Source organism: Phoenix dactylifera, chromosome 11, assembly GCF_051530095.1.
Source record: "Phoenix dactylifera cultivar Ajwa chromosome 11, Ajwa_hap1_PhDact_Kaust_v1.1, whole genome shotgun sequence".
Classification (NCBI taxonomy): Eukaryota; Viridiplantae; Streptophyta; class Magnoliopsida; order Arecales; family Arecaceae; genus Phoenix; species Phoenix dactylifera.
The window spans coordinates 17,237,177-17,368,671 of NC_143200.1; the positions used below are offsets into that span (position 1 = coordinate 17,237,177).

General features: G+C 39.6%; 9 protein-coding genes across 14 annotated transcripts in view; 7 read left to right on the forward strand and 2 right to left on the reverse strand.

Moving 5' to 3' along the window:
• LOC103696593 (cytochrome b561, DM13 and DOMON domain-containing protein At5g54830-like) overlaps positions 1-537 on the forward strand; it is a 3,503-nt gene extending 2,966 nt beyond the window's left edge. The window contains exon 1 of the mRNA XM_008778269.5: positions 1-537. This exon is cut by the window's left edge and continues 2,966 nt beyond it. Coding sequence (XP_008776491.3) covers positions 1-133 — 133 coding nt within the window. The 3' untranslated portion in view covers positions 134-537.
• Positions 538-15,573: 15,036 nt separating this feature from the next.
• Positions 15,574-26,421, forward strand: LOC103696592 (putative WRKY transcription factor 4). Of its 4 annotated transcripts, none has more exons than XM_088706993.1 (4): positions 15,574-16,052; positions 17,438-18,120; positions 18,203-18,361; positions 25,852-26,421. In XM_088706993.1, exons 1-4 carry the CDS (start codon positions 15,675-15,677, stop codon positions 26,285-26,287), a joined length of 1,656 nt encoding a protein of 551 aa, XP_088563119.1. In that variant the 5' UTR covers positions 15,574-15,674; the 3' UTR covers positions 26,288-26,421. The 4 variants fall into 4 exon arrangements, with proteins under 4 accessions (XP_088563119.1, XP_088563120.1, XP_038984201.2 ...); XM_088706994.1 differs by having other exon boundaries at positions 17,597-18,120; XM_039128273.2 differs by having other exon boundaries at positions 15,576-16,052; positions 17,597-18,116; positions 18,199-18,361.
• A 364-nt stretch (positions 26,422-26,785) lies between these two features.
• Positions 26,786-38,210, reverse strand: LOC103696591 (uncharacterized). Its single transcript, XM_008778265.4, has 7 exons — positions 37,817-38,210; positions 37,492-37,696; positions 34,795-34,996; positions 34,217-34,410; positions 30,686-30,839; positions 28,072-28,236; positions 26,786-27,450 (listed from the first exon to the last, which is right to left on the reverse strand). Exons 1-7 carry the CDS (start codon positions 37,965-37,967, stop codon positions 27,007-27,009), a joined length of 1,515 nt encoding a protein of 504 aa, XP_008776487.3. The 5' UTR covers positions 37,968-38,210; the 3' UTR covers positions 26,786-27,006.
• A 3,616-nt stretch (positions 38,211-41,826) lies between these two features.
• Positions 41,827-50,335, forward strand: LOC103696589 (ubiquitin-NEDD8-like protein RUB2). The gene is made up of 3 exons (XM_008778264.4): positions 41,827-42,091; positions 47,706-47,965; positions 49,927-50,335. The coding sequence occupies exons 1-3, from the start codon at positions 41,999-42,001 to the stop codon at positions 50,033-50,035; spliced, it is 462 nt and encodes a 153-aa protein (XP_008776486.1). The 5' UTR covers positions 41,827-41,998; the 3' UTR covers positions 50,036-50,335.
• An 18,582-nt stretch (positions 50,336-68,917) lies between these two features.
• On the forward strand, positions 68,918-79,231 carry LOC103711013 (transmembrane 9 superfamily member 8-like). The gene is made up of 7 exons (XM_008796980.4): positions 68,918-69,302; positions 76,509-76,673; positions 76,794-76,903; positions 77,008-77,116; positions 77,216-77,328; positions 77,448-77,601; positions 77,751-79,231. Exons 1-7 carry the CDS (start codon positions 69,183-69,185, stop codon positions 78,906-78,908), a joined length of 1,929 nt encoding a protein of 642 aa, XP_008795202.1. The 5' UTR covers positions 68,918-69,182; the 3' UTR covers positions 78,909-79,231.
• Positions 79,232-82,972: 3,741 nt separating this feature from the next.
• On the forward strand, positions 82,973-83,986 carry LOC120111405 (uncharacterized). Its single transcript, XM_039128456.1, has one exon. It carries the CDS (start codon positions 82,973-82,975, stop codon positions 83,984-83,986), a length of 1,014 nt encoding a protein of 337 aa, XP_038984384.1.
• Positions 83,987-95,251: 11,265 nt separating this feature from the next.
• Positions 95,252-109,511, reverse strand: LOC103711014 (nucleoid-associated protein At2g24020, chloroplastic-like). 2 transcript variants are annotated; one of them, XR_005512559.3, is made up of 8 exons: positions 109,302-109,508; positions 107,731-107,870; positions 100,841-100,941; positions 100,712-100,751; positions 98,678-98,749; positions 96,613-96,769; positions 95,650-95,706; positions 95,494-95,561 (listed from the first exon to the last, which is right to left on the reverse strand). XR_005512559.3 is itself a non-coding variant. In XM_008796981.5 (7 exons), exons 1-7 carry the CDS (start codon positions 109,381-109,383, stop codon positions 95,487-95,489), a joined length of 567 nt encoding a protein of 188 aa, XP_008795203.2. In that variant the 5' UTR covers positions 109,384-109,511; the 3' UTR covers positions 95,252-95,486. The 2 variants fall into 2 exon arrangements, 1 of the variants encoding a protein (XP_008795203.2); XM_008796981.5 differs by lacking the exon at positions 96,613-96,769 and having other exon boundaries at positions 95,252-95,561; positions 109,302-109,511.
• A 144-nt stretch (positions 109,512-109,655) lies between these two features.
• Positions 109,656-111,893, forward strand: LOC148702860 (protein FAR1-RELATED SEQUENCE 5-like). Its single transcript, XM_089926142.1, has 3 exons — positions 109,656-109,827; positions 110,133-110,210; positions 110,296-111,893. Exons 1-3 carry the CDS (start codon positions 109,783-109,785, stop codon positions 111,478-111,480), a joined length of 1,308 nt encoding a protein of 435 aa, XP_089782268.1. The 5' UTR covers positions 109,656-109,782; the 3' UTR covers positions 111,481-111,893.
• Positions 111,894-125,406: 13,513 nt separating this feature from the next.
• Positions 125,407-128,011, forward strand: LOC103711015 (uncharacterized). Of its 2 annotated transcripts, none has more exons than XM_008796983.6 (4): positions 125,407-126,135; positions 126,934-127,004; positions 127,207-127,435; positions 127,525-128,011. In XM_008796983.6, exons 1-4 carry the CDS (start codon positions 126,007-126,009, stop codon positions 127,717-127,719), a joined length of 624 nt encoding a protein of 207 aa, XP_008795205.1. In that variant the 5' UTR covers positions 125,407-126,006; the 3' UTR covers positions 127,720-128,011. The 2 variants fall into 2 exon arrangements, with proteins under 2 accessions (XP_008795205.1, XP_008795204.1); XM_008796982.6 differs by having other exon boundaries at positions 125,412-126,135; positions 127,519-128,011.
• The last annotated feature ends 3,484 nt before the right edge of the window (positions 128,012-131,495 follow it).

Sequence of the window (131,495 nt, forward strand, 5' to 3'; positions counted from 1 at the left end):
AGGCAGCTGGGTGTTGGGAAACAGTGAGGAAGATGATTCAGTTGATCTGCTACAGCCTGACAGGACAGTTATGAAACCAGAGTCTCATCCATCTGGCATAATGGAATTGCAGCTTGAGCCTCTTAGCAGATAATAAACATTTTTTACTATTATATACCAACACAGACATGTTCTATGCTTTGGTCTTTAAATTTTTTCAGTTATAGAAGAAACTGGAGCCATATAGATTGACTACCTCAGAGGATCCTTGCAGTGCAAAAACTATATCTAGTCACAGAACATGGTGCAGGATATGAAATAATTTGCAACTTTTCTGGTTTACTGCTGTTGAAATATGCACCAAACACATGACTTGTATATGTACAAATTTTTGGCATATGTAAGGATAGAAACCTGCATTTTGGATGATGGGTTCACTATTGTCTCTTATTCCTCAGACAGTGAAAAAAATTCTTGAACTTTGGGTGATGTAGATTGCCATGCATGGAAGCATCAATGCAACTGAGCAGCCATCATTATTGTGTTGTGGCCCTTTAATATTGCTTCTGGGTAAGTGTTATACTCATTTATTCAAGAAATGATGGAAGGCATTTGTTTTTTTAAATTGGAGAACTTAGGTTTTTTATTTTTGGAAAAAAATGTTCGGCAAAAAATTTCTTCTCTTTGCACATATTGGCAATTAGCGTTGTCTCTGTCATATTCCAATACTTACCATCCGGTAGGTGTGGTTTCCCTGGTTGAAAAATTTAAGTATGTTTTTTTGATTAATTTTTTTTATGAACTGCTAATCATTTTATTCATATGGCTCACTTGTTTTAATTGTCGCAGTAACTTCTTCAATGAATGCTAGGATTGGTGTGCTTTTATTAGATTAAGTATTTGTAGCTATTGAGATTTCTTAAAATTAGTGACTAGTTGATATCAACTATGAATATGGTTGATATATCATGATCAGCTAGTCTATTTTGCAGACTTGATAATGCAGTTTATTTCGTTTACAAAAAATTAATACAAAGTCAATAGAGATCTTATTTTGCATTTTGTAGGAAGGGTTTCATGCAGGGTCTGTCGTATCGGCCGGTACGTACCAGTACCATCTTGAATCGGTACCGAATCAGCGTGGAATCCGGTACCGGGTTGGTTTTTTTGGAGAACCAACTGGTACATCTTCTGTACCGGTCGGTACCGACTGGTACCGGCCATGTACCGGTGACGTACTGGTACGTCAGTTTTTCAAATTTTTTTAAACCACAGCGCGGCTCGCTGTAGTTTTTCAAACGAAATAGCTATTGTCGACCACTTCTTTTACTGTGGCCGAAAGGCCACAACATGTTTAAATAAAAGTGGCTGACAAAGGCCACTTCTTTTTTAAAATTTGGAACGGGAGGAAGTAATAAGATGCATCATCTATCTTCAACCCTAAACCTAAACATAGAAACATCAAAAATCATAAAAAATATCAAACTTTACTTAATTTTACACAATAAGATCTAACAGAGATAAAACTTCAAGAAAAAAACCGCCGAAACCCAAAATCCAGCCATTCAACCGAGACCGGTACGAGACCGGTACGCACTGCTTCGGGCCACCACCGGTACGCTGACCGGCACCAGTACGGTAGACCTTGGTTTCATGTAAATATCTTGATTCATTTGGTAATTAGCTTGCCAAACAATTATTTCAATGGATTTCATTCTAAGAGTCTCTGCCTAGAGAAATCTCTCTAATCTTCTCCACAATGCTATCAAGACTCTAGTTCCAGTTTTTGGCTATCTATGGTGCCACTGTTTTTGAGTTAATTCTCTCAACTTATAGCAGGCTGTTTAGGAACTTGATTGGTAGTTCTGGCATAGCTTAAAGTGCTACCTTTGTTAATTTGATTGTATGATAACCTTGAATATAGATAGATGACCTTTCTGTCAGCATTTCTGTCCAGGCCATTTTGCAACCTTGGGGGTTTGGTTGGTTCTTGCAATTAATCATATGTGCCATTGTTTACATTGCTTTACCATTCGTCGGTGCTTCTTTTCCCACCTTAGAAGAAAAAAGAATTGAGATTTCTGGTAACACTTTTCTAGAAGGGACATGATTTCTTTTGATTTTGATTATGCTAATTAGTTTTCAGTAGCAAAAGTTTACTTCCTATGTTGACTTTTTGGGTGTTACACTTCATTCAAGGCATGGTTCTTGAATTCTGATTATTCTACTCCCCTTTATACACCAACTTAGGGAGGATTTAGCTAAAAATTAGTCATCCAGTTAGAATGAATTTCATCTATATTTTACCAACAAATGAGGCATGGCATTTTTTCAATTTCTTTAACCAATATACAATACTTGAAACCTTCAAATAATGGAGAAGCCTCTAATTCATTCTTCCGGCAATCTATACAAGCAAACATCAAATCAAGGTTTTGAAGCTGCATGCTGGTGCTTTGCCATGCTAATGCTTGGCATGCACGGGAACATATTTGTATTATTAGCTGTACCGCATGCCATATTGGTAGATCTTGGTGCCCCAATTGTTGCCTCCAAAATTTATGTTTATTATGATGTCGGAGGATCAGAGTATCTGAGATAAAGGAGGTTAGGAACAAGATAAAAATAGAAAAAGTGGTTGGGTCTGATGGAATCCTTATTAAGGTTTAGAAGTGTTTGGGTAATGTGGCAGTAACTTAGTGACTAATTTGTTAAATAAGACTTTAAAGACCAATAAGATGCCTGATGAGTGGGGGAAGGGTACTATAGTATTGATTTATAAGAATAAAGGTGATATGCAAAATTGTTCTAATTATTATGGTATTAAATTCATGAGACATACTACGAAACTTTGGGAGAGGGTGATTGAGCATAGATTGAGGTGTGACACAAAATATCAGAGAATAAATTTGGTTTTATGCCAAGTAGGTCAACTATGGAAACAATTTTTCTCATTCAAATATTAATGAAGAAATATAAAGAAAAGAGACAAAATCTTCATATGATTTTTATTAATTTAGAAAAAGCATATGATAAAGTTTCTAGAGAAGTCCTATGGTGGGTGTTAGAAAAGAAAGGAGTTTTTGTTAGGCATACTAACGTGATTAAGGACATGTATCATAGAGCAGTTACTAGTGTGAGAGATACTAGTGATAATACTAGTGTGTTTCCAATCACATTAGGTTTACACCAATCATCTGCTCCAAATTCTTACCTTTTTGTGCTAATGATGGATGAGCATACTAGGCATATCCAGGATGATATTTCTTGGTGCTTGCTATTTGCCGATGATATAATTTAGTGATGTAAGATAACCTTGATTAGAAAAAATCCAAGGGTTCTTAATGGGTCATTTTGGGCTAAAAGGGCAAGAAAATTGTGTAAGAAGCTAAGGATTATGTTCGTATATGGATGGGGAGCGATTGGATACAAAATAGAGGCAAACAAGATGAAGTTTTGACGGTTTATTGTGAGCTGAAAGTAGAAAAAAGAGAATAAAAAAATTTGTTTGTTTTGTGAAATTGAAGGTTGATTGATGGATAGGTGGCTATAAGTTTTGTTGCTTTTAGTTGCAAGGGTTTAGTGGGGATGAAAACAAATCTGAATTTGGGGTGCATTTGGTTTGCTACCAGAATCAAAATTGAAATTAGAATGGGAATTGAAGTGGTCATATTCTCCAACACGTTTGGTTTGTAATTAGAATCGGAATTGGAATGGGATTTGAATACTAGGTGAGAGTCCGGATTCGATTTTGGGGGATTGGGGCATCCCCATTCTCCCTTAGAATTGGAATTGGAATGGGACGCCCCCTCCCCCCCAACCAAGCAACTAGAATGGGAGTCACTCATTCCTATTCCCATTCCAGAGCCTAACTCCCTCCAACCAAACATGCCCTTGACGTTTTATGGTGCTATAATTAAAGAAAAGAAGAAAAGAGAGGCTTTCTAGGAATCACACTTAGAAGCTCGTAGGTATCAAACTGAGGGTTAGAATTGCATCACACAATTCTAAAAGAAAACATAATTACTTAAAAAAAATCTCTAAAATTTTTTATCGCTCTTCATAATGAGAGATTACAGCCTAACTTATAGAGTTCTAAATACTCCCACTCCTCCTATGACTTCGACTCCAAATAACAAATTTGTAATTTTGGTTAATAAAACTCAACTGAAGACCATAAATAAAGTCTCAAAATATAGATAAACATAACTTACGACCCATAAGCCATATGATAGCTCATGTCCAGAAAATCCAAAAAATTACAAAGATATCGTGACCATAAAAACTTAAAAAATGTTAACAAAACTAAACTAGCATTACAATATTATTGAGAAACATAAAATTAAGATTCTATAATGACTAATTGACCCTAAGCAAGGTCCTAAGAGAGCCCTACATAATCCAACACATTCCAAAATAAGGCTTGAGTGTTAGAACCAGCTTTAGGATATCTTTTGTAGGCCTTTAATGATTGTTGCCCGCATCCTCCATCACTTGGTGGAGGAAATTAAGATAAGAGTTAATTTTAGATTGGGATTATGGAGATGCGTATTAAAATCTAAGAGTTTTAGGTTAAGTAGGGTCAAGATGGAATACATAAAATACAGTTTTAGTAAAATTAGAAATATATATATAGATGAAGTGAAAATTAATGATCATGGAGTTTCTAAGAGTGATCATTTTCGGTATTTAAGATCAATTATTCATAGGTAATGAGGGATTGAAGAGGATGTTAACCATAGGATTGAAGCGGATTGGATGAGATGGAGAAGTGCAACTAGGATATTATGTGATTGTAGGATACTATCAAGTTGAAAGAAAGATTTTATAGGACAACCATACGACTAGCTATGCTTTATGGTACAGAATATTGAGCAGTTAGAAAACAATATGTGCACAAGATGAGTGTGGCTGGAATGGAAATATTGAGATAGATGTGTGGTAATATAAGAAAAGATAGAATAAGAAGTGAAATCATTCATAAAAAGGTAAGATAGCACCACTTGAGGATAAATTGAGAGAATGACGACTTAGATGGTTTGGACATATCCAACTTAGGCCAGATGATGTACAAGTATGAAGGAGTAATTTGATACATTTAGAAGGAAAGAGAGGTAGAAGTAAACCGAAAATCACATGAGTTGAAGTAGTAAAGAAGGACTCAATATCACTGTCTTTCAAAAGAAGTGGTCCTAAATATAGTAGAATAGGGGAAAAATAATTTGTATAGCCAACCCTAACTAGTTTGGGATGAAGACTTAGTTGAATTGAGTTGCGTTGAGTTGAACTGTATGGTGTTGGAGAATGTCATATCTTCTTTGTCTCTATCATCCAACAAAATTTATGTGACTATGGAAGATTCTGATTGTTTGGATATATATACTAACATACCAATCAATATGTGGGTGAAATTAAGTAGAAATAATATTTTAAAGAAATATTGATACTACTACTTAATTTCCAAGTCTTCCTCTTGTGGCTTCTTGTTTTATACATGTATCTAGAAATTTTACGAAGCTCCACACAAATATGTAAGCATATATACATACACGGACTTGTATTTATATAAATATATGTCACATATTTATAAGTTTAGGTCTTCAATTTAACCTTAGACCGTAGCTCTAGGATCCAACAAGGGAATAAGTTACCTTGAAATTCTCGCATGCGTACACACATGCATATACATACTAATTTGCAATATTTATCTTTTTTAATATTTCCTATGTATGTAGGGAAGCCAACCAGCCTGCTGAATGGGTTTCAAAGGCGGTTTGCTTAGTAGTGGGTGAGGTTTTGTGAACCTAGCTATCCTGTACCTCCGAGAGAACTTGTACTTACCAATTGTAGCTCATTTTTGTTTCAAAGGAATATTAATATGACTGCCTTGGCTTTAGCCCTTTCTGGTGAAAAGAGCTATAGGTAGAGTCGTTTCTTTGCATATGTAATTGGTTCAGTAACTTATTTTACCGTGTCTGGCTGCTGTAACTGGCTCAACAAATGCCCATATAATGTAAACTTGAGCCATTACTGCATCCCAGTCCCTGCAGCTTGTCTTGTGGCCAATTTGGCCATAGGACAATTTATTGTAACTGGGACAGCTTGGGCAGGTCTAATTACACACACCATACCTACCAAACTACATCAAACCAAATGGTGTGACTTGGTTGCTGACAGGAACTGGTGCTGCGATGCACGCGGTTACATGTATCCAAACAGGCCTTTTGCATGTAGCTGTCTTCGAACTAGTGAAAAAAAGCCATGTATTGTCCATGGATTCCTATGGAAGAAAGGTACCTTATCTCGTTACTGTATAAGTTACAAGTAAGATAGTGTCATGTGTCGCTTGTTATAAGGAACTTTAGGGAAGAAAGGTTGCTTCTATTAAAGTAGATTTTGTAGAACTAGAATAAGCTTACAACCTAAGGTGGGAACAGCATAAGAGAAATATGTCAAATGAGATAGGAGTTGGAGCTGCAAAAGCAGTAGAAATTCCCCCATGAAGATGTGGAAAAGGGTTTTCTCGCAGAGTCACTGCCTATATTGGGGTGCATCAGAATATGTGAATCGGTTGATCAGTTGGGGTGGTGGAGCTGTTTGATATTAGAGTGGGATGGATAATTACATTAACCAAGAAAGTTTATATAAAACTTTTGGGTTTCAAAGTTAATTGGGAAGTACAGTGTTGTAGAGGTTTTAGTAATAGCGAATAGGGGTCTATGCCAGGCTTTTAGCTGTTCTTAGCTACAATTACAAGGAAGTGGGGAAATACAAGCGTCAACCTATGTTTTCTGAGAAAATCTCTGCAATTATTTTTTCTGAGAAAATCTCTGCAATTATGTGATGAGTCTTGGAAGTGTGATATCTCTGTGTAGTCTTCAGGTGCAATACTAATAGAGGAGTCTGAATAAATCTCTGGGATTTCTTATAGTCTCCTTATCTATGCTGCTACAATATAACAGTAGTTCCAACCAATCTCTCTGTCTCCAAAACTCCTGACTGCCTTTATATTTTCCATCTCCATGACTCCAGAGATATCATGCTTTATTAAGAAAACAAACACCTTGAGCTGATAGTCCATTTAATATTTTTCCAAGTTTCCATGTGATGCTGCAGCCTTCTCTCCCAAAATCATGAGTACTTCTCTCGTTCCTATATCTTTCAGTACTAGATGGGATCATATTCCTCCGCCAGATACTCTTTCCTTCAACATGGATTGCGTATGCTGAGTCCAACTATGCAATAATGCTACAATATCACATAATCATTTGCTCTGCTCTTTTTTGAGATGGAAGTTTTGCATGTTCTGTGCCTCGTCCGTCAAATTGTACTGCTCATAGCAAGGATCTAACAATGTTCTTAGACAACTGTAGCCATGCCATTGTGGAAGCTGAAGATCCATTTCGAAGTTAGCTTCTCAGCACTGAGTAAAACCAATTTGCTAGTTTAGGTAACAGATCCTTCCCTCTGGGAACAATGAAAACAAGCAATGCTCAAGAAAACAGCATCAAAGAGCATTACTTTTGTTATTCCAGTTTTTTTCAGGCTACAGATACAACGTTTTGTAATTTCAGATGCACAGAAAGAAATGGTAAAAGGCAGCTTTTGCGTCATGGTATCGTCCAAATCTCTAGGTAAAGGGATATAGTTGTAATCTATAATTTTCAAAGCTGCTTATTTAAAATATGCACTGTCGATGCAACTTCCACTTGTACCATTTTACACTACTTAATTCTCATTTTTTTTCATTTTATGCTTTAAGAATCCAAAATAAACTATGGTCAAATATCTCCAACAAATAGAGTTGTTCAATTTGCTGAGTTTTTTTTTTGATAGAATAAAGGATAAAAATCAATAAAAAGATTTTTAGAATGTATGAATTATATATTGGGCTTCTGTAAATCTCTTAGAAAAGATAGAAAAATCCTAACTAAAAAATAAAAGAAAAGGTGTAAGACCTATCTTGTATGCATATACTAGTTTAAGACATGTTCAAAATTGTAGAAATAGGTGCATCTCATTATGGTTATGGCCGATAATTCTAAAGAATAATTGGTAAGATTTACTTATAGCGTATGGAATGATACTCAAAAATTCTTCTACTATGCAAAAGGAGATTCTTGTCATTGTAAAAGTAATTTGAAATTCTAAAGATATTTGATAGGTTAGCAATTTCTCCTCTTCATTGACTTAAGACAACTAAAGATATTTTACCTAAAGATGTGTAAATTGGGTTTCCAAACAAGTCTTTACTAGAGCTGTACTCTCTATCAGAAACTAACTCGGAGTTTTATGTTTGACAGGAAAATACAGAAAAAAGAAAATCCCTGAGAAAAACCAGTCCAAGAAAATCCTTCTACTAATACTCGAGAGCCATCTCTGGCTCCAAGTCTGAATCTGAGAACTTCTCCTTCCACACTTTTAAATCCTTATACACCAATAATTGGAGAACCATATTTTCCTTATGTATTGAGGGCAAAAGAGAAACTTTTCATCTCGAATTACTTGATCTCAATGCTACAATGAAAGATCTCATGAAATACCTAGAGGAAATTTTTTGATCCCTAAATCAAGGAATAAAGATCAACATTTTTTGTAGATTGGATGAATATATTCTATTTTTAGAATAGTTTCGTGGTTCATAAAATTCAGGATCTATATCTCTTCTACCAATATGGTTTGCCAAAATTGCAGTTAAAATTCAAAGCCACTCTAGAAATGCTGTCAAATAAAATTTGTGAAACGATCTCTAGAATCTATTAAACTCTAAATTAATTCAGCCTAATGAAATTCTGTGGTACAACAAGCTTGCCCTGGATTCTCAAATGGGAGCTTACTATAACAAATGATTAGGTTCCACTTTTTTTAGTTTGGACAACGTAATGTGTTTGATGAAAACCAATTATTTAAGGATATGTCAATTGGCTAAAACACCAACAAAAAATAATGACACATCAAGCAACATGAAATAATGATATATCAGGTAGAGTTACAAACAACTCAGGACCTAAAGAACAGAAATCCAAAATTATCTAAAAAGATCGTCGAATAGAAGATTAAAATCGTGTTTAAGACAAAATCTCCTCAACTACTTAGTATGATGTTTGGAGATATTTATTGTCTACAAGATATTCAAACATCTCAACTTTTGTTGATGCTTCATCATCACTTGGAGCCCATACAACTTAAGGCCAATAAATATTAATTAGACAATCCATGTCACCTAGTTGAGCAAATTATTACTTTACACTTAAACAAGAAAAGAGTGAAGAAATTATAAGTCTCTTGGATACAGAGGACTGATCTGATCAGAAAGATATCTCTCAACCGCTCAACTCGAATATCTCAAAACTCAATAGAAAAAAATGAAAAAATCACAAAAATAGGGCTTACGTCCCCTTTTTTTTAATGATGATCCATACCTCTTAAACTGAGGTACATAACTCCTATTTATAATATTAGCGAGGCTCTTCCCTTCAGAATTTAGGTCAGATCCTCTCTTAGTTTGTATAGAACTAAATTTCCAACAATAAATATGACAGATAGAAATAAAAAAATAAAATTCTACATGAGGTAAATCTCGACTTCTACATCAACTTCGTCTTCTGTTGCTCCAGCTACTTCTTCACAAATTGAGAGATAATATCTAGTCAAAATCTTTCTCAAAAAGGAAGATTTTGGTTTGACTAGTCCGTTTTGGAGCTTAAACAATGAAATTTTGATATGATTCGATCTTTTAGAGAGTTAGCCTAAAGTTATAAATCTTGAAAAGCTACCCAATTTTTTTAAAAAAGAAAAGATCATCTCAATCGGGCGTCGTATGACTGAGTTATGGCCTCCGAAAACTTGGCCTGCGACCTAGCTTCTCAATATGGTGAATCTCGCTCCTGGACCTTATCCAGCCCTACTCGTAGTAGGCAAAATGGTCCAAATCAAGTCTGGGCATCCTCCTGGATTAGAGATCCTCTTAGATTAGAGATCTTCCTCTTTAGAGAATTTAGCTTCCTCTCAATCAGAATTAAAGGTGAGAAAATACTTGCTTCTCTATTTTGCAGTTGAACCACCTGGCTTTGCTCGAAGATAATTTTTAGCCTTGCTTATTTTTACTCTCCAGTCTTAGTAAGCCACTTGCTCTGCTCCTGCATCTAAACTTCATAGTAGGGATGCTCATTGCCATTTTTCCTCGTCTATGAAGACTACGGTGACTCCTATCTTTCATTCTTAATAGATTGGTCAGTGGAACCAAGGAATGAGAGCTCTGCCTCTCATGAGTGGTATGAGCTTGTTATACCATCATCCCAAATTTATTGTAGGTATTAACAAGTCACTTCGCTTGGACAACAATTGTAAGGCATTGATCATAAACTCCTCATCCTTTACGAGATGATACTTTCTCTAATACATGTAAGATATAGGCTTCCAAGGATAACTTGGCAAACATCTAAAGAAACTATTTCACGAGTTACCTCATCAATATACCTCTTAATTATTGCAAGTTTCAAGGTAGATTGCCTGATGATCTTCAACTTGATGTTATTCTAAATCCAACCAAGAGGGTAAGAATATGGATGAGGCTTGTTCTACAACTTAGCTTTTGAGCTAGATTTTCAAAGATGAGGTTCTTCTGGCTTCCAAGATCTACAATAGCCTTGATGATTCTCTGCTTCACTTAGATCTTTAAGTGGAAGAGTTCCTCTTGCACCTTTAGATCTGCCTCAGCTTCTGTCTCGAATTTTCTCGCCATCAAGCTCAAATTGGAATTTACTTGCTCAAGCTTGGGCAACTTCTCAACTTTTACAGCATTGAGAACGCCTTTCCTTTCTTCTTGGAGTCCTCATCCTTCTGCGTCTTCCTCTTCAGCTGCAGCTTGGGGTGGAGCTATCAACACTTCTTCTTGGTATATCCATGAAGATTATAGTGATCACAATAATTTTTTTGAGTCATGTTGGCTTGCTTTTTGCCCTGTTCCTTCTTCTCGCTTGTTTTTTCGCTTCCTTTCTTAAACTTGTCGCCCTTCTTGCCTTCCCTTGGCCTATTCTTTTCCTCAATTCCCATATCCTTCATGTTGGTTTCATTGATGTTTTCAACCTTGAAGAGTTTCAGCTCTTTCTAAATGCTCTCATGAAGACCTCCAATGTACTTCATGAAAATTAATAGAGATTCCGAGAGAGATTACTTGCTTAAGAAACTCGGTGGTAGTCTTGGACAGATTTATCATACTGCTACTGTAGGTACTGCCACTTGATCAACTAATCCTCCTTATGATCGATTAGGTAGAACTGTTTCTAGATTAGGCTCTTAAATTTGCTTCTTATCCGATTAGAAACGTCATTGTTCCTCATGTATAAATCCCACTAAGTAAGCACATGGCTAGAAAACTTAAGATAGACAAAAGTTACCTTCTGAATACGGGAGTATCTATAGATATTAAAGTAGATCTTTAACTAGTCTAACCAGTTGTCTAGCTTCTCTGTACCAACAATCCTGTCGTATATAGAAATCTCGATTTGAGCTTCAACTTTAAAGGGTTGAAGAGAGAGATTTTGCATGCCTATAGGTTGCTCATCCTCTTTGTTGGATGGTGAATCTTCATCTCTAGATGTAAGAGAGCTTTGCAACAAGTGTTGCTAGTGCATGTGCTGAAGGTATCGCTATCTTGCTGAGTTGGGCAATCTTCTCCTCTAGCTGTGAGACGTCTTTTTATCTCATTATCCATCAAGAAAGAACTAGCCGGCATACTCATCTTTGTCCTTCGATATACTTGAAGCATGGATAGCCCTTCTCCTGATTGCTTGTATTATTCATGCGTCTAAACCATGAATAAAAGCCCCCACATATGTAAAAAATCGTTGCTCTGATATCAACTTGATTCGATCAGAAAGAAAAAAAAATTTCTCAATCCACTCAACTCAAATCTATTAAAAAAAATTATAAAAAGATGGAAGAATCACAAAAGTAGGACTTAAGTCCTCTTTTTCTTTCATTAATGATCCATACCATCTAAATTAAGGTATATAGCTCCTATTTATAATACTAATAAGCTTCTTTCTTTCATAATTTAGGTTAAATTCTTCTCCTAATTTGAATAAGATTAGATCTTCAAAAATAAATATGATTAATAGAAATAAAAAATTAAAATTTTATAGGAAGTAGATCTCAATTTTTACATCAACTATGCCTTTATTGCTTTATCTAATTCTTTGCAAATTGAAAGATAACATCCAATCAATTTTTTTTCCAAAAAGAAAAGTTTTGATTGGACCAACCTGTTTCGAGGCCTAAACGATGGAATTTCGACCCAATTTAATCTCCTAGAGGGTTGGCCCAAAGTTGTAGGCCTCGAAAAACTACCCAATTTTAGAAAAAAGATCATCTCAGACGTTGTATGATAAAGTTATAGCCTCCGGAAGCTTGGTCCACAACTCGACTTTCCGATGCAGCAGATCTTGCTGTTGAATCCTGTCCAGCCTTACTCATAGTGGCCAAAATGATTCACATCGAATTTGAAGATTCTCTTAGGTCAAGAACTATCCTAAATATAATCTAAAGTTAAGGGACTAAAGGATTCTGGACCACGCTGGAGATGACACGAACAAAAGAATAAAGTGACTTATGATGCCAAAGTAAGAAGCGCAAGTGATTTGTACAGTAGAGATTCCAAGGCAAAAAGTATCAAAATCCAAAACGAAGGGACAACATTTATAAGACGTCCATAGTAAAGATTTTCAAAAATATTCAGCCGAGTCAAAGAAGTGGACTTTGATCCAGTTTACGTCTCTCTCTTCCTACCGCTTAAAAAGGCCCTTAGCTGAAGCTCTAGACATCGAAAGCCCACTAGCTATTAGCACTTCGGTCTGCTCTAATTTAACTATTTAGTAATTTAGTAAGCTTGAGAGTGTTCGTAAAATTGTGCTTTATTGGATGTACTACTTCTGTACAAAGTATTACAGCTCCAGTTTGTAAATTTGTTTTTAAAGTAAACCTCTAATTTAGCATATATTTTGATAATATATCTGCAACTATAGACCCACTATGAAACGTTGTAGCAATTACTGTAGCATGGTGATATTGCGCCGCCACTAGGATCAAGAATTTAGACCTCTTATATAGTGGAGTCTTAGGCAAGAGGTACCAACTAATTGAGCTAATAGTTATTGTCGATATTTTAAGTTTGTTAAATTACTTTCTAGATACAAAATGAACGAAGTATAGAAAAAAATAATACATCGACTTTGTTTATAAAGATATTTCAATCCATTTAGTTTCTACATCGGACAAATTAAACTTTTTACGTGGAATAAATATAACTACTCAGGAATTGGATCTTGCTGTTAATTGTTTTGGAGTGATATATAGTGCTCACTTTTAAAGTTTCAAGTATAGTTAGGGCTAATGTTTTATTAAGGTATTTTACTTGGATCTCAAAACTTTCTCCAAACTATGTGAGCATGTGTCGTTTCTAATAGAGTCAAAATTTCGTAACATATGATTTTAGATTCTTAAATACAATGTTTACCCTTTATAATGCTCCCATTTTAACAACCTAAGACAATAGGTTTTGAAGACTAATTTCATCTAGGTTAGGCTAATATTATTCAACTCTTCAGTTACATATTAATTTATTATCTAGAATATTGTAGACAAAATATCTGGTGTTATGTTTTAAGATCTAGTACTTGCTGCTACACTTATTTTCTATGCTTTTGTTTCTTTTTCAATTGACTAATATGTCTATCAAGACCAACTTCAACTTAAGTGGCATTATTAATGTTTATTTTTTTTGTTGATCCTAAATCCATTCTGTTGCTGGAAATTGGACCCGGGGGCGACCGTCGGCTGAGAGGGGAGGAGCTCCGTTGCTAGAACGGTAGGTGGCGGCGCGTCAGCTGGTGGCGTCCTCCTGGAGAGTCCTACAAGAAGCCGGTGGCCGGAATCTCCGGCGCCGGCCCTCCAATGCTTAAGTCAGAGGGGGCTAGTTTATGAGTGGAGTAAAAGAGGAGAATGTTTGTTCTTGTGTCTGTCCCCTTTCTTTTTCCCCCCAGGTTTCCTTTTATAGAAGGATATTATGTTACCTGAGAGGTGACAGGGCAAATTGTCTTTTTCGTGATAATTGGGCATGATCATGCTCATTAATGGCGTTGTGGAGAATAAGACCGGATCAGACCGGAGTCAGCGAATTGTCATGGTTGATCGGACCTGTTGGAGTGGTTGAACCGCCGGCCGTGGTGGGCCTGGGGTTCGTAGATAGCAAGTGCATTAATTGCTGAGTGAACCAGTGATCAGGGAGAGCCATACGCTTTGATGGTCTAGTGATCCGGAGATCATCTTGAGCCGTGTTCATTAATGGTTGAGTGCATTGGAGGCCCGCAGGGGTCACACGCATTAATGATAGGGCGTACCGAAGGCCGGCGGAGGTCACGTGCCTTAATGGCTTGACGACGGTAGCAGAGTACGGTGGAGTTGGGTATCCAGTCGACGCCTTCCTGGTCGGGCGCCTTTCTAGTCGGGCGCCTTTCTGGTCAGCGCTCCTTTCTGGTCGAGCGCCTCCGGGCTGGCGGGACTTGGGTTTTCCCCCAACACATTCCATCATGTGTTTTCAAATATAAAACCACCAAATATACTCATGAAGAAAGAAAAAAAAGAGAAGAAAAAAGAACTAAATTCTAAGTTTGGGTCAATCATCACTCTCTCTCCAATTCCACTTAGTGCGAATTCTAGGTATTCAAGATCAAATCAATCAAGTTTGTCTATTTTAATCAATTTGGGTCTTGTAAATTCTCATATTAGATAGTGCCTATTCAAATAAAAAGATAATAAGAAAAAACAAAGATTTTTTTTTTCGAAGGCACAAAGTAAGGTATTTTTAGAAAAAGTCACCATCTTATGCACTTTGTGATGCTCTATTTATTTTGCCTAGACTTGCAATTAATAAGTAGAGTGTCGCAACACAAATCATAATTGCTTTCTATCATTTCATTAATATAAGAAAAGTCAAATTTAGAGAAGCAAATATAATAAAATAAAACTTCAATATTCTCTTATACCAAACCAGCAATATCCCTCCCAAGTGTCCATCGCCATCAATTTTAATTACAAGTTCAAAGATTAGTATAGTTGACTTTTCAAGTGCATGTTGTCATCCCAATAAGATATTTCCTTTTAAGTCCATTAAACTATTAATAAGTCCTCCCTATTTACAATTTATCCAAACAAGTTGTTCACCTACTCAACCATTCATTCAGCCCCCCTCTCCTAAATTAGAAACAGTCCAATCCCTCACCAGAAAGTAAAATAGAATTAGCAAATGAAAAAGTTAAAATAAAAGAAATTAAAAGAACTCCCGGAAACTGAACTCGAGCTGCAGCGACCGGACCACGCGGTCCACCCCCCTCCGTTACTACGCTGAGGTCAAGGTGAAAACGGCAAACGGTTTTTACCAACAAAAAAAAAAAACGGCGAACGGCCGTCCCCGCCGTCACGGTAAACGGCGGCCCCACTGTCTCCAGGTGGCCAGGTTCCCGGTCCTCCGTTAACGGACATTAGGACGCCGTTAAATTCCCCCTCGGTCAGTTCCAGTCAAAAGCCAAGGAACCCCCTGCCCCGCTCTCTCTCGACCTCGTCCTCCTTTCCCTCCTCCTATCCACTCTCTCGCCCTCTCCGAAGCTCGAAACCCTCGGAAGCTTCCGGAAGCTTCCATGGCCGAGAAGCGGCCGAGCTCCGACGCCCAGGTGGAGGAGAAACCCGACGCGACGGGCGGCAGGCCGCCGTCGCCGCTTCCTACGGCAGAGAGCTCCCTGCCGACCGAACCTGGCGCGGATGCTGCTCCAGCCGTGAAGGAAGACGGCTCAGAGGCCGTGGAACTGCCGAATTCCACAGCCGGGGAGAATCCGGCGGCGGGGGAAGCCGACGGGCGGTCGTTCTCGCAGCTGCTGGCCGGGGCCATGGCGTCGCCGGAGGGGAGCCTCCGCGCGAGGCAGATCGTCTCCGTGCCGGTCGACTCCGTGCGGCTCCCGGTGGTCGCCGTGCCTTGCTTCCTGGCTCCCGCTGCGCTGCTGGAGTCGCCAGGATTCTCGGTTGGTTTCCTTTCTTAATTTTATTCCGAGGGTTTTGCTTGTGCTTTTGGCTTTCTTTATTGGTTTAGTTAGATTCCGATACCTTGAGTGTTGCTAATTCTTCGGAGATAATTGCTCGTATCGTTCTCAGTTGGGTTTTGTGCTCGTTAGTTGAACTGGGGATTTCTATGATTAGTTTTCAATCAAGAAAAGCATAAAGTGGTACTCAGGTTGTCAATACCGTGTCAGGTCAGGCGTTCTTGGAGATGTCACCTGGTTTGATATATTTGCACTTGGCGGAAACTAGGTTGCAAGGAATTCCTTAGGGTTGACTGGATACCCAACTACTTTATCTGTGCAGGGGTGGGGAAAACAGTTTGAATTCTTGGTATGAAACTGAGCTAAGGATGGTAGATGGAAGTAGCGAGAAATAGAGGGACTGAAGATCAGATATTTGAAATTGAGCTATTATTTCCACAATTCCAAGTTCCTTATGATGGGATTGGTTTTGATCTGAGACTCCAACTATAACTAAATATGCACTCAGGTATCCTCTTATCATACCATTCTCATCCATATATAATAGTAGGGATCTTATGGATATCTTAGTGAGGTATTTAAACTTCCCTTTAATTTTGAAGAAAATCCCTTAGAGCAGGCATTAAATATACATGAGAAAATGGGCACTCTAATTCTGGTTTGGCAACTAAATGTTCAACCATCTCTCATGTGTCGCACTAATTCCTGCAAGTTGCATCAGTTCCATGTGCAACATAGCAGGAATACTTTCGCATGTACAGAACAGGTGTCCCCTGGCATTACTCTAATTTTAATACGCCAACCTAACCCATCTATATTGAACTGGCTTTACAGATCTACATATGATTCATTAGAATTTGAGAAAATTATGCAACTCGCTGTCCTCATTCTTATAACGTCCTACTGAACAATGCTGAGTTGGACCAAGGAAACTATGGGTGGGATTGTAACCTGTGTATGAACCTTAAAGAGCAGCAGGTAGGTAGGTTGCCAAAAAGGAAATATGTAGGGACAATCTCCTAATTGATAGATTGTTTGCTTAGCTTACTTGTTCTTTTATGCCCTAAAAATCACCTGGGCCTGTTACATCTATGACTTTCATGGTGGATTTCATTTGACTGGTGACAATCGCTCTGTTTATTCTTGGCATGATCTGCGAGCTGTTGTATTTTACAAATTTTTGTATCTGTCTTGGATGAAGTATTTGACCATTCTAGTTAGCTTAGGAGACAACTGTCACTTCTACAATGTTTTCAGGAAGGGTTTGTCATGATATTGTGGTTTGACCGTTTGAGTACCCCTTCTTTGCCTAAATATAATAATGTGTATGGCTGTTATTTATACCAGTCATTTCTTCTCAAATTTAGGGGCAATTTGCAATGACCCATCAAGCAGTCTTGGCAACAGTCACAGCTCAAGCACAGATGCAGCTACAAGCATCATATCCATCTTCTTCAACAGAATTAGTCTCGACTTCAGTTCCCCAGCCCATGTTGTCTAACTTTGGCCCTGTGTCATTTCAACAGAGACCTCTAGCAGTCTGCCAGGACAGTGTCTGTACGCCAAAGACTGAGCAGCTGCCTTCTTCTGACCGGAAACTTCAATCTGCCCATATTGTTGCAAAGACAGCTATCAGTGATGGGTACAACTGGAGGAAATATGGTCAGAAGCAGGTGAAGAGTAGCGAGAATTCCCGAAGCTACTACAAATGCACAAATACCAATTGTTTTGCTAAGAGAAAGGTTGAACGTTGTCCTGATGGCCGGATTGTTGAAATAATTTACAGAGGCGAACACAACCATGACCCTCCTCAAAAAACTAAATGCTCACAAGAGAGAGGAGCTCAGTCTGGTGGGCCTAATGGTGATAACGAAAACTTAGAGCTTCCAAGCAGAGAAATTAATGAATCTGATCCTTCAGCATGTAAGTCAGAACAGATTTCTGGCAATGATACCCCTGAGCGACAGTTATACTGTTCTAGTGATTGCGAAGGAGATGCTGGGATTAAGCCTGCAGAAGATATTGGTGAGGAACCAGATCGAAAGCGCAGGCAAGTAGTTAAAATTTGGCATTTGTTTCTTACTATCTTTTGAAACAAATTATACTGAAGCTTTTCTTTTCTTTGGAGGCAGGCTCATTGAAAGCATCATGAATATTTCAACGCCAGTACTCAGAACAGTGAGGGAACCCAAAATTGTTGTGCAGAGAGCATGTGATGTGGGGCATGTAAGTGATGGCTATAGGTGGCGTAAGTATGGACAGAAAATTGTCAAGGGAAATCCCAATCCCAGGTATTTCTTTTTCTATACATCTCATACAGTTATCTGTATCTTTTCTTTAAGTCAGCCTGGATTGTTATTTAATGGAGATGTAACCTTTACTCCTTAATAACCTAAACCTGCTCAGATATATAATATTGTTGTGGCCATAGATGCTGCATGGAAAGCTTATTTTTAATTCACAAAAAGTTAAAGCTGTTGTTTCTTTACAAAATTCTTTCTTCCATTCAAATAGCTACTCTAAACTATTTCAAAGGTGCATTTTCAATTATAAAATACATTCTCCTTTTTCTATTGTGCACAAAGACACTAGTGTCTAAAAAGTCTGTATGATACTAAAATTAATTGGTTCCTAAAAGTGAGTCGATCTGATTTTATTATTGCATATATTATCCTCATAATCATTTTGTTGTATGCTTGGTGCACCATTGGATATATTATATATAAGGTGGCATAGTTGCACGCAGGTTGGCTCCAAATTCTGAGTAAATGGAACCCAACCTAGATGGGTTTTCATATAACATTTTTGCACTGAACTTGACCGATTGACAGTTTGCTCCAGATTGGCCATTGGATGGTATGATCTGGTCTTCTATGGTAAACATTGTAGAATTTCAACTTTGGATAAGGTAACCTGAGTCCATTTTTGCTGGACCTTCACTTACAAACCAGTTCATTGTTGAATTACCTTTAGATTGGTTGCAAATCTCTTATCCACCTGCACCATTTTTAGGTGGTCTCCTTATGAGATGATATCTTATTTATTTTATAAACTATCCAAAATATTATGGTCCTTGAGCTGTCAAGTTTCCATTGATCGCATATTAGGATATAGGGTAATTAAAAGATTGATATGTGATGAATGACAATTATGAGGGAGAAGAGCTGTTGACTTTGGATGTATTGTAATAAAGACAATCTCGCATATTCAGTGTCAACTTATAGACATGTGAGGAAAGATCACACCATCCTTCGCATATATTGAGCCTGTTTTAGTGATTATCAGGTCATAAAGAGATTAAATAACCTATGTAGAAGTCCACGGAGCCCTTAATGTCTGCAAAAAGTTTAGCTAGCTGTTATTACAGCAAACAAGTTTTCTTAATATGTAAAAGTTATTTTAGTTTCAAAAGAGGAGGTATATTGTGGCAAGAGACTAAACAAGCCAACCAAAGACAAATGGTTTCTTTTCGAGACATAAAGAGAATCAATGAGATATAGAGGGGAGTAAAGTTTGTCCTCTGTGTGTGTGTGTGTGTGTGTGTGAGGACTTGTGTTTCAATTTGGCTCTTTGGCTTACAATTTTGTGCATCAGAGGTGAAAATAGCTCATTTTTTTAAAATATTGACTTGTCATTAGACTTTCTCATGTCCAGAGAAACCATTGAATGCTGCTTGGTGATTGCATGAGCATAAAATTTGTAGCCAAGATTGTAGGTCTTCCTACAAACTGGCCTTTTAGGTTAGCACCAATTCAAGAGGTTGGCATCAGGTTGAAAGGCAGCCACAGTACTTCCCTAATTTCCAGAAATAATTTCTTGATCAGCCCCCATCATATAAAGAATTTGTTAGTTAAGGTCCTGCTTATTTCTTTCGCCTTGGTAACAGTCCCAGCTTGGAGTTATATAGCTGCTACCTACGGACTGGTCATGGTTTTTCAAGACAGCTGCCTTGGCTGACTACATGGTCCATTTGGGTAGGATTGCCTAGGTGCCAGCCTTAACATTTGGCATAATATTTATGTAGGGTGAGATCTTTCTATAAATTAGGATTAGATGTTGCCCAATTGATAGTTCCCATTAACTTTCCACATTTTATTTAATAAGTTATCTTCATTTATTAGCTTGTAAATATCTTTTTACTTTCTCCTTTTATATACTATTTCTTTTAAACTTATTATTTTTGGGCCTCCTTGACCTCTGTGCACCGACCTAGGCACCTGCATGGCACATAAGTGCAAGGTGTTCCTGGCTGCCTGTCTGCATCTACAGTGTTCTAAAAAATTGGGACTGGCCATCAGGATAATTTGGAATGCTAGCTTAGGGATTGAATAGTGGATTTTATTTACGATACTATGAGAAAACATGTACATTCTAACTCTTTTTCCCATTTATTTTCCTTCTCTTTTTCCTCTACTCTCTGCTTTCTTAATTTATTCCTTCTTGCAAATCTCATCTAACATAGTGAAAGCAGACCGGTATCAATGGAACCAAAATCTTCTATTCTCATTTCTATCATTTCCCAAAAATAAATTCCCCCTAGTCCTCTACTTACGACTAATCTGGAGTTGTCAAGTGAATGTGGTTAAAACATCCTCATTGTTTTGGATTACATCGGGAAAGCTTGGGCTAGCTGCATCAAAAGAAACCATTTGTTTATGTAGCTTGAGGAATTGAAGGGTACAAATAAGATTTTGCACTGTGAAGTCTTTATGTTTTTCACATGAAATGCGAAGTGGGTGGCCAGGATTTGGAGGATATCGTTTACAATTATGATACCAGTATCCTTATGAAATGATCTAGAGGAAGAGTTTGGGTAACCACATGGAAAAAACTGAAATAGCAGTTGCAAAGTAGAATTTCCAAGACAAACTGGCTGTTTTTTAAAAGATCAAATGTGGTGACGTCGATGGTAGATAAACTAGTAATTAGAGATAAGGTACATAAAGTGTTTGAGTTAAGCAACTTACAGGGTGGTTGACTCAGGTTGAGAATTTCTAAAGGGTTAACATCTGAAAGTTGGTAATTACTGGCAATAACATGGTGGAAGCATCATGAGTCACAAGAACAGACATAAGGGAGATTGCATTCATTTCTCTTTCAAGGTTCATTAGTTAATTTGAGCAAATCCAACCTTGCCTCTTTTACAATCTGACCTAAAGTTATTTGATAGTTGAAAAAGGTTTTTTTTTAAATTTATTCATAGTTTTATGAGGAACAAGTGACTTGGAACTTAGAATAACTTGTGGAGCATAATGTTGACCCATGAGATGGTTAGCGTCCTGAATGTCATGTTATCTAGATGCATAATATTAATGTCAACTGTCAAAGTGACCACGAGAATCTGCATGGCAGCTTTCAGAGGACTATACAGAGGGACATATCAAGATTTCATAAATGATAGTATTTTTTGACATTGACCAGCTTCCACATATCTCAAGGACTAAAACAAGATCTTCGATGTAATGATAGGCCTGTCACTTTTGTTCATGGTGACAAGAAGAGTCATTAAAGGAATCTGAGCATCGTATTACAATATGTAGAGTCAAGAAGCGCTATGTTGTGTCATGGAGTTCCAGCTCTCCACAGCATCCTACATTGTCCATCTATCCCAAATGTTTGACATGGCAAGGAACCTAAAATTTGAAGTTTCCAGGTTACTGTGAAGGTGGGACCTGGAAAGTGTTATTCTAGGGTTGATCACCATGAGGCTTATGATATGTCAGAGATCTTTCATCTTCAATGTGATGGAAAGGATAGGTTTTTGTCGGCTACAAAAGAAGTGCACTGACTCATGCATATTGCCCTTCTTTTTTTGCATTTGTAAATAGTTTTGCTATGGGTGTTCTTAATTTGCTTATGGGCTGTACCAGCTGACCCATTGGCTCTGCATTCTTCTGGACGGTTGTTGAAATTTGGTACAAGAAAGGAAACTCCATGATGAAATCAGTTTTGTTCCCCATTTTTGGTTAATCTAATGGTAACTTGTGGAATATATCTGGCTAAGGATATGAAGCAAACCCTTGAATATTTGCTAAACCCTCAGGGATTATGTTTTTGATGTATACAGAAACCTAAATAGACTGTCTTTTCATCAGCTAAAATATGGTTCCTTGTTGGATGTAAGGGGTGTAATTGGGGCCATTAGAAAATTCCAACCAAGAAAAAAACGAACAACAGGGACAAGAAAATCTTGGATCAGATACGAAAACAAAAAAAAAAATTTGTTGAAGACAATTATGGGGTATCAGACATTAACAAAGGTAAAACGAAAAAACAATCCAAGAAAAAGAAGGAAGCGGCAGAACTAGATTTCTTCCTGAAAAAATATTTCCTTTTTCAATTAAGAAGGGATGACTCCTTGCCTAATTCCAAGTGCCTGTTTATAAGATTATGGTGCCAAGTAGAGCACATGCATATTCACCATTTCTTTCACTACATAATCTGAAACCTGGGTCAACTGATGATTATGTGGTTCATTCGGTATTGAACAGTATCAGTTCTCACAACTAGCAGGAGAGATGGATTCAAGTCATTTATTATTTTGTGAATGATACAAGCACCAGCAATTATGCTTTTCAGGTAGTGATTGGGAACTAAAACTAAGTTGTTGATATAAGAAACAAGGAACATCACAAAGTGAACCCTGTTCTCATCTACATTTGAAATGGTTAATCATGGCTCAATTTGGATTTGAAATGTTACTTTTCTATATATTGAGAGCCTAAAAACGTTCATAGGTGGTGAAAAAGTCAAATTAGTTCGGTGGCTAAAATGATGTGCAGCTGTTTGCCATGTGTACTAGCTAAGGAACTAGAGTACTTTTGGGATAAGATCAACTCTAGGAAACTCCAGATGATCTTAGAGTAGATGAATAGCAAAGCAGCTCGTAAGCAATACAAGAAACTGATATGAAGAAGAGCATAGATATTATTAAAGCTTAAATGCACCTATTGTCACATAAAGTTCAGTACAGCTGCTTAAAGCATAGAATGCCGTACCGTACCAATCCGGATGGTACCGGACATACTGTATCGTACCAGTTCGGTACCAATACCGGTACTGGTGGCGTACCTATCCTCGGTATGCTAAAAAAACCCGTACCAACACTATGCTAATGTGGCACCGGTACGGGGTCCGGTACTGGTAAGGCGAACCTCAGCTTAGAGTAGTAAAATTTATAAAGAAAACTTGATGATACTTATCAAAGCAGTACAAATGCATATGGAGATGGTAGCTGCCTCAACTTTTGATTAGGAAAAGGTGTAAGACTATAGGGGGTGATCCAGAGTTGAACAACTATAACATATGGCACATACAAAGGTCATGTAGCTACCCAGATATGCCAAAAAGACTAGACCGCCATAGAGATTGTGATGGTAGCGAGTACTTAGATGCTAGCCCAAATACCAACTAATTCTAGGCAAGATATGTAAGGAGAACCATACTATTAAGAAAATAAAGTGTGTTCAACTTGTAAAATGTTGGTAGCAAGAGATCTTCTCGAAAAAGCAGAAGTGGGGACTCAATAAGATCTTCTCAAAAAAGCAAGAGATAAGAAACCTCAAGGTAGCTGTGGGTCAAGCACTTAACAGGCTTAAAATATCTATAAAAGATTAGATCTTTCCTTAAATGGAAACATTGAGAATAAGGATGTTGCAGACAAATCCGACAAGGTTTAAGAGACCATCAGTTACTAAAAAATGCCTAGAGATAGTTGGAGGCTTGAAGAAGGGATCATGGTCCGGCAAAGACTAAATTAAGGGTTTTGGATCCAAAAATAAGCGAAGCTGACAAATAGAAAAGCTAAATATGTCAAATAACAACAAGCAAACAAAAATTTGGTGCGAAAGATGCTAGAAACAAATAGAACATGTGCACTTGGTGAATCAGATTGTTGCACTATAAAATGATCATATTTGAAAGAGACTGATGGCAGAATCGATGTAAACCTTTGTCCAACATTGACAAATCAAAGAGTTTAGTGGCCAAAGAAGACGATGATGAGCACGTAGCTAAGCTAAAGACATGCAAATAACAAAAAGCAAACCAAAAGATCGTGTATTATATGCTAAGATACAAAGAAAGTTTTCTAGGCTTCTATTGCAAGTAACATTTCAAAAGCAAAAGGAAAAAACATGTCAGCTCTGGTCCAGAAGTAGCTTCTGGATGGATCAATAATGCTTGCTAAAATTTGAAAGAAGCTTCAAGAGATCACTTCGAATGAAAGTATAGGTGTTAACAAATTGAAACAGCCATGGATCAGCTCCTCTAGTGGTACAGAACAATAAAAATGACCAAAAGAGATGGTTAACCGGCTTACATACTTAATTCTACCATATATACTCAATTCTACCACTTCAGGAACTCATGGAATTCCAATCCTGCACCTGCATTTTAAGTGCTTCCTAAATCTCTTTAAGTGCTCTTCTTCCCCGCTCGTATGCTTGAATCCGCTCCAGCGCCTTCGAAGCAATATCACCAGTTGAAACATAATCCAACCAATTTTTAGCTGTTGGAGGTTGTCTTTCCATTCAATGGCTATATATATTTGAAGACCTCTGATGGTCAGTGACAAAGTCACTAGATCCTAATGGTGCTTGGATGAGAGAATCTTGTCATATATGTCTATGTTGGTTTCGTAGATGTATGTTTTCTCTCAATTTTTTAAAAAGTCACTCTCATTTCCTTTTGTTTTTCTTTATTTATTTCTTAGGGGAAAAGAAGTTCAAGCATCTTAGCTCGTTGAGGAGTCCTAAAAAGTCTTATCACATCTTTAACTATTTAAAGGGGAGAGGGAAAGGTGTGAAATCAGTTTTGTTAATAAAAAATGAATATATTGAAGTATTTTTCTTCTCCATCAAGTATTGTGGCTCTTCTATCTTCTATTCTCTATATAGATTTGTCCATTAAATGCTTTTCTTCTCTATTATGTTCTCCTACTCCAATTTTCGCTTATTCGATTGCTCTCTATTGCTAAGTTTGCCATCTTAAATAGGAAAAATCAGATCACATCAGATCTGAAAATTATTTCTGGAATTTAAATTAATTCTTGCAGTCCAATCCTGCCAGACTGCTGATACTATAGGCAGAGAAATCTTCTTGAGCAATTTAATTTATTTAATCTTGCCAAGTTTGTAAAAGTGCCAACTCCATATCCATTGCTAAGGTTGGAGGTAAATTTGTAATGTTGAGTGTCAAATCCAACATGCTTTGAAACGAAATGCATTATGAGATGTTCCTTGAAGCAATGAGGAATGCGTTGCTAATTTCAATGAAACAGAACTCTAATTGCATATGATGCTTATGAGTTGTTTGAATGTGACACGATAGTTATCAGACACCACCAAGCTTATCTCCATGTTCAGACATCAGATAAGCATGTGTCATGTTTGATCATAGAAGTGTAAAATACTAGTGTCCCACCGAGGAAGAATGCTGTATCAGTTAGCTTATAATAGTTCGAATAAAGTACAATGTCTCCTTATCTTTTACAACATGCTCTATATTTATTCATCAGCCCAAGTTAAAAGTCCCTGCCTTGTTGATGTTATTGGTGCTTAAAGATTATACTTGGTTACACCACATTCTTACAGACTGTAATCATGTTTCAAGGTTATTTTGAGATGCTTAAATATGTGATATATCAATATAAAATTGGATAAGTAGCAGAAGCTATTAGACATTTAAACTAAAGTAGGTCGATGCTTTAATTTCTCCATCCTAGTTGGTGATTCTGTCATCTTTTAGATGTCTCCTGATCCCACCATGATATTTTTTTCAGGAGCTACTATCGGTGCACACATAATGGATGTCCTGTTCGTAAACATGTTGAGAAAGCTTCAGATGATGCAAAAGCTATGATTATAACTTATGAGGGCAAACACAACCATGACCGGCCGACCCCCCAAAATACCAGTGATTCACCAGCTGCTGATCTTGTTACTGCCGCGACAGCGGATACCAGTGAATTATTGAATAAATCTGATTTGTTATTAGATCAGAAGCCCTCCAAAGAAATGCGACCAGATGTTGGTGGAGACTTTAGTGGTGAGAGGGCAATAGAACTTGGAGGTGAGAACGCATTGGAATCTGCTCAAACTCTTCTAAGTATTGGTTTCAACTCCACATCGGGAGAGGCCACCAGAAATAATTCCGACGGTGTGAAACACCCACTTTTCAGTGAAAATCCTGCAGCCGTACCAGTCCAGAACTCTTGATGTATGTTGTAGTTTATTTGCTGTTATTGTCAACTTCTATTGTTGTATTTGCTTCCGTATAGTCTGGTAATGGCGTCCGACATTCCATTGTAGTATCATCAGTTCATAAAGAGTAGACTGATTGCAGTTATGAAGCACGGTTTCCATGCCCTGTAGAGATTTCCACGCCTGTATAACCTTGGAAAAAATTATTTTTGCCCCAACTTTGCCTGTGTTGCACTTACAGCCCCTATCCTTTAGAAAATTTCAATCAGGTCCTTTAAGTTACTTAAAGGATCTAATGTGATCCTTTGCTCTATCCGTCATCCAAACCCTTACAGAACCATTTCAAATGACGAAAATACCTTTAATATTTACAGAGCTTCAGAAAGGACTTAAGAAAAATAGTAAAAGAAACAAGAACCGTTCAATGTCATTTCATCAAAACACTTGTGGCCTTCTTGGCCTTCTAGCAACGCATTCAAGCTCTGAATTTGAAAGAGAAAAAGCCAAAACATATGCAGATGATTTTTGCATTCTTCATTAAATGAATTATTAGCTTATTAACGTGGTAATCTTTATGAAGATTTCCAAAGAGCAAATTCCAGACATTTGATGCATTATTAAACTAAAATGAGACTCACGCATCGTTCTCTCAAACAACCATAATTACAATTGCTTGAGATTTCAGAGTACTGGCGTAGGGGCCCTCAAATTGTTGACCCTTTTTTTGATATACCTCAAGTTGACTTTAATGGCTCGACTGGTACAGCATACGGTGAGTTCCAATCAGCATCAAAGATCTCTTGTAATTGTTCTACAATGGCAGGATTATATGTCCCAAAGCTCACACCTGCTGTTGTGTAAAAGTAATCCCATACGAGATTGCTGGTTCCTATGTGTGCCCGCAAGTCACTAACTGCATATTTTCCATGGTTGACCCGGGAATAACCAGGGTAGATATTTCCAGTAGCATATCCCTGGCTTTTGGCAGCTCCAGTCTTGTTATAACCAGGCACCATGTAATACTTGATATTAACCTTACCACCACAGTGGTTATATTTGGAAGATGCACATAGAATGTCTGAATAGAGGAGGGACTTCAGATATTGATCAGTGTTTGGAATAAAATGTGCCCAATAGGCCACTAGAACATTGACTGTTGCATTACTGGAGAAGACAACCTGTTTTGAGATGCACCGTTAGCCTATTATCCAAATAAAATAAAATCATTGAAAATGCAAATATAACAATAACAGAAAGATAACCAGCAATGTAACTATGGCAATCTTGTATGATGCAATTTAGGAAGGCGTATCTCATTCAGGGATCTCCTATGAAAGTGGAGAAGAAAAGCCAAGATAGAAGGATACGAGCGAGCAAACCAGTACTTGTCATGTGAAAAGCCAAGCCCGTAGTTGGATGATGCTGAGGTTTGAAAGACCATCTACTCAAGTTTCTAACATCTTCTCTTCCATGTTGCTATAACATGAGATTTATTCAAAATTACAAGCCAGTGCTTGTCAGACAGCCGAACCAACATGGAGTTAAGAGCTATGTGTTCAGCATGACTGAAATCATTTTATGAGATGTTTATTCTGCACGATGGTATTGAATTTTCTAGCCATATTCATGCTAACATCTAGATTTTAACTAAAATGAACCAGACATCGGTCCAAAGGTTGCATTTTGTGATGTTTAAAGACAAATTCCAAAATCAAAATCAATATGTAAAAATGATACCCAAAGCAACCAGGATGGTTGAGTGCGATGAACACAAGCATGAGCAAATAAAAAGCACATACCTCTGATATTGCAGATGAGAGAGAGGACCAGTAGACCGTTTGTTTCAGATACTGTGATTGCCCAAGCCAATCCATAGTACTAATTCTGACAGTTCCTCCAAACGGCACAGATTTAATTGTCTCCACCCATGCATGTTCATCTGCTTGGAACGTACCAAATGACAGCTGCATAACATGTCACGTAAATAAACTCCAGGAAAGAAGCCTCCATCATAGGATACTAGACTAAATAGTTCTTTTTGGTTTCTGTGGTATGTAAGAAATGAAGACTCGACATCATTGATGAGCATTTCATTGAGCTATTTTTTAAAATTACAAGATGTTTCTGGTACAAATATACCTCCCCAGCTTCCAAACAATAAATAAAAGAAAAGGAGAAGCAGTTTAGTGTTGATTGTTATTCCATTACAATTACTGGCCTCATTTTTCAATCCTTCATATCTGTAGTATCAGTAGACTAATTGAAAGTTAATATTCTTTTCATTCAAAAAAGAGCATGATGAACATAGCGGAGATAATGATCTTAAGGTGATATGTGGTAAAATAAAAAGACAAATGCCATAAATGCAAGAAATGCAATCCAGTTTTAAAAGTTAAAGGAAGCTCTATAAATGATGAGAACAATTTGAAATAGGGTATCTGCAACATAGCAATATAGATCCTCTTGACAATTGTGCTATAGTTTGTATCAAGGTTTGAGCACTTTCAGAACTTCTATTTCAAGGTTTACCTGAAAAAATAATGGAAGTAAAAAAATACAGAAGTAAAAGGAAAATAAGACGAGTCAACAAAGCACATTAATTGTCATTTTGTAGCATACTCTATTGTTCGGAACTTCTGAGCATATTAGGTATAGTTTTATAGTTTGAAACTCATTGATAATCATCGAAAGATATTTATAATACAGAAATGCAAAATTCTGAAACCAATAAAAGAGAATGAATATTAAAATAAATCAAACAGTTTTATACTTGATGAGAATCTTATACACCAAAAACATATGCAGTTACCCACTCATATGAAAGTAACAAACATTTCCTTACTTTTTGCAAATATATATTACTAATCTATAGATTTTCATTATTCTGTGATACTAGATGAAGCATACGGAAAGTTTTTCTTGATTTTTACAAATATGGAACACTATCATAACATTTACAAAATTTAACCCTTGCTATTCAACTCCTAATTGTTACTAAATCAACTTCATACCCAGGAATCCAAGTTTAGTCTTGTGAACATCCTTCGAAAGGCTCAATAATCATTCATGAGAAAGTTTAATCCAAAAAATCAAGAAGTCGAAAATGAGAGTTGGGCTTATATTATTTTATTCCAGCTGAAATCATTGAAATGAGTGGAACTCATGTAACCAAAAATATTTTAGCTGGACAAAGAAGTTAAGGAGTAGAACCCACATAAAAAGGAATTAGTTAAAAGGTAAATCATTTTAAGATATTTGATTAAGAGCAATGAATGATATCCCCATAGGAGTAGAGATGGAAAAGTTCTGTTTGACACAATTGGTCCAACCAAAAGACAAAAGGTCTGGATAGTAGCTACAATACTAAAAATTGGATGCCAAAATATAACTTTTGGTACGATTTAAAAGCAAGTCTTCGTTTGCAAATCTAGAGTCCGGATCATTAGGCTCAATACTAGACCAAACCCGAACATAGATTTGGACTGTTTTCTCCCTTAAATTCAAAACCCCGACTGGCTACCAGGTAAAAAAAAGATGAGACGCCTATTTTCTAGCTTCTCCCCTTCCCAAAACTGATAGATTCTCCCACACCCTCTCCAATGTCTTTTGTACGACTAAACCAACCTTCCAATTGCATGTGCTTACTAGCTATGGCTACCCTCAATGGATAGCCACCAATCCCCACCTTCCACAGTCGACGACTGCATCTCGCTTGCCCCAACAATAACTTTGAAAAGTTCAATAACATCTGTTAAAAGAATCTTACCTAAACTGGACTTGATATAGCTAGCACAAATCTGAATTTGATATTGATTAGATTTTCAAATATCGTTTTGCAGGTTGCTTGATCTGACTGGTGTTGTTGTATCCTTTCAGCAAACAAAGATGTAAATTTGTTCCGTGCAATCTTCTGAGCTAAGGTTCTTGATTAGCCCAGTGACCAATCTAGCATTGATGACTATTTTTCCAATATACAGTAGACAGCGGACAGTTGATGTGGTAGTATGTAAAGTTATAAATTATTTATTAGAAAATTTTTCTTAAAATTATCTAAAGTCCATATATCTTCACTGCAGAAAAAAGATTTGATATCCTTGTCCACACTGAGTTAACCGTAGTGTTAACCCTGGACCCAATAAAGAGGGATTGCAGATAGTTATGAAGGTCAATAGCAGGGATAGATCGCAATCAGTAGGTCCAGTGGGACCTTGGGCACAGCCACAGATGCACCATGGGAGTGTGATCGGAAATGATAACTATACATAAGAAGGATTAGTGGCATGGTTTTATCAGGATGCAAAAAATTAATTTGATAATTTACCAGGTCACTTGTTTTTCTTATAACTTTATAATACTCAAAAATCATAACCTGCAATCACGTTATTAACAGATAAACACATTATTCAAGTTTACCTCTGGTGGGGCAAATGAAAGATAGCTCGAGTTAAGCAGCATACTGGATGTACTAAACCCAGGGGTCTCAAATGGAATCTGAAACATGTAAGGGTCCGATAATACTGGATAACCATCTACATGTGGTACCTCGATGGAAGGAGGAAGTGGTGACCTGCTCAGAAAATGAAAATACAAATCATTCTAAACCAATGCCAGGGTAATCCTGGAGGGCTTGAGGATCTATCATCTCATACAATTGTGTTTACACATTAACAAATGACAGGATAATATTTCCAGACCTTATAGTGTCTCAGTCAATTGCTCATTTAGACAAAAAATACACTAAATGAACCCTTTGAATTTAGGATCAAACAGATATTAACCACTAAAATGAAAAGAAAATAAAATGATGTAATAGTTATGATCGTTCAAGCTATCCAAACATATATGTATAGCAAAAGCAATAACTAATAATTTTGTGAGTGTATTATAATACATACATGATCCCAATCTAAGTATAATTCTTCTATCATTCAAGAAGATGGCTTAAGTATGATACTGACAACCCTACCACTTTGCAACAAAATAGATGTTCAACCTTCAGCGATGCTTCTTAACTAAAACTACGAGAAGAACAAATCATGGTATGCTGTACCAACCTGAACCGGGTGGTACGGAACGTACCGTACCATACCAATTCGATATCGATACCTAGTATGAGTGGCGTACCAACACTCGGTACACCAAAAAAAATTTTATACCGTACTGTACCTTACCGTACTAACAATGTGCTAGTATGGCACCAGTACGGAGTCTGATACCGAGATGGCGAACCTTAGAACAAATACTAAGATATTGTTTTCTATTGTTACAAGTTGGCACCAAATCTAATTGTGCTACAAGTGAAAAGTAGAGTTCCTAGCAAGGTCTACCAAACCAATCCGAAATGCTTGGTTCAAGGTGTACCAGACCGAATAGGTATTGAACTAGATTGGTTTGGCCTGTCAGTTTAGAACTTGGTGCGAACCAGCTTGAACCACTCCAAACTAAGTGAAATGGAAGACTCCACTTGGTATTACTCTGTTCAAGTTAGTTTGGACCATTCCCTAACCGAAAGAGCAAATACCATGGGATGCCACTCTCCTCTCTTTTCTTCAAAAATTGTACAAGGAAGGGATGAGTTTTATGAGGAAAAATCAAGGAAGAAGAGAGTTTTGTTGGTTTCAAGCCCAAATCAAAGCCAAATCAAGTATAATCCCCTCCCTCCTCTTAATTCTTCTTTTTTTTAATTTTTAAGCCTAAAACAAGTCAAAAGTTGGTAAAATCAGGAGAAATCATGCCAAAATTTGTACTTTAGCATGATTAATGATATGCTATAGGACTAAGAATAATCTACATATTGAAGAAGAAATGATTTTTCGTTGATCATATAATTTTTTAAGATTAAAAACATAGTTTTATTTAAAATAACAATGAATAAAATAATTTTCAAAAACTTTAAAAAATAGTAGAATATTTGGTGGTATGCATGTTACTTGCTATATTATTTTACTAGTAATTTATTTAAATTTGGGCATGGTTATGGCTACCCAAACCAAAGCCCTAATCCAAATAAATTTGAAAAACAGGTGATGGTTAAGATACACCCGTGGGCTAAAAAGACATATAGGGGTATACCTGGTAGATTTCTAAATTTATCCAAGTTATAATTAATATTTTAAATATTTTATTAATCAATTTTTTTTTGAAAGTAATAAAAAGTATTCAAAAATAAATAAATAAATATATATAATTTAAATTTTGTATCGATAATGTGGAAGAATTTTCTGAATTAGTTTCATCCATTTTTATATTATAATAAAAACTATCTTATTTTTAAATATTTAATAAATTAAATCATTATTAATTCAACTAAAAATCATTAAAAATAAGGTGATATGCATTAGCAATAGGTCCATATTATCTAGGAAAATATGCATGGGATGTCTACAAGATCCTGATGTAAAAGTGGGCATAATATCTAGTTTATAGTCAAGTCCAAAGCCTAGACTATGAATAAGATCATGATATCTACGAGCAACATTGGCACTCCATGAGTGACTAGATATCAGTATGTATTTTGTAATCCAAATCAATTATATATACATATTCAAGCTCAAAAAGATGCATTTTTTATTTTTAAATATTAGTAATCTATGTTTAATTATTATAATACATCTATTAAGCAATCATACCATCTCTTGGCACCAATAAGAAATAAGATAATACTAAGATACACTTACAATCATAATTCAAAGATCCATAAACCCTAAAATAACCTTAAAAATCAAAAAACTTAAAAACAGAAAAAAAATAAAAAGTGGCAAAAAGCAGTTGACAAGTATCCAACCGGAACATTGAACAAGTACAGGTTGGTTTGGTAGAGTATGGTACTAGAACTTGACTAGTACAGTCCCTGGTATCGAGATTGCGTACGTTGGTTCCTAGCATATAAGCATGGTAAGAGTTTCTTTAGAAGGTCATCTTGGATCTCAGATCACTGATGCCAAACTTTCATGAATCCTCATATGGAGGTATATGTTCTATTTCAAGAAAAAATGGACCAACGTATACGATTAGACAATTTTGAGGATTGCCTTCCTGATGACAAATCTTGATGCACTTGTTGCCTTTTAAGAGGAGATCAGTTGTATTTAGTTTTCAATTTGTCAAGGAGCAATCTATAGACTAGTCGCATTATTTATATTTCATCCACTTAATATTCATGATGCAGCAAATGATATAATTGTTATCAAATATTGAAAATTATAATAATTTTCTCACAGATTTGTTCAGCAAATTGATAATTGTAATCACAGCTCATAGCCATGCTCCTTGAAAAAGAATAAATAGTTAATGAAGAAATATTATATTGGCACTAAGTGATACTAAAAAGGAGTCAACCACAAAGAGTCTTATTGAATGATACTAACCAAGATACGCTGTCTTGATACTGGGCCCTGTACCAGTGCCATGCTATCCCTATATCGGTACAGTACGGTATGGGACCGATTCGGCATATCAAGTGTCGGTACGCCCCCATACTGTATACCACTATACCAGTATTAAACCGATATGGTACGTACCGTACAGTCCGATTCAGTATGGTATGTTCTGTACCATCCAATTCGGTACGGTATGTCCCATACCGTCCGATTCGGTACGGTGCGGCGTACCATGATACTAACTAAAGAAACATTTCTAACTTTTGTACCCTCACCTAATGGACATTAGGTATAATTTTTTCATAGATGACCTTTTTTAATTACAAGAGAACAACCACTGACTTACAAGGTAGATGTGGTCAGAGATCAATTCGCATGTACTATATCAAAAAAATATAACAACATGATAACTCAGATAAAATTATAAAGATATGACCAAGGTTAATAGCATAAGCACAGTATTACAGACTTGCGGTAATTCGATGTTCTGGCAATAACCAATGTAAACAAGAAGAAATTAGTCTAAGATTAATGATAAATACTTGATTGCACTTATCTAATGTACCTGCATCTCTCATTGTAATGGATGAAATGTGACCAGCAAGGCACTTTCCTGGAAACTTGCGCTTGTTCATCCCAAATTAATCTTGTGTAAGCAGCTGAATTCAGTGATGAAAGTTCCCACAGGTTGTTGAAATAGATTTCCAAACTTTTGGCTATATCAGGGCAACCAACGAGATAGACCCCAACCTCTTTCACCTAGAGAATAATTTGGGAATCAGAGAGCTAGCAAATTATACGATAATTTTATATTTGAGAGGATGGTATTCCACACTCTATAGGCTTTAAATTTGTACTTTGGAAATTAGATAAAGCTAAATTCTAAATGGGGAGTGCATACAAGTCAAACATGTCAATCAATATAATGTTAATTGGTTATCCAAAAGAAGTACTTAAAACTACAGTCCCAAGTGACATTTTGGAACAAACATGTCATTTCAAGCAATAAAACATATTCTGAAAACCTGTCATCTAGGTTATTTGAGTGAATATACTCCATAAAGCATATGATAAAAGCAGTGAATAACTGAGAGCGTTGCATAAATGAAATCAGTTTTTTTGTGCATGAATATAATGAGATACCTGGGTAAGAGATTTCCAGTCATTATTGGCTGAACCAATATAGATATCTTTACCATCAGATATCCAAACTTTTGCATGGACAATGCCAGATCCCCACCAATCGCTAAGCAGTAAGGTCACATTCTGCACATTTGGTCTTCCAGAAGCAAGATCAGATGACTCTCGATCATAGTCAGGATAGACTCCGGAGTGCTGCAAAATCCTAAAACATGAAACCACAGTTTCCCATAAATAACTGGACGCTTTTTAAGTTATTCAAGTTGCATGAATCATTTGTAGAATTTTTAAGCTCCTACTTTAGCTAAATGATTGTGAAGGGGGCAAAATGAATTCTTGAATTCATCATATGACTCTTCTTGTCAACCAATATTCACATGTTAGAAACCAAATGAACCTATGGACGCAAACCTAAATTTTAGGCCTGGTTGGCATGACCCAACCTACTCAGCCCAGAATTGGATAGGCTTGCACGAACATTTCAGGCCCGACGGGCCAATTTGGGCTCTGGTTTGCTCAAAAATAGCCTAGCCCATCTTGACTCAGCACGATAATATAATATCATTTATATAATAATATGTTAGTATCTAATATCCCATTCATTAAACTTTCCCCTTTACTAATGAGAGAAAAACTCCTTCTGCTTGCCCTTTCATCTAGAGTTTCTCTTGGGTGATAGCAATGCATTGAGGAATACCATTATTCACAGCAATGCAAGTCCATTCTACCTCTTTTGCTCTCCTTTCTCTTCCTCTCTTTCCCCCCTCCCTCCTTTCTCCTCTCTCAACACTGTGGGCTCCTTCACCATCACCATCTCACAGCTTCCCATCACCGCAGCTGCAATCTCACCACTACTCCCCCCTCCCCATGCTCTCCTCTTCCTCCCTTCATCATCATCACCACCCTACCCTCACTACTATTACTTGCTCAAGACCCATATTCTCCTCTTTTCATCCCTCCTCCACTTTGTGACATGCAAGGTTGCTGAGGAAGGCCTGCAATTTGGGATTTTGTCAAAGTCATGCTAGGTTGGGCTCAGGCTGAAGGGTTTACCATCATATTGAGTTCAGACTATGAAAGTGAGGCCTGAGTTCGGGCCAGGCCATGTTCAAGTTGACATATATGTTCTTGACAAGTAGCATTTGCCAGCCTCGACAGTGCTTGGGCACATATATAAGATAGAGGAACCTAAAAGAATAGTAAAAAGTAGCAACTATCTACAAATGAAAAAGGGTTCAGTGGTCTAGAAAGCCAAAACTAAAAACCAAGGATTATTGTACCGATCGGTACCGTACCGTACTAGTCGGTACCATACCATACCAGTATGCAAACTCGTACCATACCGACACTTGGTATGCCTCGTCGTCTCATCCCTTACTGCATATCGACATTGTAATAGGATGGTAGCAATACAGGGTCCGATACCGAGACAGTAAATTTTGCTAAAAACACATCATACCAACACCTATGAAAATCTTTTTGGACACCTAATGCCTAGGATTGGACATCAATAAGAATCCAATCCAACATGTCTTTAACTCACCCGACTTTTTAGTTATTTTATATTCTCCAAATCTCCCAGTATATATACTAGAGAAATGAGAGCTGACTTATTCATACTAACAATGAATATAATACAATTTCACTACCCAAGAAATGACATAAAATTATGAGCAGCCTAAGAAATGGAACTTGTTCTGTCACATTTCTATATCATGAGAATTTTGCATTAACAAGAAGATAATTAAGCTTAAGCATTCATCACATTTCTATATAATCAACAAGTTCTATCAACCACCATTCTTTTCCAGAAATTGCTACAAGTATGCATTTCAAACAAGAAATCAAGCTAGAGAATTAATTAATTTAAGAGTCCTTAGGATCACAAGTAACACTATAGAACATGTAATTATGCCCCATTTGTGAGAAGGATGTGAAAATAGCTGCACAGAAGTTACCTCTTGCCTTCATCTTTAACACATCCTATCCTCTGAATTAGAAAGAAAATGGACGATTTGATGCAAAATTGTACTAATGCACATTCCTCAAATTGATCTCAAAGGTTCCTGCAAAAAGCCACACACGACAACAGCTAAACTCCATTCTTACTTTTTCTTCACTATCACATAATTATTACTTTTTCTTCATAATCTTTTACTCCAACAGGTTGACCCCATATCCATGGTCATTTCTTTACACAAGTAGGGTTAGAGTTCACATCCTCCAGTTATTAAGAAGCCCTCCAGTCTGACCACCACACCCCGTCTAACAAAATAATACATTTCTTCATTCTACCATAAATTCCTTCAGTTTTCCTTCCAACATACAGGCTTTCCCAAAGAAGACCTAGAAATATATAGAATATAAAATGGTATCTGTTAAAATGGCGATTTTTCCCTTTGGAAAAGTAATCCCTCATCACAAAGTTTTGATTGACATCTATCGTATGCATAATTCAAATCCCAGGTTCTTAACCTGACATCAACACCACCCCCTTGTTTGCAGCATTTCTACAAGAACGTGATAGAAATACGACCAAGACAACAATCCTATGGAATTTCATAAATAAAAACTTTCAACATATGTATAAACATTTCTTTTGGTGGTGGTCCAAAATCTCATACCGTACAGAACATAGTTAGATACTAAAGCATGCAGTTCCATTGCGCAAAAAAACTGGAAGTTGAAGCGGAGGATTACCTGATATTAACCATCCGATCAGCCGCATTCCCCAACGACTTGTAGACCTCGCGCCCTTCATTGGCTCCGAACCTCTCCATTTCGGATGCGGAGTACCCGTAGTCTCCCGACTCCGGGTTCCCCGGCTGCGCCTGAAGTTGCCAGTACTGGGCGATCAGGTCCAGCTGCCTGGTCGCGTTCCCCGCCAGCCACCGCAGCACCTCCCCTGCCCGGTCCCCATCAGATCAAACCCTCAATCAACAAACTCCTCCCTCGAATTTTTCACCCAATTTTTTAGGAGGCTTACAGATGGATAGAGAGAGAGAGAGAGAGAGAGAGAGAGTACCGGTGGAGAGGACGCCGGGGACGCGACGGAGGAGGGGCATGTCGGTGGGGATGGACTGGACGAGCCATGCCTTGCAAGAGGGAGGAGAGGAGGCGGCCAGGCTTGTGGAGGGCGACCACACCACGAGGAGGAAGAAAAATAAGGACTTCATCGGTTCCCTCCTCTTGCTCTGTGAAAATAGGTTGTTACTTGGAGGATGTTTACCTTTTATAGCATTCGGACCAGAGAACGTCCCTCCAAAGGTGTCATCTGGGCCAGATACGGTCACTGTTCGTGGCTTTAAGAAGTATTTTACGGGCAATGGTCCCGGGAGGCCATGTCGCTAAGATGGGGAGAGGAGTGAAGTTGGCGAAGCGAATGGCGAACCAGATTCCCCCCAATAAAAGCTCGGGCTACGAGGAGTCTTTGCTGGCGTCTAATAATATTTGATTTTTTCTAGTAAATTACAAAAATCTCTCAGATGAATTATACGCTTGCCTCACTATAACTTATTTATATTCAATACTTTAAATCATAACTTAACAAAATATTAATCAAACTGTTAACTTTTAATAGGATCCAAATACCACATAAAAAATTACCAAAATAATTTTATAAAAACCTCCTTAAAGTTTATATTTATGACACTTACATCCAATATTTTATAAAAATCTATACTTACACCCATTTAAATTGTCAGTATTAGTAAAACCGTTTATCTATTATAAAAAGTCAAAATTATCTCTATAAGAAAATAATCTTCCTTTTTCACTTTTCCAACCCTCAGAACTCTTAGAAGTATTATGTCTTCAAGAATCTTCTTCACTTTAAAATTAAGCATCTAGGATTTTTTTCCTACTTCGCCAACCTACCACGAGCGCATCTTCATGACGAGCGGCCAACGACAAGCTTCCTTCTCAACTGACATTCGACGACGAGCATTCTTTCCGACCAGTTTATGTCCTTCCTAATCAAGTTTTGTTTTCACTTTCTCGCCCACATCATAGAGATCGAAGATGCCGGTGTATTATTAGTTGATTTTGAGTTTTACTTGTCAAATACTGTAAGCATGATTTTTTAACATTGTCATTGTGAATGATGATTCCTATATCTACATATGGAGTTATAATAGCTCTGGCAGCCTATCATCAAAAGAATCCAAATCAATACGTATGGAGAACTTTTTTTTTTAGAGGGTGTATTAGTTGTAGTTCATAGTCTAGCTCGGACCATGGACAAGCTAGTTTAACTGATAAAACTTTTGATATTAGTTACCTGCAATAGAAAATTTTAAAGGCATCAACTTATTTGAGAGATATAAATTGTTTTTTTCTTGGCACATGCCTCTTTTCTGATAATTCATCAACATTAAGCCCCAACCCATGGCACCTCATGGCTGCTCTCCTTCTTGGATGGATGTTATATCATTTAAGGTTAGTTTGGTCATTTTCTAAATTTTTTCTTACGTGGCATTTAGGCTCCATTTTTTTTTTTGGCTAAGGCGGGTGGATCATACCTGATGAGTACGGATACACCAAATAAAATCAAAAAACATAATACTTCGGAGTGCCCGGGGCAACTCCCCATCTTCAGCCCACAGGGTACTACCGGGGTGACTTACTACATAACTAGCCACCTAGTCTGCAACCCTATTAGCTTCATAGAAAATATGTTTTGCCTGGAAGGCCCATTGTCCCTCACCATTGCTCAGATATCTCGGAGCAAAGGATGGACACAATCATTACCCCTCGGGGCTCCCCGGATGCAACTAATGACTGTGGCCGAGTTCCCCTCCAGGGCAATGGAACTGGCACATAAGACATACCGGGCGTGACGAAGGTCCGCCTAAACAGTCCTCAACTCCGCACTCAGAACCGAAATGTCAAGTTATAGATTAAAGTATTGGATAAAAACAAACATCAAGAGATAAGCATAGATTTTTTAAATTATTGGATATCAATATAATGTATCTCTAATTTTAGTGTTTTTTTTGTAATTTAGTTATCATTTATAAGTAATTTTGGTTTTTTATACGAGATAATGGGTGTAAATTTAGATTTTATAAATTATTAATATAAATGTAATGAATATAAATTTTAAGGGGAGCTTTTTTATTTTTTTTCAGGTATTAAAGTTATTTTACTTTAATAACTTTCAGCGAGAATGTGAAATCAAAGATTCCTTCTGTCCGATTCTTTCACGGTCGTCGTCGTACTGAAAGCTGTCGCCCAGCCATCGTTTCCTTTTTGTCATGCGTGATTTTCGCCGTTGGGACGCCGAAGTCTCGCGCCGTTTGGACGCCTTGCCATGTCCGTCGGGACCACCGGCCACCGCTGATCAGACGCCAATCCATCGTTTAAACAAAGCCGGAAACGGAGCCCGGGAGTGCAACGGGGGCGGATAGCTACTAAACTTCCGCACGTGCTATTCACGTGAATTGCGAGGCTTTGCTAAAATGGAAGGGTCCAAATCTGAGCACGCTTTGTAAAAATCATTTGCTTTCAAAACATCTGTTGGTACGGTAGATTTCTGCTTCAATAATTGGTTATCTAAAGAAATTATTACTAATGGTGGAGGTACCATAGAAGGAATAAAGATTACAGTTTCTTGATATAGAAAATAATTAAAATTTGGATGGAGGGTGTTTCTTTACTATAATCTCGTGGATCCGCCGTAAACATAACAAGCAGGTGCCTTATCATCCTCCTTTTTTTTTTTCAGTTTGGATCACATCTTTCTATACTTATAAATCAGAAAGAACGGAGAAAATTAAATCCCTCTTCAAAATCTGTCTGAAATATTTACATTTTTCTAAAAAAAATATTTCTATACTTATTAAACATAAAGAAAAAAGAAAACCAAACTCCTCTTCAAAATTCAGAAAATTTTTTATAAAAAAAATTATCTAAAATATCTAACTATCTATATCTATTAAGAACCAAAGATATCATGCCTATTTAAGGCTAATCCATGTTTATCCCAATACGTTCTTAGATTTCCTTTCTAAACAATAACTCTCTAGCTCCCTCAACATCCAATTTTCCTTCCTTCCTCCCTCTTATGATCTCGGTTTTGCCTTGCTTTTTACTGTCATAATAAACCTAGCTAAAAGGAAGAACGCATCGACTTGAAAGGATCATGGTTATATATAGATTTTTATGGATCTTAAATATCAACTGTTGAAGATGCTGGTGTACCACAAAAAAGAGAGAGAGTGTGACATGATAAGATATGCAAAGGTTACTTGAGTGGGAATACCATGGATAGGCATGGTAGGGTCTTGTCTATTTGTTTGCATTATGGGTTGAGCATCCCATAACCTACTTATCAAGCTTCCTCTCTCTAGTCTTGTGCAATAAGAAAATTTTAGAGGCTAGAGATACATCTCTTATAACTCACTATTATAGTCATTGGATATTGCACATCTATGCTTGGTTTGTGAACTTCAATATTTCCTATAGCATTCTTAAATAGTATAGCAAATAAACATAAAAGGTTTTCTTCTTCTTCTTTCTCTTCTAAAATAATCCAACATTTGTTTTTTATCTTTAGTTTTCAATTAAAATTTCGAGGCATTTCAAACTTTTTGTCTAGAAATGATGATAAGATCTTTACATCTATTTGAAGAAATCTTATCTATCTAAATTATTATAGATTTCCAAAAATCAGAAGAAAATCATTACAAAATTAGAGCTATAGCTTTCTACTACGTTTCAATCCAACAATATTATAATTTTTCTGAGAGTTATGGGATATCAATTGTATGTTTCAAAAAGTTCAAAACCACTAAATGTTTAATATAATTACATATCAAATATTTTTATTTTTAAAAAAGCTTTAAAATAAATATTCAAGTAATATAATATAATTTTGATGAAAGCCATCAATTATAATTTTTTATTTTTTATGAGCTATCATTTTTTATTTGGATCTTCTGAATTCGCACATACATTTTTACTAATAATAATAAAACAAAAAATATTATTAGTACCACATGATAATAAAATAAAAATATTTTATTTATTTTCCCTGGAACGCCAACTCCGAGCGCGACACCGCCAAGGCTCCCGCTAGGCGACTAGAAACCCAATCGCAAGCAGCTTCGACCGAGCGTGCCGCAGCTGAGCGCCAGCGGCAGGTAGACGAGAGAAGTCTCCTCCTACACCCCCAACTCCGGCCCAGACAACGCCGAGACGGGACAGGATGCAGATCTTCGTGAAAACCCTAACCGGGAAGACCATCACGCTCGAGGTTGAGAGCAGCGACACCATCGACAACGTCAAATCTAAGATCCAGGTCTCCTCTTCCTCCTCCCTCCAAATTCCTCTTTTCTCTACGGTCGTGCTTGTTCTGGCCTACCTATGGATTTCTTTTTTTCTTTTTTCTTTTTGATACGATATAAATCCACCTATCATAGGTTGACCGAATTAACGCTCTTCTCGATCTTGTCATGTTCTCAAGTTTCTTGATTATTTTCTTTTTTTAAATTGTATCGTGCCGTAGTTTATATTGTTATGCATTAATTTTCACTTGTTCTTCTCCTTTTTAATGTAATGGAATTTATCGAGTGTTTCTGACTGCTTGATGCGCCACAATCCTGTGCTTGTTTGTGAGAGTAAAAATTGAGAGGAGAAGAAGGGTATCAGATATTAGTTTTGAACCTAGGACGGCAGGTCTTTCCACCACGGAGGGTGGCGGCAAGCTAGTTCATTATAAAATCGTTGATTCATTAGGGAAGGTGTTCTAATTATGGTTTTAATCCATAATAATTTCATGGTACTGCAGTTACAACATAAATATATATTGAGGAATCATAAACATATGCTTGACATGAAGCACGCCAACGTCTCAGATCAGCAGGGGCCTTCTTGTAGGATGCATAGTGGGGAGGTCACTATGGCTAGCACTGCATGTTGGTCTTAAAAACATTCACTTGTTATATGCATATATATATATATATATATATATATATATATATATATATATATATATATATATATATATATATATATATATATATATATATATATATATATATATATATATATATATATATATATATATATATATATATATATATATATATATATATATATATATATATATATATAACTTCATGCAGGCAAAATCCAAGAAGGCGATGTTACCATTGGGTAACAAATAGAATTAGGTGTTAGGCCAATAGGACTTATATTCCAGCTGTTTGGCACACTTCTCCTCGGTGCATGCGCTAGGAGCAGTTCTGGATTCAAGCCCAAAAGGTGGCATGCCAACATATTTCTTGGAAACGTAAAAAAAAAAGGAAGAGAGAGAATATCGTGGTAGGGTTTGGTTATAAGTCATAGAGGCATGTTAAGGTGGTGTGCTGGGATAGCCCTTTTTCCCTGTCTGTTATAGTTGTTATTTAGGTCTGGTTTGTGAGGACATTTTTTTTGGCATTTCAGAGGTTCTTTTTTGGGGATCCATCATCTCAGCTTCTCATTTATTCTGCTCCAGCAAACTAAGCTTAAATGTAGAGGGTCTTCTAGTGTAGGAATCTTGCTCATTTTCTTTTGTTTCCTTTGAGACGTGAATTTTATTTGTTGTAGGCATGAGAGAATGGTTTCTTCCTCCGGGGCTTTTTTTCTTGTTATATGTCTTACATCTTTTTGAAAACTAATTGTATAAATATAACATATGATGACCTCGAGAGAAGATTCAATATAAGAATTTAAGATTTAAATGTTGGATCCAATTTTGAAATGATTTTCCTATGTGTGTATGTGAAAGAGGATTTTGTTTTTGCTGGCCAAAGAAGCCAATTTCCTTAAAAAAAACATGGCACATGTGCTTCATTTATGCTATGTTTTTTAAACAAACTAGAAATAAGTTATGTTCCAGTGCAAAGAAGCCTACAATGACTGAAGAATCTTCTATTTTAAATTGATCTACTATTAAAGGTAGGATGGATAAGTTCAAACTTCAAAGATGTTTTCGTTGAATTGTTTGTAAGGTGGTTAACAAAGTAGTTTTAAAAAAGAGGCATACAGTTGGTGGACCATAGAGGGTATGACAAGCAAAGGGACTATACTAAGGATGAACTACCTCCAGCGACCAGCCATCTCCCTCAGAGGTGGGACTGTGTTGGGACTGTTAGATGTAGGTGAGGGTTCAATTTAGGGTCTGGAGTTTTATGCAGTGTTGGGCATAGAATACGTCCATGTAATATTAATTGGAGACCAAAATGCCATAAATAATTAATAGTTTGCAGAGAATTGTTTGAAATTTTACAGGATTTGGGTCAGAACTTGAAGACTTCATCACAGTCCTGTATTCCTAAATTATTATACTATTAGTTCTTCTCCTTCGACCTCTAATGTAGAGGTATAAAATAAATTTAAAAGGAGAGAAATGAGATTTTTGTTGTGGTCACTGTGGAGAGCAGAAAATAGATTTCTTAATCTCTTTGGAGAAAGCTCCATTCAAAGGCATTGGGTAAGACATCTGATGATAATGTGAACTAAAGGCTGTGCAAATATAGGTGAGCAAAGTAGCTTTAAGGAATTGTTTGCATAATATTATCCTTTTTGGAGAAGATTAGAAGTCAAACGAGTTTAACCCTTATGGATTTACCATGCAAATGGAAGTTTTCCTTCATAGTTTGGAGAAATGTTTTGCTATAATTTCTTCTAAAATAGTTTGAAATTGCTCGTCAATACCATGTATTCTGATTTAGTTACTCTGGAATTTGCTTCCCATTATTTCTTTATAGCCTTGGTGGAAGTAAGAGTTCAAATTTTGCAAGAAAGAATTTTTTTTGTGCAAACATATTGCTGGCAAAAACAGAATATATTGAAAAGTTAGCGAACGATAAGAACTTAGGAAAGAGAATGGGTTGAGGGGATGTAATTACGAAACAAATGGGTTTCTGAGAGGTGGTGGAATATCGAGTTCCACAAATTTTAGCTTTTGTGCTAATGTCAGTGTTACATGAAGTAATCATGTCACAAACTACTTAACCAAAGCACAAAAAAAGCCATTTCTGTTCAACCAAATATCAAACAAAAATAAATCAATTAAAATAAAACTTAACAGATCAAGGAAACTGAAAACATGTCAAACCCGATCACCAACTAAGATGCAGAAAATAGGTTTCCAGGAGATGATGAGATATTGATTTTTCCACTCATTCCAACCTTTTCTTCTGATTTCTCACCACATGGCCATAATCAATTATAGAAAAAGAGGGTTTTTGGTCTTTTTCATATGATATAAACAAAACTGAATGCTAACCTGACAAAGTGAAAATCCAATGAACTAAGAAGCTGGAAGACATCAAACCAACCATATTATTTATTTCACTCCTATGCAATCATTTATTCTAATCAACATGACATGATGATAGGTAAATGAAATTCATTCCTCAATGTATACCTGGCAAAGACTGGGCATTTGTTGCCCGCTACCTTGTCAAGCTTTCTTCCTTCATGTTGGTCTTGGAACTGTAATCCTCTCCTGCACTTTTCAAAAATTTATGCTTCTTCAATTTGACCCTAGGGAGCTCCTTCTCCCTTGCATACATGTATTTCTTGTATCTCTTGCAGAACTTCATTCCTTTCTCCACCTGCCAACCAACAAAAATATTCCAACCTTGAGCAATAAATAGTAGAATAAGATCCATAGATTAATAAATTGCGGAATTCTAGAAGGAATCCCACTTCAGCATCTATCAATAAAGAACATTGCCTTCAAAACAAATCTCCATGTGAAGCTCTTCTCTTCTTCTTTTGAGGTTATTCACCCAAGTTTGGGCAGATCACAGAGAGAGAGAGAGAGTGGCGCAGCTACAAAGGTGAGCAGGTAGAAAACTTGAAATAAGAGAGAAAAAGTAGCAAGGATATTTTGCCCAGAAATTATATAGAATATTTTGAAATTTGATATAGTACGTATTTATTCCTTATTTTTATTATGATTTATTTGTACTTTTCTAGTTATATATATGTATGTGTAAATACATATAAATGGCAATTAGTTTTTTTTTTTTAATAGAATCTGCCTAGAATCTACCTAACTGCTTGGCTTCTATATAGGCACTACGTAATCTCCATGCTGCCCACATATGGCAAATAACCATTAGAGTACTAGAAACATTTTAGTTGAAGCTTTATTTTGAACAAGTTTGTGTTGTCAATTAGATTATACTGATAATACCTCTCTTTTTGTGAGCCCAATCTTGTCAAATTGAAAATTTTATATTTCTTCTTTTCTTTGAATGGATGACTAACTTAAGAGTGAAAACAATTGGAAGTCTGGTGGAGGATGACTGAAAAGGGTCTGGTGGATTTTTTTGTGATACAAGGTGATCCATCAATGTTTTCAAATTGTGAATATTCGATGATTAGTTCTCAACCTAATATCAACTCTTTATATTTCTATCAAATTCTTGACTAATGCAATTTTGGGAAGAGGACCTTGCTAGGAAACCTAGAATACCAGTTAGGGAGAAGGAAAGTGTACCTGATTGGTTATACAATCTAAGTTCATGCAAGCAGGGAGCGGGCATATGGATTTCACGTAGATTTGGGAGTTCTTTTTGGACTATGAAAGAATTAGCAAGGTTGGTTTCCAGAGGCAGAGCAAGACAGAACCAATTCAAAACAAGCAAATATGTTGAGTTGATTCCATTTGGATGGTAAAGATTGATTTGTTGTTGTTTTTGTTACTTCTTTATGGAAGGATGGCATTGGATTAAATATATTATTTACTTAAATCCTCCCAATCTTGGATTAATTCAAGAAATCCAACAAAAAACAAAATAAAAATAAAATAATTCATTTCAGATTTGTTCGTCAGACACAGATAGAATGTTCTAGTGGAGAAAATTCTGGTCAGATGTTACACTGCTTTATACTTGCTTGACCTAGAGGTCAATTTAGCTTCATCAAACTGAACCAAAAGAAGGGTTTTTTTAGGAAAAAGATTAAAGAATGTTCTTAGAAATGTGCCTCCTTGGGTAATCTGGACATGGCTGCTGAGCTCATAATTCGTCACATTATGCACTCGGAAACATATCCCTTATTTTAATGCTCTACTAAGATTTATAAAGCCTTGTTTCTTTTTACTTTTTCTTTTTTAATTTAACAAGTGGTGGGATCACTGTTGTCATCATTATTGGTGTCCTAGGACTCTTGGTTGATTTGTGCCAGACCATGTCCAGATAGGGAACTTCCCTTCTCTCCAGTCTCTGTGTACTTCATACACATGTTTTTATTCCTGAAAGCATCTCTTTAGTGCTATCAGTATCCACATTTGATTTCTGAAATACATTGTTAACTAATTTTATGGTAACTATTTTGAAGATAATCTGCCTGTGACACCTAATGTGGCTGATTGGTCTTTTCTTTGAAGTTTACTGTGGCATTTTCTTTTTGATTCCAGTAACTTAGATCCTGCATCTATGAACATTTCCTTGTTTCCTTTGAATTGTTATTTGCATCATGTGGAAGTAGAACCAGCTTGTTATATTGATGAATTTGATCAGTAAATTTCAGTAAAGTTCTTGTAGAGATGATTGATAAGATTATGAAACAAAATTGAGGTTATAGAAAATTGTTAATCTGTAGAGCTACCAAGGGATCTGCATATGTCAGCTTAAGGATTTTCTATCAATTGCTTTGCTCTGGGAACCTCTCTCTAAGCTAGAAATATTCTAAAATTTAACAAAATTAATTTAACAGAACTCAGACATCTGTGATTACTCAATCCAAAAGATATGTGAATATAACATATATTGTTTTGTAGCATTAACAATGATGCTTTATGCTTAAAGCAATTTTCATGGTTGATCAGTATGGATTCATGCCTTTCAATATTAAAGGCATTTCTGTTTTTGTTTAATGTTAGATTGAATGTCTTCTGGATTATGCTGCAGGACAAGGAGGGTATACCCCCAGATCAACAAAGATTGATTTTTGCTGGAAAGCAGTTGGAAGATGGTCGAACCCTAGCTGATTACAACATTCAAAAAGAGTCAACACTGCATCTGGTTTTAAGGCTTAGGGGTGGAACAATGATCAAGGTGAAGACACTTACTGGAAAGGAAATTGAAATTGACATTGAACCCACTGATACCATTGATAGGATCAAGGAGCGAGTAGAGGAGAAAGAAGGAATTCCACCAGTGCAGCAAAGGTACCCTTTCATTGAAATTTTTGTTTTATGTAAGCAAATCTTATCTAATCTATATTAGCTGCTATTGTTCTCTTGACATCAATGTCATCAGAAGCATCTTCAGTTGTTATTTTCAATGTGCATTGCTTTTATGCTCATTTTGTCTCCATGAAGAATTAATATTCCATTTTAATATTTGCAGTTCATATTGTGTTATGCCTAACAGAAATTTCTTTACAATTCAATTGCCATTTAATTACTGTTATTAAATTTTATGTGAAAACTTGATCTTGCTTGGCATTTTGTACGTTAAGGAGCAATTTCAGATGATAAATTTTATTTCTTTTTCTTTGAAACTTGTTTATCAGTATGATAGATTTCTGTAGTAACAACGTTTTATTTTCCATTCATTGATGTTTACTTGAACAGTTTTACATTGTATATACTGGGAAACAAATGTTAGTGCGGAAACTAAAGAATTGGTTATGATACTTTGATCACAATATGCGTATAATAGGCGGGGGTTACTGGTGAAGCAACATACCCAGATTACCTCATTTTCATGTCTATCAAACATCCCCACTAATGAAGGAAAATATGCATTGCCTTGCAATTTTCTGTTGGATTATTTTAAAACTTAGTTAGCTCTTGTTAAAAATTTATGAAGATTGATTCCAAACAGCGGGCAGCTAAATTCTGGCTAAAATATTAAATACTCCTTCAGTTTGTCCTCTTAAATATAGTCTTTTAAATGACTATGTTGGCAATTGGCGACGGATTATCTTTTCTAGCAGCTACATTGATCTTGGACATAATTATTGAAGGTTATTTATTTGCCTCTTTTATGTTTCCTCATCCGTCGAACATAAAAATCAGAAATTAGGTTTGTTGCAGATTGCAGCTGATGGATTTTTTCTGCTGTTTCACATGGGATCTGATCGGGCTTCCTTAGTTTCATGGACTCAAAGGATATCAGTTTGGTTATTAGCCAAATGAAACTGGTATGATTTCACCAAAACGCACAAGGGGGAGGGGGAGAGAGAGAGAGAGCGCGAGTGCGCGCGCGCGCGCGCGCGCGAGAGAGAGAGAGAGAGAGAGAGAGAGAAGGGGGGGAGGCCAAAAACTTTTTCATATGTGCTTCTGATGCACATAGATCATGATTTAGGTGAGCATTCTCAATTTCTTTGGCTCATCATGTACTTGGCCCTCGAGCCCTACAAACACCCTTTTTTTGTGTCAAGTTGGTTCATTAGCAAGAAATTTCCAAGTTTCTTTTTTTCCTTAAAATTTTTAGGCATTCTTGTAGATCATGTTTGACTAATATGTGAAATGAAACACAGTTGACCTTCCCACATTTTTGCTCCGAGAATTTTGTAGCTCCCTAGTGTTATTGTGGATACAGATTTATAATTTAGATGGCCTGTGTTTGTATTTTGCACTGATTAGATTTGGATTGAACCTTAGAGTTGTAGCTCATCCTAGTGCAAAACTGGAACTGCATGGCGTAGAGATCTCAAGTGAACAAGGGGTATCCTTCATTTGTTTCAGATGATTTCTTTTAATTGTTTCAGTTGCAATTATTTTAATCGCATATTCGTAGATCATTGTGAGCTTACTGTTGAGCTTTCTGTCTATATTTTTTTTTGTATTTCAACTTCTCTATTCTTGTTTGCTGTTTTCTAATATATAACTTTCTATTTTGTAATTTTGAACCAAAATCTTGTGTTCTCCACAATGGCAGATGAATTCTGTTTTTTTTTTTTTGTAATCTTTTAACAAGAAAATTATATCCTTGCAGTCATTGTTATGATGAGCATTATGTAAAACTCTGAGAGCAATTTCCACTCACTTAAGTGGCTTAGGTCAAAACTCCTAGTTGGTGAAGGATGGTCTATTACTGATATTGGCTTATTTTTATTTAAGATGTGTCTCTCATTGCTGGGTTGCATTGCCCCATCTCAATATTTCATTTCCTTGTGCAGGCTCATATATGCAGGAAAACAGCTTGCTGATGACAAGACTGCCAAGGATTACAACATCGAGGGTGGTTCTGTCCTTCATCTTGTGCTTGCTCTAAGGGGTGGTCTGTAGCAGGAGCTCATGTATGTACTACTGCAACTGTTGTGTTTTTGCAGCTCTTGACATCAAAATAAATACTTGGCACCTTTTGGGAGTGGTTTTATATGTTCCAATGAGAGGCAAATTTGCCGCTGTTATTGAAATTGCATGAATGCTTAAACTGATTAGACTTGTGAGCTTCAAGACTTGCTTGTTGGATATTATGCTGTTCCTGTTATTTAGGTCTTCTTATATGGCTTTGTTGTAATTTTGTTCTTTAAGTACTCGTTGAGTAAAGAGATAAATGTATCAGTGTTTTTATGCATTTACCTATGGGCAGTTGTCAATATTGCTTGAGCCATTATACATGAATTACTGGAGCAAATGTTGGATGCAAGCTGGTCCTGGATTGGCCCATGGTAATCCTAGGTGGTCGAACATAGAGTTTTACAGTGGCTTGTTGACTGTAAAATGTAATGAAGACCACTATTATACTAACCTTTTAGGTTTTTCTAGTGGGATTAGAAGTAATGTTAAGCAAATAACTGAAATGGTGAATGTATTCATTTGCTACTGTTTTGGTTGGTCTGGAATATGTTAGTGTTTATATGGTTGACATAGAAATCAGCCAATTCTTTGCTTATTTTGAGTAGATATAGGTGTAACATACTCATGAAATCATAAGAATATTATTGGAACCATAATTCGATCTATCGAAAGCAAGCTTAGGGATATAAACTTGTTTTGTGTCTATTTTACATATGCCATCAGACTGATGGATCTATACTATGAGCTATATTGGAGCGGTTGTTTACTCTCATTTGTTTCATTTCCCCCTATTTAATTGAAAACGTTATGGGGTGAAGTGTAGATCTAGGTTAAAATCAAGTTAATGGAGAGTCTAAATTTTAGGCAGATCGAAGCTGCTGGATGCAGTCTAAATTTTAGGCAGATCTAGGTTCTACTTTGAGGAGAGTGTAGGCTTTGGTGCAATGGATGCTAATAGTAGGCATCTGTAGTGCACATGAAATGGGGTGCTTGAATTTTCCATCAGATAAAATATAAATTTCTGTTGATTAACTTGGTAAATAAACTCTATTTGTTGGAAGGTAAAGTCCTCTTGCTTCTCTCTTGGAAGTAGGGTGTATTTAGTAAAAGATGGAAGTGGTTACCTGTAGTCCGCATTCTAGTAGTGTAGACATGGGTCGGTATGTGCACTGACACATTCTGATATCTTGGCTGATGCAGTAGCCGGCTTGGGGCGCAACATCTTGGACTTAATCCACTGTAGTATGGTCTTTAAATCACTGATGAGATTTTGATTCTTGCTGACAGTTGACATTGCAACTAGAAATAATTACCACCATAATCATTAAACCTGGTCCCATCTATCGAGTGTAGATTATGAATTCTCATTCAAGAAGTATCATCTAGCATTGTCTTAGATATTGTTTATAACTTTTCTCTATTTTTTGTTATCACTTGTAAATCATTTATATTATTTCTTTGCCTCTTTCGACATCGTTTAATTGGAAATTTAAGATTAAGATGCACAACCATGTGGCTAGAAGACGAGGGCTTCAAAAATTCTTTAAAATTATTATTTCATGTTGAAAGGAGTGGATTATCAGAAAATAAGATTGGCACCATGTGTTCTCTTATGTTTCAATAGAAGAGTTATGATTTTCTCAAAATGATTATTTGCATACGTATATGCTGATAGAGTAAAAATATATCTACATTTTGGCCGTTTTTTTATAGCAGTTTGGCTTAAGAGTCTACTTGTATTTATATACAAGTTTCCAGGCACTTGTGCACCAAGTATTTAGTAACCAACAGCAGTTTCTACTTTTCTCTTTCCAGGTGCATCAATATGTGCTATATTGCACTTCCAATTCTCACTCGCTTGTAGATGGCACAATAAGTTGACATATTATTTGCCTAATTACAAATTTCACATTTTTAATTATCTCCTCAAGTATTTATTAGAGATTTGTAGATAAGGAAACCTTTAAAAAACTAGAGCTATGATCCTTGTGCTTTTGATCGGCATCAAAAGATATGGTCAAAATGTTGGTGTATTTTTTTTATATGTAATTCTTAACCTGTTACTGTGAATAGAGAATTTAGCATTAAACACGTATTATTTATATTTCAGCAAAGAATCTTATACTAGACTTAATTGGATTCTTGTATGTTGGTCATAAATTTATGAAGATTCTTTTCTTTTCCATAGAAAGGCAATCGTTTAAGAATGCGACAAAGCTTGAATTCTTTACTGTAGAAAAAGATATAGCAATATTGTGCATTGCTTAGAAAAAAAATGTAGTTGTACCTTGCTTTCGACATTTAGCAACAATTAATCCCTAAAGACAAACTAATTAAGCTTTACGTCTAAAGCCATATCTCCAAGCCGTGATAAACTTTGTCATGTTTTGGCTGATGAATATTATCATGTCTGAGATATTCAATGCAATTTCCTTATCTAGGTTCATTCATTTCATCCTCTTGGTTTTTTCTCGGCCTTCCCTTGTGATGCAATCTTTTTGCCACTTTCGTGGCCTGTTATTGCTATCCATATTGGTTATAGAATGTGATACGATGAGATAGAATACAATAAAAATAAAGATAAAATACAATAGAAAGAAAGATGGAGAGTGGGAGTCCAAGCAAATTTTTAAAATTTAAATGGTAATTAATTTCTGATCCTTCCAATGGCTGCGCTATAACAAAATATCCCTGTCGATCGGAACTTCTATTTCTGGTCTACAGTTATCGGTCTTTATAATTTTCGGTCCATGATGGCTATTTCAGTGTTCTAAAATTTTGAAGATGCCCCCCATGGCCCCTACACTATAGCACGTTGATTATTCTCGATATCCTAGGTGATCCTAATTAATTGTATTCCCTTTATATTCAATTTCTAGCAAGTATATCAAAGAGAAATTTAGCAGTGCCACCAAGTCAAATTGTACGGTTTATAACACCTCCATGAATAAATCCATCCTAGCTAAATTGTACGGTTTTACTGCCTTCTTCCATTAGTTCAAGCCTGTTCGACCACAAGACTCTATTATTCACAGACGCGCAGTGGTCTAAGAATCCAATGGAACCCATGTATGCCTGTAGCCATGGAAGATGACCTTATCATCCCACTCCAACTAGTCCTACGACTGGGGCAATAAGATCTAATCCACTCAGGATGGTCTCACTTTTTGACGCAAGCATGTCGATTCCAGCACATAAAACTTGCTTTCCCGAATAAAGGAAGCATCTCAGTTGCTCATGAAAATATTCATAAGAATGAAGGGTCATGATAACATAGCTTTTACGTTGAAGCTCCATAATTTACTATAACATCTAAGAGTATGTTAATTCCCAATCTCCCAAAATCCAATCCCTACTCTCTCTCAGTATTCAAGTCCCATTCCGATTTTGATTCCGGCCATTCTGATTCGGGTTCCGGTTCCGATTCCAGTAACCAGACGCACCCTAAGTTTAATAGGAATTTTGAGGCTTTCTTGATCATGACATAATTGTTTAAAGGAAACCTCGCCATGCTTGATGTTAAAAAAGTAAGACGAGCTTTTCCCCCGGAGCTATATGTGTGTAAGCTAAGAAAAGAAATGTAAAAGGTGGATGTCTGTCTCCTTCCTTTGATCGTTTGTCCACGATTTGTTGAAAAAGCTCTCTCTCTTTTGTCTCATTTAGTCCATGAGTGTCTTCTCTTTTTTACTTGACCATAAAAATGAGGGACCACAATAAGCTTGGATCTGAGGGAATCTAGATTGCTAGGTCTAGGACCGATCTTGGCCCAGTAGTAAATGAACATCCTGGAACAGCCCAGCTCAATCCAGCCCAAACATAATATGTTTACCATCTCCATGTCATCATAAGGCCTCCAGAGAAAGAACTAGAAATCTCGGATTAAAAAAAAAAGAGCACATTCAGAGTTTTTTCTGAGAAGGGCGGGACCGATCCTACATGATAATCCTTACACATAGCAGACAAAACATAATTCGGTACCAGAATGAAGGATGGATTTTAAGAATGAGAAGATATGCGGCTGAATTGGATTCTAGGAATTTGTCCATGAAAATCCAACCTATGTCAAGTTCTTTGAATTTGTTCTGCTGCTAAATTTTCTAAACTCTTACAAACCACACAATTGTTAGGCTCTCTCTCCATGATCATCTGTTAGCTATCCTTTTATGATAGGTACCTTGATGAACAATGAGAGCTTCCGAGTCTGTCGCCTAGGATTCACTCTCCAATCCTTTTGCAGGACTCTTAAACTCCAACAATGGCTGAAGATTGTTGAAGCACTTATCAAGTAGCAACTGTCACCATGCCATCTCCCACCTACATAAAACGGTGAAAAATAGCAACTCGTAGCCCACAGTTCATGTGTGGGAGCCTACCCACCAACTCGTGACTAGGGTATACAGCACAATATGGTATTGTTATATCATCATCAAATGTCACATAGCTGTAATAGCAGCAATTCCGCAAGTGGCTTTGGATAATAAAAAAACTTAAGGTCCAGAACACCTGATTAGATTAGTTTTCTTTTCCAGATAAACTCTTACGTAAATAGCAACTCAGACATGTCCCTGACTCTAACTCGAGGAAACTCAATTTTATCCATTCCTACATGGCGAAAGGATCTCTAGCATTTGGTACAAGGAATGCAAAAAATGTGCTAAAAATTAGAGCGAAATAACAGTCTCATATCCGATAAGTTAAGGACTCTTATGGTGCTTATATACTCTTACAACTATTCATCTAAATATTCGAATTTTTAAGATAGGATCTTATCACGATATCAGATCTATTGTGCATCATAATCTAGATCTATCAGTTATATCGGCCCCTGCCGAGAGATTCTAAGGTTGTGGAGGATCCGGTAGAGCGGAGTAGGACCCTATCAACATCCAGTGAGAGGTGAAAACTTTTAAAGTTTCTTCTTCTTTGACTAGAGGTGAATAATTTTCTCCTTGTTCTTTCCCCATGTTGCCACCTCTTTGATCTGGACATGGTCTCCCTCAATAAAGCAACTCAAGTATTGTTATTCAACTTCTATGCCAACCCTTGCTTGATGCACTAAAATAAAATATGTATGAATCCTCTTCTTTATCACTTGACATGGGTCCAACTCCTAATTGATAAAAGGCCTTATTAGGCTAAAGAACACTTGTCACAATGGGCCTAACCAACTACCACCAAACAATCTGACGTTCCATGGGAAAGGATTTAGTTGACAGGCATCGCTAGATCTGGATTCTATTCCAGATCCATGTTCAACCAGTCTGTCCTAGTTTGATAGTTGATGACACCTGGTCTACCCTCATTTGTATAACAAGATTAACAATAGCATAAGACTTTGGATCGGCCATCAACTCTTTTTGTAATCGTTTTTAGCGTTTACCAAACATCAGCAAACGACTGAGACATGCAGTGTCTACGCAGCGGATATATTTATTTCTTACCGTAATTTGGAGGTGGAGTACAATCGAAACGGCCGAAATCATGATCCGTTGATGTAGAAATACCAGCCGTTTGATTAGCTCTCTCTCTCTCTCTCTCTCTCTCTCTCTCTCTCTCTCTCTCTCTCTCTCTCTCTCTCTCTCTCTCTCGTAATAATGTACAAGATACAAAAGAAAATAAAGCTAAAAGGAATATAAAATAAAAGTTAACATTTTCGCATTCAAAGGCTTGTTATTGCATCCATGCAAACTATTGCCGCCGAGAACTGACTTGCCCTAGGACCGAGTGAGAGAGATGCTGGAGTGCTTGGCGACGAGCTATTTTGATCGTGCATAGCCGTAGTTGGAATGGAGAGCTGTTGTCAGGGTCCTGGCCTACGATCAAGCTCCGACCAAAAACAGTAAAGACAAAGAAGTCCTCTTTCTGGAGTGTGCTTGGCGGAGACCCTTTAATGCTTGAGTCAGGATGACGCTCTGTGATTAGAGAAGATTCTCAGTGGTTCGTCAAGGCATGCGAGCACTTACCGAAAGGTTTCCTGGGAGTAGATTGTATAGGCATAGGTGCAAGCCTGTCACCCATAATTTGGGCACGTGAGTCGGCTAGGATTGGCAGGCCCCCGCACATTCCAAGAATCAGGTGCTGGTGTTTCACACACAAATCATGTCTTGACCGTTTGGCTGGAGTGATCTCAGAGGTTGTTCGAGATTTCGACCGAGATGTCGCTATCTATGGAGAGTGTTTAAAATTTGAAATTAGCTGCACGCTTCTGGGCTGGTCATATGGCGAGCTTTAATTAGTATCCATAGGCTTCATGGCAAGCTTTGGTTGGCCGGCCTTTCATACGAGCTTTGTGGTTAGTTCGGAGACCCATGACAAAGGATAGAGGAAAGGTCAAATGGAAGGACAGAGGAATGGTTACAATCAGTGTCTTCCTTCCACGAAGCTTGCCAGTTCGCTGCAGCATTTGCCGCGCTATACATATGTCAAGTTGACAAGGAATTCAGGGAGGCATACAGCCGAAGGATATCTCCTAGCAATGGATTCTGAGATGGAATTCTAGGGCCGTTCTATATGTATAACAGAGTCACCTTGAAGAATTAAGTTGTTTGCAGATCAAGCCCAAAATAGCTTCCTTGAGCCCCTCTCAAGGCTCCCCGAATTTCTACATCTGGGACAGCGTTTGCGAAGAGCCTTCTTAATGCTACCAACAAAACCCGTCCATCATGAACCATTATTATGAAGCCGGCACCACCGTAATTATCCTCTAGAGAACCATTAAAATTAACCTTTAGCAATCCATAGGGGCTGCCTCCATAGAGTGCAGGACTTCTGGAGCCAGTAGAATGTAGTCGGTAATTTGCTTTGCCTTCCACAAACGCTCCTTGTTCTTTTGAGACAATACTAGGCATGAGATACTTCATTCTATGTACCAACAACTTAGGGCTCGTTTGGTTCGGGGGAAAAGAAGGGGGAAAGTTTGGTCAAAGGAAAAATAATGAGATGCCACTTGTTTGGTTGGAATTTTCAAAGAAGAGAGATGAGAAAGTTGTATTCTCATGGGAATATGATTCCCATATTTCATGGCAAAGTCTTTTCCATGAGAAACATGGAAAAGTTACTTTCCCATGAGGTAGGAATCACTCTATCTTTATTTTTTTCCAAAAAGACCCTTCAGCATTAAAGAGACATTAAAGATCTATTTTTTATTAAGAGTATAATAGGAATTACACATAATTTTCTAGGAAGGTGGATGATCAACCAAACATAAGCACTCTGAAAATCTATCACTTTTCCATATTTAACCAAACATGCCAAAAGTACATTTATAGGCATTCTCTTTCTAGGGAATCTTCTTTCCAGAAATCATATTCCTATGCACCTTAGGGATCAGCATTAGCTCTGTCGGCATAGCACGTGTGTCCAAATCCTCTTGCACTGCTGCTAGAACATTCTCTTTGATGATAGGCCAAAAGAATTTCAAACACGAGGAGGGAAGATTTATACGCACGTTGTGAACAAAGGGACACCACTTGCTCTGAAGATGGTCATATAATAAACTTGCAATCTCCTCCTCTGAAGTGACTTTTGTTCCTTGCTGGTTTGGAAATCTTGTTGTTCCCGTTCCTCCATCTTCTTAAAATGGTACTTCTATGGAAAAACCTTGTGTTCATAGCACTTTCAGCTAGCCACAAGCTTGGAGCTTTCTGACACCGCAAGATTTCCTTGCTGCCAAAGAATTCTGGTATGCTCCCTTAATTTCCGAAAAAGTGTAGCATACCGAGGTTGAGGAAATCCAACCAATCTCACATCTTTCACCTGTATTTTTTTTAAATAGATTACTGTTAGAATAAGTGGCTCATATTAAGTGGTATTCTTATTTGAGTGGTACACTGGTATTCTAACGGAGCGGAGCGGAGCGACCGGGTATTTATCTTTAGGATAATTATGTAATGTTTTATTTTACCAGGGATGCTGATAGGGATTGGGACTCTAGGGTTAGGGTTTTTTCTATATATATCTTGTAACCCTTGTTATTTGGTGATAAGAAAAGTTACGGCCGTTTCGCTTCCGTGGACGTAGGCACATTGCCGAACCACGTAAATTCCTGTATTTAATTTTTTCTTCCTCTTCCTTTCTCAATTCTGTGCATTGTTCTGTTCGCCGTTTGGATCTTGTATTTTCGCAACAATTGGTATCAGAGCCCAGGTTATCTTTCCTGCGGCCGTGGGCGGTGTTCTTCACGTGGGGAGATCAGAGGCGTCTTCTCCCAAGCCGAGGAAAGGCAAGAGGTTTTTTTTCTCCCGGTGGGTTCTCTCTCGAACGCCGTGAAGAACCAAGAGAAGAGAAAGGGGTTGTTCCAAGCCGTGGGAGGTTGTTCACGTGAAGGGAAGGGAGATTTGTTTTCTCTGTTTCACGGGGGGGAGGGGGGGGGGGGGGCTGAGGGGTTTGTGTCCTCTCTCCCAAGGCTCTCTTCCCAAGCCGTGGGTGGTTTTTCTTCACGCAGAAGGGGGAGTTTTTTGGATCGCAGGAGGGGGAGTTTTTGGTTTTGACATTTTCTTCTTCCCAAAGCCGAAAACGTTCTCGTCTTCTGTTCTTCCGACGGCTCCCGAGCGGAAGGAAGGAGAAAGGCCCCTGTGACGACCGGCTGGAGGTGAACAAAGGAGGAGGTTCTGATTCAGCGGCGGAGAGGAGATCCGCCGTGTCCTTCCATTGTCGCGCACCGTCACGCGCCTAGATCCAGCCGAGAGAAGAGGAGCCGTGCGTCTCCACCGCCACGTCCTCCCACCAGCGTCCGCATCCGCCGTCACGCGCCTGATCCCGTGTGAAGGGGAGGAGAGGATCTCTGCCGTTCGTGGCCAGAACCAGAGAAGAGGACCTCCCGTGCGTTCGCGCCCGCTGCCGCGCGTGGATAGACTCGGAGGAGGAGCACCGTCTGCACCCGTGCTGCCGCCAACGCGCATCTGCGGCCGTCCGTGGACAGATCCTGAGAGAAGGGGCGTGTTTGGTATTTTTTCTTATTTTTCATCAGATCCTATTTTTCTCTATTTTATTTTGCAAAAAGATAAGATTGTAAGGATGTCTTCTGCAAAGTTCGATGTGATAAAGTTCGATGGAACTGGAAATTTTGGGCTATGGAAGAGGAGGGTGAAGGATCTGTTAGTATCACAGGGTATGGTGAAGGCCCTGTATGGAAAGAAACCAGATGACATGGGTAATGCAGAGTGGAAGGAATTGGAGGCTAAGGCTGTTTCAAATATACGACTTTGTCTGGCTGATGATGTGATGTATCATGTCATGGACGAGGAATCGCCGGTGGCAATTTGGTCAAAGTTGGAAAGTCGGTACATGTCCAAGTCATTGACGAACAAGCTCTATCTTAAGCAGAAACTGTACGGTCTTAAGATGATAGAGGGTGCTGATTTAAGCCAACATATCAACGTGTTCAATCAGATTATCAGTGATTTGCAGCGAGTTGATGTGAAGTTCGAAGACGAAGACAAAGCGTTGATGTTATTGCATTCTTTACCCGCTTCTCCTACGTACGAAAATTTGGTTACAACTCTGACGTGGGGAAAGGAGACCCTAGAGTTAGAGGACGTCATTGGAGCCTTGTTAGGTTTTCATCAGAGGAAGAAAGCTAGTGCTGAGAGTTCTCAGGGAGAAGGTTTAGTGGTGAAGGGTAACCAGGAGCGTGGAAGAAGCAATACAAGGAATGGATCAAATCGCAGTAAATCTCGGTCTAAATCCAGGAAAAAGAAGAGCATAACGTGCTACAAGTGTGGAAAACAGGGTCACATAAAGCGGAATTGTCCTGAAAAAAGAAAAGGTAAAGATGATGACAAATCTGAAGGGTCCAAGTCTGCAAATATAGTAAAAGAAGATACAGAGAGCAGTGACGGTGACATACTTTCAGTTTCGTCCAGTTCAGATCATCTCGCTGATTCTTGGATTCTGGATTCAGTATGTTCCTATCACATGACGCCCAATAAAGATTGGTTTGACACCTACAGGTTAGTTAATTCTGGTTCTGTTTTGATGGGTAATAATGCATCTTGCAAAGTCATTGGAATAGGGAATATCAGAATTACTATGTTTGATGGTGTGGTTAGAACGTTGTGTGATGTTAGACATGTTCCAGATTTGAGAAAGAATCTAATTTCATTGGGTACCTTAGACTCTAACGGATTTTGTTACAAGTCTCAAGGTGGAGTAATAAAGGTTAGTAGAGGTGCTATGACAGTGATGAAGGGGCAGAAAGTAGCAGGGAACATCTACAGGTTGATAGGAACTACTGTTGTAGGTGGAGTTGCTGTTGCAGAATCTGAGTCTGATAATACAGTCTTGTGGCATATGCGTTTGGGTCATATGAGTGAACGTGGTATGCTGGAACTGCATAAAAGAAATTTTCTGAAGGGTGTTAAAACTTGCAAACTGGATTTCTGCAAGTATTGTGTTCTTGGAAAACAGAACAAGGTTCAATTCAGGACTGCCACGCACAAGACAGAGGGTATTCTTGACTATATTCATACAGATGTTTGGGGACCAGTCAGAATAGCATCACGGGGTAGACATACATATTTCGTAACTTTTATTGATGATTTCTCGAGAAAGGTCTGGGTGTACTTCATGCAGCACAAGTCAGAAACGTTTGCCAAGTTCAAGTTGTGGAAAGCTGAAGTAGAGAATCAGACAGGGAGAAAGATCAAATGCCTCAGGTCAGACAATGGGACTGAGTACACAGATTCAAAGTTCATTGAGTTTTGTGAGCAGCATGGGATTAAGAGACACTTCACAGTACGCAAGACACCTCAGCAGAACGGTGTGGCGGAAAGGACGAACAGGACTATAGCTGAAAGAGCACGGTGTCTCAGGTTAAATGCAGGGCTTGCAAAGAACTTCTGGGCAGAGGCAGTGAATATGGCATGCTTCTTGATTAACAGGTCACCTAGGGCAGCACTAGATGGTAAGGTTGCAGAGAAGGTATGGACAGGTAATGAGGTAGACTACTCAGGTTTGAGAGTATTTGGATGTCCTGCCTATGTGCATATTCCTAGTGAGGAGAGGTCAAAGCTAGACTCGAAGTCTAGACAGTGTATCTTTCTGGGGTATCAGAAAGGGGTGAAAGGGTACAAGCTTTGGGATCCGAAGGCAAACAAGGTGGTGATCAGCAGAGATGTGGTTTTTGATGAGAAAGCCATATTGAAAAGTACTCAAGAAGAAGAGAAGCAGATGCCAGAAAGTTGTAGCAGCAATAAGCAGGTGGTGCAGGTGGAGTTAGAGAGTTCTGTCAAGGAGAATAATGTTCAGGGTACGGAGACTTCTACCTCAGCCGATCAAGAGCAACATAATATAACCACAGACAGACCCAAGCGTACTATCAAGCCACCAACTAGGTATGGTTTTGAAGATTTGGTTTCCTATGCATTAATCACTAGCAGTGGAGATCCTACTACTTTTCAGGAGGCAGTACACAGCCAGGAGAAGAGTAGATGGATGGGTGCTATGATGGAGGAGATGGAATCTTTAAATAAAAATCAAACATGGGAGTTGGTGGAGCTTCCGGAGGGGAAGAAAGCGATAGGATGCAAGTGGGTGTTCAAGAAAAAGGAAGCAGTATCAGAAAAAGAAGGGAAAAAGTTCAAGGCACGTCTGGTAGCAAAGGGATACTCACAGAGAGCTGGGATTGACTATGATGAGATTTTCTCCCCAGTGGTCAGACACACTTCCATCAGGGTAGTGTTGGTATTGGTAGCACATTGCGATATGGAGTTAGAGCAGATGGATGTAAAGACAGCTTTTCTTCATGGTGAGTTGGAGGAGCAGATTTACATGCAGCAGCCAGAAGGGTTTTAAGAACCTGGACAGGAGCACTTAGTCTGTAAATTGAGAAAGTCACTTTATGGGCTAAAGCAATCTCCGAGGCAGTGGTACAAGCGTTTTGACTCCTACATGATTCGGATTGGCTACAGGAGATGTGAGTATGACTGTTGTGTTTATGTGAGGAGCCTTGATGATGGTTCTTTTATTTTTCTGTTACTTTATGTGGATGATATGTTGATTGCTGCGAAGAGTATGAATGAAGTCAACAAGTTGAAGACTTTGTTGAGTAGAGAGTTTGACATGAAGGATTTGGGCGCGGCCAAGAAGATTCTTGGGATGGAGATTCGCAGGGACAGAGATTCCAGAAAATTGTGGTTATCTCAGGGTAGTTATATACAAAAGGTGTTGGAGAGGTTCAGCATGGGTAATGCGAAGCCAGTGAGCACACCTTTAGCGAATCATTTCAGATTGTCTACCTCACAGTACCCAAAGACAGAAAAAGAAATTGAAGACATGTCAAAGGTTCCATATGCTAGTGCAGTGGGGTGTCTGATGTATGCTATGGTTTGTACCAGGCCGGATTTGGCGCATGCAGTTAGTGCAGTGAGCAAGTTTATGGCGAATCCAGGGAGACAGCATTGGGATGCAGTCAAGTGGATTTTCAGATACTTGAGGAGTACTACAGACCATGGTATCATGTTTGTCAGACAGCAGGATGATCCTTCAGTCGTGGGGTATGTTGATGCAGATTATGCAGGGGACTTGGATGACAGGAGGTCGACTACAGGCTATGCATTCACTCTTGCAGGAGGGCCTATCAGTTGGAGGTCCATGGTACAGTCTCTAGTTGCACTATCTACGACTGAGTCAGAGTATATGGCAGTGGCTGAGGCTGCCAAGGAAGCATTGTGGTTAACGGGATTAGTCAAGGAGCTGGGTGTTCAGCAAGGTGGAGTTCAGTTGCATTGTGACAGTCAGAGTGCGATCTATTTGGCGAAGAACCAGGTGTATCATGCGAGAACCAAGCACATAGATGTGAGGTATCACAAGATCAGGGAGTTGGTTTTTTCCGATGATATATTGCTTGAGAAAGTTCACACTTCTTAAAATGCAGCAGACATGTTGACAAAACTCGTTACTGCAGACAAGTTCAAGCATTGCTTGAACTTGGTTAACATCTCTAGGTGCTAGAGAGGATGTGTTCCAACCTATCAGCGTCAGGTGGTGTCCCAGGTTATTTTTCTCCTAAGGGGTAAATATTCGCCAAGGTGGAGATTGTTAGAATAAGTGGCTCATATTAAGTGGTATTCTTATTTGAGTGGTACACTGGTATTCTAACGGAGCGGAGCGGAGCGACCGGGTATTTATCTTTGGGATAATTATGTAATGTTTTATTTTACCAGGGATGCTGATAGGGATTGGGACTCTAGGGTTAGGGTTTTTTCTATATATATCTTGTAACCCTTGTTATTTGGTGATAAGAAAAGTTACGGCCGTTTCGCTCCCGTGGACGTAGGTACATTGCCGAACCATGTAAATCCCTGTGTTCAATTTCTTCTTCCTCTTCCTTTCTCAATTCTGTGCATTGTTCTGTTCGCCGTTTGGATCTTGTATTTTCGCAACAATTACCAACAATCTCTTTGTTCCAATTTAGCGATCATATCCAATATGGAGTAAATGTTCGATCTTGGCTTCAAGGAGATCACTATAGTCGACATCTCCCAGACATGCCTCCATTGAATGCCATTGGTGCTAGCATAGATGACATCAAGCAGCCACCGCTTGGTATTGGGACAAAAGACCACATCATACGCTGCCCAATGAACCCTCTGAAGGAATTGCAAACTTGTTCCATTGGTGACTAATTACCCTCTGTGTCTCTAGCAAACGGCAAATTTCTGGATCATAGGTTCCTATGATTTTCTTTTAGATTATTGGAAAAAGAAGGCTTTTCAGCCCCTCTGTAGCTCCACGACATAATACAGAGCAGCATCCTGCAGTTCTATTGCTTTAGAGGAAGGTCAGAAAGTCTCATCCAAACAAAAGTATGGCAGATTGAGTCCAAACCAGGATGGAAATTCGGGCGCCATTTTTCAATAGCTAGCTGCTGACTTGCAACAACCTATGGCCCGTTGGAGAGGACTGAGGACCCAATCCTTCTCCTCCTCTGTTTTGAAATGAAACAACAAACGGCGCAGGGGAATAGCTTTGATTTCACTTACGATCTTCCTCCGTGGTTTCAGTTCTCTAACATCAAACTCCAGAGGCAGAACCAGCACCAAGGAATTTTCCAATCAATGATATTGACCATTTCTAACAAACATCATACTCTTCATCGGTGTTAGAATTAAAGTTTTTGTTTATATAAAGGATTCTTTCTTTTCGCCTCGGGAGGATCTATCTTATTATCGAACGAATGGGAGGAGCCGTAGCAGTGAGTGGGGGCAAATGAAATTAAAGAACAATTTCAGAACTTTCTTTTCGTAGGATTGAGAACCTCAACTGAAATGAAAGATCCATACCCTGATTCGGGTTTTATTGAACGAAACCTCCTTTGATTAGGGTCAATCTTGGCAAAGGACAAAGATTGATGAGTGGAATGATCTGTTTTCATGATGAAATTTTAAGAAAAAATATAATTTTTGGATAATACGAAAAATATTATTTTAGAATATTATGATGATATATCATCTTATTATAGATGTTATTGATTGATTTTGACACCACATAATTGTAGAACTGAAATATGAAACTTGAAACTATTTGAATTTCGACCCGACTATGTTGAGGATACATTGACATATGATTTGTCATGAAAATTGTATCTAAGATTAATTAATGACATATCGTCAGCGAACCAGCGATCTTGAAGAACTTTGCTGTAAGATGATGCGCAGCTCACCATCAGAATATTAGTCAGTATTATGACCCTGCCAAGGGATGATGTGATCATAGCTTAGGATCGATAAGATGAAATTAATATTTGAAAGAATTTGAAACCATGAATAGAATTTTAAGATTTTAAGAAGAATATGATTCATATATTGGTATTCCATATATACTTATTTTCTGCAAATTATTATCTATCTGATTGCCTAATTTATTTAGCTAAAGTGATCATTGCTTATTGGGTTGTTTAGCTCATTATACATTTTTTTATTTTTTTTGCAGATTCAGAGAACTAGCCTTCTGAGGTTTTCAATATGGAAGAGCAACTAGAAAAATTGTGTCATAAGTTATCTTAGATTAGAGTTTATTTAAATTGATGTTTTACCTTAGACTAATGTTAAAATTGTAAGACATTGTAGTTGACTTAGTTAAAGAAATAAAGTTTGCATATTATTAGTTAAATTATTTCGCTGCATATTTATGATATCATGTTGAGATTAAGACTACAAATGGTTCGGATTGACTCATAACCCAACCTGACCCGCTTAAACCCAACCAGACCTGTTTTGGAGGACCCATGGGGTCGGGTTGGATCCTAAAATTGGACCCGTTCCATTTTTTGGGTCAGGTTTGAGTTTACTGAATTTAGACCCGACCCTACCCATTTGAAATTTAGGTAACTTTGAATTTTCAATCCTACGACCTGATTCGACCAGACCCGATCCAAATCTATAACATTATTTGGGCCCGTGGGGATGCAAACAAGTTCTGAAGTCATGGATGAATTGACCCGAACTAGACCCGAATTTTTTGGGTTGTGTCCAGATTATATAGGGACCCAATCCGATTTGAATAACCCGTTAGGTCAAAAATTGTAGCGGTGGATCCGATCTGACCTGACCTGATCTTCTATTGGATCGGATATGGTCCAAAATTAGGACCCAAACAAGGAACCGGGTTGGATCGGGATCACTCATCACCCGATCCGACCTATTTGCATTCTTAGTTAAGATGTCTTGCATGCTTGTGAGAAGAATTTTTTATAACTATGCGGTAGTTGATGCGGCCCGTACTTTTGGGCCGGAGGCGTGACAATCAGTGAATACAATAGCTTCAGCAAACTTCTGTTGCAACCGGCTGATTTCATCCTCCCAAACTTTTTGTCTCCCACTGATATCGCCGTCTTTCTTGAAGGACTTGAGACCACAACCTGGATGGTTTCTCCGTAGATTGCTCTGGCCCTTGACCTGACCTCCATCATCTGGCTCTTCATGCTTCTTGGTAGCTTCCAGATTAGTCACCATGTTCACTCCTACCGAAAAGATTCGCTGGGAATGCCGGGACAAGGGTTTACTCAGGCTATTGGGGCGAGAGCTCCTCGTATTCTCTATAGCCACATGAAATGCTTTCGTACTGTTGTAATCTTTGAATAGTATCCTGAATACGGGACGATTCTGAACGTCGTCTTTTTCTACTGCGTGATAAAAGAAGTCTTTTTTATGTCTATTTCTCTCTGATCAACATTTAGACAAGTAGGCAAAAGAAGAATGCATTTATAAGAAAAAGTATCATAATGATCACCCCATTTTAAAAACTTTCAAACTTTCAAACTTTAGGTTGATTCCGTCAACTAGCGGCTTTGTATACCGACCTCTAACACATGAAGTGTCTATAGGTCGGATAGCTTTGATCTCATCTAACAAATTTTTTTTTTTCTTGATGCATTTGTTCCTTATGCCAATTATTATGTAACCATGGAGATTTTTGAAAAAATAAATCATTTTTTTCTCGCACATGCAAAAAAACTAGATTAATGTAAATGAGTCAAGCTTAAAGTGCCTTATTTAAGTTTGAACAAGATTCAAGCTATGGACGGACTGCTTGTTTTAGAGATTTGATTAGAGCTTGAGATATTCAATAATAAAAAATAAAAAATCATTATTACATTTTAATTATAAGCATAGAATATTTTATATTAAATTATTAAAATAATATATAATATGTATAAACTTTATATATGTATATTTTAAATTTAATCCGTCTTAGCCCGAGCGAGCCTATCCAAGCTCTAACTCTGCTTGCATATTAATTGACATGAGATATGCTTGAGTACAATTTTAAGTTAATTCCAATATAGTTTATCAAACAACTTGCTCTTTTGTAAGTCATCTTTTTTTTTTCTTTTTTCTTTACATAGGAATGATCCATTTTAAATTTTCTGCAAGCCATTATAATTGCGTTCATATATATTCCAATATTCTTTCTTCATATATGAAAACATACATTTCTTATTTCCTTTTTAATTTTTGGAATAGAAATTCAAACATTTATTGCATGATAGTAAGCAGATTGATAAACATGTAAAGATATATATTTTAAATAGCCACCAAAGTGAGGATGTAATGGCTAATACAAAAGAATAATTTCTTAAAATATTTTACATAAATAAATACAAAGTATAAAATTCTTGTAAATTTTTGGATAATATAAATATTAGAATATATATAAGACAACTGACATGGCATGCATATTTTACCAATAGGATATTAGTCAAGCCAATAAAATTTAATAAAATGCCATCAAAACATACGATACATCAACTGGCTCATAAAATAATCCATCTTGTATTACTTTAGATGATATTATTAGCTAGTTCATAGCTTCATTTGCTAGTTTATGGATAATTTTGTGACCTTCATAGGCAAGATCACGTCTCTTATTATGAGTTTGTACACACACTTCTAAAATCATTTGATCGGCTACTGTATTGAGTGCATTTCTTCAAAAGTATTCTAAAGTTTTTCCATCCAATTGTAGAATGGAATATTATAAAAAAAATTTACTAGAGCCATGCATGAATACTCCCTTAAGCCACCAGCATGACACCTGACATAAAAATTTAACCTAGAGTGGAATATATACTGCAACTTCGATCAAATAATAATAATAATAATAATAATAATAATAATAATAATAATAATAATAATAATAATAATAATAATAATAATAATAATATAGTAAAAAAATAAAAATTTAATCTAGATTTTACTAGTAGATTTTACTATTACTTCTTTTAGTGATATAACTCGCTGTGCTCATATGAGAGCGGTTTAAACAGCGGAACCACCAAAAAATAAATAAATTCAAAGCCATCTGACCACGTTGTCCTCCCAATTTACCCGTTTTCTACGAGAAATAGTAACGGTGACTACAAGAACGGTAACCCCGAATCCACACCCAACCACGTCGTACGAGAAGACCCCAATGGCAGACACGGTAATTATCTCAAAAGGTCAGGACCATTATATTCTGCTCCCCTATTTCCTTCGCATCAACGCGAGCCAGAGGGGGTAGTTCTATATACACCCCCCCTATTGCTAAGGACACCCCCCAAAAACCAAAAAAAAAATACCCAAACTAACTTTTAGTGTAATTACCATATTGCCCTTGAAATTTTCTCATACATCCCTCCCCCCTTCCTCCTCCTCCGTTTCGTTTTAAAAAGAAAAAAAAAAACACCCCTCAAACCCCCCTTAAACCCCTCGATCCATTTACATCGTTTAGGCGATCTTTGAAGGAGATTTAAGCCCCATTCGAAGCATGGACAAGCAACTAGTGATTTGGGACGAAGAATCGGCCGCAAAGGTACGTGTTCCACCTTGTTTCGAAATTTTTTTTTTTCACGGTTCGTGCTCCGTTCGGCACTGGATCGCCGAACAAAAGGCTTCTGTTCGGCTGAACAGTGCCGAACAGAAGCCTTCTGTTCGGCAACCCTCAACCGAACAGATCTGTTCGGCTGCACAGTGCCGAACAGAAGGCTTCTGTCTGGCACTGTTCAGCCGAACAGAAGTCTTATGTTCGGCGATCCAGTGCCGAACGGAGCACGAACCGTGAAAAAAAAAATTTTCGGGAGAAGCCGGCGAGGTGGTCGGAGATCGGGAGAATGCCGGCGACAAGAGGGAGAAGGGGGAACGGGAGGGTTTTGGGCGTTGGCGAGGTGTTTTGGAGGGGAAGAGCGGGGTGGGGGGGTTTGGGGGGTGTAGAGAGCAATTTAGGTGAGGGGGTGGGGAGGGTGGGGGGTAATTTAGGAATTTTTAATTTTTTAGGGGTGTCCTTAGCAAATGGGGGGGTGTAGAGAGTATTTAATTTTTTTTTAATTTTTAGGGGGTGTCCTGAGCAATAGGGGGGGGTGTATATAGAACCACCCAGCCAGAGGGCGGAGCGCCGTTTGAGATTCGCGAGTTTTTGAATTCCTCGCCTCCACTGGTCGGGGCGAAAAGTATACGCTAAAAAACAAATAAAAAACAAAGCAAGAGAGATTTGCGAGAGACGAGAGAGGGAGAAAGCGAGAGTGGCGTCAGATCTCGATGTCTGCTTCTTCTTAGCTCTCCGGGATCTCTCAAACTTCTCCCCCTTTCGCCCCGAGAAACCCAAGCTTTCCCTCGATTCCTCTCTTCGTGTATCCCTCCACTCCCCTCTTCCGATGGCGATCTCTCGATCGCTGGCGGTCCTCCCATGGATCACGCTGGTGCTCGTGCTCTCCTTCGTCACCGGCGGATATTGCTTCTACCTCCCCGGCGTTGCCCCCGCGGATTTCAAGATGGTCAGTTCTCTCGATCTCGCTTCTACTAGGGTCAATTCGTTTTGAGTGATTCAATTATTTTAGATCTGGACTTCTTTCACTCCAAAACCCTCATTAGGAGAATCTCTAGCTTCGATTTGGTTTCAATTTCGGGAACTTGGTAGCCGATTGCTTGCGATTTGATGCGGATTTGGTTTTATTCCTTGGCATTTTCCTGGATTCGTTCGTGTTTTTCGACTCCGTGATATCTTGATTAAGATCCGAGATTTGATCTGGTTGAAGGATATATGTGCCAAGTTGATGCGTGCCATAAGATAGGAGATCTTGTATGAAATGGTTAGATCTGGTTTTAGCCGACCTGCTCGAGCCGTTTAACACTGTTATGGTGCTATTTTTGTCTTAACTTTCGTTATTGATGATCAGGGTTGATGTAACGCTCGTTGTGGTTTTGATTTCTCTTATTCTTCAGGATTCCATTGCTTTTTAAATATTGTTTCTTGCGTGCATTCCTTTTTTCTATTTCATGATTTAGAATTTAAAAATATATTACAATCAAGACCTGGCCTGTTGACAGTTAGATTTTGGCTTGTCTGGGCTTTTAATATTGTTGGCCATTGGATCTATGTATGGCATGAATTATCCATACATTTGAAGGGTTGAACCCCTATGATGTGATTCATTGCATTTCCTACCAAAGTACTTTTGGTGATTTGCCTAAAGAATTCTAGACTTAAACATGTTCCAGCTTACGCATACTTACCTCTTCTATCTTTACAATATACAGGCCATACTAATGGAAAGGATATTATAGATATTTTAAGCTTATTATTGATTTGAAAAATAGCATTAGAATTTACTTGATTTAGAAATGGAAAGAAAACATCGACAAACTCCTGATCTTAAGAACTACAAGTTTATAAGCCAAAGGAATCAAGGTTTGAAGTCCTGGGCCCGCTTGGGATGGGGTGGGACTATGAATCCCATCCACACGAGGAAAGGAGAAGAAAGAGAAGAAAGAAAGGAAAGAAAGAAGAAGAAAGATAAAAGAAAGAAAGAGAGGAAAGGAGAAGAAAAAGGAAAGAAAGAAAGAAAGGAAGGGAGAAGCAAAGAAAGAGAGGAAGAAGAGAAAGAAGAAGACAAACGAAAGGAAGGGAGAAGACAAACGAAAGGAAGGAAAGAAAGAAGAAGAGAAGGAAAAGGAAAAGTGAAGGGAAAATATAACGCTTAGCAACTAAATCCTTCTAAACCTTACTCCCTCTTATTTCTTTGATGATGTCCCTGTTAATTCAATCATCTTATATTACTCTATTATGTGATATGGAAAAATCAGCCTCAAATTTTATCAGATCATTTTTCACCTTTTCAGTTTATTGAATTCTTATATCTATGGCTATTGAGAGCACAAGAAAAAATGATTTTTTTTTTGGATTTATAATAATTTGCGATATTGTTAGTTCATGATCTTAATCTTTTTGGGAGTTCCACTTCTCTGCCATGCATTTAGTTGAGGAAGACATTCAATTTTTGTGCTAGATGTTTTGTAAATTGATTTCTAATTGACGTGACGTCGTCTAGGGGTTCATAGGTTATTCCAAACAAACTTCTTATGCTTGCATATGATTACGCAAGAATGAAGAAAAACTACATGGGGAGCATGCTTCCACCTGCAATAACAGAGGGCCTAGACCAACCATAGATGGATCCATGCATTACCAAATCTTGCAAAATGAAGGAAGGTAGTGAACTATGGTGGTGATTGAACGATTGGAAGCATAGCCAGGCAAATATCCACTAGGAACTCACATCCAAGAATCAACATGGTTCAAATCCAAAAAGGAAAAATACTACTACGTAATCAATTGATGCATGCACAAGATGCCACCAGTTAGTTGAATGGAAACGATGGCTAGAATCTAAAATTTATTTATTAGCTTCTAGTTCTTGTCTTGTAGGAGCTTAAAACTTTTTAAAGAAAGAAAGGCAATCAGATAGATGTGATTTGAAAGATTGAGACTCTTCCTAATTGTGTACCAGCCAAAGTTTGGTCAAGAGGGGAAGCAATAAGAATGAACAAAGGGCAAGCAGAAGATGATTCAAATCTTGGTGGGTCAAACCTTGGGATGTTGGGATGGGGCATCATCCCAAGTGTTGGAACAAACTTGTCCCATTGTTATACCACCATCCCATGTGGTGTGTCCCAGGACATCCGCTATCCCAAGTGTAGGGACGAGATGGGACAGGATGACATTGTGTCCAGTTCATTGGAGACAGCCCCGGTCCACCGGATTTGAGTCATTAAGCATTTGGAAGTTAATAGCGCTAAGAAGTTGCTAAAATGTAGGAATTTGGATGGTTGCACATAGAAATTAGGATCAGCTTTGATTCCACTACATTGGAAAGGAACTTGAGTTTGAAAGCTGGATAAAATGCACAATAGTAAGCAAATAGATTGAGCAATGTAAAGAAAGATTGTTATGGCCGGTCAGCATGCTACAGAGACCATGGGTTCCATGTGAATCACTGCCATGACTTGTGAAAGTGTCACTTGTTTGCCTCCTTCAATTCAACATCAAGATGCCGCTAGAACTTCCTACAAATATGGCACTACGTGATTGGTAGGGAATCAGCACCCTACTATAATTACACTTGAGCAGTTGATATCAAACTTGACTATACAGCATCATTCACAGAAGGCTTTTCTCTTTCTAGGCTCTGTTGGATTAGCAAGACTTGCAGATATTTTTAGAATTTAGGGCTCGTTTGGTTCGCAGGAAAAGAAGGGGGGGAAGTGTGGTCAACAGGAAAGTAATGAGATGCCTCTTGTTTGGTTGGAGTTTTCAAAGGAGAGAGAAGGAAAAGTTATATTTCCATGGGAATATGATTCCCGCATTTCATGGAAAAGTTACTTTCCCATGAGGTGGGAATCACTCCATTTTTACTTTTTCTCAAAAAGTCTCTTCAGCATTAAAGAAGCATTAAAGAGGCATTAAAAACCTAATTTTTATTAAGGGCATAATAGGAATTATACATAACTTTCCTAAGAAAGTGGATGGCCAACCAAACATAAGCACTTTGGAAATTTGTCACTTTTCCATGGTCAATCAAACATGCCAAAAGTACTTTCCTAGGCATCCTCTTCCTAGAAATTTGTTTCGCAGGAATCATATTCCTAGGAGGAAAAATGCTTCCCGCGAACCAAACGAGCCCTTAAGTCAAACCCATAATTTCACGAAAGGAAGGCAAAGAGAACCGAGCCAATCATTTTGCTTGCTGGGAGACATTCTAGGCAATTTGGTGCGTACTATGCTGTCTCAAATGTATCGAATGCAGAGGATGAAGGTGCAAGATGCACCTTTGACTCCCATCCATACTAGTAAGATTTATTGTTGACATCAAGCTGATAGCAGTATATAGTGGTCCTCTGGTGCATTGGATGAATCCAACAATCAAATATGGGCACTAGGTTGTTTACATGTTCCAGCTTGTGCAAAGGCTGATTTCATGCTGATGTTGCATTTCCATCAATTCACTTTGAGTTAGATCATTTCAACGGAATCCTGAAACCTAGCTTGATATAGAATTTGGCTCATCATCTAAGACTACTACTTTATTAGGTGCAACGTTCACCAAATCGATCCGAACTGGGCGGTTCGGCACATACCGAACCGGACCGGCACCAAATCAAGATAGTTCGGTGAGTCGGTTCGGTTTATAACCCCCTTTCCCTCGAATTGAGCTGGCTATTTGGGAGAGCATTTGCTCTCTCTCTTCTTACTTGCTCAGTTGCTTGTCCTGCTTGCTTCATCTCTCTCCCCTCTTCGATGCCGATCAATGTCCATCGGCATAGATCGACGCCGAGGTAAGCCCCCATCTCTCTCTCCCCCGCCTCTCCCTCTCTCTCTTCCTCTCTTTCCTCCCTTTTCCACCTCTCTATGAGCCCCCTCCCTCTCTCTCCCCCTCCCTCTGCCTTCCTCCCTCCTCCTCTCTCTCCCTCCCACTCCTCCCTTTTTGGCTCTCCCTCTCCCTCTCCCTATCCTTGGTTCAGTATGGCCCGGCTCGATATAGTACGTACTAGTACTATACTAAACGTGTTGCTGGTTGGTACAGGCCCCGGTACTGGTTCGGCATACCTAATATTATTCAAGATTCCTACCAACCCTTGAATTGATCTTGGTATGAATCTCAAGGGAGGGCTGACCTTGGATGGGAGAAAATGGGTTTCAGGCTCCAAAGTTTGGCAGGGTTTTGGTGCTTTGGAAATTTGAGGATGTATTCTTTCTTTTTTTGTGAATAAAGGTAAGTCTGGAATATAAGGTTGAGGTCAAACTTGCCTTGGAGTGCTATTATTTGAATGATGGGACTCTAATTGATGGACAAGGAAGGTCTAGAATTGATTATCTCTTATCCAAATCAAATTTTCAGCTTTGTTGGAACCTAATATAATTTGAATCTATTTTTTTAGAAGGGGATTGTGTTTAATCAACTAATTGTTGCAATATGAGCAAACATAAAGGAAAAGATTTCAATTTTTCCCCATAATTGTGACTATTTTTGGAGGATATTGTCACTGCCATGGTTTATCACAACCAACTGAAGGAAAATGGTTGAAAACGTGGAAACACTTTTTACCAAAGGCATCTGACAAAAAAAATTGGAGTTTTTTACTTTAGCCTTGGGCTTGATGTAAATGAAGTTTGGCCATATTTCTTCATGTTTATCTTGCATCCAGTTTAAAAATCCTTATGTTAATATTTTGTGTTTTTCCCTTCCTTTTCCTATGATTTTTATTGGTAAAGTTTAACTTTCCCCATTTAATAATGGAAATATCTGTGCTGCATGGACAATAAGATATGTGAGTCCACACATACTCTCATGATATGGTGCTTTTCCAATTATCAAAATTTGAGAGAGGTCTCTAGTTGTTAAGTTCTGATGATCAGTGGAGCAGAACATTGGGTTTTGAGATGTTCATATGAAGTTTCGTATTTTAAGTTCCAACTAATTATTATTCAAAAGGAGAAATATCAATTTGGCCTTTCAATTTTACCATGAACTTTGTCTCCAATATCCCATTCCTAATAAATGCTATAAATTTTTAATCCTTCCATCTTGCTCAAGGATATAGTAGTCAATTTAGATAAATACCAAAAAAAATATTGCAGGTTCAAGTTTTTATTTGGACCTCCTCAGATGACAACATAGTGGGCAATAATTGTTTATAGAGCTTGTGACTTTGGAACCATGGATCTAGTTTTAATTGCATTAAGAGTTCATGGCACACTTTCTTGGGGTTGTAGCTACCTATTTAACCCCATCTTAGGTGAAGTTGCTTGTACTTCATAGGGTCTTTGAATGACCAAAAATTGAACCTAGACTTCCAATTTATGCAATGGAAGTTAATAATTTTGGGTAATTACTGATTTTTGGTATATCTGGAGTGTGGTCCATCCACAATTTCATGCTCATGGACACTAGGGACAAACTTGCTGCAGTATGATTGGGCATATTATATAAAGAGTGGAAAAACAGATTCTTAATTGCTTGTTGTCACAAATCATGAAATTTTGATGGAATTATGAAAGTATGAAGAAGAGATGATATTTGACAGACTCACATAACATTGCCCAGTACAAAACTAAATAGTACATATACACCACATATTTGTTGAAAATGTAATTTATCTAAGACTTGCATACTTACAATATGGCTATGATTGTCAGTCTCTTCGCACTTATAATTTTCCAGATTTGCCATACTAGCTAGATTTTTATTCTCCACCATGGCAGTTCCTCTTAAAGGAAAAGAGAATTCTGGTTTATGAAGAGCGCCCCATTTAGTTAGCCCGACATATGAAGACTCAAATAAATATATCATAGTTGAATAATTTTGGAGTTGCAGGGGATTCACATTATGCTAAACATTTTTGTGTGTACATCACCTTCTAGATTGTTAGTTCCCTCTCCCACTCCATTGAGTTCATTTTGAAGATTGATGCTGAAGAAAGTTGTTAACCAACCGGGAGGCTTGACATTAAGGGCTTTTCTGTGGTCACTCTTCCCGCCACCAGATCTTTCATAACCATAACCCAAAGCCATCAAGCCTTCTCCAGTCATTCTTATCAAGGGATAATTCTTTGTCGCAATGTGTCTGTGTTTATGTATATGTGTATACACAGACATTCGTGAAATCACTCGACCCTTCCAGAAAGTTAGATATTTATAACAAAATACTTGGAACCAAGGTCGGCGAAACTGGTACCGGGCATTGTACCGGTTCTCCGGTGGCACGAGTTAGTACGGGCCTACGTTTTGCTGTGCTGGGCCAGTATCGATAGAGGAGAGGGCGACATAGACCATGGGAGAGAAGAAAAGAGAGAGAAGGGGGAGAGAGAAGGATGCGGTCTCGCCTCCTGCCTAGGCGTCGACCACCACCGGCCTTCCGCTAGCGTCCGCGACCCTATGTCGGCCTCTCCCTCTCCCTCTCCCTCCCTCCCTTGCTCGCTCTCTCTTTTCCTCTCTTTCCTTCTCCTTCTCTGCCTCCGGCAATGGATTTCTTTTCTGTTGCCGGTGCCGTACCGGTGAGCCTTTGGTACGGCTCGAAACGGCCGAAATGGCCCGGTTTGGGATGGTTCCGCCGACTCTGTTTGGAACAATAAGAAATAAAAAAGAAAAATAGAGAGAGAGAGAGAGAGAGAGAGAAATAGAGAGAACCGAGTGAGAAAAATGAAATCCTCAAACATTTATGTTTCGTCTAATCTTTTTATTGTTCTTAAACTTCTCTCTATGTGGTTATTGATCTATATCCTTGACTTAGTAAAAGAACAGAAGCAATCCCTTTAGATCATTTAATTCCCTTTTAAGGGTCATTACTTGATAATTGCTGCAAAGAAAATCTAGGATCATGAAGGATTTAAGCTTGGTGGTTCATTTATTATTCTAAATAATTAAACTGGCTTTAGGTATGTGCTAGTTTTCTGATGCCCTCTTGAATTTCTTTCTGATTTGGTTAGTTTTGTTTAGTTATTGAATTATACTGTTGTTGAATTCCATAATTGATGATTTTATTGTGTTTGTACTTTTCTTAATATTATAGCTAGGAACTTTAGGTTTGTCTAGTTCTTTGTGATCATTCAGTTAACTTATAAATTTGATCTCTTTTCCCTTTTATTCTCTACTCCTTGTTTTCATTACCATCATGAGTCACACAATGTAATGGGTATGGCTGCAGAAAGATCCACTTCCGGTGAAGGTGAACAAATTAACTTCTACAAAAACCCAGCTTCCATACTCCTATTACTCACTACCTTACTGTAGACCAGATACTATAGTCGATAGTGCTGAAAATCTTGGGGAAGTTCTTCGTGGTGATCGTATTGAGAACTCTCCTTATGTGGTTAGTTGCTCTGTTACATTTTCAAGTTATCTTTTATTTGTCCAATATTACAACTTCCTTTTGGGTTTTTTCTGACTTTTCTTTTTGGGTTTTTGGTTTTTGGTTTTTCCCTTGCTTTAGTTTGAGATGAGAGAGCCCCAAATGTGTCAAATTGTCTGCAAGATTACACTCAGTGACAAAGAAGCTAAGGACCTCAAGGAAAAGATAAAGGACGAGTATCGGATCAACATGTATGTCAACTAGTATTAACCAAGCTAACATTTTTTGCAATTAAATATGAATTTTGAAAAATTCAAGCCTTATAGATTTTGTTAATGCTCATGTTGAATCACAGGATTCTTGACAATCTTCCACTAGTTGTTCCTGTAAAAAGGCTTGATCAGGATTCCCCTACAATATATCAACATGGTTTCCAAGTTGGTGTCAAAGGCCAATATACTGGGGTAAATACATCTGATAGTAATAAAAAGAAACTGCTTCTCCTTTGTTGTTTTAAAAAAACAAATGGATCGTTATGTGACTAAAATTTCATCTTGATGTAGAGCAAGGATGAAAAGTATTTTATCCACAATCATTTATCTTTTCTAGTCAAGTATCATAAAGATGTTCAAGTGGATCTTGCAAGAATAGTGGGTTTTGAGGTCAAGCCATTCAGGTTGATTTTAACTTTCATGATGCTATTTTTGAACTAGATATACAACGTTTCAGAAAGATCCCTTTCTTACTTTTATTGTCGAATGTGGACTATTTGTTTGTAATTTATGTATATTTCAGTGTTAAACATGAGTATGAAGGGGAGTGGAATGGTGTTAAGACTCGCCTGAGCACATGTGACCCCCATGCCAAGCGTTTGGTTGTGAGCTCTGATTCTCCACAAGAAGTGGAAGCAAACAAGGTGATCATATTCACATATGATGTTGCATTTGAGGTAAGATTATGGACTACTATGAGTTCCTGGTAATATGATCATCCAAAACTGGGTCTAGCATGTATAGGGTTGCTTAATTATGCACTTTTAATGAAATATTGTCAAGTTTTTTTTTTTTTTAAATAATTTTCTTTCCTATTTTATTTCAGGAAAGTGATGTGAAATGGGCATCTCGATGGGATACTTATCTTTTAATGACTGATGACCAAATTCACTGGTTCTCTATTGTCAATTCATTAATGATTGTCCTTTTTCTTTCTGGGATGGTGGCCATGATCATGCTGCGAACCCTTTACCGAGATATTTCCAAGTACAATCAGCTGGAAACTCAAGAAGAAGCCCAAGAGGAGACGGGATGGAAGCTTGTCCATGGGGATGTCTTCAGGCCTCCAGCAAAGTCTGACTTACTGTGTGTTTATGTTGGCACAGGTGTCCAGTTCTTTGGCATGCTTCTTGTAACCATGATTTTTGCACTTCTCGGTTTCCTTTCTCCATCAAACCGTGGAGGTCTGATGACAGCCATGCTCCTGCTTTGGGTCTTCATGGGTCTCTTTGCTGGGTACTCCTCTGCCCGTCTCTACAAGATGTTTAAGGGTACAGAATGGAAGAAAATCACCCTCAGGACAGCATTCACGTTCCCTGGAATCATGTTTGCTATCTTTTTTGTCTTGAATGCCCTTATCTGGGGGCAGAAGTCTTCTGGCGCTGTGCCTTTCACCACAATGTTCGCCCTTGTACTGCTCTGGTTTGGTATCTCGGTGCCTCTTGTGTTTGTAGGCAGCTATATCGGGTTCAAGAAGCCAGCAATCGAGGATCCTGTGAAGACAAACAAAATCCCCAGGCAGATACCTGAACAGGCTTGGTACATGAATCCAATGTTCTCAATACTGATTGGAGGCATCCTTCCATTTGGAGCTGTATTCATTGAGCTCTTCTTCATTCTTACGTCGATTTGGCTGCACCAGTTCTACTACATATTCGGGTTCCTCTTTCTTGTATTTGTCATCCTCATTGTCACCTGTGCTGAGATCACGATTGTGCTGTGCTATTTCCAGCTGTGCAGTGAGGATTACTTGTGGTGGTGGAGGTCTTATCTAACCTCGGGGTCTTCTGCACTGTATCTTTTCCTCTATGCAATCTTCTACTTCTTCACAAAGCTGGAGATTACAAAGCCAGTGTCTGGCATTTTGTACTTCGGCTACATGCTTATTGCCTCATATGCCTTCTTTGTGCTGACAGGCACAATTGGCTTCTATGCTTGCTTCTGGTTCACGAGACTGATCTACTCGTCTGTTAAAATAGACTAATAGCATGGTTGCGTCATATGAGTTGCATGTACAAGGAAGTGATATTCATCTCAACAGGTTCCCATTTACCTCTTCTGGAGTCTAAGAATCTGGCCTCTTTTTTTGAATTTTAATGTATGTCTGATTTCAATGTGATTCTAGTGCGAGAATCAGTTATACCCACCCGTTTCGGGTTACTAGGATGAATATGGCTTTAATCATTTTTTCTAATTTGTTAGTGTTTCTGATGACAAGGAGGGTGGCTAGTGGTTTAAATAAGAGTTCCTATACATTGTTCTATTTCATGTGTTGTCTATATATTTTAAGAAGTGTTACTTATTTCATTGTTCTAGTTGTACCCATGACTCTGATCGCGTGTTCATTTTTTTTGTCTTTATTGTTTCCTGCACTTCAACAGTCATAGAAGATCACAGATTTAACATAGAAATTGCTTGTTATGTCTCTCACTGCTGTTGAACTTCGGGGATACTCAACTGAAATTGCTTTTGTCCTTGATACATCATTTCCAGCTTCTTTGATATGGGAAAGAATTAGAATCATTGTTTCTGGGCACCGTACCTTGTATACAAAGGGTGGTGTTTTAGGATTTTTGGCTTGTGAAAGCTTAAGGAATGTTATGGCTTTAGTTTTTGGGTATATTGTTTTTGTTGCGGGTGGTTGAATGAAAAGACTGCGATGTAGGTGTGCATGGTGAATTGTTGTCTAATTCGGGCAAATCTTTGTCCAACTTTTCTTGTTTTATGGATGATATAATTGCTGATAAAATTTAATCATATGTCATAACAGAAGAGAAGGTAGCGTCCATCATGTTACAATAAAATGTGTCGGTCCTGCCTCTGCTGGCTGGAGAACTTGAGAACTTTCCCTCAACGACACGGCGAATCCATCATCGCGGGTCTGTGTGGAGATTTGCTGCACCGGCCACCTCTAAACTGTTACCAATCATTTAAATATTTTAAATATTGAGGTGGGATTCATCTGGATGGATGGGATTTGATGGATAGGGTCGGACGGATTTGTGATGGGTCCACCGGACATGGATCATCAATAGTTAGGTGCATCAATTGTTGTTTGATAGTCTAAAAATTTTGATACCAAAAACTCTTTGCAGAGATGTCTTTGTTTGCAAAAAGAAACATCATTATTTATTTTCAAAATTAATCCATTTTAAGATTTTTTAGACTGGTACCTTTATTTCCTTAATTATATATGTTCAAATTTATCTTAAACGTTGTAGGCAGTAGTATTTGATATTAAGCATATCCTTAATACTTGGAAAGTTTTTGTAAGTAGACACGAGGTCAGAGATATAATGGTCCAATAAAATTTAAATCAATTTGTTTCTTAAAAAATAATGGTTATATTTTTGGTAAATTCAGTTAGTTTCTTTGTACAGAATTATCTTAACTACATTTAGTTTTGAGGACCTTGCAAAAAGAGAAAATAACCGCATTATTCATTTTAGAAAGGTCAACATTTTGGTTTTTGCAAGAATCGTCCTTTTGGTCTTTACTGGATCACTGTGTTTGATCCAAAGTAGAGTCATGATGATCATTGAAGTCCAAAATTGGCTGCTTTTGCCAAACAAGAAAGTAATTGTTTTTTTTCGAAATAATTGAATAACTTATAATGAATTTTTTTCTTGAATATGAATTTTCTGTTAACTTCTCAAAAATAATTGGTTTTCAAAAATTGGTTAAGGCTTGGACTTTGCCTAGATAATTGCCTTGTGTACGTAACTATGAACCTAATATTATCGCGTATAACTTGGCTAATTTTGGCCCTCCAAGTTAAGCTTAAACATTCCTCTAGACTTAGCTTGCTTCTGTAGTAGACTCAATGTGATTCCATGACTGAGGGATGACAATCGTCAGGGAGCCCCAGCACTTGTGCCGCTGGTGCTGCTTCCCATCCTTGGGGAGGATGGCGACAGGGACTCCCGGTCCTGAGAAGCCAGGAATGGGCAGGGGTGATAAGGGGGCGCAACAACAGTCGCGCGCAGGTGAGAAGAACCGGTCTTGGGCGGATGTGGCGACGGGTCACTCGAAGATGCCGACCTGGTCCAACCATCAAATCTCATCCGCGGAGCTGGAGAGCCTGAAACGGCGATTCACGGACGTGGTCGACATCCCGTCGGAGAAGATGGAGCTGGCTAGGGCGGCTTGGCGTGATACCGCGGTTATCATGCATAGCCTGGGGCGCCGGGTTCCGGTGGAATGGATCAGCCGAGAGCTTCGGACGGTAGGGAAACTCGACTACGACGTCGAGGATTTCACGATGGCGGAAGAGACGTTTGCCTTCCGGTTTCGGTGCGAGAAGGACCGGGAGGCTGCCATGGAGGCCGGTCCTTGGCTGGTGGCAGGGCAACTCCTGGCGATGGAGCGATGGCAGCCTAACTTCGTGCCGGGGGCCAACAGGCTGAGGCGGGCGGTTATTTGGCTACGGCTTCCGAGCTTGCCGATGGAATATTGGAGGAAGGAACTGATTTGGAGCATTGCGGAGAAGGCAGGCCGGCCTCTGGCGCTGGACAAGGTCACCGACCAAGGCCGGAAACTGGGGTTTGCCCGTGTTAAGGTTGAAATGGATGTCGGCGAACCATTCCGGCCAGGGACCTTCATCCAGGTTGGTGCAGATTCTCATTGGCAGGCGTTTCGCTATGAGAATCTGCCTGGGTTCTGCTACAGGTGTGCCAGGCTTGGGCACGGAGAGGGTGTTTGCCCGTTTCCTCCCACAACTCCGGCGATGTCCGGCGAACAGGGAGATTCCCTCCCCCAGGATCAAGGGGCGGAGTTGAAGGAGGGGGACAGGCTGGGAGGAGTCCGGGTTGAACTCGGTGTCTGATCTAATGGGCCGAGCGGAACCTAGGCGGGTTGAGGCGGTCGGGCCGGATCCAGGCCCATCAGCGAACCCTAAGGACGGATTGGGTCAGGCGAGAGTGGGCCAGGCTAGTGCTATTGGGTTGGCCCGTGGAAAGGGGCCAAGCCCAATGAAGCGGACTCGCAGCCCGACCAAGTCGTCCAGGGGCCCGGGGGCGCGACGGAATGCACCGGATCATCTCCCTCGGTCAATATCGTCGTCTTCCTTCGACGATCCGAAGCTCCGACGAAGGGAGGAAGGAATAAGGCACTTCCGGAGTGCCTCCTTGCCGCCGGTGAGGCCCCCAAGCCGGCCGGCCACGAAGGGTGGCCCTGTAGTTGCGGAAGCTACGGGGCCAGCGGCGGTCACCTCTACGTCGATCAGCTCCGGGTCGGTGGTGGTGGAATTGGTTCCTCAGCCGAGGGAGGCTGTGGCTGGTGGCGGTGAAAAGACACCGGCTACAGGGAAGTCCCTGGAGGTTGGGTCGATGGAGGGGCTGTTGGCACCGACTGTGTAGAGTGGAGCAGCCGCGGGTCTGCTAACAGAGGGGTTGTCAGCTACGGGTGAAGTGGACTTCTCTGTGCCGATGGAGCCCTCCCTTGGTGCATCAGCGAAGGTGGTGATGAGAGGCATCCCAAGCAGCTCTGGTCAGGGCTCTGGCTCCCCGATTCATACCCACGGGATGGTGGTGGACCTGCTGCGCGCGGTGATTCAGGGTGGTGGGATGGAGTCCGTGGAAGACACAAGGGGTTCACAGAGTGAGGTTAGCCCAAGTCAGGGGCGAGCCTCATCCTTAAACCATATTGATAAATGAAAATCCTAGCTTGGAACTGTAGGGGGGCGGCCAAGCCTTCATTCTTGACGACGTTCAAGAGATTAGTTCAACTTCATTGTCCCGAGGTTTGTTTTATTTGTGAAACACGAATTTCTGGAGAAGGGTTGCGCCGGGTGTTGCGGAGGTTGGCTGTTGATTGGGAGTCCTTTGTGATCGAGTCTCAGGGCTTGTCTGGAGGTATTGTGATGCTGTGGAGACGTGGAGTAGCCTCAATTGATGTCTTTTGCAACTGCCAGCAGCAGGTTGTGATGGTCATCTTGGAACCGAATGAACCCCCATGGGTCCTATGTGGGGTCTATGCCAGTACTGATACCGTACCAGGAGAGTCCTCTGGGGTGAGCTGACATATTTGTTGGCCCAGGGGGTGCCGACTATGGTAGTGGGAGACTTCAACTGCATCCTTGGCCCCTCTGAGAAACGAGGAGGCAGAGTCTATTCTGATTCAGTGGACAGGAGGGAGTTTCGAGAGTTTCTGGATGCGTCTGGCTTAGTGGATCTTGGGTTTGCCGGACCGCGATTCACATGGTGTAACAATCAAACTGGACGACCGAGAGTATGGGAGCGGCTTGACAGGGCCATTGCCTCCCCGGACTGGATTCAGCGGTTCTCCTCCTACCAGGTTAGCCATCTTGCTCGGATTGCATCAGATCACTGTCCTCTTTTGATCTCTACAGCTTCAAGTTCTAGTTATCATAGTCCTTTTCGCTTTGAGAAATTGTGGTTGTCTTATCCCCAATCTTGGAGAATAGTTAGAGAGGCTTGGGGCTTACCAGTACAGGGAGATGCCATGCAGAGGGTGTCGCGGAGATTGGAGCTCACCAAGCGCCGTCTTCGCAGATGGAACAGGGAGGTAGTGGGTAACATATTCAGGAGACTAGAGGAGGTGGAGGGTATGATTGCAGATCTTCAGGGGAGGGAGGACCGTGAGGGGGAGCTGGAGGAGGGTGAGATGGCGGACTTGCGACGCTATTTGGCGTCACATCATTCCTTGCTGCATCAGCAGGAGACAATTTGGCGGCAGAAGTCGAGGGTCCAGTGGGTCAAGGAGGGTGATAGGAACACTAGCTTCTTCCATCGATCGGCGGTTATTAGAAGGCAAAGGAATATGATTCGGTCGTTGAGGGTGGGGGCGGGCCAGCGGGTGGTGGAGGACAGTGCAGTGAGACAGGCTCTGGTTGAGTTTTTCAGATCCAGGTGGACGGAGGTAGAGGGGCCCTATGTGATGGATCAGCTTCCCAGGCCGGCAGTCCGGGTTGAGGAGTCAGAAAATGCAGCATTAATCCAGCCAGTGTTAGATAGAGAAGTGCAGGAGGCAGTTTGGGCCCTGGGGGAGGACAAGGCACCAGGTCCGGATGGATATCCGCCCTTCTTCTTTCGGAGGTATTGAAGTATCATTCGGAGGTCAGTGGTGGAGGCAGTGCAGTTATACTTCTCTCGAGCAATGATGGCAGATGACTGGCAGGTCACTTATATCACCCTGATTCCGAAGCGTCAGGATGCGGCGGAGCCGGGCCACTATAGGCCCATTAGTTTGTGTACTACTCTGTACAAGGTAGTAGCGAAGATCATGGTTGAGAGAATGAGGGCCTTGTTGCCTAGCATGATTAGTATGGAGCAGGGGGCGTTTGTGGGGGGGACGGAGTATATCGGATAATATCTTGCTAGCACAGGAGATGATGGGAGACTTGCAGCGTGCTTCTAGGAGGCGGTGTTTGATGGCTGTGAAATTGGATATGGAGCGTGCTTATGATCGGATCCGCTGGGACTTCCTCAGGCGTGCATTGGAGAGCTTTGGATTCCATCAGACCTGGATTGACTGGGTCCTTGGCTGTGTGCAAGGGCCTAGTTTCTCCATCTTAGTCAATGGTACTCCACCCCCCTTCTTTCGAGCCACTATGGGGCTTCACCAGGGATGTCCTCTGTCCCCATACCTGTTCATTATTTGCTCTGATGTACTTTCTCGTTGCCTACATGTAGCTTGCGAGGACCAGGGGTTGGCTGCCTATAGTCCAGCCCCTGGTGCCCGGTCCATTTCTCACTTGTTGTTTGCAGACGATTGCCTGCTGCTTGCCAGGGCGAGAGCGAGGGATGCCCGGACCTTTCAGAGAGTGTTGACTAAGTACTGTGCGGCATCTGGACAGAGGATTAATCTCCAAAAGTCGTCTATACATTTTAGTCCGAGCACGGAGCGGAGGGTGCGACGGGAGATCAGGGGGATATTGGGGATGCGAGAGCTGGAGGGGGCATTGGACTATCTTGGAGTCCCGATTACTGGGAGGAGGCTGCGGGTGACAGAGTGCTCCTCATTGGTGCAGAGAGTTCAGAGTAGGCTTGAGGGTTGGAGGGCCTCATCGCTTTCTATGATGGGCAGGCTGACGCTGGTCAGGTCAGTGCTCTGCTCCATGCCGGTTTACATTATGGCTCACACAGTTGTGCCGAAGACGGTGCTGGTGGGGATTGAGCGGCTTATGCGTAGCTTCTTGTGGGGCTCCTTGGGGAGGGGCCACGGGGTGCATCTGGTAGCCTGGGAGAGAGTTTGTCTGCCTCTGAGCGAGGGTGGCCTGGGGGTACAGTCACTTCTGGCGAGGCGAGAGGCACTCCTGGCGAGGCGGGCGGTGCAGTTTGTGCTGGAGCCACAGGGTCTCTGGAGTCAGGTCATGATGGCGAGATATGGTCGAGCAGGCTTCGTGGGCCAGGTGGCGGGTAGTCGGAGGAGCTCCTTCATGTGGCGGGTGGTTGGGAGGTATCTGCCTATGGCTCAGGCACACTCCAGGTGGTTGATTGGCGACGGTCGGACTATTGATGTGATGGAGGACCCATGGGTGGATGCCCTCCCGCTGAGCTTGTGGCCGACGATGATCAGAGGTGAGAGGGCTGCGGGGCTCCGGGTATGCGATCTCCTCGTGCCAGGGGAGATGGAGTGGGACGAGGACAGACTGGGCCAGTTATTTGGGGAGCACTTAGCGGAGCGGGTTCGGGCTCTTCCCGTTCCTGGATCAGCAGGTCCAGATGTCAGGGTCTGGAGCACTACATGAAGGACCAGAGTTAGAGTGGGTGATGTTGCTCGGGTTTTTCTGCAGGAGTCTGAGCTGGGTAGGGACTGTGGTTGGATATGGAGGTTTGGTCTACACCAGAGGGTGGCACTATTCCTCTAAAAGGTGGCCTGGGACCGACTGCCGACTAGTTCAGAGCTGAGCCGACGGGGTGTTGGCATTTCCCCCCTGTGCACGCTCTGTGAGGTGGAGGAGTCAGTGGATCATGTACTCTTTCAGTGTGGTTGGGCGAGGAGGACTTGGAGACTGTCAGGACTACCAGCGGGCGCTTGGAGCCGGAGGGAGTGCTTCCTGGAGGAGGTTCGGAGCTGGTCTAGCTCCCCACAGACGCGCTTTGCGGCTATCAGAGCGTCATGCATAGCTTATCAGGTTTGGTTGGCCAGGAACGTCCGTATTTTTGGTGATATCAGTCTGTCCCCGTGGTTTGTGATGGAGCGGGCCCGAGCACAGGCTGCGGACTTCTTCTACGCAGACATGGACCATGGACCTTTGACAGTTCGGGACACCTGGGGCTCCCACTCTGCTTCGGCAGCTCCTCATGTGGTGTTTTTCACCTGGGAGCCCCCACCCCCGAGCTTCCTCAAGGTTAATTTTGATGGTTCAGTCCAGGAGGGTGGTAGGAGGGGTGGAGCCGGGTTTGTCATCAGGAGCCCGGAGTCCAGCATGGTGGCAGCAGGAGGCTGTTAGATCTTCGACAGCTCGGTTCCAGGAGCAGAGCTGCGTGCGGCTTGGATGGGGTTGCGATTTGCGCGACTTGTTCTTCGGGCGAGCTCCATCATCTTGGAGGGAGACTCGGCCACGGTGATCAGCTGGATCCGGAAGGGCTCTCACAGCGAGAGGGGAGTTCATCCATTGCTCCGGGATATATGGTTGATGCTGAGGGAGGGGGTACTATGTCGAGCTGTGCATGTATACCGAGAGGCCAATGGGGCGGCGGACTGGGTGGCGGCGTATGTTGCGAGCCACTCAGGCGGCTCCCTATGGGTTGGTGAGGATGATTTGCCTGGTGCATTTCGGGACATTTTGTATGCAGACTCTTCTAGGTGCATTCGTACCTGTGTAGTATGAATCACCGTTTTTAGCAAAAAAAAAAAAAAAAAGGGATGACAATCTCATATTCAAGGAAAGCCCAACAAAGCGGCCCAAAAGCCTCAATTCTATCACTGCTTTCCTTAGCAAAGCTGACCTCTCGATGCAACCAACCTCTCTTCAAGGACATGGCCATTTTTTTTTATCATTAATTGTGCAACTCTAACCTCCATCTAGTTCACCAAAATAATTCATTTAAACTAGAAAAATAACTAGATTGTTTTGGTACGTCGGATATACCATACAATCCTGGTATACATCTACTTGAGTTTGCATACAATATATCGCAAAGGTGGCGAGCAGAAGAGAGAACGCGAAAGAACATGCCCTTATGGTTTGTGACAAAAGATGCAACCTAGTATACTGCACCATTAAATTCTCAGTAAATATGAGTCGATGATTGTAAATAAAAATTTTGAAATGTCACTTTGAAGTAGATAAGGGTCATTAACTATGGAGTTGGTTATCCAATTAATCATAAAGAATATGTCACTCGAAGAATTTGTTGTAACCACTGGACCAGTATGGTATCATGCAGTTAGTATCAATGTTTTTTGCTTGTTTTTCTTCAATAAACCGAGCTCAATGTACTCATCCTTTGTCCGGCCTCTGCTAAGGTAAGTATAAAGATTCGCAATATTAATGAAAACGAAGAATTTTTGAAGTACCTGGCCTCAGTTTTATCCTTGTTGTTTGCCTTTTGTTTGAGTTCAGATCATCATCCCAAAATTCGACCTTTTCTTGTAGCTCCTCTTGCCCAGCTTCTGTTAAGGTTAATAAATGTATTAAAAGATTACGAAAGTAAAGAAATTTTCTAAAGTACCTAACTTTGATCTTGTCTTTGTCATCTACTTTCTGTTTGAGTCTAGGTCATCGCGAGGAACTTTGACCTTCCATTGTAGTTCTTTTTGGCTCATATTTTGCTGAGGTCAATGTACACACTAAAAGATAATAATAACAGAAAGGAACTTCCAAAGTACCTGACTTCGGCCTTTACTTGCTTTTGACCACTTCTTGATTTGAGCATGGGTTGTCTTGCCAAGCTCTTCCCCTTGGGAGGCTTTAGCCTATCTTGGGCTCGGTCGGATCCTTTCAGGGTTCAGGTCCCAAAAATTCTAAGTGAGCTCAGCTGAAGGAAATCTCAAGTCGGCTTGGGGTGTCTCCTTTGTTGCAGCCCCGACATCCCTAGATTGAGATCCAGAAGAGATTCTAAGTGGGCCCAGTTTTCTACTAGGGTCGTTTCTATTTTAGAAAGGTCGGTTGGCACACCAAGTCTTCGGCGGCAGCCAATCTCCTGCTTGGGCTATTTACGACCAGAAGAGGTCGAGTGGCACACCAAGCCTTCACATGGGGGTCAGTCTTTTGCTTAGGCCATTTATGACCTGGTGATGTCGAGTGGCAAGCCAAGCCTTCGACGTGGGGGTCGGCTTTCAGCTTAGGCTATTTACGACCTAGGGAGATTGAGTGGCAAGCCAAGCCTTTGGTGCGGGAGCCGATCTTCTACTTGGGGTATTTACGACTTGGAGAGGTCGAGTGGTAGGACAAGCCTTCAGCGTGGGGACCGGTCTTCTTCTTGGGTCATTTATGATCTAGGGAGGTCAACCAGTAAGCTAAGCCTTCAGAGCGGGGACTAGCCTTCTGCTTGGGCCATTTACGACTTAGGGAGGTCGAGTGGCAAGCCAAGCCTTCAGCGCAGGGGTCGGTCTTCTGCTTGGGCCATTTATGATCTAGAGAGGTCGAGTGGCAAGCCAAGCCTTCAGCGCAGGGGTCGGTCTTCTGCTTGGGCCACTTATGATCTAGAGAGGTCGAGTGGCAAGCCAAGCCTTCGGTTCAGGGGCCGGTCTTCTGCTTAGACCATTAACGACCTGGGGAGATTGAGTGGCAAGCCAAGCCTTCGGCGTGAGGTTGGTCTTCTATTTGGGCCATTTACGACCTGAGGATGTCGAGTGGCAAGCCAAGCTTTTGGCATGAGGGCCGGTCTTGAGGGGGCCTCGGGCATCCCCGGGTGCCTTCTTTGTTGTGGGCCACACATCCCCAGCATGACTCAAGTCGAATACATTTGTTGTAGTCGTCCGATCTGAAAGACAGAAAAATGACAAAAAGATTTTTTTATTAGAGATAAGTTTGGAATACAAAGGTCCTCACTCATAAAAGGCACGAGGGTTGTCGGAGTTTTAGGCCCGTGGGATCAGAATGTTATCGAGGTGCCCCAACTTGTATGCTGAAAACCTTCAGTTGCTGGATTTCAAGCTTCTTTGAAGACTTAAGTCCTCTGATGAGCACCTCGTGCTTAGTTTTGTTGCCTTAGGTAGAGAATTTGAATTGAGGAGCGTACTCCATGATTACTTTGTCAAGGCTGATGAGTATGGGACCGGTCCCACTGCCCCTAGGCCCGACGACCCACCCATGTGCGGGGTCCATGGCCACTCGGTAGTCATCCTTTTGAGGAGCTCGATAATCTGAGGCACTTGGGGCCTCGACAAGTCCGCCAACAATGGTGTTGATGATGCCTACTGTCGTGCGATTGTCGATTGGCTCCGAGGGTGGTAGATCGAAGGTTGAAGCAGGTGCTTTTCAGTCCCATTGAGGGTGCACATATTGGTCAAGCCACCCGCACCAAATGAGTGCTTTAATTTCATCCTTGAGCTGAGCGCACTCCTTGATATCATGGTCGTGGTCTCGACGGAAGTGGTAGTACTTCTTTTGACCTCTCTTGGTCATCAGACCTTTCATTGGATGTGGAGGGCGTAGATAGCCTCGACCTTTGATTTTCATGAGGATTTAGGCCCTCGGAGCAGTGAGAGGAGTGTACTTTCAAAACTTCTGACGAGGGCTCTTGGGAACCCTCACTGCAAGCCCTTCTCATGTCGAGGTGAGACACTCCTCGGTTCTCTACGCTCCTCACATCCCCCCTTTCCTCCTCCGAGGGATCTTCTGTCTCCAGACTCGCGATGGGAGCCTATGGCTTTCTCCGCATTGGCGTACTTATCGGCCCGCACTAGCATTTCAGCAAAGTTGATGGAGAAGCGCTTTTTCAAGAAGAAAAGGATGCTTGACAACCACATGCCACTCTTCATCGCTAACATCGCAACCAACTTATCTAGGTTGCGGACCTCCAGGATCACCACATTGAAGCAGCTAACATAGTCTATGAGGGACTCTTTCTTCTTCTGCTTGATATAGAGCATTGCGTCCAAGCTGCGGTGCTATCTTCGGTTGCAGTCGAAGTGTGTCACGAAGAGGTAGAAGAGATACTTGAAGGAGTGCATGGAATTGGGCTGAAGCCCAAAGAACCAAAATCGAGCCGTCTTGCAAAGGGTCAGGAAACGCCATGCAAAGCACGGTGTCGGTGGCTCCATACAACATCATGAGAGCCTTAAAAATCTCAAGGTGGTTTAAGCGATTCGAGGCGCCATCATACATCTCTATCCGAGGCATCTTGAAATAAGGTAGAATCGGTTCCTCCATGATCCGCCTGGCAAAAGGGGGTTCCGAGGAGAGGTTGAGGTCGTTATTGGCCCTCGGAGCCTGTCCCATGACGGCCCGAATCTGCTAGCCCATTTTATCGATTCTCCGATCGAGGTCGGTATCCCGCCAGAATGGAGACTCAACACGGTAAATAGGAAAGAGTCACTAGAGGGAGCCCTCGCCGAAATGGAGGCTCAAAGTACGATATTTTTCATTCCGGCCAGGACTACTCCGCAGAGTACACTGACTTTGGTGAGACCGCTCCGAATCTCAGTGTTGAGAGTAGTGGCTGACTAGGCACATGTTGCATGCTGGCAACCGAGAGCGGTGGCTAGGCTGGCCAGATTTCGGCTGGACCGGCTCCAGTCGTGTTGCTGCCTGCTGCATGCCCTAGACTGTCATGGCCAGGGTTTACACCTATTGAATGAACTGGTCAAATTGCTTATTACCCACAGGTGCAACAGGCCGTTCTAGTGGAGTAAGCTCCGAGCTTTGCAACGACCCTCGAGAGGTCAGAGCGTGGCGTTGCGAAGCAGGCGATGTGCCGCGAGCTCCTCGTGTCTTCATGCTGGTTGTCTCTCCCTTCGATGGGTATCAATGTTGCTGGGAGATGGTGACCCTTCCTCTAGTGCCAATCTATTGTCACTAAAACCGGGTTGAGGTCGGAGACAGCTTGGACAATCTTGAGGTCGGCTGGAGACGAAACTGAGCATGCTGATTGAGGTACGGAGGGTGGTTCTCCTCTATGTGTGACTTACAAAAAGTCCACTTGCCGAAGAGTTTCCGGCGAGGACCCTCTAATGGCTAAGTCAGAAGCGGAAGGCAACAGTGTGGAAGAAAGAGAATTTCAACGGAATCTAAGCTCTATGAGTAATATTGCATGCATATCTGAGGTTCTCCGGGCTGCCCCTTATATAAAAGAGCCTATTTTGTCATTACTTGGTCTGACATGGCATGCAATGATGGACAAGTAACTACTGATGGTACGATCGAGGTGCGAGTGCTAGTTCGCATGGGTGGCGAGCAGCGCCGGTGGGGCACAGGCCGTGGTGCTGCCGCGACTATGGGCTGCCAGAGCTGTCGGTTGTTAGAATTGTCGATCTCATCAACACATATATTAATTGTTCTCCTTAGCTGATCGGCTCCTTGGCTTGGGCCGAAGTCGCTCACCTAGATTGGTAAAAGCCGATCGGCTCCTCGGTCGGGGCCGAAGTCGCTCACCTCGGTTGGTCGGCTACTTGGCTCGGGTTGAAACCGTTCTCATTGGTTTAAGTTCGGGGTCAAGAGGGCAGATCTGGCCCGAGGTCGAGGTGTTCAATATTTCTCCCAACAGAAAGGTTTTTGTTGGTACTTAGAATCTGGAGATAGAAAGAGAGGAGAAGAGACAAAGTACCAACTTCAAGAAAGTACCTCGTCTTGGAGTGGAGAAGGCCTGGTCGCAGTTGTGGTGGATGAGGACGTACGAGGAGGCAGTTCCTGACCTGGGAGGAGGAGAGCTTGGTGAAGCGGATGATTTCTTGAAGGGAGAGGGTCCTGTGGTGGAAGAGGCAGCTACAAACCTTCAGTGGAGAAGAGGAACGTGCGTTAGGAGAGAGGAGAGAGGGGGATGATGGGCGGGGAGAAAGGAGGTGGGGGCTTACGGCTTCAGGATCCGAAGTGGGCGGTGATGAGGTTGACGGCGTGTTCGAGGCTATGTTGACCTGCCATCGTTTCTTATGGAGACGTAGGTTCCACTTTAGGCCGCGGGTCAAATGAGCGCGAACGGAGCTGGGGACGAAGGGCTTAATACTCAAGATTAGCATGGTGTCCGGCAGTTTTCTGCAGATTTATATCTTAATAGAAGAAGATAAATTAGTAATTTCCCGGCCATTATAATTTTGAGATTCCAATTAAAAAAAATAGAATTTTTAATATATAATTGTAAATCGCAAAAGGGATTGTTGTGCTGAAATTAGGCGAGGTCGGAGCACAGTTCGGACAACCCTAAGGTCGGCGGGAGAAGAAGCTGAGCAGGCCGACCGTGGTGCAGGGGGTGGTTCTCCTTAGTGTATAGCCTGCAAAAAATCTACTTGCCGGAGAGATTCCGGCTAGAGGTCCTCTGATAACTAAGTCAGAATCAAGAGGCAACAATGTGTAAGGAAAAGGATTTCAATATAGTATAGACTCTATGAGTAATATTGCATGCATAACTGAGGTTTCCCAAGCTGCCCCTTTATATAGAGGAGCTCATTTTGTCATTATCTAGCCTGACGTGGCATACAATGATGGTCAGGTAAATGCTAGTAGTACAACCGAGGTGTGGATGCCAGTTCGTGTGGACGGTGGTCAACATCGGTGGGGCTAGGCCATGGTGCCGCCGCGACTGCGGACCTCTAGAGCTATCGGTTGTTAGGACTGTCAGTTCTTGTCGACACATATTGATTGTTCTTCTCGGTTGATCGGCTTTTCAGTCAGGGTCGAAGTCGCTTATTTTGGTTAGTCGGCTACTCGGCCGGGACCGAGGCCGTTCTCCTCTGTTTATGTCCAGGGTCGAAGGTATCAACATTTTTTCCAACAGGGATGTTTTTATAATTTATTTATTTATTTTCCTTCCAGGCGCCCAGTCCAAAAATTTAGACCAAGCAAAGGTTCAAAAATACTTTTGCAAAAATTAGTCTAAAATTCATTCAGGCCAATCTGGATAAAACTATTTAAGCTAAAATTCTAGGCTCGATCAAAAATTGATCTGAGTGACCCAAAATTCTTAGCTAGCTTGGTCCAAAGTACACCTGAAAGACTAGCGGCAGAATATCTTAATAGTAAATACTAAATAATCTTAATCAAAATCTAAGCATGAAAACATAGCTATAACTTGTGGATTAATTTTAAAGAAAACATTGTTGATAAATGAAGCACGACAAGGGAGAGTTTAGGCCCTGGTGAGGCCAGGTTCCAAGCCCGGGTTTCGAGCCAGACGTCAGTCTTGGACCCTGGTCGGGCCAAGAATTAAACCAGGCCCGGTCCAACATCGGGTCCAAAAGTTCAAGTTCGACCAAACAATCTCAGGCCTGGTCCAAGACCCGATACGAAGCCAGCCTGGCCCGACCAGTTTTGGACTGGCTTGGGCCATTTTCAGCCCAATTGAAGATGTAATAAAAAATAGATAGAATAGCCAATGCTGTGACTCACGGCTTGGCTGGTTGGCCCACTACAGTGATTTTACTTGTTTGAGTTGTGAGGGTTTTTTATATGAGTTATTATTGTCTTAATGTTGCCGTTCATAGAGTGCGAATATAATAAGTTGAGTGTTTGTTATTAGACCACATGGATGGAGGATTATTTTTATATGTTTTGTTGTCCTAATGTTGCATTCACAGAGTTCCAATGATAGGTATCCAATTGACATGGTCATCCAACTACATGTGGTGTTTTGCTGTTGGAAATTTACAGCTAAATTTCAGGGAAACGGATGGTGTGCGATACTTCTGAAGAGAGGCAAAGAAACATCCACTTTCTCCATTTTTTTTAAGGAAATAAATAGAAAAGAAAATTATAACTATTAAGTGGAATAACTAATAAATAGAGAGAAGTAGATGATATTTGGGAGGTTGTTTGAATAGCAGCAGGCATGAGCCATGCATATATCTGATATAAGGGTTATAGTGTTTGATGAATGGCTGTGATATTTTATGATTTAATACAAATCTTTATTACTATTTCTCTAGCAGACAGAGAGCATGCTAGACAAAGAACAAACAAAGAGTAAACTAATCAGTAGAAATGGTTGCATAAGGATTTTCTGGGTCAAATAGAGAATTGACATTGTATCAGCAAAGAATGAAGCATATAAGACTGAAAATATCAATATCCTTATATGATCATAATTCATAGCAGAACATCATGAGTAAATGAAATAAGCAATGATAAGTGAGATAACTATCCAACAGTTTGCCTGCTGAATTATTTCAGGTAATGACAATGTTGCTGTTCAAGCTTCGAAGAAAATAAACCTAATTATCAACATTATTTCAGGTAGTCTTTTGAGCTGATTCATTTTCTCATTAAGACATCTCCTGTAGCTGTGACTCCCTGTAAGCCATGCCCATGCCCGGGCAGAAAAGAATATAACCTAACATCACTGGCCAGTTTCTTCCCTCTGGAAGATTTAAGCGAATCTAGATAAGGAAGCCAAAAGCAAAAGATACAAAAAAGCCTAGTCTTTTTCCCCTACTATATATTTTAGCAGAGTTAGGATCGCCAGTCCCCAATTGTTCTAAACACCACAGTCAGAATTAATCAATTTTAACAAGAGCACCTTTAAAAATCAAAAAAGAAAGAACAGAGATCTCTGTCACAGTGAACATATTGAATGGTATGATGAATGTAGCTAGGTAATGACTTACAATGGCTCAATATAACATCCACATTGTACACATAATTAACCTTTTCTTTTTGGTAATACACATCAGTATACTTTCATAATAATATTTATTTTGATACTTTCTGAATATATCAAATAACATTATTTGGTAACAGCTAATAGAGTGTGCTGCAATAGCTATAATTATAATTCATCACTACCGTCATAACAAGTCATAATGGTTTTGGGCATTAGCCATTATTTGTGCACAACTTGTAAGATTGGAACCACAATAAATAGAGGCAAATAACATCATGATTGCTCCTGGCCAAAAATGGTTTGCAATTGGCCCCATGGGATTGTTTGGTACTGTATGTGTTCATAATTCATGAATTCATGCAGCCTTCAACATTACCCCTGAACAGGTTGAGACTGCTATCCGTTTTTGAGGCAAACCTGCCATATATCTGAAATTGAATCAGCTTCTGGACATCTTACGGCAATAGACGGATCCAATTGCCAGTATATCCACTTGATCTGATTTTATCTAGTATATCATGTACACTGCTGGTGACGTGAGAAGTTCAGTTTTGAGTGCTTGAAACAGTATGATGCAATGACATGGCACTGCTTCTAATTATACCATAGAATGAAATATATCAAATATTACTAACAGCTAGGTGTTACCATTGAGCAGTTTCCCTGTAGGCATCAAACTAATTATAATAAATTATTTGGAAAAATAATAATAAAGGGTTCTTGACATTCTCTTTGATACAATAACCATGATGAGCACAAGTTTTTATGTGGCTAATCAAACTGTGTCAGATTAGAAGAGGTATTAAGATGCATGCCCGCAGTCATCTGTCCACTTAATCTTGGCTAGTATACAAAATCGATGAGCATTAGAAGCCTTGGTGAAATAACACTGCCTCTCATCACTTGAGCCCTTCACCGAGGCCTGGTGGCATTCCTAGACTTTGGGCAAGGTTGCTCATCCTCTCTTTCACGGCCTGAAAGGAATTTGCATGCAATTTTTTAGCCTAACGCACGTAAGAAACTCAAATCTTGGATATTGGATTACAAGGCCATAGGTCTTACCTGGACACTTTTTTGGTGCGCATCCTTGTATGCTTCAGTTACTAACAAAGAGAGCTTCTGCAGGAGATAATATAAAGGATGAGAATTCTGGGTTCTTAAATTACACTGATAGAAGAATATCTAAGAAAATGTTTCACAGTGAATATTGATAACATTAAATTGTATAAAAATTTTGAACGAACATGTCTTTCAAATTGGTGTCAATTCATGTCCTGGATGACATGCTCCAGCTTGAAACTAGATCATATATATACTGAAAAAAATTATATGTTCATTTCATCCAAAGTCTGCAGTACTGGAACCGGCACTCGTGTGAGTAGGCCGGCAGTATGGTATGGAACGGTATCGTGCCATCCCGTCCCTACATGTACCGAAAAAGGAAACCAGAAAGGGAGAAGGAGAGAAAGGAAAAGAGAGGAGGAAGAGAGAGAAGAGAGGGAGGGGAAGAGAGATGCAGGGAGAGGGAAAGGGACAGGGACAGAGAGAGAGAGAGATGCAGGGAGAGGGGGCTTGGAAGCCCTCCTCTCCTCCTCCGGTCATCTGTTGGGCAGAGCCGAGCGGATCTAAGCCCTATTTCGAACGAAACAGGGGCTCGACCTGTTTTTAAATTTTTTTCGCTTCTTTAAGTTAAAGGGAATCTCTTTCTCTCACAACCTTGCTCTCCTTCTCCCTCTCTCCCACCCTCCCTCTTTCTCTTTTCCCCTCTCTCCTTCTCCCTCTCCCCCTTCATCATCGGTTTCTCATTTTGGTTGCTAGTACCGTCCCAGTCCACCGCTAGTATGGCTCAGCATGCCCCAAACCAGGTGGTTCGAGACGGTTCCACCATCCTTGATTTCATTAATGATATAATGTTAAATTAGTTATAAAAATTAAGAATGCCAGACAAATAAAGACCTGGCTTTAAAGACATAAATGTTGAGAAAAGGTAGTTGATCATATAAAAGAAGGATGGTGCTATTTTACAAATGGTGGTGCACATAAGGATGCATAATCCACTGCTTGTTCCTCATGCCATCACTGTCACGGGCTCACTGACAGGCTGGTGGAAGCAAAGAAATGAGAAAAAATGCATCAGGAAATGGCTCTAAACCGCTTGTGCCCTATGGCAGAAAATGTATTCCTGCACCAGAACAGTGAGTCATTATCATCTTATAAGTCTTCTCCCATCAAAATGGAGTCAGTTATGGAATATGAAGCATTAAATTAAGAACACTGTTGTGTAAAGTCTTAGTGATGGCTGTCAACCAGGTGTCAACCCTTTCTACAGTTTTCCTCATAGTAGTTCACATGCTACTTGATAAACATGATATAATAGAAATTTGGCAATTATATGTGTGATGAGATGCTCATTTCTGAGACTAGTATAGGCAATGTGATAACAAAACCTATCCATAAATAAATAAGCATGCATATCACCATCAGAACCATAATAAGCATCAGCAGGTTCTAGTACATCAGCGTGGAAGCAAGATGCTTGAAGAATTTCAGGTGAGAGGCACATCAAGGAATATGATTAGAACAATAATAAAACATCATAAAAACAATAAAAACTGCTCATATAGTTGTTGCACCGCTTAAAGAGTAGGATGCTCCATAGATTCTCAAAAAATGACAAAATAATGAATGCCACATTTCTTATTGAACAAGAATGATTCTAACATGATAGTGTGAGATAATTTTTGTTTTACAAAAAGGTCACGATGCTAGGAAGTGGGGGTGGGAGTAGGAACATGTTTGAGAGTAAGACCGGAAAACAAGCGCAGCACCCAAGGTAGAATATTCCAACCAAGGTCTGTTGAATCGGTCGGAACCGACCGGTTCAGCTTGTACCGTACTAGTTCTGGCCAGCACCGGTACGGTACAGTCACAGAATTCGGTTCGAAGGGCTTCTTGCCCGTACCGGTGCGGTTTGCACCAGTACAAGCCTGGTACCGGCATCGGGGAAAAAGAAGAGGAAAGAAGAGGAAGAAAGAAGAGGAAGAAAGAAAAAGAAAGAAGAGGAAGAAGAGAGAGGAGAAGAAGAAGAAGCCTACCTCCTCCCAAAGGCCCGACCTCCTTTCTTGGGCCGACGAGGATCACCCGTTCTCTGATGCGGCTCCTACTCCTTTGCTCGCGGGAGAAGGGGGGAAAGAGAGGAAAAGAGAGGAGAGAGGGGAAGAAAGGAGAGGATGAGAGAGTTCGGGAAGGAGAGGAGGAGAAGGGTCGGGAAGATGAACAGGAGAAGGAAAAAAAAAAGAAGAGCAGTCCCGCGCGCGGGGCAGTGCGCCCCCGCTTGAGGACACGGGCGCGAGTGGGCAAACGCGTCCCCGACTCGCATTCTCCACTCGTGCCTACGCCATTTTTTTTGGTACGATCTGCGGTCCCCGCACAGGGAATCGCATGCGCGCGATCCCCCCTGCGGGCTTTCCGCGCGGGGCCGCGAGCCCATTTAATGCCACAGCTGTGGCATAACGCGCCCGCGCGTTTTTTTTTTTAGCAGAACCGGTGGTACCCGTACCGGTCTTCACCGGTACGCCGGTTCGATCGGTTCCGCGTACCTTGATTCCAACCATTAAGGATACTGGAATGACTATGAAATGAACCAAACAATTAAAGTATTCTTATCCAGAATGTCCCTAATAAGTTCAACAAGTACCAATTGGGAAAAAATTGCACTCTACAATGTCCTTAGTCCTTGCCGAGACAAAATGAAAGTTCTAAATATTAATCCAAGACTAAATTAAAATTCACAAACTTGCAAAATTGGCAAATGGGTCAGCACTCGAAAATTGTTTGAATGTTTAAACCTTATACACTAAATAAGCATATTGATAAGCTATAACATACCAAAAATTTATAACCAGAACATGGGATAATCAAGTTTTCGATATCAAAGTATGACTTGACCACAATTAAGATTTCTCTAAAACAACATCACAACATATGGTCAAAATTGAAGCTGAGATCATTTATTTGAATACACACAACTATATCTGATAGTATCAAAATTCCCATAGCCATTGGAAGGTGTTGCAAAATCAGAACTTACTTCAGGCCCCAACTCCATTGCAGCCTCCGTTATTTCAGTGCGTAGAGGTTGCTGGCTTCCAGAAACTGTTACCTGAAAAATCATTAGTTAAAGTTAAACAGAGAACCTATAGAGAACCTTTTTCATACTAATATGGGAATGCACTATTGGTATGCAGCTGCAAAGCATGGAATGATAGTGGACACTGAACTCAAAATAGAAATAAGACCTACATTCTCTACTACAGATGCTAACATGATTACATTCTATTACATTGATTTGACTTTATAAACATATCCCTGTGGACAATTTCAGAGGTACCAATGCTCGGTCATCCATTAGTTGCATACCTGATTGAACTACAAATGCTATATATAAACTATAAGTAACTTTATGGACAAGGCAATGGCAGTTATTTTGACAGAGGTATGAGTCGTATGACATAGATTCTCAAAGAGACCTGGACTGGATCTGAGCTAGCTACAAAGATGTGCACATGCACATTTGCTAAAGATGAAAACATGTACAACAATTACACTATCAACAAATAGTGAATTGATAGCATTTACGATAAACAGGATGTGAAACCAGGAACATGGAAAGGAGAATAGAAACACTAAGCTTGTGTCATTATTGCCGATAATGACCTTATATGCATGTAATGATACAATGTGTATAATAGATATGCATAATGACAAAAATGTGAAACAGGTTTCAATGCATTAGCATAATTGCATTGTTGTTTTAATATAGGCATGTATTACCATGCATATCTGCAGAGAAAATGGGAACTTCAAGTGTACACAGGAAGCCCCGAAAGACAGCGGACTAATCAAAAGTGGCAGCATGGTGAAACATTAAAAATTATAAGAAATTAAGGATAAAAAAGAAATGGGAACAGAAGGTTAAGTTTAAGAAAGGTTTATAAAATAACAGTCACTAGTACAATGTTTCATTGAGGCACCAAGCATATTGATGCTGATAGCTATTTATGGGAAAATGGTGATCAAAAAGAGATCTCATCTCCTTACATCATGTTCCAAGGAACATCTTCACCAAGGCAATAAGTCATGGCTAGCATGATTCTTAAAGGCACAAAGAGGAGATATAAGAGAGAATGCAGACTAAAGAATGCTAAAAGATCTCGAATGGGCCATTGACCTATAAATTAATTTAACAAAGATAACATAAATTGTATCAATGTGAGTGATCGATGTAAGGCATGGCACGAACATCTTACAATATAGAATGGTAAATTTTCCATCTTAAACGCTGAAAATGACTCTACACTTCATTTTTTCAGATCTTTAAATTGATAAAGCTTTAGCGCTTGGTAGAATGGTAAGGTACCTCTAGGCACTACACAAGAGTTAATTAAGTATATGTAGTTTCCAAACTTGTCATAGAATTTTGAAAAGGACACCTATACTGAAGTGCCAGTATTTGAGTTGTCAAGTATTGAAGTGACACAGCCCACACCTTTTCTTCGTTTCTTTTTTGAGTTAACATCAAGTGAAACACATTCCTTTTTTTCCAAACAAGATTGCCATTGACCAGCAAATGTAGTTAATTATATTTCAGGACATCACGCCCGCGCGTCTCATGACTGTAATGGTTGGGGTTGGCTCTGCTCGCCGGTTGTGCTGCGTGAGCCTCCAGATGCCTCCAAGCAAGCGAAGGTTTGATGAATCCTGGCTATTTAAGCCCACATATAGACGTGCATATAATTAGAATTAATAATTCATTTTTAGAAAATTGTCTTCATATCAGACTTGTCGGGAGTTTGTCCTGTTAGACATTCAAGACACCTAGACATTAAAATCCTGGAGCATAAAAGCTTACGGTATATCTTTTGCAGACTAACTATATTTAACGTATAGTCCTAGATAAAAAAAATTCCTGAGTGTGCACAGTTGTGAACAATTTAAAAGAAAACTCCTGAGGCATGTCAAACAATATAAGAGAACACATGCTGCAATTTACCCATTGTATTAGGTTAGCATGGTTCAATTTTCAGTCATGATCAAAATAAACAGCAGGTGTTGGCAGACATACCTTGATCAACTCACCTTCGCAATAACCATCAAATTCTGCTCTGTGAGACAAAGAGGGATCAAAGTGAAGCCATATTCCCATGAAAAATAATGGAAAAACATTATTCAGTAACTGATAACTAATGCATACGATGCAAGCTCCTTTTGTACACGGACAGCCTCGACTTGGACCACCATTTGAGCCTTCTTAACAGTCTCGTACATATTTTGCATGTTTCCTAACATCCCTGCCTAAAGTACATGGAGCAGATGAATATAGTGAGTTTAACTTTTAAAAAGAAAGACCATAGACAGAGAAAATGATGGTATCCATATTATCGATAGGTAAAAGTTCAGAGTATGGATGCTTAAGTTACAAATACATTGATAAACATCAAGACAACAACAGAGGATATGGTGTTACCTAACTACTATTTGAGTTAGGATGGTATTCTCAAAGTCAGAACCTAAAAGCTGTCAATTTTCTATCTTCAGATCATCTTCCAAAGTACTGATCTAGACTAGCATCAAATCTTATTCACAAGTGTTGGTCCCATGTGAAAACCCAATTGTAACAACTGAGACAGAAATCAACAGAAAAAGGCCAAGAGAATTACAGGGAATAAAATTTTTTGAGTTATCTAGAATGTATCAAGGAAAGATAGTTCTTTATGTCTTGATCCGATATCTCATCATAGAATTAATACCTTACCGATAATCAGAAATGTTATTTGATTACAGCCAGTTTATGATTTTTTTTTGCAATTAATTTCTACCAAGGGCTGAATTTATTAACACAGCCAGTTTTTCTTATTCACTGCTGTGGTATATTTGGGCTTCCTGACATATTTCACAATCCCTTCAAGATAAATCCAAGATCTAGTGCCCCTTAGACCCTGGTTACACTAGTTCATTCCATCTCAATTCAACTCCTGAACACTATAATTAATTGGTTCAACTGCCCATCCACTCTTATGTGCTCACTTCTTACACCGTATGGCATTATGTTACAATTCATGAGCACAAACAGTGACAAGTGTTCCATCTGGTATCAATATTGAACATCAAGGTCTAAGCATATAAAAGAAAAGGTAGCCAGTACTCAAGGTCAGTGAGACATCCATCTGTCTCAAAAAATGGACAAGAAAGTAAGGTCCATGGGGTTGGGATTAGTCTCAGGTTTTCTCAATTTGTACCACACCATGACTTGGCATAAGTAATCAGAGGGCACACGGTAACATATATAAGGTAATTGAACTAAGCTATAGACCAAAACTATAGGAAATTGAAAGAGCAATTAAATGGATAAAAACTATATTTAGTTAGGAAACAATTAACATATACACAAAATTCTTATGTGACATAAAGATGTATAGATTTGATAACTAAAAGAACGTTCATTTTCCTTTTTCTGAATTTTTGCTCCAAAAAGACCCAATTATATTTTCCTCTTGCCAACTTATCCAAGTGACACTCTTTTCTCAACAAGGAGCAAAGCAACTTTTTATAGGTGTGCCTGCCAGTGAATATTTCCAGTAATTGTATGATACATGCGCTTTTAAGTTGTTTTCCTCCTATCATCCAGTCTTAAATTCTATAAGTTCTGGATCCATTTCCCACTTAAAACAAGCAGAAACAAAATTATCAGAAAGCAAAGAAGAAATGTATGAAGCAGCTTTGGCAAACCACTGAACTAAAACAAATAATTGAAGTAACTAACAGAATCACAATGAATTACAAATTGCATCACTCCTTAAATCACAATTCAAGTTTCAACTGAATTCCCAAAACATTTAAATTGAAGTAACTAACAGATTCAAAATCAGGGTGGGTTTGGATCTATCATCAAAACTAGCTTATGTGCCTAAATATATTATAGACAAGTTAGTTTCATCATTTCTTCATTATATGAGTTCTGGAAAGCATTTTCTCAAGATTAAACTCAAGACTTTGTGAGATTCGAGAAATTCTAGGAGTATCCTGATACTGGGTTAGGGAGCAATATCGTGGAAGTATAAGATAGGTTTGGCCATCTAAAGCTCAGACTTGTCAGCATGTAGATTGTCATGTGTTAGAGATCAAATAAAGAGTTGTATTTTTCTACTGAACTCTGTATTTTTTTTAAAATTACCTTTGTTGATTTAGCACAAAAATGTTAAACCCATAAGCATAGAAACATAATATTCCCTAAGTGATGTCTAATTTATTATTTTTTAGCATTTTCATATTTTCCTTCATTTTATTCTGGAGTTCAATTTTTATGAATATTTTTGATATTCCCGGCATAGCTGGATCCATGAGTACCAAAACTAGAATTTGTTTGGTTTGACAAATATCCAAACCAAGCTTTTCGATTTTAACATAAATACCTGCATATGAAGGCGTCAAAATCCTTAAAACGCTTAATTATAATGTCATAAAATTTAATTGACTTGATAACCATTCAATATAAGGATCTTGAGAATGTGGACCACTCAAAGGACAACATACGGTACAGGAATTTCGTCCTTGAGTTATGAGCTAACCCATTACTATATTCTTGGGCAGTGATCGTCCATGTGATATCTTTATACCATAATATGGACACATTACAATCAACAAGGAATTATAGTCACCTAAACAGCTGAACTAAATATTGATTTCCTATAATGCAGCATAGCACTTTGGTCCAAGTAATCTTTTGTCCCTTATGCATGATTTGTCTAGACCACCAAATCATGAGTTCCTATTTGATCATACAATAGTGGCCAGCCAGTAGGATATATGACCGATGAAGGCTCCACATCCAATGAGATTTGATTAATGTGAAGCATCCAATAAAGAATGTGATGAAACATTGTTCAATCACCATGACATTTTCATGATCATGGAACCAAGCCAATGAAGTTTTCTTCTTATTGTCATGCTGGGCTCTTGGACAAGCTCAAATGATGTTCCTTGAGATGCCACCATCAACAACAAGGTCAGAATTAAGATTGGAGGAAACTCCTACATCTATAATTATGCCTACTTCTTTTTGCCATAGATGTCGCTCTTCTCATGCTTCAAATACTCTTTAATGTAGAAATGTCTCTCGTCATTGACAAATAGATGCCGCTCTTCTAATGTTTCAAATATTCTCTTAATGTAGAAATGTCTTGGCATCATCAACATAAGTAACCTCATCCACTCTTTTGCTTGGATATCTTTTTCTTCCTTACTGAGGGTCACATGTTTCCTAAATCAGATTGTATCGACATCCACTAACTTAGTAAAAACGTGTACAAAATCTTCCAAAGAAAGCAACAAAAATCAAAGTTCTTTTGGTGCCCCACTTGTGTCATCGTGTTTGGAAGAGATCATACATTTCATCAATTTGTCGTGTAAAGGATAGACCTTTTTAACTATATGAAGCTAGCAAGCCACTACATCATTTAAATCTGTAGATTAAATCTGGTTTTGTTTTAAACTCTGAGTATATCCTCAGATTATGCGGTCTTCGTCCATGCAACTAGTTCAGAAACTTCTACCTACTGAACTCATCAAGTTATTTCCTTCTTGCAGTTGCTAAAAGCATTAAGCCTCTAATTTAAGCATTATGTGTTTCATTTTAAGCATTTTCTCAAATTGACTAACATGGTCATAGCCCCATCAGTCAATCCTTACAACTTTTTTGCACAGTTCTACCCCACCTGAGCTTCTCCCCTTGCCCTTGCACGATTTGATTGGTTTGGGCCAATATAAATTCTTCAAGAAGGATGACCTCAAATTTACCTTCGAATAACCATCAGATGAGACCCTCTAAACTGTCTTTGACAGGTATTAGGTCATTGAAACTTTTTAAAGTATAAGTAGAACATATGTTTCCATAGTACACTTCAAAATTTAAATGTTGAAACTTTCTTATGAATAGAAGGCAATGCATTTTTTGACATGGCAAAGGTGTGTTGACTCATCTGGGGACTTGAATATGTGGAAGGAGTTCATAATAATATACAAGGAAGCATATGGCTAGATCTATCATAGGCTACGGAAGGAAGTTTCAAAGGATATAACTTTTGTTATTCCCATTGATAGCTTGATGCATCGAACGTTAATTAGATATATCAAATGATGGATTAGTTGTGATCCCAAACATGTTGGACATTTGGACACTTTCATAATGAGCCACTGCATATTGTCAAATCGTGATGTGCCACCTTTCCATGTCAGCTCCTCACCTCTAAAAACTTATATTGTGTTTAAAGTCAGGCTAGTGTTCTGAGGCACTAGGCTCATTTGGTGATATGATCATAAATTTGTAAAATTTTGAAGATGCCATGATGTCAAGTTTTTTTAAGAATATCGAGCCAAGTTGGAACGGACACCTTAATGGACAACCTTCAATATATTTTGGGGGAAATATATATGATCTATTCAAGAACTAAGCTTGGGTATTGCTTTATGATTGAAGCATCCTTGATTAAACAAATGATGCACTGACCTATCCACCTATCTCATGGAAATGAAGTTGCTCTCATAGTTCTCCACCATACCAAGTAAGATGCTCATCTTTTTGAGTTGCTTTTTTTTATCTCTCTCTCTATAGAAAATTAGTCCTTCAGCAAATAGCATTCATGATGGAGATCGAGAACATGACATGGTGCATTGAAGGGCTCCAACATGGGATTTTTCTTAGATTTATAGTTATCAATTTTCTATTTTTTCTGTTATTTCCAGTTATTGTTTTGATTTAATAGGACTTTTAAAATCAAAGGCCAAGATTAAAAGATTTCAAATTTTAACTGTTGTCTTGATGAGACCTATTTACTATTCCATACTGTTTATGGTACTGTTCATGCTACAGTGACAACGAACAATAGCTATGCCTTATTAGGAGCAATTTTGGGATTTTAAAAAAGAGCCAAATTAGGGTTTCTGTTTTGTTATAAGAAGGGAGTATTATGGTTTGATGAATCAGATTTTACATAGATTATGAATTAAAGAATGGAGTCTTTGGTTTTCTTTACTCTCGTGGTGTGATTCTACAATGGAGTTGTGAGGTCTTCAAACCCTAGATGTGATCTATAGGTCTCGGAGCAAGTACCATGTTATCCTTCCTCTCCTTTTACCACTTTCTACTGCCTTCAGTTCTGCTTCTATTCTTTATTTTCTATAGCCTGGTTGTTCTTGCGGTTGCTGCTATGAACTAATGTGCAGCAGAAACATACTAGACCCTTATAGCATGCAGACCTAATAACAGAGAAAGCTATTTCCTCGCCATTGTGCCACTGCTAGCCATCTGTGGAAGGCAAACAACCACCTGTCGGGATCTTTTTTTCTGGTCAGATCAGGGCTGGTGTCACAGTAGACCTTGTTCTGATATTGTAGTAGAGAGCATAATGGATTTCCATCACAGCCCATGGTTGATCTCTGCAAACCCTGACCTTGCTGCCTCTAACACCGATAGTGTCTTGAACCTGTAGTACTGCAGAATCAAATCTATTGCTACCATCTTTTTTATTTCTCCTTGAATCCATCCTTATAATCCACTAACAGTCCCCTCTTTCTAGCCAAAAGCACAGCAGATCGCTTTGCTATATTTAAAACCCTAAACTTACAAATAAGCTGGAATCTCCGGCAACCTAAAGGTTTAAGCCTTGCTTGCCTAGACCCTATAGACCCCTAAGGTCTAGACAGTCCTACATCAATTTGTATTTAACTTAAGCTACTTAAATACTCCATGTGACATCTTACTTGGTTAAAAGAAAGAAATGAAAAGGATATTTCCTCTGAACTACCTTGCTATGGGCAAGACAGGCATGAGAACAAAATTAAAAAAGAAGAGCAGGACTGCTTATTCAGGAATAAACATGCGGAATCCTCTGAGCAAAAGTCAACAACCCAACTTCAAAATTTGTTGCCTTAAAACACCACTTATGTAAAGGCATAGGAAGTCAATTAAAAGTTAACCTCAAATTAAACGGATAAATTCAAGCATAGGCACCTTAAGTATGACTCTAGTGGATACAAAACAAGAATTCAAAAATTTTCTATGAATTCAAAGTCTCCTATAAAGTTAAAACTTTACAAGTAATAAATAAAGAAAATTAATTTACCAATCCATTACAATCTTTTTATTTGTATTTTTATCACCTATTCACCTCAACATTCATTGTGCATGAAACTTCTTCAGTACCAATTAACACCAATTAACAGAACCCCAACATAAAACCACTCAATAGCCTTTTTATCTTATTCTTATCCATAATCCTGAGTTTCCAGTATCTATACATTGAATAAAGGCACTTTAGTAACCCCTTCAGAGTAACTATCAAACATGAGAAACAGTCTACGATAAATAAAAGTCTTGTAAAAAGTGCAAGTCTTTAAACAGTTGTCATCTAGATGACCCTATCTCCTAGAGCAGCATTGGAAGGTGGGATGACAACCAAATTTTGTGCAATAAGGAGATGGGAATTGTTTCTGACTTTTGTTATAGGAAATGTATGTACTACCTATCAGCACTCAATAGATAAGCAAAAGAAGGCATCAGCAGTTACACAAAGAAACAGGTTCATAATGATCTAGTAGAAGAGGACTTTGTTCCTTTTTGTTGTATGGTGGTCCATCTAGAGGAAAAAAATAGTCAGATTGCTGAAATCACAATAGAACCAGAGTGCATTCTTGATAGAGAATGAGGATTTTTTTATTTTAAGTTAGTTTTCTAGCAGTGATATGATGGTCTTTATATCCTTCCATGGATTTTCTTGTTTTTCAACATTCCATGTCATGGGCAAGATTGCTCTCAAAAGCATCATCTTGCTTATCTCCATATCTTGCAATAATGTCAACAGATAAAAGGGAAGAACATGTGAGTATTAAAAAACTATTTTTATGTTATATGTGTTTAAAAGAGTCTATATGAAGGTTTCAACATTCACTTGTTATTTATTGGAGGAATAGAAGTTTCATAGTCTATGTTTAAATCATTCCAATTAGTAAAGCTAGCAGACCATGACCGAAAAGCATCATAAAGTTCAACGGAATATGAATGGGGCAACAAATGGTTGGCTTGCTTACCTTTGATGGAGCATCATCACTATTCTCACTCTTCCCTTTTCCTCCAAATAAACCATATACACGAAGAGACTTCGATAAGTGTGTTCTTCTGTTAAGGGGCCATGATAAAATTGGAGCACCATTTGCTTTAAGTTTATGACCTAAAATGGAGCATGCACAAATTGGTCATAGGTGAAATTTAGAATGCCCAAAAACAAGAACATAAAGGTTTTCTTATGTGTTTCTACAAACAATATCACCAGTAGTTATTAGCTTTCAGACGCACAAGGTGCCATGAAGATCATGTGGTAAACTGTCCATATCATTAAAGAATGGGATGTCACATGAATCTATACTTATTTAGTAGTTAATCCAAATATCTATGAAAAGTTCCAGGATTCGTTATATGCATGAATGAGGAGCATGCTCCCTTACACATATACATAAGCAGAGATATACAAAAGCAATTGTAATTTTTAAGAAGATGCACAAAGCTGCAAGAAAACCACCACATGATAGCACATTGTTATTGGATTACAATTGCTATCTTACCTTAGACCATCTAAATAGTGCAGAGCATTTACTAGCTACCTCTATTATAAGCCTAAAACATTTTCCATTTGGAATCCAACTAGGATGAGTTGGAAGGAACGGTAAGGAAACAATCTTATAGTCAAATGACTAGGCAAAGTTGACAAGCGACAACTGGACTTGTCCTAACCTAGTGATGGTTCATGAACATCAAGAGGCATGGATAAATAGCTAAGGACTCTACTTTACCAACCAACTTGGATATTTTTTGCATGCATCATAATTAAATTATTGAAACACGAAAACTCTAAATCATATGGAGCTTTCCAGCTATAACTTTAAGCAATTCAGCTTAGTCACCTTAATCAGTGTTTTCTTCTAACAAATAACAGGTATTCAAATTTCAATTCTAAAATGTTTCACTCTCGTTTAAGACAGATGCATAGCTCAAAGGTCAAGGTGGAAAGCCCAGCATTAACAATATGGTTTTAACAGAATTACTATAGAAGTTATTGCAGTACCACATAAGGTCCAGCATTAACACTAAATTGCAAATGTAGATACCTTAATTCTTTTGATTATCTCATTGAAGCTTAAACTTGAACGAAACTGGTAATTCAAGCTAACCAAAATCAGTTCATCGAAATCTCATGAGATCAGGGAAATTCCATACTTTCTAACACAATAACCACTCAGAAAGAAGAATCCGCCAACAACAACACTAAGCCTAAGAGAAAAAGCCCATAGCCTGCTAGATCTTTTTATCATATCAGGAATCCAGTACACGCCTAACTGCCAGAAAACAACAAAATCTTGTTCAATGGAGCATCTCTGAAACCTATTTTTCCCTCGAAGCAGCTAGAATTTTATGCTAAAGAAGCTTATATTCTTCGATAATTTGCAAGAGAGAGAAGTTAGAAAACCTATCGAACAAAGAATCCAGCGTCAAATACAAATCACGGAATCGATTTACTTTCCATAGCAGAACCAATCGAAGGAATCGAATGCCGGGGAAGAAAAAACCTAGGAAGCGGTGATGGGGCCGAGATGCGAGTACTCACAGAAGGGAGAGGAGGGGAAGGCGGAGGCTATCCGGTCCGTCGGTCTGAGCAGGCTGCCGGTTGAAGCGCTTACGGACGCCATTGGAGAGAGCCCAGAGGAAATGAGAGAGGAGGAGGAGGAGGAGGAGGGGGGAGGGGGGAAGGGGGAGGGGTAAGGGAAGCGTGGAAGAAATCGATCTTTTCCTTGAGGCTAGATATCGCTCCGGATTTCCAGTACCGCCTCAAGTCCGGGTAGTTCTATATACACCCCCCCTATTGCTCAGGACACCCCCCAAAAACCAAAAAAAAAAAACCCAAACTAACCTTTAGTGTAATTACCATATTGCCCTTGAAATTTTCTCATACACCCCCCCCCCCTTCCTCCTCCTCCGTTTCGTTTTGAAAAGGAAAAAAAAACCCCCCCTCAAACCCCCCTTAAACCCCTCGATCCATTTACATCGTTTAGGCGATCTTTGAAGGAGATTTAAGCCCCATTCGAAGCATGGACAAGCAACTAGTGATTTGGGACGAAGAATCGGCCGCAAAGGTACGTGTTCCACCTTGTTTCGAAATTTTTTTTTTTTCACGGTTCGTGCTCCGTTCGGCACTGGATCGCCGAACAAAAGGCTTCTGTTCGGCTGACCAGTGCCGAACAGAAGCCTTCTGTTCGGCAACCCTCAACCGAACAGAAGGGTTCTGTTCGGCTGCACGGTGCCGAACAGAAGCCTTCTGTTCGGCACTGTGCAGCCGAACAGAAGGCTTCTGGTGCCAAATCGCGTGCCATGCTGAAATTTTGTGCCGAACAGATCCTCTGATTCATTAATTCTTGGTGATAAATTATTTTATATGTAGGGCTATGCTACAACCGAATCGAGTATAATTGGATCAGAATTTGTACTGGATTACACAAGCGAATTTACAACTTACGAGGTATTATAATGTATTGTGCAATTTTGTATTAGTTTAGCGAGCTATTTTTGCAACTGTGTACTTACATAAATTGTTTAATGTATAGATCTTCAAGAGTAGAGAGGACTTGTGTAATTGGTGTCGTGAAGCTGGGAGGCGAAATGGTTTTGTTGTTGTAATCAAATCATCTGATGCAGGTACCATTTCTAAGAAACCCAGAATTACGTTAGGTTGTGAGAGGGGTGGGACGTACCGAACCAAAAAAGAAAAGCGAATAAAGACTGCCTGTGGGACAAAGAAGTGTGGATGCCCTTTTGCATTAAGAGGAAAGAAATTGGATACTGCGGATGATTGGATATTACTGGTCGTATGTGGAGTGCACAATCATCCCGCTGCAGAGAATCTGGAGGGGCACTCATATGCAGGGAGATTATCTGAGCAGGAGACGGAATTGTTAGTGGATATGTCGAAGAGTTTGGTTCGTCCAAAGGACATATTATCCACATTGAAGGAAAGAGATGCCCTCAATGTTACGACTATCAAGACTATCTACAATGTACGTCAACGGTTTAAGGTTGCAGAGAAAGCCGGGAGGTCTGAAATGCAACATCTATTAGGTAAATTATCAGAGGCTAAATATATTGAGTGGCATAGGAATTGTACTAATACGGATGTTGTGCATGACTTATTTTGGGCACACCCTGGCAGCATTGATTTGTTCCGTGCATTTCCCCGTGTGTTGATAATGGATTGCACGTACAAGACGAATAGGTATCGTCTTCCGCTCTTAGAGATTGTGGGGGTGACATCTACTGACATGACATTTTCAGTTGCTTTTGTATACTTAAATTCTGAGGGGGAAGAAAGCTATACTTGGGCATTAGAGAGATTGCGCAGTGTCATAGCTGATGATGTTTTGCCTGAGTTGATTGTTACAGATAGAGACTTGGCTTTGATGAATGCAATTCATAGAGTATTTCCTACTGCTAGACATTTATTATGTAGATGGCATATTAGTAGGAATGTTTTGGCCAAGTGCAAAAAAATTTTCGAATTGAAGGAGAAATGGGATAAATTTATTATGAGTTGGAATGTACTAGTGCTGTCCTCCACGGAAGACAAGTATAATGATCGCTGGAGTGCACTGCAGAAAGAGTTCGGTACCTATCCAGATGCACTACAGTATGTGTCAGATACTTGGCTGAGCAAATACAAGGAAAGATTTGTTGCGGCGTGGACGGATACATGCAGGCACTACGGAAATGTGACGACAAATAGGTATCACAAATAAAGACTCATTTAATTTTAATTTGCCTCAGTTCTTATATCTAACTTTCATTTGTTTACTAGGGTCGAGAGTGCACATGCAAAGCTCAAAAAGCAGCTTGGATCAAGCCAAGGAAGTTTCGAGTCATCTTGGACTAGAATACATGGATTGATTGAGTTGCAGCACAGCTCCGTTAAAGCCTCATTGGAGAAGAGTTTATTGGTAGTGCAGCACAACTTCAAGCCAGCTGAATTCAAAGAGTTGCGAGGTTTCATATCTATAAGTGCGTTAAATCATGTCCTCGCCCAATCGAAACGAGCCAATTCAGTTGGGTTTGATGATTCAAATTGTGGGTGCGCTATTCGACGCACACATGGTATACCATGTGCTCATCAGATTGCGCGGTACAGGGTGGAAGGTCGGCCCATTCCTCTCGACTGCATAGATCCTCATTGGAGGAAACTTGATATTCTGCCTACCCCCCCCCCCCCCCCCCCGTGCAGCCAATTCAGTTGAGTTGTGATGCAGAGTTAGATTTGATTGCGCTACGATTCAAGAAGTTAGATGGGGCTTCTCAATTGCAGATGATCAAGAAGTTACGAGAGATTGCAAGTCCAGATAGTACACCTCTTTTAGAGCCTGCAAAACGGAAGACCGGTTCACGTGGGCGCGCTTCAATGAAGGTTGATACGTCTACTCGACGTGACCCGTCTGCGTTTGAGGTGGTTCTATCTGGACAGGATAGTTATTCACCTGGTGTTGCGAAAGTTACCATCCGCAATCCATCTACTCAGATTCAAAAGAGGCGGCCCAAGCAAAAGGTAAGTACCAAATATTTATTTCCTTACAATAGGTATCACAACGTCTACGGGACGGTCCGTGCCGTGCCGGTATGTCATGTGCCGATACGGGACATGTCGGGACGTGCCGTGCCGAGATGTGCCGATACGGGACATGTAGGGACGTGCCGTGCCGAGATGTGCCGATACGGGATGTGCCGTGCCGAGATGTGCCGATACGGGATGTGCCGTGCCGAGATGTGCCGATACGGGACATGTTCTGCCATTGTTACATATTTTCTATCATTTGATATTATTTGCAGGTTTTTCGTACTAGAGCCCAGTCACATACGCCCATTATCTATATTGATGCTATTCCTTCTGCCTTGAGACCATACATCCAGCATATCAAGGATGTAAAAGCTGATGGGAATTGCGGATTTAGGGCAATAGCTGACTTACTGGGATTTGGAGAAGATGACTGGGTGCGTGTTAGGAAGAATTTATTGCAAGAGTTGCAATGTCATTCGGACCACTATCGCACATTATATGGTGTGGAAGGGACGATTGCTGAGATCACTCATGCATTATCATATTATGATGATTGTCCACCATATGACAGATGGATGACTATGCCGGACATGGGTCATCTTATAGCATCCTGCTATAATGTTGTCCTATACCATCTCTCGTTGCAACAATGTCTGACCTTCCTACCTCTCCGTTCTGTGCCAGTACCTCTTCTATCCCGCAAAGATATCGCTATCGGATTCGTAAATGGAAATCATTTTGTTGAGGTACTACGTTCACAACACTTGCGAATATTTAATTTTGCTTATTTAATTTTGCTTATTTATAATTTTGTAGCTATTAATATTTTCTTATTTCTAATTTTGAAGGTGTTCTTGTTGCCGGGACATCCCGTTCCGCCAGTAGCGACCAACTGGCGAAAATATCATCTTCCTTGTGCTACCGGATGGGAAAATTCATATGAAGCACGGATTCAACAGTTCAAAGAGAGCATCTCACCTAATGTTATAATTAGCGAGACAGTAGAGTTAGATTGATTATTTATATATGTACAATTTTTGAAAGTTGTAAATTTTTTTGGGCTCTTAGAGTCATGTACTGTGAAACTCCATCATCAGCTGGGAATACATATGACGACTGTTGTTTCCGTTGAGATTTCAGATGTAAACAGAAACATACTTAAGAGCTGGTGGGAGCAAACAAATCAAACAGGGGAACTAATAGACCTTTCTGATGTACAAGAACTTAACAGTGACAAGCTTGAGCAGATGATTAACACATTTGTTGGAAAAGAGGGCTCTGTGATGTTCTTGGTTAAGAGGTTAATCGGCTGCCCTCTCCTTGCAAGGCCAGGTCTTGCCACTGGCACCCTCTTAGGCTTTGCTGCCTTTTTTGGAGGGGAACTTTGTCCAGGGTCAGCTTTGATTGGAACAACATTTGGAGGTACCTCAGGGGGAGGTGGAGGCAGAACATCAGTCGTATCAGATTCAGGGTCAAACCCCCCACGGGACTCCATCTCCTCAGGGGGAGGTGGAGGCAAGACAGTAGAGTTAGATTGATTGTTTATATATGTACAATTTTTGAAACTCCATCATCAATATAAATCAAAAAATATCTGTCTTCGAATTGTTAGATTGATTGTTATGTGCACTGTTATATTTGTGTAAAATAGAACGGGCCAGGCTTTACAAAGATTACACGTAAATGTACCAAAAATATATATTTTTCATTAATATCATAGGCTTTACAAAGATTACAAAGGCTCCATCATCAATCCCTATGACGCCATCGTCGACGCGTGTACTGCTGTACGTCCGAATGAGAGGGTCCTGGATCCGAATGAGAGGGTGCTGTACTCGGGCCAGGCTCATCACCCAGAAGTACCTGATGCATCTGAGAAATAGCATCATATAGGTGCCCGGCACCTAGTGACGTAGCCTCTGAGGGACCCATCCGTACAATGTCGGTACTGATACCGAGTGCAGCTGCATTACGCCGCCGGTGCATGTCAGCATCATCATGACCTCCCCTAGCTCCAGAATGAGTACTCGAGCGCAGATGAGGAGGCTGAACTGCAACGTGCGTGATACGGAGATACCACTCCATGTATCCCGGTACGCTGTCTGATGGCCGGGTAACTGGGTGGCTCCTGCTCGCCTGGCTCAGCACGTGGTCCTCCCACCGCTCCCAAAGCTGATCCATATAGGAGTAATGTATCCGGTACGAGCCTGCTGTGGAACCTCTGTTGGCTCGCGTAGGGGCTAGTGGCGCTCGAGGGATGGTCTGAATACGACCAAACTGTCTAAGAACCCTTTCTGGATGATAGGGTTCTACGATATCAAGGCACTTGATGGAGCCACTAAAAAATGCGACGGGTATATATGGGCGATCTCCCCGAAGCCGATGATGGGGATCCCAAATAACCTGTAAAACAAAAGGTCCATTTCAGTTTTATACTATATCGCATATTAAATGTACTGACAAACACAAGCAAATGGTAATATGATACGTACCTCATCGATGCTCAAAAGGTCCAATGACTCACGTAGAACCACTAAATGGTCCATCGTGGTACGGGATGGAGTACCGGGCATCCAGCGGTGCACGCGGGGACTGGCATCAATATACTCGAGCGACGGGTGAGGACTGAGTGCTGGAAAATGCTCATAAATCCATGCCTGCAGAAGCGTCATATAACCACTGATCTGTCTCACTGATGACCTCGACGCAATTCCCAACTGCCGATACAAATATGCTAAGGCAGCTGTACCCCAGGCATATGTGCTCACCCTATCCAGATCCCGCAGTAAACACAGATACGCTATTGGCACCCTGGTCCCACTCTTATCAGCAAAGAGTGTGCAGCCTAACAAAAATAACAAATAGGCTCGTGCTGCACACTCTATCCTCTGCTGCCTGTCTCTATCAGATACAGAGTGAAACTGAGTCCTCAGCCACTCCATCCTCACAGACTGACCGCGCGATGACAGTACCTCCTGACGCGCGTCTCCAGCTGACACCCCCAACAACTCCACAAGTAGCTCCTCAGCATCCCGATCACTCATCCTCTCAGGAGAAACTGATACTGAGGAACCTGCGACAGGAATCCCTAAAATGGCGGATACATCATCCAACGTGATAGTGATCTCGCCAAATGGTATATGGAAGGTGTTCGTCTCGGGCTGCCATCTCTCTACGAAGCCCGAAATCAGAATCTTATCGATGAATCGATAAGAGCACTGTACTAACTCTACGAGGCCCGACTGCCTCAATAGTGCTCTGAACCTGGTATTTGGTTGGTTTGAAGACCACCACTTCCATTCACCAACCTTGGCAGTATGGTTCATGCACTTTAGTGGAGCTCGTTCCTGTAATATAAATGTATAATTACTACTACTTTATAAAACATCAATAAACAAAATATAATGCTATAACAAATAAACAATACCTGTTGCCTCCAGATGGAAGCTGCTATATGCGTCCTGAAACTGATCAGGACGGACTCATCCTCTGGACCTCCTGGACATGGTCCAACGGACTCATCGTCTTCGCCCCTAGCGGGCATATCATCATGCTCTGACTCAGGAGAGTCCGATGGCATATGAGCAGGCTCGGGAGAAGCAATCCTAGCACGACGTCTCCTAGCTGACGCCGTAGGTCTAACTCTGGCGGGACGGGGATCCATGTCTGAAAATATAGAAATTCAATGTTAGGCTATATCAAAGAAAATAATTCAATTGCATACATAAATGTTCGGCACAAAATTCAGCACGGCACGCGATTTGGCACCAGAAGCCTTCTGTTCGGCTGCACAGTGCCGAACAGAAGGCTTCTGTTCGGCTGCACAGAGCCGAACAGAAGGCTTCTGTTCGGCACCGTGCAGCCGAACAGAAGCCTTCTGTTCGGTTGAGGGTTGCCGAACAGAGGGCTTCTGTTCGGCACTGTTCAGCCGAACAGAAGGGTTCTGTTCGGCGATCCAGTGCCGAACGGAGCACTGGAGGCGGGGGGGGGGGGGGGGGGGGAGCTACCTCGAGGTGGTCGTGGAGGCGCCGGCGAGGTTCTCGTTGCTCGGGAGATGGCCGGGGAGGTGGTTCCGGGAGAAGCCGGCGAGGTGGTCGGAGATCGGGAGAATGCCGGCGACGAGAGGGAGAAGGGGGAACGGGGGGGGTTTTGGGCGTTGGCGAGGTGCACTGCACCGACCGGCGACGAGAGGGAGAAGGGGGAGACGGAGGGGGTTTGGCCGCCGGCGAGGTTTTTTGGGCGGAAGGGTTACGGGTGTTTTGGAGGGGAAGAGCGGGGTGGGGGGGGTTTGGGGGGTGTAGAGAGCAATTTAGGTGAGGGGGTGGGGAGGGTGGGGGGTAATTTAGGTATTTTTAATTTTTTAGGGGTGTCCTTAGCAAATGGGGGGGTGTAGAGAGTATTTATTTTTTTTTTAATTTTTGGGGGGTGTCCTGAGCAATAGGGGGGGTGTATATAGAACCACCCCTCAAGTCCGGCTACTGTGTCTTTTGAATTGACGATACTACCCTCCATATTCTAATAATATTATTATTGCGATACCGTACGAAGGTTATATTGGAAAGTGGAAACCAGACCGGGCCGGGTTCGGTTCATAGTTAACGAGCCAGCCTGTCATGAGTTTTTTTTTTTTTGCTTTCTATATTTTTCTTTTCCTGATTTTATTTTTAAAAGGTAAATGGACTTAACATCTAAAAATTTTGGACATAAGGCAATCCATTAAATTAAATTTTAAATAAATTTAAATTTTTTTATGAAAGAATTATTGTGAGCAAAGTATCATGGATTGCCATATTAATAAGACTAAATTGTTTTAAGGTTTAGAGATTGAGTAAGATAGAAACTGAGAACTCATAGCAATTAAACAAAAAGATTAGTAAAAAGTACCAAAGATAATAAGTTCAGAATTACAATGTACAAACGGATGCCTTTTAGTGATATCAAGAGTATCATGAAAAATAAAAAGTCGAGAAATATTTTTACTTTTATATGGTGTTAGAATAAGATATAATTGTTGTTATAAATATTTATGATGATTTTGGCGGTCTCTCCTTGCATTATGAATATCGATAAAATGAATAAAGATCATTATATGACTGCTACAACATTAAAAAGATCATTATATAATTAAAAAAATGTAGCATTAACATTTTCATTGTTCATCAAAATAAAATATTGCTCTTAAAATTTAAACATATTTCATTCTGTGAGTGGTAATTTAAGAAAATAGTTCCATTTCTGTTCGTTATAGCTATTATTCCATGATAACTATAAAAAAAGGGCATTGCTCGTACTATATGAAGGGTGCTCACAATTTTGGTTTAAGTAAACAATAGTAGGGATATTGCTATTACCAAAAGTTGATCTTAATGTCTTGTTTAAGGGAGGATTGAATTATTTATCAAAATCAAACAAGAAATATTATCTATAATAAACAACATAGAACACATGCATGCATAAAAGTTTGATTACACATAATTCTAAATCTTAGCTGAGCTACAGGTGAATCAAAAATTTTTATTTGATTATAGTAAATCATATGTTCTCTTTTTTTTACTTTCCTTTTCTTCTTTATTTTCTTTTATTTTTTCGTTCTTTTTTATCATCTTAATGAGTTCCAATTTTTTGAGAAAAAACATATTGAAACCTTTAAACTAAATACACAATCTATCCAGTTCGCTACCATGCCTTTCCATCTAATCGGAGAGAAGAAAGATTTTTCTCAACCCACTTAATTTAAATCTCTCAACAGAAATTTAAAAAAAGGTAGAAAAAGTTTGGACATATAAGATTTAGGTCCCTTTTTCTTTCATTGATGATTCAAAAACTGAGGTATATTGCATCTATTTATAATAATAAATTTTACCCTTGCACAATTCAAATTAGATTCTTCTCCTAGTTCGAATAGGACTAGTTTTTCAAAAATAGACATGACTAATAGAAATAAATACGAAAAAGATAAAATCTTACAGAAGGTATCTCAACTCTTATAGTGGCTTCACATACTGTTGCTTCACCTAATTCTTCTCATATTGAAAAAAATTATCTAAATCGAACATTATATGACCAAGTTATAACGAATCTCACATCTAGATCCTGTCCAACTCTATTTGTAGTGGCCAATATAGTCCATATCAAATTTGGAGAGTCTCTTATATCAACATACATTCTATCTGGCTCTGCCAACCAATAAGCAAATTATTATCCTATCCACTATGAGTGATGCTCACAAAAATTTCCCACGTAAGCACACAAAATTATATGCTAGAGTGATACCTTTCTCTCTCTCTCTCTCTCTCTCTCTCTCCCTCTCTCTCATCTTCTAATTGATTGATATTTGCTTGCAATTTATTTTAGCAGTGCTGTTGAGATGTAGTGGTATTCATCCGGATGAACATCCCATCATGAAAGAATTTTTAAGAGTTCTAGGGAAATTTTACCGTCCGGGTTTTAATTGTAGGAGAGGTTGAGCTTGTCTCTAGGGAAATTTGAGCGGTTTGATGACAGGAGAGGAAAGGTATTTAGAATACAACTTAGTTGCATTTGATGTTTTCGGTGGAGGTGGTTTATATCTTTACATCTGTGAGATTTTTTGAATTCTGATATATTTAGAATATTAGGCATCCCTTGTGTGATTATAAGATATCAGAAACTTTTCTGTACAACCTAGATGCGTGGAAGTTTAAATTTGTAATTATGCTAATTCAAGTGGAAATCAGTGATTGTCCGCCTAGCAAAGACAAAGAATGTCTTGAAAGACGAATCGATAAGACTTGGAGGGAGAGAAGGAGATAAAAAGAAGCACTGGATTGGAGCATTTAAAAACCAGCCGGCAGCGTCGAGTCCGGACCTCGGATTACGAAGCCGGCCCCTTCTCTGCTGCCTTTGTCGAACACCTTGTTTGTTTTCTCCCATAAAAGTAGTCCGGTTAGCAAACATGGGAGTGCTGATGTAGAGGCTTCACCTTTTCTTCATTTTTTTTTTTCTTTTTTATCACAAATGCCACTTACATGTTTAACATATTCGATCTTTCTGTAACACTATTTACTTGCGTCTCAAGAATTGATGAGCTACCTGAAAAATTTCTCCTTGAAGCCCCTAATCAATCAACATAGGACACACCCTTTTAGATTCTAAGTTCGGACCTCATTCAAAAACGCTAGTTATAAGATATTATTAAAGTTCTTTGACCCCATATAAGTACTTAAGATTGATCTAATGAATAGCCAATATGGGACTAAACACATTTATCCATGGATGCTCATATACTTTCTCTATTTAAGCCTTAGTGTTCTCATCTAGCTAAGGGTTCAAATTTATTTAAATCTAATCACAAGTACCATATTTGACCGGTGCTGCAGTGTAGTCCATAGGCTATAGGTTGGATCTGCTCTGATATCATTTATCACAATCTCAGACCTCATCCAAAAAAGCTAGCCAGAAAATATTATTTAAGTTTTTTGGTCATGTATAAAGCGGTGTGGGACTAAATATATGCTTGCACATATCCTCATACTCTCTCTCTCTCTCTCTCTCCCCCGTGTATGTGTGTGGGTGTGGGGTGATTGTTGAGATATTGGTTTAAAGCTTTTATAACATGCAAGAGTAAGTTGACTAAGGAATTTTATATGCTAATTTCATTTTGTAATTGAAACATCGGAAATAAAGTGGTTCATTTATTGTAATATAATTGGAACCTCGAGATTCAAACTGGCTTCACTTTGCGGCTATTCACAATTAATTCAGATTGAGTGGCTAATCAAAGCGACATTTTAGCGATATTGATTGATCGATCAAACTTTCTCCACCATGGAAGGTTGCCACGCTAGAGTTACCTTGTTATTTTCTAGCCAAATATTTTCTCCTTTGGAATTTGTGACGCCTTTGTCGTATGGTTATGGATGAGGATTTGCGTGAAACATAAACTTGTATATTTGCTTGTGAATCGAATTCTTCCACCTTGCGGACCTACACATATCACCATCTAATTGCAGCTAGAAGAACTCTTTAGTTTTATCCAGTTTTCGGGAACTTGAAGAACATGATTTCTTTTTTTTGGAAGTTTAAATGCTGGATTATTATTATTGGAGCAGAAAAAGTGAGTTGCGTCCCACCCAAAGATATTGTTCGCTTTAGAGAAGAGCACTCATCTTTCTAAGGCGGTGTTCCCCCTCACGGCTTTGCCTTTCAAAATGCGCTTATGAGAGAAAGGGGTGTTGCCCCTCCATTTAAGGCACAATTATTTCCATTACTTCACCAACCGATATGGGACTAAAGGTTTGTAGCCCATTTTACACCCCTAACAATTATCATTGTCAAAAATAGTTTCTTGAGTTCATACCCTTCCCCATCTAGAGAGATCAATTCAGTTGACGGGAGAGGTGACCAAAAGCTAAATAGGGAGGCCATTAATTTTAGCAATTAATCTTAACATTTTTGGAATGCCAAGGTACTTGCAAATTTACTTCATTTTAAATAGATTAGCATGTTCTATACATCAGTGTTGTTGGGTAGACTGTATTACACTATGGGCATATTTGGTTGGAAAGAGTTGAGCTCTGAAATGTAAATCTAAATTAGTGACTTCCATTCCAATGGTTTGGTTGAGAAAATTTTCATTCCAATTCCAATGCCGATTCTCAGAGAAAAAGAAATATCTCGATCCTCTAAAATAGAATTTCTATTCCTGATATTCAAATCTTATTTCGATTCTAATTTTAATTCAAGTCATGAACCAAATATTAAAAAATATGACTGTTCTAATTTTTATTTCAATCTATTTCAATTTCGATTCCGATTATGAACCAAATACACTTTATGTTTATTTTTTTTTTTTTCAGCTTTTGATACACATGCAGGTTGGAGAACTATGGCATCACCTGCAAAGCCGGGGTTTGAGCTTTGCTTTTTTTTTTTAACCAGCAATACAGTTGATTGAAACTATAATAATAAGGTAGACAGTTGCTCAAGCCATGTCATGCATCGGCTTGCATGGCTATGATAGGTAACATTTTATGGCCTCATGTTTCGTTATAGAAATGATTCTCTGATAGAAAAACTAATATTAAAAAAGAGGCACCAAGTCTGATGGTGATACTTCCCATGTGTTTTCCACTTGCCAACCACCATTATTATGGTAGACCCACTTGATGGAACTCTCCTACTTTTCAAGGTAGAAGATGTAATTACATTGATATCTAGTTGCTCCTCGCATGCTGCTTGTGTCACCAACAACAGCAATATGGCTCGTAGTGGTTGTGACATAGTGAATAAATGGCGCCTAACTAGAAGTCGAATGATGTCAACCTCTATTGAGCGAAAATATGTAGGTCAACTTACTTCATTTCATAAAGTACATGGCAGAAATAATATATCGAGCAACGCCAACCTCTAGAGCTGAAAGTGGACCAAATAATATCTATCCAAATATATTTTCATATTCGAATTAGCACCTGACTAATATTCATTACAATTTATATTCTCTGAAGAAAAAAAATAAGAATATGGATAAATAATTATTCAATTCATATCTAAATATTCGATTCTATTTATAATCTTCTTAAATTTTATAGAATATTTTTATTTTTTTAAAAAAATAAATCATGCCAGCATATTATTAATTAATTTACCTTCTATTGGTAATACTTTGATTTTATGGCGATACTATTATCTATACTTTCAATATTCGATATATATCTATATCTATTTAAAATAAATATAAATATTTATATTTGATTAATATTTTTATTTTTATTTATATTTTTATATTCAATTAGTATCTGATTTATTTTCAACCTTATAATTCTATCATCAACTTTTTCTCTTTCCTGCATAGATTAGTTAGCAGCATTGCGACAAGAGATTGATTTGATTTTACACAGTTCAAATAACTTGTAACTTCTGATCCATCCATTTCAATTCCTATCAGATCCTCATCCAGCCAGTCAGCTCATAAGACCGTAACCTATTCACTGAAGCTCCAACTTTGCTGTTTTACTCCAAACAGCGGATCACACATCCTTCTTACCCTTTCCCTTTTTTTTTTTTTTTTTGATAAGGATTCTTAATCTTTTATTAAAGATTGAAAATGTAATCCCGGAGGAGGCCTGACGTGAGAGGCCACTTTTCCTGCAAATGATACGACAGTGGTTGGCCAGTCCTTGGACTTGTTAGGAGGCCATCAGAGCGACTTGCAGCCCATCAGATCTGGCTGGCAAGGAACGCTCGCACCTTCTGCGAGCGCAGGATGTCGCCGAGATTTGTTACGAAGACCGCTCGAGTACAGATGACGGAGTTCAGTCCCACCCTCCCTTCAGATATACCTTTGATAGCTCGGAACATCTGGGGTTCCTTCTCTGCTCAGGCAGCTCATCGGACGGCGTTTTTTACCTGAGAGCTTCACCCTCGAGCTTCCTCAATGTCAACTTTGACAGGTCGGTGTTGGATGGAGGTACGCGAGGCGGTGCGGGCTTTGTTATACGGGATCCGCACTCCAGGATAGTGGCAGCGGGCGGTTGCTAGTTGTTTGATGCATAAGTTCCGGGGGCGGAGTTGCGAGCTACCTGGGCAGGTTTTCGCTATGCGCGGCAGGTGCTGCAGGACGGTTCGATCATCCTGGAGGGTGACTCGGCCACGATCATTGGGTGGATTCGAAGGGGTCCGAGTAGTGAGAGCACTGACTACCCCCTGATCCGGGATATGGGGATGATGATGAAGGATGGGGTGGCTTTCGAGGCCAAACATATATTCAGAGAGGCCAATGGGCCGACTGACTAGATGGTTGCCTACACGGCCCACCACTCAGGATACACCCTGTGGTCAGCCTCAGGAAAGGAGGAGCTGCCAGTGGCACTCCATGAGCTTGTATTTTTTGATTTTTTTATATATATTCGTATGCGTATTCTATGGGAACCGTCAAAGCAAAAAAAACAAAAAAAACAAAAAAAAACTGAAAATCCTCTCTTTTACCATAATAGGCCGCTGAGGGAAACGACTAGCGTAAAATGGGCCATCCTGCTGAAGTTCTTGGAGAATAAAGGGAGATGGAAGACCCATGGCAGCTTGCCCTTTCACCTAAAAGTGCGGTCCCCCATGGGCCTGAGCTCTGGCCTACCTGCAGGGCCTTTCCTTTCCCCTACCACCGAGGTCTGAGGCGGACGTATTCCCCTCCCTCCCCAACAACCACATCTTTGGAGCGTTGTTCCCAAAACACCCCTGGCGATGATGCTCACCATGCCCTGGCCTTTTTTTTTTTTTTTTTTTTGGTGTTAAAATAATGGATCATAGCAGACGAGTACGGATGCATCTAATAAAATCAAAAAACAAAATACCTCAGAGTACCAGGAGCAACTCCCTATCTCTAGCCCGCAGAGTACTATCCAAGTGACTGGCTACATAAGCAGTCACCTAGTCCGTGGCCCAATTAGCTTCACGAAAGACATGCTTGGCCTGGAAGGCGCCTCCATCCCTCATCATTGTCCAGATATCTCGGAGCAAAGGATAGACACAAACGCTTAGCTCTGCACCTGGAACCGATATGTCAAAGAGTTGATTGCCCCCTACAGCCACAACTCTGGCAGACGGGTTCTGAATAATAAAACCCGCGCCGCCCCTCGTATCTCCGTCCAAGACAGACCCATCGAAGTTGACCTTAAGGAAACTCGGGGATGGAAGCTTCCAGGTAAAAAATACCGTACGAGATACTGCCGAAGCAGAATGAAAACCCAGATGTTTTGAGCTGCCAAGCTCCCTTTGACAGGTATGATGTGACTGATCTCCGCCGCTTGCACCGGGCACTCTCTACCATAAATGTCACGCCCCTGCCTCTGCGAGGCACGTGAGGCACCCAGTGCCCACGTGGGGGCCACATGAGGGGGGAACACGGGGCTCCCCTGCCAGATATTGTCCGGTTCTGGGGCTTCACGCAAGCGTCCTTCACCCCTCTCCGGTTTTGTTTTCCACCCAAAACGCGTCTGCAAGATTTGGAGACACTCGCCTCATATGCCCAGGATCTGGAACGAGTCTTTCCGATGTGGGACTATTGGGCCTCACACCCTTCCCACCATCGGACAAGAGCCGTCCTCGGCTTTGATACCAAATGTCACGCCCCCGCCTCTGCGAGGCACGTGAGGCACCCAGTGCCCACGTGGGGGCCACATGAGGGGGGAACACGGGGCTCCCCTGCCAGATATTGTCCGGTTCTGGGGCTTCACGCAAGCGTCCTTCACCCCTCCCCGGTTTTGTTTTCCACCCAAAACGCGTCTGCAAGATTTGGAGACACCCGCCTCATATGCCCAGGCTCTGGAACGAGTCTTTCCGATGTGGGACTATTGGGCCTCACAATAAATCTCGGCGATATACTGCGTTCGCCCAAAGTTCGAGCATTCCTAGCCAGCCAAATCTGGTAAGACATGCAAATCGCTCGAGCCGCCTCCTGGCGAAGCAGTGGGACTCCGAACATCGGTGTATAGCTTGTAAAAACTAGTCCCTCCGACTCCGAACCTCCCGCAGGATCCTTGCCAATCGCCAGGTCGTCCTGGCTTATGTGCACTGGAACAAGACATGGTCCACTCCTCATGTCTCTTTTTGGAATGGTATTTTTTCTCTAACATAGATGGTTTGAATATATTTACTAAAATTAAAAAATAATAAGTTTCAGAACGCTCTAAGTAGTTCGTTTTCTACAATCTATAGAATATTTTTGGAGTGATTGGCCATACGAAGCCACCCAATTTGTAGTTCCATTTGCCACTCTAAAAATATTTTTGGTCTGGAATGACCCATCACTCATCACAATCCAAATATCTCCCAGCAGGAAGAAAAAGACTGTCACTCATGAGTGGATGATTCTGACCACAAATTGGTGCACCCAGACTTGCCAATTGCCATGAAATGGGTAGTGGTGGTAAATGGTGATGTCTTCTTCTTGTTTTTTTTTTTGACATCTTAAAATATGGCTTAATTTCAATTGTTGACATCTATTATACTAGCAAATATAGCATCACTTGATCCATAGTTTGATGCTGTGAAACGCACAAGATTAAATGTGAAGTAGGGGCATTATGGGAAGTTGACTCCATTATAATTAATAAAAGTCTCCTCCCACCATCTCCATCATAGTGTCTTCCCAGCAGCAGCTGCAACATCACGGCACAGCAGCCATCCATCTCCCCTTCTTTCCATCAAATCTTCTCTCTCTTTTCTGATACCCGGGGGAGAAGAAACGGAAAGAGAAAATTTAGAAGAATCCCCACCCTCCAAGGACTTCATCCGCCCAGCTGGACCAGGAGTTTATGTGAGGAAAGGAAAACAAAACCAAAACCAAAAGGAGAAGGGATTGATAGGGTGCCTTGCAGATATGTGCATCGAGCCAACCAAATACCTCTCTCTTTCTCCCACCCAAAGCAAAACTACCACCCCGCAACTTCCCAAAATGCCCCTCTTGAGGCCAGGGAACTCTCCACCTCCCTTCCATCAAGGAAGAAAACTCCTACCACGGCTCCTGTTCCCGTTTTATATGGGGCCTTTGCTGCCCCTTTTTGGTCACGGTCAGACAGAGAAAACAGGGCAAGGAGCCTCTCTCCTCTCTATCTCCTCGCCTCTCTTTTCTTTGTTTCGTTGCAAGTTGGTGTCTTTTTGCCTCCTCCCTTCCTCCTGTGGTTGTCTTTCTCTTTGCCCTCTCTCCTCCTCCTCCGCCTTTTTGTCGCTCTGAGGGTGGTGGGTGATGGTGATGAAGAAGGGGAGGAGGGTGGCCGTGGAGTCTTCTCCATCGTCCCGTTTTTCGCTCGGGGAGGAGGCTCGGGCGCGGTACAGGCACCAGAGCCTCTTGCAGGACTATGAGGAGTTGCTAAAGGTGAGAGCTTTGGGCTTTTCGTTGTGTCCGTGTTCTGATTATTTGGATGCTGTATCGGATTGGGTTTGATTTAGGGGTTTATTTTGGTGTTGGAATCGAGAGTTTTAAGGAATCCCATGTATGGGGTTCTTCTTGAAGCATTTGATTTTAGGGATTTTTAGGGTTTCACTTTCTCGTTTATGGTGTGTGATTCCTAGGTTTTTAAGGTTATATATTTATGTTTTTTTTTCATTGTTCTAGGGATATGGGCTTTCTGCTATTGTGATTATTTAGAGTGTTCTGACTTCTGAGGTATGGATTGTATGATTGTTATGACCTCAGCCACGTAGGGTTTCAATTTTGTGCAAGGGAATGAAATTAGGATCGATTTCTGATGGGTTTTTCTTATTCTCTTAGATTTCACGGATCTAGGGTTTATCTTCTGTATTGTCCTTGTCCCTTATTCCTTATTGATTTCCATAAACATAGGGATTTCTGTGATAGATCTAGGGCTTATCGATGCTTCCATTCGTGCGAGGGTTTCTCTTAGTTTTTCTTATTTTCTTTTTAGATTTTTGTGCTTAGGTTCTGCTGTTTTATTAAGGCCCTTTATGTTCCCGTTTTAAAAAATTGCCCTCTATTTTTTCACTTAAAAGGGAATCAGACAATCCTTTAAAGGTTTTGGCTTCTCATTGAAATGTTTTAGGCGTTAATTTGGGTTTTTGCTTGATCTCTTTTCTGCCATTGTTGTTATTTGATTTGTTATCTTCTTGCTTCACTAACCTTTTTAAGGTGCTAAACCGTACTTTCTTTCTACAGGAAACTGAAGCAAAGGAGAAGCAATTGCAAAAGGTCAATCAAAAGAAGCTTAAGCTCCTTGCTGAAGTCAAGTACTGCCGCTCTCTTATATTCCTTTTTCTAATCTTTATTTTCCTTGGTTCCATTGACAATTTTTTTGAAGGTTTTAAACGATTAAAGTTCAAAAATTTGCTACGATTAATGGTTCTGGATGCCTCATTTCTATTGCTGTAATGAATTGCTTTGGAAGCACCGAATTCACAAGTGACTTGTTGGTTGTCTGGTCTGGTGTAGATTCTTGCAGAAAAGGTACAAGTGCTTATTGAAGAATCCATTGCAAAAAACCACATATAGACTGAAAAAGGGGTCATGCAAAATCCCATCCTCAGTGCTTTGCCATAGTGAAGCACCAAGTCCAGTGACTCAAAATGAACTCCATAAAAAAGATAGAAGTTACATAGCAAGAGAAGCCATGGTCCCGAGCACTTCTGCAGTATTAGATTTAAACCAGGTTTCCTTACCGGTAACTACTCGAATTGATATGCATATGTATTATACATTATATATTATATTGTCATAATTTGTTCATCATTTGGTTTTGTTAAGTTGCAGAATGGTGAGGAAATGGAGGAGTTTCAAGTGGAATGGGAGACCATGAAGGTTGATAAGTTGAACAAGTGTTCAACAGACGGTGACCCTGCTGCAAATGATCTGAAGCTATTGATCTGCCGAGATGTTGGGAACGGAGCGAACCGTGCTGGAAAGAGGAAAATTACATGGCACGACCAGGTAGCTTTGAAGGTGTAGAACCCTTTTGTGGATACTGGATGAAAAACTCGTCCTGTTATGCCGCCTCATCATTCACCCATGAAGTTTACCTGTGTTAGAAATCTTTGTATTGTAAAGAAAACTCAATGGTCATTAGGTATAGATGTCTTCCACGTGGATCTTTTTTAAGCAGTAGAGGGGATGTCTGTGCTATGAAGAATCAATTTTTTGTTGTGTTGTTGAAAGACATAATTTTGTTCTCAAGAATTCATGGGCAAGATGCTAAAAGGTAATGCTGATGAGTTTAATAGATTGGTGAATACCTTATTAATACTGTACCTCAATTAACATGATAAAACCATTCATGAAAGATGAAGAAGGGAAAGTTCATTGTCAGACTAGAACTACTTGCTCAACTATTCATTTGATTGTGAACTAACTAAAATTGTTTCCATGTCCGAATACTGAACTATTCTTGATGCGTCATTGGACCTTGAAGGCTCCAACTGTATGTTACCGTAGTTGTGCTCTTCTTTTTTATGATAATGTATGATGGATGTTTGCTTGGTCTTCTCTACCTTTATGTGAAGGTTTGGATTCCATATATAACTCTTAAATCTTAATATAATAAATTCTTTGAAAGTGATTAGAATGTGTAGCATAATACAAAAGATTGTATGTCTTAAACTTGAATTTTGAGCAGTCTGGAAGGGGCCTTTTTATTTCAACTGCATGGTTCTCTTTAAATGTCGTCATTTTTGAGCTTTTCTTCTGTTTTCCTTTTATCCACTCCTCGAACTTTATTCATAATTCCATGCTATGGTTGCAGCTGTCTATTCTATTGAGTCTTAGAAGCAAACTTATGTAGCCTAATATTGCAGTGTCATGCAGATGTTGTTAAGAGGAGAGTGCCAGTAAAGTTTTATTCAAAAGGTGTTTCTTTGCTTGGGACATGTTAAGGGTTTCAATGACGGAGGTGTCCTGGCTTTCAATGAGCAAACCTTGATGTGGCATCTCCAATCTTATATCTCGGAAGAGGAGAAATGAAGGAAAACTGCCAATAAACAGCCTAATCTATTTTAGTTTCGAATCGATGGGGGGACAGTTGCAGTATTTATTAGGGTAAAACCCTTGTGCAAGAAGTGTGCCGAAAGAGTTTATGGCAATTGCACCCTAAATTTTTAAAGATAGCAAAGACTCATGGGAATTATTCATATAAATTTTTTTATCGACAGTAGGTTACTATTTTGTAGTCCGGACTGCAAAAGAATCTTATTGGCCTGTTTCTGGTTTGGTAGTTGAAACTGCCACAAGTTAGACCTGGTCCACTGAACAGTCTAATCTGTTTCTCTGAATTTGGAAATGCAACATTCTAAGACTCCAATATAAAATCTTTAGTTGCTAAGTGAAAAATATGAACACCGGGCAAGTCTCAATTTACAGCAATCTACAGCTAGTTTGGTTCGCAAAATTTTTTTCCTCACTTATATTTGGTTGAGCATCTGATTTTATAAAAAAATTATATAAAATATTTATAATACTTTTAATAAAGAAAAAAATTATTTAAAATCTTAAGGACACTTGTGAAAAAAAATATACTCTAATCCACGGTGTGAATTTGATCTTTTCATGATCCATATAATTTTTTTATAAAATATAGAATATAGGAAAAAATTTCATGAAAAAGCTATTTTTCCGTTTTTTTTTTAAAGTCCAACCTGAGTTATTTCTCAATTATTTTTTGTTGACTATATTTTTTGTTGGATAATCTAAATATGGATTAAATCTGGATCATGCTAAAACTTGAGGTGAGTTGACCTGATTTGAATATGATGGATGCCCTTATGGCAAGCTTGGGCTCTAGCATCCAATTGCGAATGATGCTAAAAATGGTGCTTTTTTTCTTCTTCTTCTTCTTCTTCCTTTTCTTTTTTTTTATTTGCTAACGGATACATTTAATAAAATCAAAAAACAAAATATCTCGGAGTGCCACGGGCAGCTCTCCATCTCCAGTCCACAGGATACTGCCAAAGTGAGTGGCTACATAATCACCTGCCTAGTCCACAGCCCCATTGGCTTTATGGAAAACATGCTTGGCCTGGAAGGCCCCTCCGTCCTTCACCAATATCCAGATGTCTCAGAGCAAAGTGTAGATGCAACTATTACCCCTTGGCCTCTCCCGAATCCAGCTGATGACCGTGACCAAGTCCCCCTCTAGGACAATGGAACTGGCCCGTAAAACACACCGAGCATGATGGAGGCCTGCCCAAGCGGCCCTCAACTCTGCACCCAGAACTGAAATATCGAAGAGTTAACTACCCCCTGGAGCCACGATCCTAACAGACGGGTCCTGAACCAAAATGATGCCTTTTGGCCGGACGAGTCTAGCTTAAGAAGGAAGCATAAGAACAAAGAAATACTGAAATACGGAAAAATAATAACCCAAAATCACAATCTAATATCAAAGCTTCACACTCAAGTTATCAGTGATGTGCTCCGCTTCCTCATTTTCCCTTCCTGGTTAGCTCATTTCTTTTTCTCTTTTTATAGTAAATCAATAATATTCAAGTAAGTTACTACATCATACTAATAAATGATACCTATATTTTTGGTCATATAGCATAAAAAACGTAGGCCAAGAGTTTTTTTTGACCATTGCAGTCCCACCACGTTTGTTTAACAAAATAAATCAAAATGTAAAAAAAAATTATATGGCATTCTAAAATTAATTAATGTTCTTTTTTAGAGAAAAAAAAGAACTAATATGTTATACAAGGATACTTGCTCTATAAAACTAAAACTAATCCATCTCACCAAATCTCTTTTCTCAATTAAAATAAAAAAAAGCAAAATCGAGATAGAACGAATTTTAAAACCCATCCATATGAGAAAAAGGAGAAGAAAAGAAAGAAAAAAAAAGAAGGAAAAAAAGAGAAAAAAGAATAAGAAAAAAAGGGAAAGAAGAAAAAAACAAATAAGGAAAAAAGAGAAAAACAAAATCAAGATAGAATGAATTTTGAAACCTATCCACATGAGAAAAAAAGAAGAAAAGAAAGAAACAAAAAAACAAAAAAAAAAGAAGAAAGGAAAGAAAAAAGAAAAAGAAACAAACAACTCCCATTCTTGTGAGAAAAATAAAATCAAGATAGAACGAATTTTGAAATCCATTCACATGAGAAAAACAAAAGAAAAGACACATAAGAAAGGAAAAAAAGAAGAAGAAGAAAAAGAAACAAACAACGGGCTATTCTGTCCTATTCTTATAAAAAAACAAAATTAAGATAGAACGAATTCTGAAACCCATCCACATGAGAAAAAGAGAAGAAAAGAAAGAAAAAACAAAAAAAAAAGTAAGAAAAGAAAGAAGAAAAAGAAACAAGCAAAAAAAGAAGACTGTTCTGTCCCATTCTTGAAAAACAAAATCAAGACAGAACAAATTTTGAAACTCATCCATATGAGAAAAAGGAGAAGAAAAGAAAGAAAAAAAATCTAAAAAAAAAAAGAAAAAATAGGAAGGAAAGAAGGAAGAAAAAGAAACAAACAAAGAAAGATGGAGAATAACACAAAAGAAAGAAAGAAAGGGAGAGAGATGGAGAGGAACATTCCACCTGAATATTTCAGGGTGGAATGCATGGTAGGTTAGCTGGTTTTCCTAATGACCTTACCTTGTTTCTTTGGCGAGAAAAGAGCCTTGCTGTAAATTTCAAGCTGATGCTGAGGGAAATATCCTTGAAAGGTAGTAGGTTTTTTCCCTTGGATGACATAAATAATATGTATTTTCATGTGTTCATGTGTGTGTGTGTACGTACATGCCT

What these genes read in the sequence shown, in the direction of transcription:
- LOC103696589 (XM_008778264.4), top strand. Translation starts at nt 41,999, where the DNA reads ATGCAGATCTTCGTGAAAACCCTAACCGGGAAGACCATCACGCTCGAG. An exon ending in ACGTCAAATCTAAGATCCAG is followed by an intron (nt 42,092 to 47,705) that starts GTCTCCTCTTCC and finishes ATTATGCTGCAG; the next exon opens with GACAAGGAGGGTATACCCCC. An exon ending in ATTCCACCAGTGCAGCAAAG is followed by an intron (nt 47,966 to 49,926) that starts GTACCCTTTCAT and finishes TTCCTTGTGCAG; the next exon opens with GCTCATATATGCAGGAAAAC.
- LOC148702860 (XM_089926142.1), top strand. Translation starts at nt 109,783, where the DNA reads ATGGACAAGCAACTAGTGATTTGGGACGAAGAATCGGCCGCAAAG. An exon ending in ACGAAGAATCGGCCGCAAAG is followed by an intron (nt 109,828 to 110,132) that starts GTACGTGTTCCA and finishes TTTTATATGTAG; the next exon opens with GGCTATGCTACAACCGAATC. An exon ending in GCGAATTTACAACTTACGAG is followed by an intron (nt 110,211 to 110,295) that starts GTATTATAATGT and finishes TTTAATGTATAG; the next exon opens with ATCTTCAAGAGTAGAGAGGA.
- LOC103711015 (XM_008796982.6), top strand. Translation starts at nt 126,007, where the DNA reads ATGGTGATGAAGAAGGGGAGGAGGGTGGCCGTGGAGTCTTCTCCATCG. An exon ending in ACTATGAGGAGTTGCTAAAG is followed by an intron (nt 126,136 to 126,933) that starts GTGAGAGCTTTG and finishes TTCTTTCTACAG; the next exon opens with GAAACTGAAGCAAAGGAGAA. An exon ending in AAGCTCCTTGCTGAAGTCAA is followed by an intron (nt 127,005 to 127,206) that starts GTACTGCCGCTC and finishes GGTCTGGTGTAG; the next exon opens with ATTCTTGCAGAAAAGGTACA.
- LOC103696592 (XM_088706993.1), top strand. Translation starts at nt 15,675, where the DNA reads ATGGCCGAGAAGCGGCCGAGCTCCGACGCCCAGGTGGAGGAGAAACCC. An exon ending in GAACCAGATCGAAAGCGCAG is followed by an intron (nt 18,121 to 18,202) that starts GCAAGTAGTTAA and finishes CTTTGGAGGCAG; the next exon opens with GCTCATTGAAAGCATCATGA. An exon ending in AAGGGAAATCCCAATCCCAG is followed by an intron (nt 18,362 to 25,851) that starts GTATTTCTTTTT and finishes TATTTTTTTCAG; the next exon opens with GAGCTACTATCGGTGCACAC.
- LOC103711014 (XM_008796981.5), bottom strand. Translation starts at nt 109,383, where the DNA reads ATGGCGTCCGTAAGCGCTTCAACCGGCAGCCTGCTCAGACCGACGGAC. An exon ending in CAATGGAGTTGGGGCCTGAA is followed by an intron (nt 95,707 to 98,677) that starts GTAAGTTCTGAT and finishes TATCTCCTGCAG; the next exon opens with AAGCTCTCTTTGTTAGTAAC. An exon ending in CGCACCAAAAAAGTGTCCAG is followed by an intron (nt 95,562 to 95,649) that starts GTAAGACCTATG and finishes AATTCCTTTCAG; the next exon opens with GCCGTGAAAGAGAGGATGAG.
- LOC103696591 (XM_008778265.4), bottom strand. Translation starts at nt 37,967, where the DNA reads ATGAAGTCCTTATTTTTCTTCCTCCTCGTGGTGTGGTCGCCCTCCACA. An exon ending in CATTACAATGAGAGATGCAG is followed by an intron (nt 30,840 to 34,216) that starts GTACATTAGATA and finishes TTTTCTGAGCAG; the next exon opens with GTCACCACTTCCTCCTTCCA. An exon ending in TCTCATCTGCAATATCAGAG is followed by an intron (nt 27,451 to 28,071) that starts GTATGTGCTTTT and finishes ATCTCAAAACAG; the next exon opens with GTTGTCTTCTCCAGTAATGC.
- LOC103711013 (XM_008796980.4), top strand. Translation starts at nt 69,183, where the DNA reads ATGGCGATCTCTCGATCGCTGGCGGTCCTCCCATGGATCACGCTGGTG. An exon ending in TTGAGAACTCTCCTTATGTG is followed by an intron (nt 76,674 to 76,793) that starts GTTAGTTGCTCT and finishes CCCTTGCTTTAG; the next exon opens with TTTGAGATGAGAGAGCCCCA. An exon ending in TCAAAGGCCAATATACTGGG is followed by an intron (nt 77,117 to 77,215) that starts GTAAATACATCT and finishes ATCTTGATGTAG; the next exon opens with AGCAAGGATGAAAAGTATTT.
- LOC120111405 (XM_039128456.1), top strand. Translation starts at nt 82,973, where the DNA reads ATGGTAGTGGGAGACTTCAACTGCATCCTTGGCCCCTCTGAGAAACGA.